The following is a 144,179-nucleotide window of genomic DNA, read 5'->3' on the forward strand; positions in this document are numbered from 1 at the left end:
TTACCCATCATTATCATATCATAACACAATTCTGAATTTAACTAATATTTTCCTCTACCAGTGAGATTTATTTTGTCATATGTTTCCTGTTACTAATTTTCTTCCTCCAGCTTGAAAAACTCCCTTAAATATTTCTTCTAAGTCTAGCCTCGTAATGATGAACTCCTTCAGCTTTTGCTTCTGGAAAACTCTTTTTCTCTCCTTCAATTCTCAATGACAACGTTTCCAAGCAGAATATTCTTGGTTGGCAGTTTTTTCGCTTCAGCACTTTGAATATGTCATGCTACTTCTTTTCGTCCTGCAAAGTTCTGCATAAAAATCTGCTGAAAGTCTTATGGAAGTTGCCTGTACCTAAGGTTTTTTGTTTGTTTGTTTGTTTTACCTTTTTTCTCTCTCTCTCTCTGATCTTGATATTCTTTCCTTATCTTAATGTTTGAAAATTTGAATATAATGTGTGTTGTATGGGTCTCTAGATTTATCTTGTTGGATTCTATGGGCTTTCTAAATCTGGATATCTATTTCATCCCCAGGTTAGGAATTATTTTAGCCATTAATCCTTTAAGTACATTTTCTGCTCCTTTCTCTCATTCCTTCTTTGTTTTAGGTCCCTACAATGCAAATCTTGTTCCTCTTGATGTTGTCCTGTAAGTCCCTTAAAAGCTATTTTCCCTTTTTTTTATTCTTTTTCCTTGTTGCTGCTCTGAATGAATTCTAGTGCCCTGTATTCAAGTTCATTGAGCCTTTTCTCTGCCTTATCTAGCTTTATGTTGAATCCCTCTACTTAATTTTTTGGTTCAATTATTGTATACTTAATAAGTTGGTGCTATCCTATATTTTCTGTTTCTTGAAATTTTTTGTTCATACGTTGTTCTCCTGAGCTCCATAAGCGTCTCTTTCTGACAGTTATTTGAACTCTATCTAATAAATCACCATCTCCATTTCATTAAGGTCTCTTTCTACAGTTTTTACTTGTTCTTCTGTTTGGAATATATTCCTCTGTTTATACATTTCCCTTGAGTCTCTGTGTTGGTTTCTGCACATCAGAGAATAGAGTCACCTCTCCCAGTTTGGAGGAGCAATCCTGTGCGTAAAATGAATCTAACTGTTTAACTGTGCCTGAGCTCTTGGTTGTCTCTCAATTTTCTGTGACTGTTCAGGTTGTCTTCTTTGTTCTTAGCGGCTCACAGTAGTTAACAATGTCCCAAAGGAGAGGATCGTAGTCAGCACCTGGATGAAACCTGTTTGACAGCAGGACTCTTGGGAAGCAGCTGGGAAAGTATATAGTTGGGCACCTTCCATGGAGAAACTGGGAGATGAGCTTTTTTACCTGCTCCCTCTGTGTCTGACCCTGGGCTATAGCCATGGTGGGGTGGGGTGGTAGGAAGTGCAGGGAATGTTCCTGCACCCATTAAGAACTGCTTCTTTGTTTGCTACTATTCAGTGGGACTTGTGAATGCAACCCCTGGGGGGAACAATTGGTTAAGAACTATTTTTTTGTTTGCTACAATCATGTATGAATCCTCATGAATGGAAGTCCTCCTTGCTATCAAAGCCAGATGAGCTAGGCATCTGTCTCTTGGCTGGCAGCCCCAACAGCTGAGTAAGAGACATACATACAAGTTCCTCAGCTGGAAAAATTGGTTACTCGAAGTAGGTTAGAGGAGGAGTCAGTGGAAATATGCACAGGCTTCCCTGGCCTTGAGAGAGGACCACATAGTCATCCTCTATACCAATGTTAGATTAGAAGTCTGATCCTCAGCAATAGCTTTTAAGGTATACAAATAAGCTTCTCTTGGGGAAAGATAAAGGTGGGAATTTTTTGCCCACTGTCTCTGCGCTGAGCCCTGTGGGTATAGCCACAGTGAGTTTTTACAAACCCCTTAAGAACTATTTCTGTGCTACAGTCTTGTTTGTTCTTCTGGATGGAAACTTCAATGGTTTCCAGAGTTCGTTATTTTGGGGCCTGTCCCTCAGAAGTCTTAAAACTCAGGGCACCAGATGTGGGGTCCAAACATTTTGCTCCTCAGGGAGAAGCAGAGAGTTGAGAGTTCCCTCCTGATTGTTTGGCTTTATGCTAGGAGTGAATTTATGACAATAGTGTGTCTCAGCGTTTCCTACCCAGTTCAGTGTAGATGATGTGGGTATTTCCTTGTTTGCCTGATAGCTAGGATTCAATCAAGTAGTCTCTGGATTCCTCTTGTGCTCCATGTGTAGCTGTAGATTCAGTTCTGTGCTTAGGAAGAGGCTAATTCACAAGCCTCCTATATTGTCATCTTGGATCAAAACTGCAAGAAGTTCTTGTGTCCTTTTTTGAAGACTTTATTTCAGTTTTACAGTAAAATCAAGAGAAAGGTACAGAGATTTATCATATACCTCCTGCCCTGATGCAAGTATAGCCTCTCCTATCATCAACATCATTCACCAGAATGATAACTAGTTTACCAAGGATAAACCTTTATTGACATAACATAATCATCCAAGTTCACAAATCACCAAAACCCATAAAGAGTGAACTTTAGTGTTCATTCTTGGTATTGCATACTTGTTTGGACAAATGTAATAATATATATCCATCACTGTAACATCATACAGAATATTTTCACTGTCTTAAAAATCTTCTGTGCTCTGCATGTTTATCCCCACACCACAACTGACCTTTTTACTGCCTCCATAGTTTTGCCTTTTCTAGAATACAATATTGTTGGAACCATACAGTTTTTAGCCTTTTCAGACTGACACATCACTTAGTAATACACACTTAAGTTTGCACCAGGTCTTTTCATGGCTTGATAGGTCTCATCTTTTTAGCTCTGAATAATCCATTGTCCATTTTATCCACTCACCCACAGAAGCCATGTAGGACATCTTGGTTGCTTCCCAAACTTCCTCTTTATACAAGAAGATATTTCCAAGGATTATTTTAATTATAAAATGGGTTATTTGTGGTTACTTTGTTTCTTTTAATTTTATAAAAATTTTTGTTGTGGTTAGACCCCCTACTATAAATTCTGAAATTTTAAAGAGTTTTTCTTCTACAAATATAATTTCATTGAGAGCTATTCTTTTTCTTTTGAAAAGGTACCTCAAATAAGAAAAATTTCTTTCCAAAAATAATTTTTATTCAATATATCACACTGATGTTCTATGTTTTTGACAAAATGCAAGAGACTCTGTGCGTGTGTATGTGTGTGTGTGTGTGTACAAGGTATGTATATTTTGAAAACTTTACTTCGAGCTTTCAGGAAAACATTAAAGAGGTAAATGAATAACTACATAAATAATTCAAATTTGATATAATTGTTCAGAAAACATTAACTACTTGCCGTATTACTGAATTTCTGTTCTAAAGGAAAGAGAAGTTCCTTATCCTCCAGAAGCTTAAGATCTACCAGGGAAGGGAGATAGGTAGACAACCTATGCAATTTTAAATATGAAAATGAACAAAAACTAAGGACAGGATGATATTATAAGAAGTATGTAGGGATTAAGGTTCTGAAGCCAGCTTAGATGGGGTAAGAAAAGGTCTAACAAATTCAGCAAATACTTTTAAGATTTACTTATTTCAGATAGAGAGCATGTGTCTGTGGTGGGGGGGTGTGCATGTGTGTGCAGAGCAGTGGGGAAGAGGGAGAGAGAGAGAATCCTCAAGCAGACTCCCTATTGAGTGCAGAGCCTGAGGCAGGGCTCAATCTCAGGACACTGAGATCATGATCTAAGCTGAAATCAAGAATCAGCCACTTAACTGACTGAGCTCCCCAGGCATCCCTCAGGAGAGACCTTGATAACAATAATCAAAAACAGGGACATTCCAAAGAGGGCAGGACAAATGCAATATTCCAAGGCCAGAAACATCTCAGATGTTTCAAGGAATTAGAAAGAAGAAGAAAGAAAGAAAGAAAGAAAGAAAGAAAGAAAGAAAGAAAGAAAGAAAGAAAGAAAGAAAGAAAAGAAACACACACCAGTGAATTTAAAATACACTGTTCCCACGTGGGGAACAGTAGTAGAAAGAAATGCTTCCATATGGGCCAAGGAAAGAATGGACCAGGGGATCCCTAGAGAAAGGTAGAGCCTTTTGCAGATAGCTAATGGGGTTCCCATAACATGTAGCTCAGATCCTAAAAGATTTTATTTGGCAGGGATGAGTATTAGAGTTGTGCTTCTCAAACTGCATTGCTTACACATCACCTAGGAGATCTTATTAAAATGTGAATGTGAAATGATAGTTGCCATCATTTTTGTTTACTTCCATATCATTTGAAGGCTCCAACAGACATATTTGAGCCATGGTTCAGTTGTGCACTGTCCAGTGTGGTAGCTACTAACCACATGTAGCCATTAAGGTACACTTGCGGTGTGGCTAGTCAAAATGATACAAGCCATAAATGTAAACGCACCCAGGATTTTAAGACTTAGTAAAAAAAAAAAAAAGGTAAAGTACCTCACTAATTTTTTAATATTGATAATTTGTTTAAATGGTGATTTTGGATATACGGTTAAATAAAAATATTATTAAAAAGTAAATAAAATGTGAATGTGAGTTAAATGTGTTTGGGAGAGGCGCCTGGGTGGCTCAGCAGGTTAAGCCTCTACCTTCACCTCAGGTCATGATCTCAGGTCCTGGGATCGACCCGCATCGGGCTCTCTGCTCAGCGGGGAGCCTGCTTCCCCTTCCCCCTCTGCCTGCCTCTCTGCCTACTTGTGAAGGCTCTCTGTCAAATAAATAAATCTTTAAAAAAAATTTTAAAAATAATAAATATGTTTGGAAGCAGCACTGAAGAGTCTACATCTATAGCAAGTTCACAGATAATGCTGATGTTGCTGGTCCACAGACCACATTTACATTAGAAAAGCATTAGGTACTAGATTTACAAATCTTGATCATCATCAAAATCACTTGTCTTCTGGCAAATATATTTTTTTGTGGACTCATCCACTGGGAATTTCTGAAAATAGAACCTGAGAATGTTAAAACAAAACTCCTCAGGTGGCACAGCTACCAAGCTTGAAGAGGACTGACAAGATACTACGGGCCATGGAAATAAAATAGGGCAAGTGGGAAGGTGTTATCTATAAATACAAACATATACATATAAGTTAGCTACACTCTCTTGTTTTGAAAGATGTTTTACTGTTGTGGACTTCAGAAAACATTGTCTAGCTGGAATCGACCAAAGATTACTTTAAAATGGGATAACAGGATGATCCCTGGATTACAAGACCAAGAGAGAAAGTTCAAGCTACTGAGAGAAAGAGAGAATAAAACGGAAACTAAGGACTTTGATTCCTGTCAGATTTCAGCTTCTAAATGACTTTGTGGCCCATGGTAAGCCACTGAAAATCTCTAACCCACACTTTATCATAAATAAAATAAGATCTCTGAAGTTTCTTCAGTGTTTAAACTTGAGGTCTCTCTGGTACAGAAACAATTCTTATTCCTGCCTGGTGGGAATTACAGTGCCATCTCCCCTAGTGCTCTTTTCCCTCTTGCGTTGGGACAGAGCAGCTATCCTTTTGTGACCAAATTAACCTGCGTTTACTCCTTGGTGAGTTAATATCAAGGAGTAAGAATTCCTGTCCCTTCAAAGATCCTTCTTGCTGGACTAAGAATCAAATTGACATGAGGCAGATTAACAGGAGAAAATCAGATTTAATACCATACATATGGGGAATCTGCACAGATGTGGAAATTCCGAAGACAGGCAAAATGAAGTATAAAAGTCATCCTGAATGAAGAAGGGGGCGGGGGTCTGGGACTTCAGAGGAAAGGAAGGCACTTCACAGGATGATAAAAGCAGGTATTTGGTAATTAGATGTCTGCCCTGCCATACAGATGGATCCCTCAGATAAAGTTTATCTCTGTTAATAGCCCTTATTCTGGGAAAGAACACCAACTTAGCTGCTTCTGTGTGGTTAAGGGAAGGACAGGAGCTTCTCTTGAGCCCACAAGGGCTCAAATGCCTCCAGCTCAAAATAATCCACACACCAAAAGGGCATATTAAGGGTGGAGGGAACCTGTCCTGAACCCCTTCATTACAGATGGAGACCAGGTAGAGGTGTCCAACAAAGGACATTTTATTTTCAGCAAATAAGGAGATCACAGGGAATAACTTCCAAAGCCATGACTCCTCATGTGGGAGGTGAGTGGTTTTCTTCAGGGTTGGGATGACTACTCAGAAAAAGTTTTGTCATCGTATATTTAGGTGGGCATAAGGTTGCAAAGGCATACTTAGGAAACACGCTTAGAAATACATACTTAGAAAACATGCCTATACATGTATTCTATGCATTAGGGTCCGTGATCAAAGGAGCGAGACTGATACAAAGCAAAGGTCAAGCAAAGTTTTATTTCACGCCAAGCATCGAGAATCAAACCCTCCGGTTGGGGCCGTCTCTTACAGAGAGGGCGACCCCTCCTTGCCTCCCAGAGTAACTTTTATAGAGCAAAGGCCATGTGGTTGGGCCTGGCCACACACAGGTGGCCCATGAGATTGCAACACAGAAAAAGCTGCACAGTCATGCTAGGTCACGCCCGGGTGGCCAATTGAACTACAATTCACCCCATAGTAGCTATTTGCACTGGCCTATCACCTTGGTCAGAATTGGCGCCCAAAAGACGGGGCCCACACTCCTTGGTAGTTAGGGAGACAGTATGTGTGCCCACTGATTGGCTGTCTCCCCCTGACCCAACTCATCCCTGAATTCGGGCTGTTATCTCCACCTGACCTGACCCGCCCTTGTATTGGGGCTCTGTTATCAGGGACTGGTTGACCACATTTTACTGGTTTCCTGGACTTGCTTTTAAGTAAGTTCCCCGGGGGGTGGGGGGGGGCAGGGTCAGTTTAAGTTTTACTGCATAAACAACAAAATCACTGTTTAATCGAGATGGAATCGCTCTAAGTAGGCCCTCACACTATGTTATGTTAATGAAACGTGTGCTCCTCCTTGGGCGGAGAGTTTAACATTATAATGAGCGTCAGATGCTCTGTGGGTCCATCTGCATAGATGTGAGCCGCTGGTCAAGCTCAAATTGGACTGAAACACCAGTAGGAGCTCCTCCTGTTGATTGCCTCTTAGAGATAAGGTTAATGTTTCTGTGAAGTCAAAGGGGAGCCAGTTGGGGTCTTGCTGGTAAAAGTTATAACCCCACTAACCTTCTGGGGCACATATTCACCCTTGTGGAAAAGAGTGTGTGTCCTATTATGGACACCCTCAAACTTCACCAGTGATCCTCTGTTCCCCACCCAAGTTTCTGGAAGGAATACCAGTAACGTCCTCTCTTCAGAAGGTGAGGTTTTGGTTGGGGGGTGCCTGGGTGGCTCAGCTGGTTAAGCAACTGCCTTCGGCTCAGGTCATGATCCTGGAGTTTCAGGATCGAGTCCTGCATCGGGCTCCCAGCTCCACGGGGAGTCTGCTCCTCCCTCTGACCTCCTCCCCTCTCATGCTCACTCTCTCTCTCTCTCTCTCTAATAAAATCTTAAAGCAAAACAAAAAACAAAAGAAGGTGAGGGGATAGCTCCCTTCATAACACCCCCTCTCCAGAAAGGGTGCTTCGGTGCTTCCAGTCTTCCTCTCACATTAACCAGACAGGGGCGGGGCGTGAGAAATTAGCACCGATTCTGCAAAAGGGCTGGGCTCGATAACCCTCTGAAGAGATGGTTGACCCGATAACTGAGGAGTCTCTGTACTTAAAACACATGTTTTTGTTCTTCTATGGACTTGAATCTTCAGACTAATAGGAAAGCTCCTGTATTTTGGTACATTCTCTTAAAAGTTTAGAATATATTCAAAATATGAGTAAAGAGATCAAGAAAAAATTTCTAAAAGCATTTTTTTTCTGAAGAAAATTGTATAATTAAATACTTCAAAATTTATAACTTATACCTCAAATTTAAAAAAATGTTAGAAAAAAATACTGGGGTGGGGATGTCAAAACAACCCCAGTTCCTCTGATTTATGAGTCACTGGCTAACAGGTCCATCAAAACCCTCTTTTTAATACCTTTTCAACAGTTATTGTTAAATCATTCTAGAGAGCTGAGACTTCATATGAACTCTGAGAGACAAACTCTGCATGAGAGCAGCTGAGCTGTGTTACCCCATTCTATTAAATCCCATAAGTAATGTTCATTGATTTATAATTTGTAATTTGTAAGAGCTGCTTTTAGGCAAACAGGTTTGAGTCATGGAGTGCAGAAGGGGCAAGAGTGACCCTCTGGCTGAATTCAGGCAGACCCACTGGGAAACCCAGCTCAAATATCCATAGACCCTGACGAACAAATGGGCTACTTACAATTAGACACAGTTCCCAAAAAATGAAAGATTCCATATGTAGCCACATTTCCTCATCTTCTCCCTTTAAAAAGAGCCCCCACACACTGCCTTGTTGCAGACGGCCTCTCCTCTGCCGTCCTGCTTTCCGCTCCTATGCAGGTGTATTCAATAAACCTTTAGAGCCTCTGTTCTGCCTCAGGTGAATTCTCTCACTGCCGATGCCACCAGCTTCCACCGGATGGTCACTCCACCTTTGGGGCCCCCATCAGATCAAGAGACACCCATTTGGGCAAGTTTCCTGGCCTGCACTGGAGACTTTGTGGCCCCCACACTTGGGGAAACCCCAAAGGAGGAGCCTATTCTGTCAGCAATTCTCCCCAGAATTTACAGAATTTCTCGGGACTTTCCTCCAGTGGACCAACTTTAGTACTGCCTGGAGAGTAAAGAATGAGGTTACTCCTTAGTAAGGCTCTGAAGCCTGGAGGGGGAAACAGATGGACCGACTGGAGAGGGTGAGGCATTTCCTCTTCTGCCTTTCCAAGGGACCCATCTCTCCCTCCCTCTCCTCTGTCTGCCCTGAGGCACTCTAACCCCAGTGCTCCGCAGACAACTGAAGGCCTCCGGCCAGGGCGGCTCTCTGGGGTGGTCTGAAGGTCTAACAGTGAACAGGTCAGACTGTCCAGGCCTGTGAGGGCAAAGGACCCTTCCCTCTGCTTTCTCATTCCATCCCCCCAGGTCTACTCCCAGAGTCAGTCACAATTGGCAGGTCGCCCAAGGGAATTCACACACATTAGGGACTCATTCGGGACCCTATCCTGACCCTGGCTGACTCTCAGCAGCTTAGCTTCTTTCAACCCTGTCCCTTTTTCTTTGTTCCTGCCCATCCAGCGACCATCTTGATCTGCAGACAGAAGGGTTCCTCCACATCTGAGTGGTGAATCCTCCCCCTCATGTCTGGCCAAACCGCTGTCCCGTTCACCTGTTGCTAGGAGACACCCCAACAGGAAGCGCCAGGCTGTTTGCAGGGCCCCTCTTAGTGGGACACCCCAAAAGAGTCCGTTGGTTCTGTGCGGGACTTCTCTTGGTGATGGTGATGGGATGGCACCAGAAGAATCCGTTGCCTGGTACAGGTCCAGTCCTCTTTCAGTCAGCCAGATGCCCTGACTATATTGGAACCAGGAGTCAGAACTCCATTCCCTTTGGCAAAGCCTCCTTGAGAATCAGCAGCCGTCTTTCCGCCCCCTCTCTTCCTTCAGACTCCCCCTTGGGCTGTGTTCTTAAAAGCCAGAACAAACTTGACTGCCATGGCCCGGTGTTTCGTGGCCTCGGTATAAAATCCCAGATCTGGGTATACCCCTCCCACAGAACTCCCTCTTCTAAAGCTATTTTCCAGCTTGGCCTCCTTTGCTAGAACTCCTCCAAATGGCTGGACGACCCATTCTGTCTTGCTTAGTTTCATGGGCCTAAATCAGGGCCCTGATTTAGCTGCCTCTGGACACTGCACGGTCTCCGACCTTCCTCCTCCCAGCAGGTTTGGGGGCTTCTCCCTCATTCATTTCCTGTCTTAATGACTATGACCTTTGGAGCCAACTATGGGTGGTCTACCTCTGTATGGAGACTTTAAGGGATACTCCCAAGCAGCTGCTGAAACTCCCTTTGTTTCGGGGAATTTCCCTGTCTTCTCTGGCCCTGGATGGACTGCGTATTTCCACTTTGGTGGAGAAAACCATAGTTCTGCTCCTCTGTCTGAGCTGAGGAGCTCTGGAACCCGGAATCCTCTTCCTCTACCTTCTGGCAGGCTTCTGCCTCCTCCCCGGTCCTCCTGTTTCTGCACTGCTTGGGGACGGCCTGTATGACCGGTTCCCACACCATTCTCGGGGACTCAGGAACCACAGCTGCTGCTGCTCCTCCTCTCGCTGTCCAGGAGCGAGGAGTACCCACCCCTCAGCCTTAACAGAGCCCACTTCAGACTTCCCCACTGGTGCCCCAAGTAAAAACTGACAATAGTAACAAATTGATTGACTTTTAAGTGGACCTGGGTGGAACATCATTTGGTATTTAAACTAATTGAAAGTTATTCTACTGTTGGGGTCCGTTATCAAAGGAACGAGACTGAGACAAAGTGAAAGTTATGTGAAGCTTTATTCTATGCCAAGCATTAGAAGTCAGACTGACCGGCCAGGGCCGCCTCCGAAGAGAGCGACCCCCTCCCGATCTCACAGGCTGGTTTTATAGGGCATAACCGCAGACCCAAGGTTCGTGGCTTCTGTTGTTAAGGCGTTTACTCCCGGAATCGATACCCGGAACCATACCAGGAACTACGGGGGCATTTATTCCCGGAATGAAGTCCGCGGATGTAAACAACAATATGGCTACCTGGGCAATATGGAGTTGCTCTGGCTAGGCAGGCCCTAATAGTTAAACAGGTTTTAACATTAAAATGGCCCTAACATTCCCCCATTTTCTCTGGAGATTAGTCAATTCTTTGACTCTTCAGCCAGTTCCTGAGGGTGAAAACAGGCTGACCTGAGGTGTCGTTAACCTTGAGTGTTGTTCCATCCACTGTTTTTCTGATTTTCTATTGGGCTGTTTTAGGCCGATGAGGTGTCCCCTGGCTGCTGCTGAGTAGGAACAGGGTTAAAAGTGACCAAGTTATGAAACCCTTTTGAGTCTTAGTTTTAGTCCACAGTTAGTGGGGTCCACCGGCAGTGGCTCCCGTTTCTGGGGGTGTCCTTGTTTTCGGCTCGTTTGACGTGACCCATGTGAATCCAAGCCCTGATGCCTTCTACTTTTACTGCTGTCGTGGTGGTCAGGATGACCATGAACGGTCCCTTCCAGCGGGGCTCCGAGTTTTCCACTCGGTGACGGCGTATCCAAACCAAGTCTCAGGGTTGGTAAGGATGCGGTTCTACCTCCGTCTCTGTCTCAGTGTAGGCAGTTTGGATCCCTGCGTGGGCTCTTTCTAAGACAGACTGTAGCACCTGCAGTGACTGGAGACAGACTGATCAGTCATTTCTGCTAGGGCAACCTCTTGTAGCCATGGGCAGAGTGGAGGGGGTCGCCCAAACATTATTTCAAATGGAGGTAACCTTGTTTAAGTAGGGTGTACATCGCGCCCTAAGGAGGGCAAAGGGAAGGAGATCCACCCATCCATCGCCAGTCTCCAGAATTAACTTTGTCAATGTCTCTTTAACAGTCCGGTTCATTTTTTATTTGTCCAGAGTTCTGGGGCCGGTAGGCACAGTGTAGTTTCCAATTAGTGTCCATGGCCAATGCCTGTGAGACTGAACTCACAAATGCAGGGCCATTGTCTGACACGATCACAAGAGGCAACCCAAACCTAGGAATTAGTTCTTCTAGTAGCTTTTTGGCTACCATTCCTGCCGTTTCATGTTTGGTGGAAAAAGCCTCTACCCAGCCTGAAAAGGTATCCACAAAAAGTAACATATACTTGTGTCCATACTTTCCCTGTTTCATCTCTGTAAAATCTTTCCAATAAATTCCTGGTTCTCTTCCTCTTTCTCTGTTTCCTCTTTCCATCCTAGTTCCTCCCATATTTACCGTCTGACATTGAGCACATCTATCAACGACATCCTGAGCCATACGCCTTAATTTAGAAACCTGGAACTGTTTACCCATGAGCTCCTTAAGCTTGCGTGTCTCTAAATGAGTGCCCTGATGTATTTGGCTTACTAATTTGTTTCCTAGTTTTTGAGGAAGAATTAACTTTTCCTGCCCTAGTCTTAACCCAATCCCCTTCATAGTCTAATTTAGTCCATTTTTGTAAATATTTTAAACTTTCCTCTGAATAATCTGGTTTTCCTGTTAAGGCTGGAGCTGGGAGTGTCACCAGTTCTTGAGCCGTTTCCCTGGGTGCTTGCTTTGCTGTTCGATCAGCTAATTGGTTACCTTTTGAAACCAGATCAGTCCCCTTTTGGTGCCCTGGGCCATGCATAACAGCCACCTCTTTTGGGTCCCAAATAGCCTGGAGGAGAGTCAATATTTCTTTTCTGTTTTTAATTTCTATTCCTTCTGCTGTTAACAGGCCCCTTTCTTTATAAATAGCCCCATGTATATGGAGAGTAGCAAAGGTGTACCTGCTGTACCTGCTGTCCCTATAGATGTTGGTGGTCTTACCGTTGGCCATCTGCAGTGCCTTGGTGAGTGCAATCAGCTCTGGCTTTTGCACGGAGGTTCCATGTGGCAGGGCTGCCTTCCAGAGCTCCTGTTCAGGAGAAACCACCGCAGCCCCGCATACCTCTTTCCATCTTTTCCATCTTTTCCAGTAGCCATGTAGCTACTCCCATCTGTGAACAGAGTCGTCTCCACATCCGGGAGGGGAGTGTCTCTGAGGTCAGGCCTTATTTCTGTGATCTGGGTTGGGACCTCCCCGCAGTCGTGTGGGTGGTCAGTTAGCTTTTCTGGCAGCAGTGTGGCTGGATTTAGCACCACTGGGGGCCTGAAAATCACTTTCGGTTCATTGAGGAGGAGGGCTTGATACCCTGTCACTAGAGCTTTTGTCATCCACCTGTCTGGTGGGGTCTGGAGGAGGCCCTCGATAGCATGGGTGGTGGTCAAGATGAGGTTTTTTTTGTTTTTGTTTTGTTTTTAATTTTATTTTTTATAAACATATATTTTTATCCCCAGGGGTACAGGTCTGTGAATCGCCAGGTTTACACACTTCACAGCACTCACCATAGCACATACCCTCCCCAATGTCCATAACCCCACCCCCCCTCCCAACCCTCCTACACCCATCAACCCTCAGTTTGTTTTGTGAGATTAAGAGTCACTTATGGTTTGTCTCCCTCCCAATCCCATCTTGTTTCATTTACTCTTCTCCTACCCCCTTAACCCTCCATGTAGCATCTCCTCTCCCTCATATCAGGGAGATCATATGATAGTTGTCTTTCTCCAATTGACTTATTTCACTAAGCATGATACCCACTAGTTCCATCCACGTCGTCGCAAATGGCAAGATTTCATTTCTTTTGATGGCTGCATAGTATTCCATTGTGTATATATACCACATCTTCTTTATCCATTCGTCTGTTGATGGACATCTAGGTTCTTTCCATAGTTTGGCTATTGTGGACATTTCTGCTATAAACATTGGGGTGCACGTGCCCCTTCGGATCACTACGTTTGTATCTTTAGGGTAAATACCTAGTAGTGCAATTGCTGGGTCATAGGGTAGCTCTATTTTCAACATTTTGAGGAAACTCCATGCTGTTTTCCAGAGTGGTTGCACCAGCTTGCATTCCCACCAACAGTGTAGGAGGGTTCCCCTTTCTCCGCATCCTCTCCAGGATCTGTCATTTCCTGACTGGTTCATTTTAGCCATTCTGACTGGTGTGAGGTGATATCTCATTGTGGTTTTGATTTGTATTTCCCTGATGCTGCGTGATATGGAGCACTTTTTCATGTGTCTGTTGGCCATCTGGATGTCTTCTTTGCAGAAATGTCTGTTCATGTCTTCTGCCCATTTCTTGATTGGATTATTTGTTCTTTGGGTGTTGAGTTTGCTAAGTTCTTTATAGATTTTGGACACTAGCCCTTTATCTGATATGTCGTTTGCAAATATCTTCTCCCATTCTGTCAGTTGTCTTTTAGTTTTGTTAACTGTTTCCTTTGCTGTGCAAAAGCTTTTGGTCTTGATAAAATCCCAATAGTTCATTTTTGCCCTTGCTTCCCTTGCCTTTGGCGATGTTCCTAGGAAGAAGTTGCTGCACCTGAGGTCAAAGAGGTTGCTGCCTGTGTTCTCCTCAAGGATTTTGACGGATTCCTTTCTCACATTGAGGTCCTTCATCCATTTTGAGTCTATTTTCATGTGTGGTGTAAGGAAATGGTCCAGTTTCATTTTTCTGCATGTGGCTGTCCAATTTTCCCAACACCATTTATTGAAGAGGCTATCTTTTTTCCATTGGACATTCTTTCCTGCTTTGTTGAATATTAGTTGACCATAGAGTTGAGGGTCTATTTCTGAGCTCTCTATTCTGTTCCATTGATCTATGTATCTGTTTTTGTGCCAGTACCATGCTGTCTTGATGATAACAGCTTTGTAATAGAGCTTGAAGTCCTGAATTGTGATGCTACCAACTTTGGCTTTCTTTTTCAATATTCCTTTGGCTATTTGAGGTCTTTTCTGGTTCCATATAAATTTTAGGATTATTTGTTCCATTTCTTTGAAAAAAATGGATGGCACTTTGATAGGAATTGCATTAAATGTGTAGATTGCTTTAGGTAGCATAGATATTTTCACAATATTTATTCTTCCAATCCAGGTGCATGGAACATTTTCCATTTCTTTGTGTCTTCCTCAATTTCTTTCATGAGTACTTTATAGTTTTCTGTGTATAGATTCTTAGTCTCTTTGGTTAGGTTTATTCCTAGGTATCTTATAGTTTTGGGTGCAATTGTAAATGGGATTGACTCCTTAATTTCTCTTTCTTCTGTCTTGTTGTTGGTGTAGAGAAATGCAACTGATTTCTGTGCATTGATTTTATATCCTGACACTTTACTGAATTCCTGTACAAGTTCTAGCAGTTTTGGAGTAGAGTCTTTTGGGTTTTCCACATATAGTATCATATCATCTGTGAAGAGTGATAGCTTGAATTCTTCTTTGCCTATTTGGATGCCTTTAATTTCCTTTTGTTGTCTGATTGCTGAGGCTAAGTCTTCTAGTACTATGTTGAATAGTAGTGGTGATAATAGACATCCCTGCTGTGTTCCTGACCTTAGCAGAAAAGCTTTCAGTTTTTCTCCATTGAGAATGATATTTGCGGTGGGTTTTTCATAGATGGCTTTGATAATATTGAGGTATGTGCCCTCTATCCCTACAATTTGAAGAGTTTTGATCAGGAAGGGATGCTGTACTTTGTCAAATGCTTTTTCAGCATCTATATGGTTCTTGTTCTTTCTTTTATTAATGTATTGTATCACGTTGATTGATTTGTGGATGTTGAACCAAACTTGCAGCCCTGGAATAAATCCTACTTGGTCATGGTGAATAATCCTTTTAATGTACTGTTGAATCCTACTGGCTAGTATTTAGGTGAGAATTTTTGCATCTGTGTTCATCAAGGATATTGGTCTGTGGTTCTCTTTTTTGATGGGATCCTTGTCTGGTTTTGGGATCAAGGTGATGCTGGCCTCATAAAATGAGTTTGGAAGTTTTCCTTCCATTTCTATTTTTTGTAACAGTTTCAGGAGAATAGGAATTAGTTCTTCTTTAAATGTTTGGTAGAATTCCCCCGGGAAGCCATCTGGCCCTGGGCTTTTGTTTGTTTGGAGATTTTTGATGACTCTGTCAATCTCCTTACTGGTTATGGGTCTGTTCAGGCTTTCTATTTCTTCCTGGTTCAGTTGTGGTAGTTTATATGTCTCTAGGAGTGCATCCATTTCTTCCAGATTGTCAAATTTATTGGCGTAGAGTTGCTCATAGTATGTTCTTATAATTGTCTGTATTTCTTTGGTGTTAGTTGTGATATCTCCTCTTTCATTCATGATTTTATTTATTTGAGTCCTTTCTTTTTTCTTTTTGATAAGTCTGGCCAGGGGTTTATCAATCTTATTAATTCTTTCAAAGAACCAGCTCCTAGTTTCGTTGATTTGTTCTATTGTTTTTTTTTTTTGGTTTCTATTTCATTGATTTCTGCTCTGATCTTTATGATTTCTCCTGCTGGGTTTAGGGTTTCTTTGTTGTTCTTTCTCCAGCTCCTTTAGGTGTAGGGTTAGGTTGTGTACCTGAGACCTTTCTTGTTTCTTGAGAAAGGCTTGTACCGCTATATATTTTCCTCTCAGGACTGCCTTTGTTGTGTCCCACAGATTTTGAACCATTGTGTTTTCATTATCATTTGTTTCCATGAATTTTTTCAATTCTTCTTTAATTTCCTGGTTGACCCATTCATTCTTTAGAAGGATGCTGTTTAGTCTCCATGTATTTGGGTTCTTTCCAAATTTCCTCCTGTGATTGAGTTCTAGCTTCAGAGCATTGTGGTCTGAAAATATGCAGGAAATGATCCCAATCTTTTGATACCAGTTGAGACCTGATTTAGGACCGAGGATGTGATCTATTCTGGAGAATGTTCCATGTGCACTAGAGAAGAATGTGTATTCTGTTGCTTTGGGATGAAATGTTCTGAATATATCCGTGATGTCCATCTGGTCCAGTGTGTCATTTAAGGCCTTTATTTCCTTGTTGATCTTTTGCTTGGATGATCTGTCCATTTCAGTGAGGGGGAGTGTTAAAGTCCCTACTATTATTGTATTATTGTTGATGTGTTTCTTTGATTTTGTTATTAATTGGTTTATATAGTTGGCTGCTCCCACATTAGGGGCATAGATATTGACAATTGTTAGATCTTCTTGTTGGACAGATCCTTTGAGTATGATGTAGTGTCCTTCCTCATCTCTTATTATAGTCTTTGGCTTAAAATCTAATTGATCTGATATAAGGATTGCCACTCCTGTTTTCTTCTGATGTCCATTAGCATGGTAAATTGTTTTCCACCCCCTCACTTTAAATCTGGAGGTGTCTTCGGGTTTAAAATGAGTTTCTTGTAGGCAACATATAGATGGGTTTTGTTTTTTTATCCATTCTGATACCCTGTGTCTTTTGATTGGGGCATTTAGCCCATTAACTTTCAGGGTAACTATTGAGAGATACGAATTTAGTGCCATTGTATTGCCTGTAAGGTGACTGTTATTGTATATTGTCTCTGTTCCTTTCTGATCTACTACTTTTAGGGTCTCTCTTTGCTTAGAAGACCCCTTTCAATATTTCCTGTAGAGCTGGTTTGGTGTTTGCAAATTCTTTCAGTTTTTGTTTGTCCTGGGAGCTTTAAATCTCTCCTTCTATTTTCAATGATAGCCTGCTGGATATAGTATTCTTGGCTGCATGTTTTTCTTGTTTAGTACTCTGAATATATCATGCCAGCTCTTTCTGGCCTGCCAGGTCTCTGTGGATAAGTCTGCTGCCAATCTAATACTTTTACCATTGTATGTTACAGACTTCTTTTCCCAGGCTGCTTTCAGGATTTTCTCTTTGTCACTAAGACTTGTAAATTTTACTATTAGGTGACAGGGTGTGGACCTATTCTTATTGATTTTGAGGGGGGTTCTCTGAACCTCCTGGATTTTGATGCTTGGTCCCTTTGCCATATTGGGGAAATTCTCTCCAATATACCTTCTGTTCCCCTCTCTCTTTCTTCTTCTGGAATCCCAATTATCCTAATGTTGTTTCGTCTTATGGTGTCACTTATCTCTCGAATTCTCCCCTTGTGGTCCAGTAGCTGTTTGACCCTCTTTAGCTCAGCTTCTTTATTATCTGTCATTTGGTCTTCTATATTGCTAATTCTTTCTTCTGCCTCATTTATCCTAGCATGAGAGCCTCCATTTTTGATTGCACCTCATTAATAGCTTTTTTTATTTCAACTTGGTTAGATTTTAGTTCTTTTATTTCTCCAGAAAGGGCTTTTATCTCTCCAGAGAGGGTTTCTCTAATATCTTCCATGCCTTTTTTGAGCCCGGCTAGAACCTTGAGAACCGTCATTCTGAACTCTAGATCTGACATATTACCAATGTCTGTACTGATTAGGTCCCTAGCCTTTGGTACTGCCTCTTGTTCTTTTTTTTGTGGTGAATTTTTCCACCTTGTCATTTTGTCCAGATCAGAGTATATGAAGGAGCAAGTAAAATATTAAAAGGGTGGCAACAACCTCAGGAAAATATGCTTTAACCAAATCAGAAGAGATCCCAAATCATGAGGGGGTAGAAAGGGGATAAAAAGAGGTTCAGAAAGAAAAAAAAAAGAAACAATTAAAAAAAGAAAACGAATAAAGAAAAAATATAAAAAGAAAAAAAAATATATATATATTAGATAAACTAGTTTAAAAACGTTAAAAAAGAAAAGGGTTAAAGTTAAAAAATTTAGCAGAAGAGAAAAAAAAATTGAAAAAGAAAAAAAAAATTTAATTAACTGCAAGGCTAAAGAATCATGGGGAGAAAGCCATGAGTTCCGTGCTTTGCTTTCTCCTCCTCTGGAATTCCGCTGCTCTCCTTGGTATTGAAACTGCACTCCTCGTAAGTGAACTTGGTCCTGGCTGGGTTTCTTGTTGATCTTCTGGGGGAGGGGCCTGTTGTAGTGATTCTCAAGTGTCTTTGCCCCCAGCGGAGTCGCACCGCCCGTACCCGGGGCCTGGCTGAGTAATCCGCTCGGGTTCGCTTTCGGGAGCTTTTGTTCCCTGAGCGCTTTCCGTAGAGCCCGGAGGACAGGAATGAAGATGGCGCTGCCCAGTCTCTGGCCCGGAGAAGCTGAGAGCCCGGGGCCCCACTCCTCAGTGCGCCCTCAGAGAACAGCGCCCAATTACTCCCGTCACCTGGCCTCCGGCCACGCTCCGAGCTGACCGAGCCTGCGACCGGTTCAAGGTAACCCCGAGCTGAGAGTCACTCCTCGGCTCAGTCTCTGTAGCCGGCTTCCCCGTTCTAATACCTGTGAGCTCTGCGACACTCAGACACCCCCGATCCTTCTGTGACCCTGCGGGACCTGAGGCCACGCTGACCCCGCGTGCGCTTCACCCCGGTTAAGCCTCTGGAGCGATGTCCCTCAGCGGAACAGACTTTTAAAAGTCCCGATTTTGTGCTCCGTGGCTCCGCCGCTTGCCGGGAGCCGGCCCCTCCCCCCGCGGTCTATCTTCCCGTCGCTTTGGATTCACTTCTCCGCCAGTCCTACCTTTCAGAAAGTGGTTGATTTTCTGTTTCCAGAATTGCTGTTCTTCTCTTCGATCTCCCGTTGGATTTGTAGGTGTTTGCAATCTTTAAATAAGCTATCTAGCTGGTCTCCCGCTGCCTGAAGTAGTCTCAGCTGCTGCTTCTCCGCCATCTTGATTCTTGATCAAGATGAGGTTTTGACCCGAAGTCAATTTACTCGCATCCTTGACCAGGAGGGCCATTGCAGCAATTATGCAGCGGCAAGGGGGGAATCCAGCCGCTACTGGATCTAGTTTTTTTTGCTAAGATAGGCTACTGACCTCTGCCAAGGCCCCAGAATCTGAGTCAAAACCCCTTTGGTCCCCCCTGCCTTTTCATCTACATATAAGTGGAAGGGCTTGGTAACATCTGGGATGGCCAGTGCTGGGGCACTCCGTAAGGCCGTTTGTAATTTCCAAAATGCTCCTTCTGCCTCAGCTGTCCACTCTACCGTAGTGAGTCCTCCCTTAATCAGTTCGTAGAAGGGTCGGGCAATTTCTGCGAACTGCAGTGTCTGCAGTCTGCAGTAGCCCACTGTCCCAAGAAACTCCCTCACTTGTCGGGACGTGGTGGGGCGGGGGTACCGGGTGATCACCTGTTTCCTGGACTCAGAGAACGCACTCCCTCGTGGAGATCAAAGCCTAGATAAGTGGCGTGGCTCTGACAGAGCTGTGCTTTCCTTGCTGACACCCGATACCCTTTTCCTGCAGAGTCTGTAAGAGAGCTCTCGTCCCCCGCAAACATGACTCACAGTCCTCAGCGGCTACTAACAAGTCATCAACATACTGTAACAGAGGGACTCCCATGTTGGTGAATCTGTACTCACGCAAATCCACGTGTAGGGTCTCGTCGAAGATGGTGGGTGAATTTTTGAATCCTTGGGGAAGTCCTGTCCAGGTGAGCTGGCCCTGGAACACTTCCTGTGGGTCAGACCACTCAAAAGCAAAGAGGGGTTGAGACTCCCTTGCCAAAGGTATGCAAAAAAATGCATCCTTGAGATCTAAAACGGTATACACAGTTCTTTTGGGGCCTATTAGGGAGAGTAGGGTGTAGGGGTTAGGCACCATTGGGTGGATATCTTCAACCCGTTTGTTAACTTCCCGCAAGTCCTGGACGGGTCGGTACTCCCCAGTTTCAGCCTTTTTGACGGGCAGCAAAGGTTTGTTCCATGGAGATTTGCAAGGAACTAGGATCCCATCTCCTCGGAGGCAGTTCATGTGTTTTCTGATCCCTTCCTTTGCTTCCTGGGGAGGGAGCACTGCAGGATGCGAACAGCTGTAGCTGTCACCTTTAATTGTACCACCACTGGAGGTCATCCCTTGGCCAGGCCAAGAGGCTTCCCTTCTGCCCAGATTTCAGGAAATTTGACCTGTAGGGTTTGGAGAAGGCTTCCCTCCCTTATCTCCTCTGGTTTTGAGACTGGCTCATAAAGGAGATGTTCATCTACTGCTGCCATAAGCATCTGCACAGTGGATTGTCCCAAAGTCACAGTCATGTCTCCTTCCAGGAACTGAATGCCAGCTCATAGTTTGTGGAGGAGATCTCTTCCCATCAAGCTATTAAGGAGGACCAAGAATCGATGTTTGACTACTCCCGAGGCCAAATGTAAAGTCCTTTCTGTTGTCCATTTCTGTCTTTCTGTGCCATTTGTCCCTTGTACCCAGACTTCCTCTCCAGATAGTTTTCCCATAGGCTTTAGTAATGATGAAAATTGGGCTCCCATGTCCACCAAAAAATGAATTGATTTCCCCTCACCTCAATTTTAACCCAAGGTTTGGGGAGGGGCTCCGAACCACAGCTCCTTCAGTCTTTGGTGGCCAGCATTGCCGTTTTCTTCTTAGGGCACTCTCCAGCCCAGTGTCCTTTTTTCCTGAACCCCCTGGCAATCTCCCAGTGGAGGGATGGGTCATCCCCGCAACCACTCTAGCCCTGGGGAGCAATGCTGCTTCCGGCTTCTCCCTGGTGGGCTATACCCTGGAGCTCTGCAACCAGACAGACACCAGATCCTGCAGGATAAAATCTCGAGATCTTACCTCCGGAGGTTTTTCCCAGAAATTCTGATGCTGACTCAGTTCTCGTCCTTTAATCCCTGATGAGCCCCCAGAATGTTGGGGTCCGTTATCAAAGAAATGAGACTGAGACAAAGTGAAAGTTATGTGAAGCTTTATTCTATGCCAAGCATTAGAAGTCAGACTGACCGGCCAGGGCCGCCTCCGAAGAGAGCGACCCCCTCCCGATCTCACAGGCTGGTTTTATAGGGCATAACCTCAGACCCAACGTACCTGGCTTCTATTGTTAAGGCGTTTACTCCCAGAATCGATACCAGTAACCATACCAGGAATATGGGGGCATTTATTCCCGGAATGAAGTCCTTGGATGTAATCAACAATATGGCTACCTAGGCAATATGGAGTTGCTCTGGCTAGGCAGGCCCTAATAGTTAAACAGGTTTTAACATTAAATTGGCCCTAACACTACCAATGATTATTGAAGGTCAAATAAACTCATGTTATCTCTGCTGCAATTTGTTAGCAAAAAGATGTCTAAAAGTGATGGTAAATTTTGTCTGTCTAAAGTTTCATGTTAAGGCAGCTTTTAAAGTCTTTAGTAATGTGAGGTGTTAAAGCTTTGCTTGGGTGACAAATGGGATTGAATTGGTTGGACATCTTGGTTTCCAAATAGGATAAAGTGCTAAAGGATTGATTACTGAATGTAGGTTTGTGCTTTTGACTTCTTAATGCAAAGAAACTAAGGATATTTTGGTCTGCTGGAAAACACATTTTGTGCTTAATTGATTCATAAACTTGCCATCTAAAGATTTCCAGTGTGACAGTTCACAGTTGGTTACTACTTAGTTTTCACTGGAGACTAAGTTTTCTAAAAGTTAAAATTCTGCTACATGTAATTAGATGGAAATAAGGGAAGCAACTCTGTGTAAGACAGATATAAGGAATGAGAATACAGTTTTGTTGAAGGAAAAGAAAAGTTTTAGGTTTGTGAAGGAAGTCTTTGGAAGGGAATTTCATGTGTGCTCAGGACAGACTAAGGTTAAAATGAATGGAATTTAAAAGTATGCTGGCATAAGATTGAAATTCTGCTTTCTCTCTGTTAAAAAGACAAAGTTCTCTTGGTCTGCTCTAGAAAACAGAGTTGTTTTTTCTTTGCCCAGAAAAAAATTTGAAAAATTTGCCCAGTTTAAATGTTTTGTCTTTATCAAGACTTTAGTGATCCATAATCCTATTTGGGCATGTACTTTAAAACTTTCTAAGGTTTTAACAAACTTCTCCAAGATTTAAATTATAAACGAAGTCTCTTTGATTTGTTAGGCTTATTTCTTTGGTATGTTATGTTCTGGTATAAGGTCATTATTCGATATACTGCCTACTGAAGTGTTATATGTCACAGAAATAACCAAATTTCTTTGTCAATTGCATCATAATGAACTCTCAGATAGTTACTAGAAATGTCCATTTCTAGTATTTGTCATTTATAATTGTTTTTGTTCTTTTGTAAAATGAGTTTTATCTTAAGAAATTCATAAAAAGACTTTTAGGACAAATACAGGAATTCAATAACTTTAAGATCATAAAATGAAATGGGTAAGGCTTTCTAGAACTATCTAAAAAAGGCCATGTTCAAACTAAACAAGAATTAGTAACATGGGACTAAAAAAACTGGGAAAAATTATACTTTTTGTGACTCTTGTTTGAAACATTGCTGGTTCTTTAATGTTTGCTCTTCCAGATTAACGAAAATTTCATTTAAGGTATTTATGATTTAAAGAAATGTGATGAAGTATTCATTTGTGAAAAAATTGAAGCATTTGATTTTTCTCTCTTTCTGAACCCTGTGACATTCAAAAAGTCTCAGTATTCTTTCTTTCATGGCAATCATAGTCATTTGCATAAATTCAGTAAGAACCTGTTCTCCTAATGAAAGGACACCATTGGAAATATTGGTTTGCTATATGACCAATCACTGTTCTTGCTGAGTTTATGTAAGCAATTAAACTAAGTTTGTTAAAATTGGACTCCTTTTACAAACAAATTAGTCTGAATTTGGCTATCTCTGGGCATATGGTGACTTTACAGAGAAAAATTATGTTTCAATAACCCGCCTTTGCAGATGTTAAATTCTAGTTCTATTTATCTTTGAATGTTGTTTGCCTAAGCTAGACAACTTAAGGTAAACCAAAGAAATTGCCACAACAGCTCAGGTACAGACTCTCTTCATGCCTGTTGTTCTGTGGGGATAATAGCAGGACCTCACAGACATGTGATTATTTGAACAGCTAGAAAATAGGATTGATTCCCCAACAATTGTAAAACTCAACTACGACCTTGACCACCTTGACCTCTGTGACTAGAATGACAAAATTATTCCCTAAAAGCCAGGGTGTACCCACTCCATAGAGTTAACTTTGGACTTGTAGAAATAATGGGTGACCCCACTTTCCCTATGATTGGATTATGTGATACACTTGGGGATGTCCTTATCTACTGAGACAAGTCTTCTCCCATTTGTCAGTGGCTCCTCATAATTAGGATATTGTTACAGGTAAACATCAAACAAAGAGGGCTTCTTGATGGTTTTACCCCTTAGCCATATTTGTCCTAGGAGCCACCTCTACTGATGTCAAGTTGCCTGAGGCTTTAGCCAAGCACCCAGCAGCTACCTTTAACTAAGCTCAGCATGTAGTCATGCACAAATTGAAAAGACGGCCTTCCAAAACTGAATCGCCCTTGAAATCCTGACTGCACCTCAAGGAGGTACCATGCTGTACTAAAACAGTGTTAGGTAGATACTCCAGATTACCACAAAAATGTGACTGGGTTACTGGAAGACACAAACACTCAAATTGAAGCCTTAACTGATTCCTCTCCTTTAATTATTTGTCAAACTCCTGGACTGAAGGAAGATTTTTGTCAACTATTAAAGGATAACCCTAGAGCAAACTCTCTCTGCCATTAACAACCACCCAAACTAGTATAATCCAAAACCTGACCCCTCTTTCTTAGGTAACATATATCCAAAACTTACATCCAGGGATTGGGTATACTTTAAGACTCTCTGCAAGACAAAAAGCCACTGAACCTGTCCAGACTGGGCCCTATCAAGTTTTCTTGACCACTCCAACATCAATAAAACTTAATGGCTTCTCCCCATGAACCCATCTTACCAAAATGAAGACTACTCTGGCCCCAGATGAGGAGCCTTCTGCAAGCACAGCTGCGAGGACAGCTGCAAGCTGGAGATATATGCCTGTTACTCAAAGGGGACTCCTGTGACACATACCCTGCGGCCCAGAGTTCCACAAATCTGACCCATCACCAATCCCTACTCTCACGTTTGATCATTCTATGATATTATCTTAGAAAAACTCCCTGAATACTTTCCTCCCCAAACTGTCACAATTTCTTCTTCTTAGTTTCAAGATTTAATTCTCAACTTTTTCCTTTAGGCTGACCTTTCCGATTTTACCTGGTCAGAAATCACAACTTACCTGGAGCTGCCCCCTGATGTCCTGCTCTCACAGTACTTTTATCACTCCTTTTTGGGCTAAACTATGTATTTCTCATCATAAACTTCTTTTGGTTTTTCTTCTTTTGGGATTGGAAACCAAAGATGGTTTTCCTGGAAAGAAATCTGTTCATGGCTCTTCTGACTCCTTGTCTTCTCAGGACCTCTGGTCTCAACACTCATACTCTTAATTATTGGTCCCCCTCTCTTTAATCTCTTTGCTAAATTTGTCTTTTCTAGAATCAAACAATTCCATATGTGAATGAGGGTTTAATAGGAATTCCAGCCCATACCATCAGAGGTTCTCCTTCCCCAAATCCCATGGACATGACCACCAAGGAATTTCACTCAAATCACCTATCAGCACATTAATATAATACATGCTCTGATCTATAACAGCATGGAACCCCTAATGGACTGACAAATTTAGGTAGGGACATCTCTATGCCCCTCATTCTGCAGGAAGAAGCTACTGAAAATGAGACCTCTTGCCCAAATGTGAAAGATTTGTCATTGTCACTCTGTCAGTGGGGAATGAAGAGGCCACTTTTAGACCAACAGGGTTGAATAATGGGTTTCAAAAAGGACCAAAGAGGCCCCTGGTTGAATACAGGCAGGCCCATTAGGCAACCCATCTCAAAATATCCATAGACCCTAACGAACGAATGGGCTACTTAAAATTAGGCGCAGTTCCCCAAAAATGAAAGATTCCATATGTAGCCATATTTCCTCATCTTCTCCCTTTAAAAAAGCCCCCCCACACTGCCTTGTTGCAGACGGCCTCTCCTCTGCCGTCCTGCTTTCCGCTCCTATGCAGGTGTATTCAATAAACCTTTAGAGCCTCTGTTCTGCCTCAGGTGAATTCTCTCACTGCCGATGCCACCAGCTTCCACCGGATGGTCACTCCACATTTGGGGCCCCCATCGGACCAAGAGACACCCCATTTGGGCACCACACAACTGATTTACAATATTATATTAGTTTCAGGTGTGTAACACTGATTCTATATTTTTATACACTATGAAATGATCATCTCCATAGGTCCAGTTTATTTGTCACTATACAAAGTTGTTAAAATATTATGGAATATATTCCTTATGTTTTACATTATATCCCTGAGAGTTACTTATTTAGTAACTGGAAGTTTGTACCTATGATCCCCTTCACCTATTTTGCCGACCCCCTAAACCCTTCCCTCTGGCAACCATAAATTTCTCTCTGTATCTATGATCTCTTTCTGTTTTGTTTTGTAGATTCCAAATATGCGTGAAATCATACAGTATTTCTCTTTCTCTATCTGGCTTATTTCACTTGGCATAATGCCCATTAGGTTCATGCATGCTGCCACAAATGGCAAGATTTGATTCTTTTTGTGACTGAGTAGTACTACGTTGTGTGTGTGTATACATCTTTATCCGTTCCGTTCATCTATCCATGGATCCGTTCATCTATCCATGGACACATTGCTTTTGGAAAAATGCTACAAAGAACATGGGGAAGCCGATATCTTTTCAAACTAGTGTTTTCATTTTTGTTGACTAAACACCTGAAAGTAGAATTCCTGGATCAGACAGTATTTCTATTTTTAAATTTTTGAGGCTCCTCAATACTATTTTCCACAGTGGCTGCACCAATTTACATTCCCACCAACAGTGTGTGAGGCTCCCTTTCCCCACAGCCTCCTCATCACTTGTTATTTTGCATCTTTTTGATAATAGCCCTTTTCACTGCTATGAGGTAATAACTTATAGTGGTTTTGATTTGCATTTTTCTGATGATTTTTGTTGTTGAGCATTTTTTGCATGTGCCTGTTGGCCATTGATATGTCTTTGGAAAAATGTTTAGGTCTTCTGCCCATGCTTTGTGTTGCTTTTTTTAATTATGAAATGTATGAGTTCTTTACTTTGGATATCAATCCTTTATTGGATATATCATTTGAAAATATTTATCTCACTTAGTAGGTAGCCTTTTGGGATTGCTGATTTTTTTTCACTGTGTAAATGCTTTTTATTTTTGATATTAGTCCCATTTGTTTATCTTTGCTATTGTTGCCTATGCCTGAGAAGATCTATCCAAAAAAATATTGCTGAGATCAATGTCATAATCTTACCCTCTATTTTTTCTTCAAAGAGTTTTATGTCTTACATTTAGGTCTTTAATCCATTTTTAGGTTTTGTTTTGTGTGTGTGCGTGTGTGTGTGGTGTAAGGAAGGGTCTAGTTTCATTCTTTCGCAAGTAGTTGTCCAGTTTTCCCAGCACCATTTGTTGAAGAGACTGTCTTTTCTCCAGTGCATATTCTTGCCTTAATTGTTGTAGATTAGTTGATCATATAAGTGGGGGTTATTTCTAAGCTCTCTACTCTTTCCATTGAACTGTGTCTATATTTGTGCCAATACCATTGTTAGTACAGCTAACTTGATTACTACTACTTTGTAGTATATCTTGAAATCTGTGATGGTGATACTTCCAGAGGGGTTGTTTTTCTTAAGATTGCTTTGGCTATTTAGGGTTTTTCATGGTTCCATATAAACTTCAGGATTATTTGTTCTAGTTCTGTAAAAAAAATGTTGGTATTTTGATAAAGATTGCATTAAACCTGTAGGTTGCTTTGGGTAGTATAGACATCTAAAAAATATTAAGTTTTCCAATCTGTGAGCACAGAATATCATCCCATCGTTTGTGTTACCTTTGCATTCTTTCATCAGTGCCTTATAGTTCTCTGAGCCGAGGTCTTTCACTTCCTTGGTTAAATTTATGCCTAAGTATTCTTTTCTTTATGAGGCAATTGTAAATGGGATTGTTTTCTTAATTTCTCTGTCTGATAGTTTATTAGTGTATAGAAACATAACATATTTCTATGTGTTAATTTTATATCCTACAACTTTTGGGACCTGTTTATTCTAACAGATTTATGATGGAGTCTTTAGTGTTTTCTATATATAGTATCATGTTATCTCCAAACAGTGAAATCTTTACAACTTTTTCCCATTTGGATGGCTTGTTTTGTTTTTCATTGTTTGGGGGTTTTTGGGTTTGATATGGTTTTGGTTTAGGTTTTTGGTTGTTGTTTTTCTTTTCTTTTTTTTTTTTTTTTTTTTTGGTTTTGTTTTTTAAATTTTTTTGCCTAATTGTTCTGTCTAGGATTTCCAGTACTAAGCTGAAGAAAAGTGATGAGAGTGAGCCCCTTGTCTTGTTCTTGATCTTAGAGGAAAATCTTTCAAATTTTCACCATTGAATATGATTATTAGCTGTGGTTTTTGTCCTATATAGTCTTCATTATGTTGAGGTATATTCTTTCTAAATCCTTTTTGTTGAGAGTTTTTATAAGGGGATGTTGAATTTTGTCAAATGTTTTTTCTGCATCTGCTGAAATGATCATGTGAATTTTGTTCTTCATTGTGTTATGTGGCATATTGTGTTGATTGTTTTTTTATGTTAAACCATCCTTCCATCCCTGAAATGAATCCCATTTCACCATGCTGTATAATGTTTTTAATGTTTTGTTGAGGATTTTGTGTTTATGTTTATCAGGAATATTGGCCTGTTTTCCTTTTATCTAGTGTCTTTGGTTTTAATAACAGGATAATGCTGGCCTTGTAAAGTGAGTTTGGTAGCATTCCTTTCTCTTCAATTTTTAGAATAATTTGAGGAGTATAGATGTTATACTCTTTAAATGTTTGGTAGAATTCACATGTGAACTCACCTGGACCCAGACATTTGTTGGGGGGAGGTTTTGATTACTGTTTCATTTCGGTTACTAGTAGTCAGTCTTTCAGATTTTCTCTTTCTTCATGATTCACTCTTTGAAGATTGTGTGTTTCTAGGAATTCATCCATTTCTTCTAGATTGTCTAATTTGTTAGCAGATAATTATTTATAGTGTTATTTTTTGTATTTCCAGAGTATCAGTTGTAATTTCTCCTCTTTCATTTGGGTCCCTTCTCATTTTTTCTTGATAAGTCTAGCTAAAAGTTTGTCAATTTTGTTTGTCTTTTCAAAGAACCAGCTCCTAGTTTCATTGATTTTTTTTAAATCTGTCTTTCATTCATTTCTGCTCTGATCTTTATTCTTTTCTATCCTCTTCTCACCTTGGGTTTTGTTTGTTCTTTTTCTATTTCTTTAAGTTGTAAGGTTAGATTGTTTGAGATTTTTCCCATTTCTTATGGTAGACATATATCTATAAATTTCACTCTTGGAACTGCTTTCACTGCATCCTAAGGATTTTGGACCATTTTCATTTTCATTCACTTCTTATGTATTGCTTTAATTTCCTCTTTGATTTCTTCATTGACCTATTGGTTGTTTAGTATTATGTTGTTTAACCTCCATGTGCTTGTGTTTTTTCCTACGAAAAACACATTTTTCTTGTCTTTTTTCCTATAAATGATTCCTAATTTCATAAGGTTGCAGTCAGAAAAGATGTATAATATGGTTTCAGTTTTCTCTGATTTATTGAGAATTGTTTTTGTGGCTTACATGATCTGTGCTGGAGAATGTTTCTTGTGCACTTGAAAGGTATGTTTATTCTGTTTTTGAATGGAATGTTCTGTATATATGTTACATCCACCTAGTCTAATGGGGTGTTCAAAGACCCTGTTTTCTTATTGATATTCTGCCTGGTTGATATATACTGATGTAAGTGGGGTATTAAAGTCCCCTACTAGTGTATAACTGTCAATTTCTCCCTTTATGTCTGTTAATATTTGCTTTATGTGTGTAGGTGCTCCATTTTCAGTGCATAGATATTTACAATTATATCTTCTTTTTGAATTGATTCCTTTATGATTATGTAACGCCCTTCTCTTTATCTTATTATAGTCTTTGCTTTAAAGTCTTATTTGGTCTGGTAAAAGTATTGTTACCTAGATTTTTTTTTTTTTTTTGCTTCCATTTCCATGGAATATCTTTCCGTCCTTCTACTTTCCATCTGAGAGTTTGAAGTGAGTTTCTTGTAGGCAGTATATAGATGGGTCTTGTTTACTTATTCATTCACCACTTTATGTCTTTTGATTGGAGTACTTAGATCATTTACTGATTATTGATAGGTATATGCTTATTGCATTTTTATAATTCATTTTCTGGTTATTTTGGTAGTTCTCTGTTTCTTTCTTCTTTTGCTCCCTTTCCTTGTAATCTATGAGTTTCTGTAGTGTTATGTTTGGCTTTCTTTCTCTTTACTTTTTGTGTATTTATTATAGGTTTTGGGTTTGTGGTTACCATGAGGTTCATATATAATGGTCTATATTAAGTCTATATTATGACCAATTATGTTTAACACATTTTTTTAAAGATTTATTTACTTATTTTAGAGAGTGAGAGAACACACAAAAGCAAGGGGAGGGGCAGCGGGAGAGGGAGAGAATCTCAAGCAGACTCCTCACTGAGCCCGAGGACATGGGACTCACTCTCAAAACCCTGAGATCATGACCTGAGCCAAAACCAAGAGTTGGCCACTTAACTGGCTGGGCCGCCCAGATGCCCCCATTTGCACACATTCTTAAACGTTTTTATTCACTTCTCCATGTTTTATGTGTATGTTGTTGCGTTTTACATCATTTTATTCATAAATATCTCCTAATTATGCTTTTGTCTTTTCCACATAAGGAAGTTCTTTTAACATGTCTTATAAGACCTGTTTAGTGGTGATGACATCCTTTAATTTTGTTTGGGAAATTCTCCCTCCTTCCATTTTGAATGGCAGTTTTGCTAGGCAGAGTATTCTTGGTTGTAGATTTTTTTCTTTTAGCACTTTGAATGTATCATGCTACTCCCTTCTGGCCTGTAAAGTTTCTGCAGAAAAATCAGGTGATAGCCTTATGGGATTTCCCTAAAACATGAAATCTTGCTCCTTTCTTGCTGCTTTTAAAATTTTCTCTTGATCTTTAATCTTTGACTTTTTAATAATGCCTGATGGTGTGAACCTTCTTGGGTTTATCTTGTTTGGAAGTCTGTTTGCTTGCTGAACCTGGATTTCTGTTTCCTTCCCTAGGCTAAAGTTTTCAGTTATTATTTTTTCAAATAATTTTCTGCTGCTTTTTCTTTTTCTGAGACTATATAATATGAATGTTTGTTTGCTTAATGTTGTCCAAAAGATTCCTTAACCCATCCTCATTTTTAAAATCTATTACTTTCTTTCTTTTTATTTTTTTGTTATTATTCATCTTGAGTGCTCTCTATTATCCTGTGTTTCACATAGCTGGTTTATTTTTGGCATCTGCTAATCTATTATTGATTCCCTCTAGTGTTTTGTTTTCATTTCAGTTGTGTTCAACTCTGGTTGCTTCTTTTTTGTATTTTCTCTCTCTTTGTTGAAGTTCTCACTGAATTCTTCCAGTCATCTCCAGTACAGCGAGCACAGTTATGGTCATCACTTTAAACTATTTACTAGGCACGTTTCTTCTCTCCATTTCATTTAGTTATTTTTCTGAACTTTTTCTTATTCTTTCATTTGTAGCATACTCCTGTCTTATTTTGCTTGACTCTCTGCGTTGTTTCTATGAATCAAGTAAAACAGCTACTTCTCCTATACCTGAAGGAATAGTTTTTCTGGATAGTCATATCCTGTGCCTATTATGTGGCCTGGTGACTTTGGCTGGCTGGCTGGAACTGTGGCTGGTGTGGACTGGGGTGCCAGAACACTTCATGCCGGGGCTATCCTGGTGGGATGGCTGGAACTAAAGCGGGAATGTCTCGGGTAGTCCTGGGGTTCTTCTCATAGAGAATGTCCTATCAGGAGAGTTAAAGCTGCATTGGGTGCAAGCCAGAGGGGCCTGGGGTGCTTCACAGGGTGTCCTGGCAGAGAGGCTGGAGCCAAGCTGGGGTGCCAGCTGTGGGGGGGGTCACAGAGCGCTCTGTACGGGGGTTGTTCTGGCAAGGTTGCAGGAGCCTAGGTGAGGCTCCTTGGGTGCACTCTGGAAAGACAGCTGTAGCTGAAGTGGACGGGGCAAGGCAGAACATCCTAGGGTGCTCTGTGCTGGTGGTGCCTTGACACAGCAGCTAGAGCCGAGGTGGAGTGCAGGCCAGGGGATCCCAAAGTGGTCCCTGCAGGGTGTGTCCAGGTGGGACAGTTGGAACAGAGGAAGGTCCCAGTTGTGGTTTATGGGGTGATTCATGCAAGAAGCACCCTGGCAGCGTAGCTGGATCTGAAGCAGGCATGAGCTGGGAAGTCTCAGAGCACTCTGCACGGGGAGTGCCCTAGGAGCCAAAGGCGGGTGGGCCTGGAGCATTCCAGGATGTTTTGCCCCTGTGTCATCTTGGCAAGCTGGCTGGAGCTGTAGTGAGCACTGACCAGGGGTGTCCTGGTATGTGCCATGGGATGGCTGGGGCCGGTGTGGACTAGGGGCCTGGAGCTCACTGAGACAGTAGACCAGCTGGAACACCTGGCCCCTGCTCCTGTCCATGCTATCAAGGAGGAGAAGGAATGTAAACTGTGGTGTTTGCCAGCCCCACCGAACTGGATAGCCTTCCAGCAGCTTGTTTGCCATATGGGAGGGTTCTAGGGTTAGTTCCTTTATGTTCTATGTAGTCATTCTTTTAATATTGTATTATAGTTTATAATATAGTTGTAATATAGTTATTCTATATAGTTGTTCTTTTAAACCATGTCTTTTTTTTTTTTCCCCTCCTGTAGCCCAGGTCACCCAGGGTTGGAGTGGGCTGAGGGCCCGGGGATCGCAGAGGCAGCAAGCCAGCCATAACTCTCATCTGTGCTATCAAGCTGGAAGGGGAATGGAAACCGTGTCTCATCAGCCCATCTTCTAACAACAGCCACACTGCTTGGCAAGGTTTTAGCGCTGGTTCCTTTATGTTCCAGTTGCCTTTTTAAACCATAGCCTTTTTTTTTTTCCCCTGTGGCCCTGAGCAGACAAACCTGGTCCTGCAGTCCTCTTCTCCCTGCTGCGGTTCCCAGCAAGAAGCTGGTTGTCTTCCTTATCATGTCTGTCTTTCCTGCCATTCTTTCTCTGTGGTCTCGCTGTCTCTGGTTGTAGAGATGGTGCTCAGGCAGCCCCAGGTGCTCTACAACGGAGTGTGGATTTGGCGTGTCCATGAGGAGGTTAAGCTCAGGGTCTGCTTACATCACCATCTTGGAACCACATCTTATCTCTTTTTATTTTATGTATCTTGTGTATTCTTAACTATTACATTTTTTTTAAAAGATTTTATTTATTTATTTGACAGAGATCACAAGTAGGAAGAGCGGCAGGCAGAGAGAGGGGGGAAGCAGGCTTCCCACTGAGCAGAGAGCCCGATGTGGGACTCTATCCCAGGACCCTGAGATCATGACCTGAGCTGAAGGCAGAGGCTTTAACCCACTGAGCCACCCAGGCGCCCCTGAGTGAGCATTTTTATGACCACGATTTTGAATTATTTATTGCATATGTTGCTTATCTCCAATTCATTAAGTTTTTTTCTAGGGATTTGTCATGTTTGTTGGTTTAGAACATATTCCTCTGTCTGTCTCCTCATTTTGCCCGTTTCTCTGTTTGTCTGTATATATTAAGCAAAATGGCTACCTCCCTTAGCCTTTATTTATTTACTTTTAATGAACATATAATGTATTATTTGTTTTAGGGGTACAGGCCTGTGATTCATCAGTCTTACACAAAACCCAGCGCTTACCACAATACATACCCTCTCCAGTGTCCGTCACCCAGCCATCCCATCCACCTGTCCCCTCTAGCAACCCTGAGCACCTGGGTGGCTCAGTTAAGTGTGGTCAAGCATCTGCCTTCAGCTCAGGTCATGATCCTGGATTTCTGGGACTGAGTCCCACATTGGGTTCCCTGTACAATGGAAAGTCTGTTTCTTCTTCTGACCTTCCCACCTCTCATGATTTCTCTCATTCTTTCTCTCTCAAATAAATAAATAAAATCTTTAAAAAATAAGTTTCTTATGGTTTGTCTCTCTCTGGTATCATCTTGTTTCATTTTTTCCTCTCTTCCCCTATGATCCTCTGCCTTGTTTCTTAAATTCTGCATATCAGTGGGATCATATGATAATTGCCTTTCTCTGATTGACTTATTTTGCCTAGCATAGTACTCTCTAGTTCCACCCATGTTGTTGCAAATGGCAAAATTTCATTATTATGATGCATAGTGTTCCATTGTATATACACCACCTCTTCTTTATCCATTCATCTATTGATGGACATCTGGGCTCTTCCCCTAGTTTGGCTATTGTAGACATTGGTGCTTATAAACATTGGGGTGCATGTGCCCCTCCAGATCACTACCTTCGTATCTTTGGGGTAGATACCTAGTACTGCAATTGCTGGGTCATAGGGTAGCTCTATTTTCAACTTTTTGAGGAACCTCCATACTGTTTTCCAGAGTGGCTGCACCAGGTGCATTCCCACCAACAGAGTAGGAGGGTTCCCCTCTCTCTGCATCCTCACCAGCATCTGTCATTTCCTGACTTGTTAATTTTAGCCATTCTGACTGGTGTGAGGTGGGATCTCATTGTGGTTTTGATTTGTATTTCCCTGATGCCGAGTGATGTGGATCACTTTTTCATGTGTCTGTTGGCCATCTGGATGTCTTCTTTGCAGGAATGTCTGTTCATGTCCTCTGCCCATTTCTTGATTGGATTATTGGTTCTTTGGGTGTTGAGTTTGGTAAGTTCTTTTTTTTTTTTTTTTTTTAAAGATTTTATTTATTTATTTGAAAGACAGAGATCCCAAGTAGGCAGAGAGGAAGGCAGAGAGAGAGAGGAGGAAGCAGGCTCCCCGCGGAGCAGAGAGCCCGATGTGGGGCTCGATCCCAGGACCCTGGGATCATGACCCAAGCCGAAGGCAGAGGCTTTAACCCACTGAGCCACCCAGGTGCCCCGAGTTTGGTAAGTTCTTTATAGATTTTGGATACTAGCCCTTTATCTGATAAGACATTTGCAAATATCTTCTATTCTATCTGTTGTTTTTTGGTCTCGTCAACTGTTTCCTTTGCTGTGCAAAACTTTTTATCTTCATCAAATCCTAATAGTTCCATTTTGCCTTTGTTTTTCTTATCTTTGGAGATGAGTCTAGCAAGATGTTGCTATGGCTGAGGTCACAGAGGTTGCTGCCTCTGTTCTCTAGGATTTTGATGGGTTCCAGTCTCACAGTTAGGTCTTTCATCTATCTTGAGCCTATTTTTATGTGTGGTGTAAGGAAATGGTCCAGTTTCATTCTTCTGGAAGTGGCTGTCCAATTTTCCCAACACCATTTATTAAAGAGACTTTTTTTTCCCTCATTGGAGATTCTTTCCTGCTTTGCCGAAGATCAGTTGACCATAGAGTTGAGGGCCCATTTTTGAGTTCTCTATCTGTTCCATTGATCTAGGTGTCTGTTTTTGTACCAGTACCATACTGTCTTGATGATGACACTATTGTAATAGAGTTTGAAGTCTGGGACTGTGATGCCACCAGCTTTGATTGTCTTTTTCAATATTCCTTTGGCTATTTAGGGTCTTTTCTTGTTCCATACAATTTTTAGCCTTTAATGAGTGGTCTTGTATAGGAGCTGTTCCATGTGGGCCAGAAGTACAATCTCCCTTGGTCACCAGATCCAAACACTATATGGGCATCCCTTGTATGGGCTGTATTGCCCGTTAGCTATGGTAGGGATGCAGCTGCTGTACAGGGACATGGGGCCCAGGATACTTTCCCATCCCACTTCTGTCCAGGGTGGCTAGGATGCAGGGTGCTCATCCAACCCAGTTGTGTCTTGGCTGCTGAATAGGGAGGGCAAGGCTCAGGGTGCTCCCCTGGCCAGCTGTAGCTTGGTATCTGTGAAGGTTGTGCAGGGATCAGGGCTCTCACGCCGGCTGTCTGCCTCTCCACTGCAGACACTCACTGCAGACACTCGCTTGGCCTTGTTGTGGTTTGGGTGTTATGTTGTATGGGTGGGGCTCAGGATGCTCACCCAGCTCAGTTATGGCTCAGGGTAAGTAGATCATGCTCTCTGGCGCTGGCAGGTTGGAGGGAAGGCACCAAAACTGGTGCCCTTTGACTCTGTCACCAGCATATTACAATGAGATTGTAAAAATGTCTGCCAGGACTTCCGTCCCTGCATAGAGTCCCTGAAGATTCCCGTCTCGCCAGTAGCTGCTTTAAAATTAATAAGTGGGTCTCCCTTGCTTACGGCTTAGACACTTTTCAATCTGTTGCTTTTGTGCTGGATCTCAGGACAAATGAGTTTGTGCATAAGCCATCTAAGAGTGGGATTTTTGTACTATAAGTGTATGATTCTCCTGATTTTTATTGCCCAGATTTTCAATACCAGACACTTTGGGGGGTTATCTTTATAGTGCCAGCTCAAAGGGTTGGGTTGCCCACTGTGGGGAACAGCCCCTTCACTCCTCAAAAGAGAATCCCATATTTTGGGGATCCTTCCAGGTTGTGGGGTTACCACATCAACAGTGGGATCCAGAGAAATTTCATGTCTTTGCTTCTTTTATTCTCAGTGCATGTCTCGTCTTTTTTGTGAATATATTGAATTGTTTTAAATACATTGTTCATCTAATTTTCTAGTTCCTCCCTTTCAGAGTAAAATTATTCTATATATAGCTCAAGTTTGTTGTGTTCCTGGAGGAGGTAAATTCAGGGTCTTCCTATACTGCTATCTTGGATCCCCTTCCTCCCTAATTTTGTAGGTCCTCTTTTTCCCCAATACCTACTGCCCCTGATGAGAAAGTACAACAATAGTGTCTGTAACAGAACTCAGTTATCCAAACGTAGCCTTCAAATGCCAGTTAGTTCAAATGCCAGTGATTGATGATCATGAGTTCTTAAATGGAGATCACCTTGGTTTAACAAGTTTGAGCCATAAAATCAACCCCTTATAATTTAAATTCATCAAATGTAGTGTCAAAAAATCAATAATATTTGCTAGCCTGTGTTTTTTCCTCTATCAGCTTATTTAAGTTTTCCATCAGCCATGTAAGGGAGATGCATGAGAAATCTCGATGCCCCACCAATCGTTATAATTCAGAGTATCTAAAAGAAAAAGACTGATCTCTCCCAGCCACCCAGTTACCTGAATAATCAGTAATAAACACTAAATGGGAAAAATAGTAACAATAAAATATATGGAAAAGTGCATGTTAATAATTAAACATTTCTGGGGGTGCCTGGGTGGCTCAGTGGGTTAAAGCCTCTGCCTTCAGCTCAGGTCATAATCTCAGGGTCCTGGGATCAAACCCCACATTGGGCTCTCTGCTCAACAGGGAGCCTGCTTCCCTTCCTCTCTCTCTGCCTGCCTTTCTGCCTATTTGTGATCTCTCTCTGTCAAATAAATAAATAAATAAATCTTTAAAAAAATAATTAAACATTTCAGTATCTAATGAATACAAATCTTTCAGAAGTCATCTAAGTTAGAAATCAGAGTTTCAAAAAAGTATTTATTACAGAAAGCTGGATATTATGGATAAATTTGAGCTGAATAAATACACTTTTTAAAAATACTTCCTATGTAAAACAAAAATTATTTTTCTAGACTGAAATATAGAAATAAAAATTATTTTGCGTTATTTACTCCATGTTGCTTAATAGCCACAATTATGTTTTTCAATATTGTATTTAGGAAAGGTTTTTAACTAAGCTGTTCACATGTAATAAGCCCTGAGACTCCTGGGAATGTAATTATCTGGTTTGTTTTGAATCAGACTGTCTGCAGTTAGTCTAGTGTTTTAATAAGGTCTGTAAGGATTAGAATCAGTCAACATATGAATTATGAAACTTCTAGTCAACCTGAAGTACAGACAGAAAAAAAAAAGGCAAAATCATTTGGGAAGTTGGGTATTCCTACATGACTGTGGTATATTATTTACAACCATAATAAGTATAGGTTTGAAACTAGGAAATGTGAAATTCAGTCAAGAAAGGTTTGTCATTGAAGGGAAAAATAATCATATACTTGTCAACATGTAAATTTTCCCAACAGAAGCAGGTGGGTCTTTACCGAATGCAGCTAACAAAGTGGAAAGAAGTGTTACTGCAGTTCTGATCAACCCAGGTAATTTTAAATTGTGGTCTCTAAATTTATCGGAGAAAGAAAATAGTTATCACAATTTCTCCCTGAGAAATTTGCCATATATATTTTAATGAAAATGTTTTTCCATCATTTGCAATTGATTTTATTACTTTTTTGGTATTTAATATTATAAATTGATTATAATCATTGTGATTTTTTTTCTAGTCAAACTCTGAAAATGTTTTTTTTTTTTTTTTTTTTTTTAAGATTTTATTTATTTATTTGACAGATAGAGATCACAAGTAGGCAGAGGCAGAGAGAGAGAGGAGGAAGCAGGCTCCCCGCCAAGCAGAGAGCCTGACGCGGGGCTCGATCCCAGGACCCTGGGATCACGACCTGAGCCGAAGGCAGAGGCTTTAACCCACTGAGCCACCCAGGCGCCCCTTGAAAATGTTTTTATATATTAAAAAGCCCAGTTGGGCAGAAGCTCCTTGAGGTCCCCCACCTCCACCCAAAGAGAGGCTCAAAATAAAGAAATAAGATAAAGTCAAGGGAAGAATTTATTCTGATGGAGCAAACGAATCTAAGACAATAGAACAGAGTTCTCAGAAGAAGTTAGTCCCACAGTTGCTTCAGGAGAGCTTATTGATGTTTTAACTGGTACTGTATCAACAGCGTGTAGTTTAGGGGAAGGTCCTTAATTAGCTGTTATAAGTATCAGGGACTGATAGGTGAATCACTTCTGATAAATTCATTGAAAAGTCTCCTAATTCCATCCAACTACCTTTCCTATAGTTCTTACATATTAGTCTACTGATACGAATTTCCCTTCTGACAGGAGAATGTGATGACTGCCTCATGAACAACATCTGTTGAGCAGCTATGTATCTGATTGTGATTTAGGAAATCTATTTTCTGTTAAAAGTCAGTTCCATGTGAGCTCGGGTCCTGTGGGACGTCTCCAGAAACTTCATTATTTCTGTCAAGACTTAGACTATCCCAGTGGGAGACCAGGCCCTGGAACAAAGGAAGCCACAGCCTGGCTTACACTCTGCAGGGATCCAAAGGGGAGTGTCTGTCTCAAACAGCACTGCTGACATCAGAACCTGCACTGTATTTGTAAGTGGATTCAGAGCCCAATTGCCATGAGAACTAACCAAAGTTATTTCTTCTACCATTTTAATTTATGGAAGTTACACACAATGTCTCAAAACATAGCAGCCAAGATAATGATTTTAAAAGATAGTCTAGGGGTGCCTGACTGGCTCAGTCAGTAGAGCATGCAACACTTGATCTCAGAGTTTTAAGGTCAAGGTCCATATTGGGTGTAGAGATTACTTAAAAATTTAAAAAAAAAAAATGGCACCTCGATGGCTTAGTCAGTTAAACGTCTAACTCTTGATCTCAACTCAGGTCTTGAACTTCGCGTTGTGAGTTCAAGCCCCTTGTTGGGGTCCACACTGGGCATGGAGCCTACTTATAAAATTTATTTATTATTTTTTAAGTAAATAAAAGATATTCTAAAACCCCAAAATGTAGACTTCCTGAACGTGAGTACCGTTCAGCTAGCTGAGCAGAAGGGCTCTTGAAGGACATGTAACACCCTAAGTGTGAATAGCCTTTGTGTGATTATATTATGTTTAAAGTCCAAATAATTTTAAGTGGAGGAGGCAGGGATACTGTATCATTTTCTCATATATTTTGCATGCTGCAATTTTATTTTACATTCTATGACATATCTTAACAAGTCTTCTCACTGAATGGAAAAATAATTTGGCTATACTCGGCTTTCATAGTAAAAATGTGAAATTTGGAGAACATGAAATATAAAGAGAAACCAAGTTCATTATATAAACAAAGAGTATTCAAATATCTTTATTTTGACACAGGGAGTGTAAGAGAGGAAAAAGTAAATAATTGAATATTTACTAGATGAAATGACAGTTTAGGGAGGAATGTTTTGTAGTTTACCCAGAATTAAAGAATATGTCCAGGGGACGCTGGGTGGTAGAGTTGGTTGGGCATCCAGCTCCTGGTTTCTGCTCGTGTTGTGATCCCAGAGTCATGGGATTGAGACCTGAGTCAGACTCTGTGATCAACAGGGAGTCGGCCTAGGATTCTCCCTACTTCTCCCTAGGCCCCTCCCCTCTCTAATATAATTAAAAAAAAAATGCATCAAGTACTTTTTAGATTTCTTGTCTTTAATGAGCTATGTATAACATTTTACAAATCTTCAGATTGTTACAGTTTTCAGCAGTAAATATAGTAACAATAGCAATAAATACAGTGAACTGTGAGATTCCTCTGTTGAAATACAAAAGATAGAAATACTCCGAAACAAGGGCAATGTGTCAGCTTAAGGTCTGAGATGGAAATGAACGTGGTCACATTCTTTACAAGCCAGTACACGGCTGAATGAGTAACTTGTTCGCTATAAATGAATACTAACTCTGAGCTTCACCTTTAGGGAAGTTTTGGGGGACATTATTTGACCCACAGAGTCCTAAAACTCTGTATGTATTGATATCAGAGGACTCAAACACAGAAAGTGATCTGAAAATGGTCGCCAGCGCAAAGTGGCGCTTTCGTTGTGCAGCACTTGTGACCTTCGTGATTCTGTGCATTAGAAAAGGGTGTAAACCCTGTACAACTGCATAAATGCCATAAAAATTCATTCTATAAAGTCTCAAGATCATATGTATTCAAAAATACATACAGCTGGGCTTTAGTAAACGGATCCATCAGTTAACTGAGGGATAATTTTGCTTTTAAGATATATCCAAAGTACATATACAAAGGATCCACAAAGGTTAACAATTCGTGATCAAAATTCGCAAGAGTTACATTGCAAAAAACTGTTGGTTTTCAATTTAAAAATTTAAGAAAGTTGTGAATATTGTAGGGTAATTATTACTTGGGTTAAGAAAAAGTAGATGGCTTCAGCTTTTTAACAGGAAATCTGTGAACTACTCACAAATGAGAAGTCACACACTTATCATTAGAAAAGGTAAATTGCCTATACTCCCCCATTGAGAACAGAATGTGCAGTGTATAAAAAAAATATTTCTATTCTGAAACCAAAAAAAAAAAAAAATTTCTATAAAAGCCCCTGGGGATACATCTCATTTCCTTTACGCAAGAATAAATAAGTGGCATACTTGAATAATATACCCTTATATCAACATATGTATTCCATCACCAAGCTAAAAGATGAAACATTTTTATTTAAAGGTGGGGAAAATATAAGCTTAAAATATTGAAGTGCAACAGTTTACTATATAGTTTCTAACTTCATTCCAACATAGCTTATCAATGTAAACTGGATTCAAAAAAACACCAGAGAAATGTTACCTGCATGCAGAAATCATTGTTCCAACATGAAACACTAGGTCTATATTTTTTGATTAACAAAAACTGCACATCTGTTTAATTTGGCTAACAGAAAATGCACATCAAACAAAGATGTTAGTGTATCCTTCCAATAAGCACGTCTATATCAAAGGCACTTCAGCAGAGCACTAACTCTGTAACCTTTTCCAAGTCATTTCCATTTATGCCACTTTAATGTATCTTTCTGTAGACCAATAAGAAACCTCTGACTCCAGAAACTAACCCTAGGTATTACCCCAAATATCTCTCTCCTATGGATTGGGTAAAACATGGCAAAGTTTTGCCTACGTTTTTAAGTTCTTTGGGTTAACACAGAAAGAGTATTATCCAACAGGTGTGGTGTTATAGGAAAAACTGAAGTAATTAGAGGAAAAAACTGGCTGAAGTTGACTATCTTGGGGGGGAAAAAAGCGGTTGTCTTTCATTGACTATCCATCTGTAATTTGACTACAACTAATATACTAGGCTAATTTTGCTTCTTTCAAATTGTTTATGTGCCTTGGGTCTCTATGTTGCTCCTATGTTGGACAGAAGAGGATGAGAAATAAAGTAATCTAGTTTTACTTTTCCCCCCTGAGAGAAAGGGGAAGCTGCTTCAGACATTTGCCTTCATGGAAATTTGGAGAAAAATAGGATGAATTGATTTTAATTAACAAAGAGCTTTATTTTTAGGACATATGAATGATAATTTAGAGTTGAAGACAATTATAATTAAAAATAGCTGTTGAATGTGTTCATACTGAATTCTTTGCTATGATGAAAAGAACATGGATATATTACTTCCAAAACTAGAACAAAATGTTGCAAATGCTAAAAGTGATTAAAAAAAACTTTTACTTCTCCATTAAATCGAAACATTTTCTAAAATATCTTTTACAAATGTCAAGAGAAAAGCATCTGGATATATACGTAATATTCTGAAGGTATTTTTGAGTCTAGGAGAAATAGAATTTCTTTTCCTGCTTATGAACATTTAAAAAATAAATGTTTATTTCCTTTAGTTTCACATACTTTGTTAATAAACTGAAAGCTGCTTATGAACACCTAAATATTTTTAAAATCAAGTTTAAAATGAATGAATTGTGGGGGACAGAAAAATATCTTAAAGCTGATTTTAGCTTACATGTATCAGTGAGTCTTAAAGTATGGGGTTTTGTTTTTGTTTAAGATTGCTAAAGTTTTCCTTGACAGTTTCAATCATTTCAGTCTAGAAGCAGGGAGAAAAGAAAATTTAAAATAAAAATGGAAGTATCAGAGCATTCATTTTTCAGATTTCTAAATAACAAGTTAACACCTCATCATTTAGTCTGTGAAGTTATATCCAAAAACAACCAAAGAGCTGCTTTTTCCCTCTCTAACAACCACGTAGCTTCTTGCCTATCTTCCATGAGCAAGATGTATTTTGGGGTTGGTACAGTGCACATGCTTTTTACTGCAAAAAGGGAGATATTGTTTGGCCTTTAAATTCTAGAGGAACATCGAGAACGTTTATCATTATTTTCACCTACAGGCAGGAGAACGTAACAGTCCTATGTCACAAGACTACGATGCCCACGAGTTTCGTTTCTAAATGTTTACAGGGGCAGGCATCAAAGCAGAGGCCACATTTCTGAAAGCGACTTTCGGAGTACGCACTTGACCGTTTTTGTTGAGAGAGGGCTACGTCGGCTGAGCAGTATTTTCAGAGAACTAACGTCTGGAAGCTACTTCACATTTTGAGCTCTCGGATACTTCAAATTCATGACTCAAAAGTAAATGAAAAGAATAGGCCAGAAAAAGCATTTCTTGGTATCTTTCTCTTTCATTAGTGAATTGCCATTTTACTATTTACTCTGCTTGAGACACGTCCAGGGACCATGACTGCTCAGTTCCAACTTCTTCAAAAGTTCAGACAGCGGTTTACAAGGAGCAAGAATGAGCACGAGACAGCACACTCACAATGTCCTCGGTGTCAATTCATGGGAATCAGCGGGCGTTCCTCTCGCTTCTTCCAGATATTAGTCTTGCTATCTTTTTTGGCTAGCGGTGGTCTGCCCCTTTTCTTGGTGGGGGACAGACTGGCTTCAAAGCCTTCAACAGCGCTTCTTCTTCCCGGAGACTCTTCCCCGGGGTGCTCCAGGATCGCTGCACTCCCTCCATCCAGGATGTGCCTTAGAGCTGGGTCCTCGGGGGAGCAGACAGTGGTTCCGCTCTCACTGCTGCTCAGGTCTAAATCTTCTAAGTAGAGGATCTTCGGCTGATGCATGCTTTTGATGAACGTTTTCTCCCTCTCGAGCCTTCTGCTTGAGTGGTGCTCATTCATGTCCACCCCAGAGTCCAAGCTGGTGTCATTGCTCTGGGTTCTCTTGCCCTTTTTCAGGTCTATAAAGGAGTGTCTCACCTGTGCGACTGGTTTTCCATCAAGAGACACGAACCATGCTCTGGGGTGGGGGGAAGGCTTTCCCTTGGACAGCTCCAGGAGCGTCTGTTCTGAAATTCCCTGAAGCTCTGAGGAAAAGGGAGTCATTACGACAGCTTCGTTTAGCGTTCCCGGAACAGAAACCGACTCTAGTAAGCTGTTCGAGTATCGGCTCCAATCTGAAGTCTGGGATGGCAAGCTCTGCTGACCTTCAAGGGGGATATTCTCTTCCCTGGCATCTGGGGGCTGTTCATGAGAATGCACTGGCATTTTGGGCAGTGTCTGTGTGAAGTTCTCTCTACTTACTGGTTCCATCAACTGACCATAGACTAACTGTCCCTTTCTTGGCAAAGTAGCTGACTTAGCAGTATGTAACTGCTCTGGAGTGGAGAAGAGGTCAGATGTCTGCAGGATGGCAATGGGCTGACTGTAGATATGCATAAGCTGTTCAGGAATGTGGGAATGTCCATAGACCTCTTCATGACCTGGGCGGTATCTCTTTTCTTGTGCATCACCTAGAGATGAAGACAGATTGCTGTTAATATGTTTTGGTTGTTTGGACCCTACATTGGGCTCCAAAGACTGTGATGGGTTTCTTGAGTAGTTGTTTTGATTGGCTGATAGAAATGGAACATCTTCATTGTAGATTTTAAAATTGTCCCGAGTTTTTACCATGGAAACTCTTTCTTCTGCTTCTGCCTTTGCTGGCTCCTTTTTCTGGGGGCTAAATGAGGAGTTTTTGGCATTAAATAACTGTGACTTGTCCTCGGCTTTTAATGAAACTTTGACTGAACTGATGTGATTTATGTGTGTTGTTGAAGTTGTCTGGTCTCTCTTGAGGACTTCAAGTTTAGTGATATTTCTTTCTCTTTTCTGTGGAGTACCACACTTATCCCTAGAGTAGAGAAGATGGCAAAAAGTGTTTAAAACTTAGGATTTACAAGAGTCATAAAAAAAAAAACTATCCCATGATATGGTATTAATATATACAATGCTACTGTTAGAGTATATCCACTTTTATTTTAATCTACATATTGTAAAGATCAACCTACTTATTTTTACAAAGAACCTTTGTAATACCCAGAACACACTGACATGATGACAGTTTTCTGTATTTATAAATAATATTTTTCTTACCTGCAATAACAAAGAAGTACAGCAAAAAATCCAATGACAATGACTATTGTTCCTCCTAATATGGCTGTGAGAAACACTGTGTGGTAGGCGCTTATGTCCCTTGCGTCTCCATTTATACCTGAACCTAAATGTGAAACAGAGAAAATATATGGTTTTAGATAAAATTTTCAACCATGTCCTATTCTGAGTACGTGCACACAGAGTAAGCACGGGTACACAGTGCTGTTTGGTTGCTCCCGTCTCAGGGGCAGGCTTCCCCGTGGGCGGAGCACATGTTCCCTACACTTTGGGCTTAATGGGTTGACTTGTTCTGCTCAGTGAAATGCGGACACCGTGAATGAGGCTGCATGATATGGTCCCGCCCTCTCGCTGAGACCCTCCAATACATGAACAGTGTATCCCGAAGTGCTGCCCTTCTTTCAACCTATGTTCTGGAATGAGAACAAATGTGGAATCAAGCCACGCTTGACAGCCGTGACGGCGGCTTCCAGGCCGGGCAGTGAGGAAATCTGCTTCTGGAGGCAGTAAAACGGACCCACACTGTAGGGTAGCAACATCTCTGGTGGAATGAACTAGGAGAGAATATTTCTGTGCCCAGAGGTTTTGGGAGAGAGTGGTGGTAGTAAGACTTATTTGCTATATTCAATTTAAAAAGAAATTTTAAAGACAAATTCAAAAAAGAATCAGCTGAAGGAAGTAGGTATGAAAAGTTTTTTAGAAAGAATCCAAAAATTGGGGCACTTGAAGAATTCAGTTGCCACTCTTTCAGTCTGGCCTCTAGATGAAGATGCCACATACAGGCACACGGGGCCCGTGACCTTCCTACTTGAGGACACACGGAAACACTGCGGCTGCCCCAGCTTCACTGCGGTCAAAGTGGATTCATGCGCTCGGATGGCCAGTTGGAGGCTCTGAAGAGTCTGCGTGACAATAAATGCAGCTCATGTCGAGGTAAGCCATGGTGATATCACTGAGACTGCACGGTTCACAGTGATGTGACGCGTCCACTGGTCATTATCAACTAGAGTCTGATATGTGTGCAGGACGGTGAGGTGGGTAAGAGTGGTGACAACTGGTTTTCTAGCAAAGTCTACCATGAGAAATGTCCAGAATGAGGCTTTTAACTTCACCCAGGGCATGAGAAAAGATTGAGTGTCATGAAGTCTTTGGGGCCTTTAACTTCTGCACCATCTAATTTGATAAAACGGAAGTACTAATAATGGTAGTAGTAAAGGTTTCGGAGAATAAGTATTGTGATTATTCATACAAACTTTGGAGCGAGTGTCCTCAATTAGAATCCTAGTCTATTTCTTTTTTAAGAGAAACTTGTTATTAAAATTTAATTTTCTTTAAATATATACCTTTCTCCCAGCTCACCCGTTCTCTGGAGGAACAGAAATCCCCACCCCTGCGTACATGAGACTCCACGTATACAGCCTGATACGGCGAGGATGAAGCGTAAAAATACTAGTTACAAAAGGGAAGAAGGTAGCTGTTGCTACCTTCACTTTCAGACACCCCCACCCCCCGTCACTACAGGACCCTTTTACTCCTTAAACAAGTGCACAGGAATTCATTTGAGTGCGGAGGACCTGGATGTACGTCCAAACCCCAACACCACCACTTATTTCTCTGTGATGTGACGTTCTCGTTTATCTCTTGGCCAAGTTTCATGAGTTTGTATCTTAGTTTGTGTCTGTCAGATCTCACCTATGAGCGTTGTTACAAGGATTAAAAGTAAACACTTATTAAAGCACTGAGTGTGAGCACATGAGAAGCCGTCAGAAAGCGCAAGCTGTATGACACCTGCTGTCAAATGACGCTTCAAGGTTATACAAGAACAAGCACCACAGTACTGGCCTCCATTTCCTGTATTAATGCTAAGTGATAATAAAGTGCTTATCATATCTGATAGACAATCGAGTCTAGCACTGCACGTTACGAAGATTCTTCAAACAGAAAAGAAATAAGAGTAACAGTTCTGTCTGCACATTCTTATCCAGGATCCAGAGCGGCAATGGAGTAAAGTCTGATAACTGAGTGAAATTCAGCTTCAAAGGGTGTATGAATATACGTTTCCACAACGGAATAATGCTAACACTTTTTCACTGCACAGGATTCCAATGGAACACACTTCTGGAAATATGAGGTGGATACTGTTTGTTGCGTTTCCCCCAGATTTTATATGTATGACAACAGCAAAAAGTATGCATCTGTGTGTGTGTGTGCGTGTGCACACCCACCTAAAAAGAGAAAGGCAGAGAATTATATTTTCACTTAAATACATTTGAAGATGCATATTTAAAAACAGTCCTAAGTACTTGTTTATTAAACTCTACTATAGCAATCTATGAAAAATAACTTGATTTTAATTTCTTGCACTTATTTTCCAAGAAATCCTAGAGTTCTATTTGATTTTTTTTTAAAGAGATTTAGTTTGTTATTAACCAAATTTTAAGTAAAGTAGCTCCATCACACCAGACACTGGTCCATCAGAGGACCAACTTTGATGTAAAAAAATGTGATTTTACTCATAATCTAAAATTTGGGAGGGATGAAGGGATCATCATATCCAACTCCTGCAATTTAGAAATAAGAAAACTAATATTCAGATGGTAAGTACCTCTTTCAGGCTCAGCCAGATATTTACCGGCAAAGCGAGAGCTACAGTCAAGCCATCTGTATTTCTAGCACAGTGCTCCTCTGGCTGTGATGCTTGCTGGTGGATTTTTAGAGCTGTCACTAGTAGCTATCTAATTCAAACTAAATGGGAACCCCACACGTCTGTGTTGGTACTCTGATTCACACAAAATCTTTTCCAACATATAAGCTAAAACAAAACTTCCAGCTACTCTAGAAAATTACTTAACTTTTATAATTCATAATTATATAAATTGTTTTCAGGTATCTTTTCCCTGTAAAGCACATGTCTCTATAAAACTCAATTGTTCCTTAGATTATTTTTATTAGAAATTAAATAGCTTGGATTTAGTCGAGTTGAAGTATTAAATATTAATTGTTCTTTTTCATCAAGATTTCATTAGAGTTGCAGATCTAGAATGAACTAAGGTCAGACAGCTGGCAAGACTGCAGGATATTTTGCATCATGAAGAACTAAAGTAACCACGCTCTGGGTTTTGAATAATCTTGTAAGCACTAAAGTTCAAATAAAAATAGGGAGAACATCCCCCTTGATCATAATGGTTAATGGCTCATATTTCTTCTACTGGAACACTAAATTTTGGTTGGATTGGGGAAAAAAAAAAAGGCTTGTCACCTTGCATGGTTTAAAAGTCAAAGGTTGTCAATATAAAATGAAAAAAAATTAAACTATTAAAAAAGACACTTGCAGAGAGAACAGAGCCTTCAAATTATTACTAGACAGCCATAGCAAAGTTAGGTGTCGAATGCTGTGGACAATGTATGTGAAATGTCAGCCATGCCCTGCATCGGGGTGTGCGGCGGGACTGTTCCCAACTAGCATGCAATGAGCCCACTGCCTCTCAGCTGGGAGCCAAGACCTTCCACGAACCAGAAGAATTCTCGGACACAGGATGAAAGATATAGAAATGACATATGCATTCAACCTTCGCACTCCCCCAAAACCTCACTAAAATGGGGCTGAAATTTTGCCTTGTTTTGTTTTTATAAATCAACCAATCCACAGGTTAAAGGAGAAAAGCAGAACAAGAAAAAAGAGCAAGGAGATGCGGAAGGCTGGCAAGTTGACTTAGCAAAGCTGGCTACTGGGAAAGCCAAGAAGCACTTCTGTGGGTACCAGTGAGCACCCGCATGGCCCATGAAGTGGGAGCAGGCCTGCTGTGCAACCGGTCTACACGACCACAGGTTAGAAGACTTCAGGAAGACTTAATGGATCAAACATGCATGTTTGAGTATTTTGAGATTTATACAACCCAAGATGCATGTGTGATTTCCTTACTACAAATCACAGATAGTCTGATAGCATGTTAAATCTAGGAAAAATAAAATACGCATTTGTCCTAGAACATGAATACACCATTGCTAGTGGACAATTCCTAGCTTTTGTCCACCTTCAGTTCCTCTGTCAGGCCAACCTTCATCTGGGATATCACGTGTATTATCTTTGACATAGTGTGGGGACACTATTTTTCAACAGCCCTTGCCCCAGGAGTGTGCTCTCGACCCAAGTCTGGGCCAAGCAAATTCTTCATCCCTAGAATGAAGGAATGGTGTGAGGAAAAGATTGCAAAGGATCAGGGTCAGTCATATATGCAGCAGCAATCATGACAAGACCATCAAATAGGCCTGAAAATGGGGTTCCCTAGGATTTCTGCCTTTTAGAATCTAGTTCTCTAGCCTTTCCTGGGACCCTGTGAACTCCCTATATCCTGATACACTCTACGGACGATCCCAGATCTGACCCTGTTGCTCACCACCCAAGGCTCTAAATGATGTGGTGGAATTTATTCTTGAAAAGTAAGCATTTGATTTGAACAAACTTTATACCTCACAGATTCATCAGACATCATAGCCATAAAGGACCTTATAGTTCATTGAGCTTAATCTTTTCTTATAACACATGAAAAATATTAAAGTTGAGATCAAGAGACTAGAAGCTTTTTCCAGCATTATACAGTCGATAAGTGGCAATGTTTAGAATAAAGTCAAGATCTAGCAATACCAATTCCAGTTTCACTATCTGGATTTTTTTCAAATTACTTTTATTTTTACAATACCTCTAGTTCCTGGAAGTGGAGCTGCTATCCAGTAGCCCAAATGTGGTGCATCATATGTCCAAATTAAGTGATTATTATCTGTCTTGACTGTCCCCTGGCCATGATTTATCCAAGCACCTAAAAAGGCAAGTAAAAAATACCAGTTAGTTTATGTCTTTAATGCTGATGGGAATTTGCTGATAGTCATGTAGAGAATACTTTGCAGGACTCTTTCAAAGATTATGAAAACTCTGGCAATATATTATCATGGATAATATATATCATAATACAGTTCAGAGTGGGGTGCCTGGGGAGCTCAGTCAGTTGAGCATCCAACTCTTGGTTTTGGCTCAGGATATGATCTCAGGTTCATGAGATCAAGCCCCACGCCAGGCTCTGCACTCAGTGTGGAGTCTACTTGGGATTCTCTCTCTCCGTCCTCCTCTCTCTCCCCCCATTCGCATGTGTCCTTTCTCTTCCTAAATAAAGAAGTAAAATCTTTAAAATATATTTATAGTGCATATTACAGTGATATATACAATAGAAAGCACACATATTTATGGAAATCATGACTCCAAATAATGTTTAAATTGTGCGTACTGAGATGTGGGAAGGATGTGAATAGTGAAATCCAAATTTATCAGTAGGTGGTTATTTGCCACCTGTTCTAGGATTCTGATTAAATACTTATGTATGGTTTTTGGCCTTATTAATTTTTTTTATTAAATACTGTTTTGGTCTAGTACTGTTGGCCTGGCTCTTTTAGAACCAGATCTTTAAGAATATTTTTAAAATGCTATCTGATCTGGGGCACCTGGGTGACTGGGTCAGATAAGCTTCCTACTCTTGATCTCAGCTCAAGTCTTGATCTCAGGGTTGTGAGTTCAAGCCCTGTACTGGGCCAGTGTGGAGCCTACTTAAAAAGGAAAAATAAATAAATAAATAAATAAATAAATAAATAAAATGTTATCTGATCTATAAAATGCTATCCATAAAACAAATAATTCAGTAAAGCTCTTTTTATGAAGATCTTTTATAAAGTTGAGTATAACAGAACTTTTTATAAATTCACTGTATATTTGTACTTGGTTTGTTAATCCACTGTAATGATAGATCTACAACATGTAAAAGTTTGTTTTTTTTTTTTTTTAGATTTTATTTATTTTTTGACACAGAGAGAGACTGTGTGTGCACAAGTAGGCAGAGCAGCTGGCAGAGGGAGAGGGAGAAGCAGGCCCTTCACTGAGCAGGGACCCGATGTGGGGTTTGATCCCAGGACTTTGGGGTCATGACCTGAGCCAGAGGCAGCCATGTAATGAACTAAGCCACCCAGGCGCCCCTAAAACAGTGTTTTTAATAAGGTAGACAAACTTGATGGAAATGGATCAAATTACTATGTTTTAAATAGTCACATTAAAATTAGGCATTACTTATCTGATCTATGAATTCAAAAGTTTTGTTACTGGAAGGCACATTAGCGACAAAGGCCTTTGTGGGGAAGAACAATCAGAAATCAGAACTCAACACAGATGTCCTTTGAAATGTTTTAAAACAACACTTGTTTCAACAAAGTACACAATCCAGGCCCAAATAAGTGATTTGTTCAAATTCCACAGCTTTTCAATGGACTAGACTCCAGGGCTTAGCGCTTTTAAGCCAACGATTACAACAGATGATTTGGTCTCCGTCCCCGTCCTGGCACCGAGCTCCTCGAGTCTTTGCAGTTTCCTAAGTGATAAAGGCGGGAAGAGTGCTTCTTGCCGTTCCTGACAACCCACTTTCAACCACCCCTGACTTTGTGTTAATGAGGTGATATTCTGGAAAGTTCCGTGGACGGCTGGCTGCCAGGGAAACCCACTCTGTGGTCAGAGGGCTGGAGCTCCACTGCGCACCCCCCTTTAGGGCAGGAAGACGGGCTGGAGAGGAAGCTCTGCCACCGCGGGTCAGTGACCTCGTAGCACGTCCACACCACGAAACATCCCTGAACTGCAGGGATCCGAAGGGAAGTCGGCAAAGACATCGAGGTGGTGGCAGGGTGCTGCACCCAGAGGAGAGGACACCCTTTATAATAAACTGGTAATCCAGGACATGAATTTTTCCTATGAGCCCCCCCGGTTAAAGTCTACTGAAAAGAAAGATTTTTCCCGAGTAGTAGCTGCCCGAGCTCTTGGGTTAATGGAGTTCTGTGGGCAGCTCTGCAGCTGGGGAGATGGCCACGGGGGTCTCCCGCTCACCGCAGGCTGGTCGGAAGCACGGGTGACACACGGGACCTGCACTTAGCCTCTGAGGTGGGGGCCGGGGGCAGTCTTATGGGACAGAGTCCTAACCCGCGGGATCTGAGGTTCATGCCAGGTAGACAGTGTCTAAATTGAATAGAATTTTAGGACACCCAGCTGGTAGAGAACTGCTGAGTGTGAGAAAAACAACCCTCTCCCCACCCTCCACCCCCAACACTTGGAGACTAGAAGCAAAGTACTGAGTGTAGAACTGCCTTGAGATGAGACTTCGTTCCCTTACAACTGTCTTATATACTTATTAGTTTCCACTTTTTCTTAAAAACATGTTTCTATTATTGTTTATTTCTTATGGTGACATTTATTTTGTTGTTTTGTTTTGCCTAACTACCCTTCTAATTACAGCGAAATCTTATTTTAAGTCTCCTTTGAAGGTTGATGGCTCCCTATTTTCCATCCACAGGATTAGCTGCGGCTCAAACACAGAACCTTAAGCCTAAAAATATCCGTACTTTTTTTTTTTTTTAATAAATCTGTACATTCTATTTGCAGACCACAAATGTTGGTTCTGAAACGGGCACAAAAACTCCATTCTACAATCGCAGTGAATCCAAGAGTTCATGCAATTGGTACTAGGGGAAAAAAAATCTTTCTTTTCATTAGATTTTAGGCATCAAGTCTGAGCACCTACATCCTTCTTGCCACTCTGAAGGCAAATCTTACCACACAACGGTGTTAACACAGGAGAAACAGACAAGAGAAATCCTGTGAAACTGTCTAGGCTCTGTGTCCGGACTCACACAAAACAATTACGGATCATATCCCTTCTTTAGTTTGGTTTGTTCTGCAACTTAAGAGACTCCCATCTTATTTACATGGAAGCACAAGAACAAAACCAAGGGAAGCAGAGGAGGAAAACATGCATCTACTTAGGAGGCAAAACTCAGGGACCAAAATTGGTATCTGAGTTTTCTGTTTTGGGATTTTTTTTTTTAAATAATCACTCTATATCTTAATAATACAATGTTATTTATTTTCATGAAATAAACAGACATTTCTAAATTGCCTTAACCAACCTTTTAAATACAAGTTCATATTGCCTATCAAAACAAAAGTCTATTAAGAGTAGAAATAATTTTTTAAAAACGTATTTCTACTTTTCAAGATCTTGGGGGATATAAAACAGGCATTGGAGAGGCACCTTGCTGGCTTAGTCAGTAGAGCACAGGATCCTTTTTTTTCCCTTTTTTTGAGAGAGAGAGACCGTGAGGTGGGGGAGGGAGAAGCAGACTCCCTGCCACGCTGGGAGCCCCACGTGGGACTCGATGCTGAGCCCACTGAGCCACCAGGTGCCGAAGGACATGACTCTTGATCTCGGGCTTGTGAGTTTAAGCCCCATGGTGGGCATAGAGTTTTTTAAAAAAAGGGCAAGGGAATGTGAATAAATAATGCTATTTTTTAATATAATATATTTGCATCATTTTCCCCACATTTGTATTATACTAATCGCAGTGAGGCCAATTTTAGTCATTTTAAAGTACTTATAACAGTAACATATGTGCTCTACTAAAGATAAAACATTCAAATATAAATGATGTATTTCAATGTTTTAAACAAGACAACTTAATTATTTTGTAGTAAACATAAAAATTTGCCAACTATACCTCAGTAAAGCTAAAAAAAAATTTAATAGTAATATAGAAACATTTTTTCTAAGATCAAACATTCAAAAGGAACATATTCAAAATATTTTCACCCAGCTCACCTACCTGTGCTCATATCAAATGTCCAGGCAGGTATATGATCCCCTGCACTTAGATCATTTGTATGTAGAAGGGGGAGAGAAACTTCAATAGAACCATCCACTTTTAATTCTTTCCCTCCAGAATATATTTTCACACATATTGCGGCAAGAGGAGTCAATTCAACACTTTCAAAACCTAAAAAAGACAGTTTATTAAAATCATATGTAAAATACGGGTTGTAGTTACAAATTAATAAAATAGGTGACTAAAATATTTAATTCTTTTATTCACCTACAGTTATCCATTTTAATATCAATAGATACTGGATCATTATTAGAGAATTTAAAATATAAACACAGATTATACTTATATAACTTGACAAATCACTATGAGCCTAGAGACCTAATTCTTCCAGAGTCATGTGATTTTAAGGTCACCGGAATCTAATTCAGCGTTTTAAAAACCTATGAAACAACAACAAAAATACATCTCACTAGTGTCCTACCCAAATAAAGGTTCTATCATACCACAACATCAATGCAGATATGGGTCTAAAACTTGGTCTCTCCTGCTCCCAAAACCATCTGTTTCAAGTACTAGGACAACAGAGTTGGTTATACTCCTTAAAATCACCTTGTGTAAAAAACATCCTGACTCAAATGCAAATTTTTTTAACCTTTTATTTATTTATTTGACAGAGATCACAAATAGGCAGAGAGGCGGAGAGAGAGAGGGGGAAGCAGGCTCCCCGCTGAGCAGAGAGCCCGATGCAGGGCTCGAGGCCAGGACCCTGGGATCATGACCCGCGCCAAAGGCAGAGGCTTAAACCACTGAGCCACCCAGGCACTCCTCAAAATGCAAATTTTTGATAGGTTTGACAAACATGAAAGAAAATCAGCAATATTGTTAGCTGATAAAGGTAATAAGCTTTAATATACATTTGACTAATAACATAATTGAAAGAATATAAACTTAGACTAAATATTAGTATTAAAATATTACTTAGATTTCAAAGCTTGAAAAGTAGGGAAAAGGAGATGAATAGAATTGGTTACAGTGTTTTGCCTAAGGTTTTAAAGTATGATTATACATATAATTTATAACATGCCTTAAATATCAGGAGCTACCCACATTTCTCTATCACTGAGGGGAAAAGAGTAGAAAATGCATTTGTTTTCTTTTTTAAATATTAGCAATGTCAAAGTAATAATAGACACCAGAATAGGTATAATGAATAAAGTAATATGGTTAACGATGTTACAATTTAATGTAAATTTTCTATAAAGAATTAGATAATTTTAGATTTCCCAAGTACATTTACTAATACATTAGGAAGAGTTGACTAAAGTATATTCATTACATATTATTTGCTCTTCATGGATAAACGTGAACCTTCAGCTTAAAAGCTAGAGTTTTGTTCATTCATTTAGCAAATATTTATAACAGGGCCCCAGGAACACCACATGCTCATCTTGTTCCAGAAATGCAGTGGGTGCATAAGCTCTTACACTGGCTTGCAATATATTTTTCACCATCCTCATTACTATCAAAAAGGCTTTTTTGCATTTCTTTGCCCATTGTCATTCCAGCCCCCCCATTGGAATGTAAGTGTGTGGTAGAAGATACCTTACTGGGTCTTTGAAGAAAATCTGGAAAGACAACCTAAGTGCAAGGTCATAAAAGCTGCCTCTCTGAGGAGGGGATGTGTGAGCTGTGGCCCAATGCTAAGGGGCCATCCATGCAAAGACCAGAAGGTTAAAGCCCCCAAATCAGAAGTGATCTTGGTATGTGCAAGAAAGGAAGAAGGCTGATGGGCAGAGAGGCAGAAATCGCAGAAGGCCTCTGAGTCCATGGAAAGGAATTCTCATTATCCCTTCTACTACACCTGGTGTATACCTTCAGTTATCAGACAGAGCAACTATTGGCTAATGAAAAACTTCCATTAAATGTAAGACAATTAGCCTTTCTAAACTTCCTAAAACACTAATCATAAGATGAGCAAAATAATGCCATACATATTTTATAGACTAGTTAGACAAGTCAAAATCCAATGTAAGCCCAAAGAAATTACCATGTAATCTGTTAGTAATCATAATCTTTTATCAAACTATTTGATAAAACCCACTGGCTTTCTGAGGTGACTGCTTTCAACTCCATCCCCGCCCCCCCAGTTCTGTGCAGTCAGTGGCTTGGCCTACTAAATGCGGGTGAAGCTGAGGAGATCAGCCCCGCCACCACCACTTGGGATAAGGCCGATTCAAAGAAGGGAAAGAGACTCGTACAGGGACAAGGACTAAAAGACAATGAGAAGGAGGCAACTTGAAAAAACACTTCCATACTCCTAGAACTCTAGAACTAAGCAATCCAATAAAGTAGCCACCAGCAACATGTGGCAACTTAAATTTAAAGGAAATCAGTGTAGTTGTCTGGTGCACTAGTCATACGTCAGGAGCGTAACAGGCACACGCAGCTAGTAGCTACCAGGTTGGATAGAGCAGAAGAACCTTCCCATTCGACAGCCCTGCTCTACAACTAAAATGTTAGCAGCATTCTCATGATAACTGAAACATTAAGGGCATAATCCCAAAAGCAGGTGGTAGAGGAAGGCTGGAGGGGAGCGTGTACGGTGTCTCCTTCTCACTGAACCTGGTGAATCTCACTCACAAACACTCTCCCGTGCAACACGACCTTCGTCTGGGAAATGGCAGACTGCTCTCCTTCATGCAAATTCTTTTATTTTGAGCAGTCTCTAACTTGCATCAGAACAACTTTGGCAGGTGTCCTAGATTGGCTTCTTCAGGAAGCTGACGCTAAGGTAACAGTTTGGAAGGAGACGGAGGAGTATGGAGAAGAAGGAAGGGAGCCCAAAGGGGAAACACTAAGGAACAGATATGTGCTCTCTCTGTACTCTTGTCTACCAGTCAGAGCTTGCCCTTGTGAGGGCCGCCCCAGCTTGCTGGACTAGGGGATGTCCTCAGGCAGACCCACAGGTGTGCATGGGAGGAAACACAGGCCTGTAAGAGAACAGTGAGGGTCATCTTGCTGGAGTAGTACGACAGCAGGCAAGAAAAAACAAAGAACAAAAACATCTACATGTCTATTACTCTAATTTCTGGTTGTTCCCCCAAATGAAGTGGACCAAAATCTGACACAACTGAAGTCATCAGAAATACAGATTGTCAGAGGTGATTTTTAAAAAGTCGTGAGTCAGTTATAGGTTGCAGTGAGTGGCAGAACTGGTGGCATGCATGTGGAGGTACAGAGGAAAGAGATTTTTAGGGGGTTTATTCATGGCTGTATTAAATGTAAAATTCCATCATCCTCTTAACCTTTTAGGTCACGACAGCCATGCATACATATATGCTGTCGAATCTGGGATACAGCTGACCCTTGAGCAACATGGGGCTTGAGAACAGAGCAGGCCCATTTATATGGACTGTTTTTGATAAATACAGTACTATAAATGTATTTTCTCTTATGATTTTCTCAACAGTTTCCTTTCTCTAGCTTAGTGTAAGAATACAGTATACAACACATATACAAAGTAAGTTTTAATGGGGGACTGTTACCGGTAAGGCTTCTGGTCAACACTAGGCTCTTAGTAGTTAAGTTTTTGGAGAATCAAAACTTATACAAGTTTTAATGTGGGGGAGGGGACAATCCCTGCATTGTTCAAAGGTCAACAGAATATATTTTTAAGATATTTATTTATAATTTTACTCATAGGAAATACCAAGTATATTTGATAAAAAAAACTTCTAATTGTTTACTCTAAACCATAAACTTTATGTCTAACAATTATTCATAATTAATTTGATAAGATTGGATAGAAGATCAAATTATAAAATATGTGTAAGCTTAAATCAAATTTTTGCTTTTAAATATATTTCTTAACTTCTAAAGTTATATAAAATAAGACTATGTAAAAATTAGATAATACCTGATTTATGGAGAGTAATTCCAGTTGTATAGAGGAAGTTGTCCACCTTCAAAAGCTGCTGTAGAACCGTGAGGTAGCCTGTCACATTGCTAACGTGATGGTTGCTGGGTAGCTGAATTAAGGCTTTTGAAAACTGAACACTTGGCTGAGATTTGGCATCTGGAAAAGGGAAACCTCATTAACAGACAAAACAAATGCACATTAAGCAGAGCCTCATCCCTCAGACACTTTAACATCTCATAATTATTATTTTAAATTCAAAACTGAAATGGGTAAGAAATCTCAACCTCTTTAGACCACACAAGGCACCTGTACCCTAGAAACCGCTTGATTCTTCCGTCCAGAATTTCCTCACCCTTTTCTTGGTTCACTCCAGGGAACCACATACCCTTTTAGTCCATACAGTTCACTTGGGTTTCATTTCTGTAACAGGAGTAGAGGTAATGGCGCATCCAAAGTGGGCTGGAGCCGATCAAAATGCTAGGCATCCAGTTCATAAATGTCATCTCATGTCACTAACTGTGAACGGACTATTCTTTAACATAACTTAGGGAGTGAGAACTCAGAATATTGATACTTCTGTAATTAATGCATTTTTAACAATCCAAGGATCAACTCTTAAATCATTAAAACTTATCAAAAACATCAACTATTGCTTTGACTTTAAGGCCACTGATAAAGACAGAAGCAATCAGTTAAATTATTAGAATTTTGAAAGTACCAGTTTCTAAATAGTTACATGACAATACATGATAAATGTAATACAGTTCTCAAAATCAGTGTATAGTTTACATATGAAGCTAGAAAAATAATACCTGGAAATATGGGAAATAAAAACAATACATTTATTATATTCTTATTTGGTTAAATCATTAAATGTAATAATCACTTAAATGATTAACTCTGATCACTTAACAGATACTATCTACACCTTACTTTCTAAAAATATGTGTCGTGAATTTCACAGTAACAGAGGCTAATTGAGACATGAAAACTGAATGCAATACCTAACCGTAAAATGGAGTGAGAAAAAAAAAATGTGTCAGTGGACGAGACAGGAATTTGGAAGGTAAGTTACCCTATCAAAATAATTTTGCTGAACTGTGCCTTGGCCATTTAATATCCCTATTCTTAGGAATTGCATGCTTAAGAATTTAGAGGTAAAAGGCCGTGATACTTGTAACTTACCTTCAAATGGGTCAGGAAAAACAAACAAACAAACAAAAACAAAAATAAAAGGCAAACACAGAGCACAATTACACACAGTAAAGCAAATGGAACAGTGTTATCAGTAGATTAACCTGAGTGGAAAGTATACAGTGGTTACTTGCTTCTTATTCTTTTCTATATTTTGAAATTATTTCTGAATTGGAAGTTATTTCCAAATACAAAGTTAAAAACTTAAAAAAAATATATGTGCCTTTATTATGTTGAAGCCCCAAATTCCTTACAGTTGAAAACATGTACACTAAGTAAAATGTCTGGCTGAGCTCCTCTAGGGTTTTGTACATTTCTGAAGTTTCCAATTTCTCCCGCAAACCTAACACATTTTGGTTGTACAAACCATACACCTTTCTGATCAAATCCTGGAAGAAAAAATATACATTTTATGGAAGCTGAGAAGCGAAGATGGGTATTCTCCAAGGAAGGATTTAACATCTGCAGAAACATCCATCCCTTCCTCATTAGCCCTATCAATGGCTCAATTCTTAGGGAAAAGAGGCAGTAAAAGGAAATGATCAGAGAGCTCAAGAGAGCTCTTGGTTCTCATGGAGATGCACCAAGACGTAGCCAGTATTTTCCAGACAAATGAGCGTTCACTGTCACTTGGTAAAATGCAAAGGAGCAGATGGACGTTTGCGCTAATCCATTTCATACAAGGTTCTGTCTTTGCTGTGGTTGGTAGAGCGAAACTGAACCCGACCTAAAATAAGGCTTCCTGTGGGATGTGCAGGTGGGGTGCATCCCATCTGCTGAGGAAAGAACGTACCTGGTCTCAGGCCCTTCCCTGCTCAGGCAGCAGGTTTTGTGCCAGAGGCAGGCATGAACGTGCCCACAAATCAGGGAATCCTAAAGTTTTCCCAATTTCACTAACTGTGTAAAAGCCCAGAGAGAGACACGATTTGGAAAGAGGCTGAGACTCTCTGCAACATTTCCAGAAGTCAGATATTCCTACGCGGGCAGGGGTGGAGGCTGCGGGGGTGTGAAAATGGTGAAGAACGAGTCCCATCCACAAACCCCGTCCTGCAGTCGCACAGCGACCTAACAATCAGTTCAGATCCACTTGGAGCTAATCATTCCTGAGCAACGCAGGGTTTTTTCCAAGTGATAACCAACCCTGATTCACTAGCGAAGTACAATTACCTAATTAAAGTGATCGTTATTACTTGACATTTTTACTTAGGAGCTGAGAAGCGTGGTACTTACCAGCTAATTTTCCAGTAATTAAAACAGTGTCTTCAAATAGCCATATATTTGCTTGGCTTTGCGGGAACAGCGAAAGTGTAACTGATGAATATACTGTGAAATACAGCACAATTAGAATATTTTACTAAATGTGGAGGGGAACTAGGTAAATATTGTCTCTTCCAGCAGTCCCTAAAAAGTGGAGGTGGGGGGGTCGGGAAACTGCAGAAACAAGGAAAAATAAATGTAAAGAATGATGGAGGGAGAAAATAGAGGATACAATAAAGTGAGGGAAAAAAGGTCAGGCATCACTATTTTATTTTACTAATCCTATTTCCAGTAGTTCGTACCAAAGTGACTAATGATGTTCTCTAACCCCAGATATATACGGTCAGGTTAGATGCTTGAATAACCGTGAAAATCCTCGGCTATTTTCTCTATATAACGGTTACTTGTTATTTCTTTGTAATGATTTAAAAAAATCCTGGCTCCACCATACAAGGGTCTCTGAGCGAGACCACATCCTCTGCTCGTCTGCCGCCCAGGCTCCCTGCACCAGGGCACGACGCTCCTCACCGCACAGCACGGTTTGCCAGACTCGGAGCCGGCAGAGCAGAAGAGCTGAACACGTAATGGAACAAATGATCCACAGGCAACTCTGGGCAGTGATGCAGGAGGGGCCAGGCCTGCCTGCGAGCGCAGATGCCCTCAGTAACTGATGGGACACGTGCAGAGGACCTGAAAGGTAACCACATTATTTCAAGATCCGGAGAAGCAGGAACAAAAGACAGTTTTATAAGCAAGAACAGACTCACTTTAAGTGAGTTCTCATTGGATAGCTCTCCCCTACCCAGTATCAATATTTGAAATTAATAGAAATAACATAATATCCCCAAATCAGTTAGGATAAAACAGATTTGCATGGGAATACTTTTCATGTTTTTAAGATATTTCAGAGCTGTAAAGGGAATAGAAAAAAAGAATAAAACACAAAACGATATGAATGAATATAAAATGAAATATACCTTTTTCCTACAATAGGAAAAGACTACCCGATGAAAGTGTAATTTCAATTCAGAATACATTAATAGACTAATTAATGGCTTTATTAAATCAGAGAAAATGTTAGGGGAGTGGCTTGGACCTTGAGATGATACAATTAGGGCACTAGTCTTTCAGTCACAGGCAGCGTAAAACAGGGGCAGTCCTGACAACTTAAGGTTATAAAACCTGAGGAGAATCTTCTGGACTTCAGTAAACCTTACATGTAGACTTCCTTTCCCTGACAGAATGTTTCTCATTATAAAAGGGATTAATAGCCGCTCTGGCAAAGTGGAGAAATGAAGAAGAAAGTGACGGTCATCACAATCCCAGCACAGAGACAGTGACTATTAATAGTTCAGTATAATCCTCCTGGATTTTTTCCTGTGATTTTCTTAAAAACAGTACAATATTGTATACAGAATATTTTTACTCTGCTTTTTCACTTAAGGGAACATCACAAGCATTTCCGTCCCTCAGTAGAAACTTTTTCTAACATTTTCAAGGTCACATACTTTCTTTCTTCAAGTATCAAGACTTACTGAATCACTATACTAATATATACTTAGATTGTTTTCATTTTCCCTATTATTGCAAAAAATAATATTTGAATCAACACCCTTGTGTATGAATGCCTGTCAGCTTCAGTTACTTGTGTCTCTGTTTTCAGGGCAGATTCCGAGCACTGGAACACTGGGCAAAGGTTATGAAGGTTCTGAGGACTTTGGACACACACATCTCAGTTGTTTTGCTGACGTCCACTCCCCCAGCCGCGTCTGAGAACGCTCATCACACCTCACTCTGTCGACACTGAGAAGGCCCTTTTCCCAAACTCTTGTAGGGTGAAGAATCCAAGACGTGAGAGTGTCTTTGGTGTACAAATCTGAGACTATGAGTAAGATAAAACATTTTGCCATGTTTTGTGACAAATCATCAGTTCTTCTCATTTTGAAAACTGCCAGGTCATAATTTTATCTGCTTATCTTGTTTCGTCAGGGCCTCGGTGTCTTCTAACTAATTTACATGAATTATTAGCACATTAAGAATATTCCTCCTAGGGGGACCTGGGTGGCTCCATCGGTTAAGCGTCTGATTCTTGGTTTTGGCTCAGGTCATGATCACAGGGTTGTGAGATTGAATCCTGCGTTGGGCTCTGTGCTCAATACAGAGTCTCCTTGAGAGTCTCTGCCCCTCCCTTTGCCCCTCCCTCTGCCCCTCCCCCTCCTTGTGCTCTCTCGCTCTCTCTCTCTCTCTCTCTCTCTCGCAAACCCTCTCAAATCTTTAAAAAATATATTACTTCTTATTGTCTGATATTTTTCTATTTCTTGAGATCTATGGCATATAATTTATTAGCTTCAGTTGTACAACATAATGATTCAATATTTGTATATATTGCAAAATGATGACCACAATGAGTTAACATCCACCACCACACAGAGTTACATCTTCCCCTGTGATGAGAACTTTGAAGACCTACTCTCAGCAACTTTCAAATATGCAATACAGTATTATTAACTATAGTCACCATGCTATATGGTACCTTTTTTAAAAATAGTGATATCTACTTTTTATGACCTCTTTCATTAATTTTAATTTTAAGCAGACCATCCTAATTAAAAAGAAAATCAGATAGTTTTTTTAAAACTTTTCTTCTATTTAATAGGATTTGATTTTCCACATTTGAACTCTATGAGCAATGTATTTGGAATATGAATCCAAATTTGCTTATTCCAGATAGTTAACCAAAACATCCTAACACTACTTACTGAATATTTGGCCTTGTCTCACTGATTTATAATGGTACCTTATCATAGATTACATTTTCTTATGCATGCTAGTGTCTGATTTGTACCACAGTATCAGAGAGTTTTAACTGTGTAGGTACATAATGTTTTAGTTATTTGAAATGGCAAATTGCCTCCAATAAATATTCTTTTAAAATGATTTCCAGGTATTTTTATACATTTATTCTCTGAGGATTATTCTTCCAATTTTTCTAAAGATTTTATTTATTTATTTGACAGAGAGAGAGATCACAAGTAGGCAGAGGCAGGCAGAGAGAGGGAGGGAAGCAGGCTCCTCACCGAGCAGAGAGCCCGATGCGGGGCTGGATCCCAGGACCCTGAGATCATGACCTGAGCCGAAGGCAGAGGCTTAACCCACTGAGCCACCCAAGTGCCCCCATTTTTTTTAAATTGTATTAAATCTATAAATCAGAAAGAACTGAAATCTTTACAATATTCAGACTTTCTAAAGAAATATAATGTTTTGCCATTTATCCAGGGTTTTAGTTTTCAGGTTTCTTTTTTTTTTTTTTTTTAGGTCTGTAACATTTGGTAGTTTTATTTTCCCTAATACATGGTTATTTAACACTTTTTTTTAGGTTTCCCTGCATATTTTGTTTGTCCTTGTTGTTCTGAGAGGGATTTCATTATTTTCCATAAACGCGGACTACTTCTGGTAGCTATGAATATACACTGATTTGTACCAATGCTTATTCCACACTCAGAAATTCTGTCAAATTCCATTAATTCCATTAATTTTAACCATTTTAAGATTCACGCTTTGTCATTTTTCCAGGGATATGATGATAACTGGAAATAGTAAATGTTTTGATTCTTTCAATAGCTTGTCTCCTTTTCTGGTCTGTTGATATATTTTTGCTCTGATAAGAACTTCTATAATGTAAAATAATATGGAGATCGGTGTTCACTTTCTTATTTTAGTAGCATCACCTCTTATTTTTTATAGTTAGTATGATTTTGAGATATTTACCATGTTGAGATCTTTGTGGTCCTAGTTTTTTAATGGACCTTGTTCTTAGTTAGGTACAGATGGTGAATTTATAAAATGCATTTCAGACAGTTTTTGATGTTATCATCTGGTAGTTCTGGTAGTTCTAATGTGTTATGATATGTAAAATTAACAGAGTGACACATTTGATATCCTTATGATCCTGCAAAGAAGAAAAATGGTCTTCTTTGGTCTTAAAGCTGTATTTAAATAATGGTGAAATTCTTTTTTACTATTCTGTTAAGGATTTTTTTATTTAGAGTTGTAAGATTGGTCTATAGAGAAGTATTTGTGAGTGAGAAAGAGAGAGAGAGAGAGAGAGAGAGAGCGTGCACATATGAGAGCATTGAGTCTGCATTATCTTTGTCAGGTTTCCGAATTAAAGCTGCACTGGTTTTATAAAATTTTGATTTGGAGTACTTTTTTAAAATAGCCTTTGAATTAAGCGATTTTTACTCGGAACATTTTATCCATGGCTATTAGTCTACCTCATCTAAAATCAACAAAGTCATTTATAGTATCACAAAATTGTTTATTAGACTTTTTAAGATTAGGGCCATCAAATTTGATCTAGAACATTTTTATGATCTTTAAGATTTTATATATTTTTTCTTCTTTTACTTGCCTGTTTAGGTTTCCCAATGCATTTGTAATTTTATTTCAAGGAACTAGCATTTTGTCAATTAGCTCTTCTTTATATTTTTTAATTAACATTCATCTACTTTCATCTTTATTTCCTTTTTCCCATCTTACTTTTGGTTTCTTTCTTTCTTTTTTTTTTTTTTTTTTAAAGATTTTATTTATTTATTTGACAGAGAGAGATCACAAGTAGGCAGAGAGGCAGGCAGAGAGAGAGGAGGAAGCAAGCTCCCTGCTGAGCAGAGAGCCCGATGCGGGGCTCGATCCCAGGACCCTGAGATCACGACCTGAGCCGGAGGCAGCGGCTTAACCCACTGAGCCACCCAGGCGCCCCTTACTTTTGGTTTCTTTCATTATTCTTCTAACTTTCATTTAGTGAGTAATTGTGCTTGATTTATCTTTAAAAAAAACTAAAGCATATAATGCCATGAAGTCACCTCAGACATATCCTTCTTCAGATTTGAGTCATGATTTTTTATATTTCATTTACGTGAATCTTGGTTTATCTAATTAATTTTTCATTTCTTTCTCATTCTAAACTTGAACAATGGTTCAAGAATTCAAATGTTTCCAACACGAAAGCAAATAAGTATGTAAATTCTAATAAGAACCATCACAATTAAAAGAAAGAAAAAGACTGACGACCTAATGTGTCACACCTGCAATCAGCCGGACTTGCGTTCTGCTATCTGGTATGCCCTGTACTTACCCAAATCCAATTACTCACACTAAGTCCTATCAATTCTTATTTTTTCCCCTCAGATTTATTGAGATATAATTCTCATGACTGTGTAAGTTTAAGGTGTGCGTGATGTTTTGATCTGTGTGTACACTGTGAAGTGATCGCACAGTAATTACCGATTCTGTCCTCCGTCTGTCTCTGGTCCTGCCCTTCTTTTCACGCCCTCTCTCGCCTCAGGCTGTTATTACCACGACCAGGAGCACAACCACAGCTTGGTAGTGAGGTTCCCCGAATGCATTTTAGCCCTGCTTTTGGCCTAAACATCATACACTGTAAAGTAAGTTCAGTTTCCAGAACAATTACAGTTAAGGTACTGGAGAATCTGTAGTAACTGCCTTATTGTTTGGCACATAAATCTGACTTTCTGTCTCCTCTTTTGAGAGCATCCTTTCCTCAACCGGCCACACTGCTTCTGGCTCACCCACCAGGGCAGGCCAAGCCCCCCTCTAACCCCTGCAGATCAGGTTTGTACCTGAGCAGAGCTCTTGCTTCAAGCCTCTGTAGGAAAACTAAATAAGAGCAAGTTTTCTCCAAACTGGCACTCACTCCAACCTCTCTGTATTGACTTCACATAGGCTCTTCTCCTTTTCAGTTTACCAGAACAAGAGTCCCAAAGAAGAGAAAAACAAGCAAACAAAAAACCATTTACATTTAGTAAAGGCACAACACTGTGCATGTGCTTACTTGGCATTTTTCCAGTCTTCCAAGGCAGAGGTGTCAACACGTAGCCATCTTTGTACGCAATAACGGTTAAGCTGAGCCCCAACGTGTAGGGCACTTTTATCAACACTGCTCCATTGTTCTTCGTGACTGTGGAATTTGTCTTCGTGTAGTTTACAAACACTTCTACAACAGCTTGACTCAGGTACTGCCGACTGATGATGTCATTCACCTGGACTTTCAGTGTAAATACAGACACTGGAGGAGAAGAAAGCCAGAAATGGTAGCAGGTTAGACCCTGGAACGTATATGACGCTATACATTAAAATGTCATTCAAGATATGTGAATAACAGTACAAAACTGCTGGTAGAATCTGGAAACACATATGTGTGAGGTATAAAAAAAGAGGTATAAAAACATTCCAACAAGCTCATTATTCTTTCTAAAACTGAATAAATTTGAATTTATTGTTAATAAGACAGTATTCTAATTTCTTCTGCCAATAAAAAAAGGAAAAGGAAGCAGTGGATAAGGGGAAGAGAGTGGTTCTCTCTTCAGAAAAACACATTTTTACTTGGCCTCCCTAATCCTAATGCTATCAATTAACTAACTGAAAATGTAGTCCGAGTTGCTGGAATGAAATGCAATCTCACCAAACTGAGTACATGGCTGCTGGCTCCTTCATTTTGCTCTGCTGTCTGGAAAGCAAAGGATGTGTTTCAAATTACAAAATATCAAAACAACATCCTTAAAATATCAAAAAGTATTTCTGTTAAATGTATAACAAAGCACAGTAAGACAATACATTGAGGAAAATCAAAATTACCTTGTTTCCTAACTTAAACCTCGAGCTTTAAGATCTTGACGATATGTTCATGAATTTCCTAACGTTAATATCTTGGTAAAAAAGAACTCGTATCACCATGGAAATGCCTTTGTAAAGCCTGTATCACAACACCTTTGCCAAAGACACCTTCTCTTGGAAGCACCATTTGTGGGCTTTGGAGTCAGTCAAGGTCAACCCTGCCACTCCCTAGATATGTGACATGGGGGAAGTTACTTCTCAAGTCCATTTGCTCATCTGTAAAATCAGGGGAACAGTAACTACTTTGAGGTAATAAAATGAAATCATACAGATAATGTGCTCAGGACAGTGGCGGCTGTCACTTAATATCCTTATTAATAATAAAAATCATTACTCCGTAATTGGAGACTATTTCACAAACAGAGTCTTCAGTAAAAGTCCCTCAAGAGGGAGCACCTGGGTGGCTCAGTCAGTTAGCTGACTCAGTTCCCGCTCAGGTCATGATCCCAGCGTCCCGAGATGGAGCCCCACATCAGGCTCCCTGCTCACCGAGGACTCTACTTAGGCCAGAGATTCTCTTTCTCTCTCTCTCTCTCTCTCTGTCCCCCACACCCGCACACATGCTCTCTCTCTCTCTAAAGTAAGTAAATACATCTTTGTAAACACATTGCCACAAAATAAGTCCTCATGATGTATTTAACCCTAACCCTAAGACCCATTTTACTCAAAATTTTTAGCAAGAACAGCATGTCAGGTAAAAACCGTAGTCAACATTTGGTTGAGCTGCATTATCAATTACCAAATTATTGCTACACCTTATGTATTCTGACTTTACTAATAAAACTCGACTTCAAATTGCTTTTGGACCATAACAAAGACATTTTATTATTTATTTATTTATTTTTAAAAAGATTTTATTTCTTTGACAGACAGAGATCACAAGTAGGCAGAGAGGCAGACAGAGAGGAGGAAGCAGGCTCCCTGCCAAGCAGAGAGCCTGATGCGGGACTCGATCCCAGGACCCTGGGAACATGACCTGAGCCGAAGGCGGCGGCTCACCCCACTGAGCCTCCCAGGCGCCCCAACAAAGGCATTTTAAATACGAACAGAACTGCTGCGTAATCACCCAGTCCTAGGAAAGATACAACCTAGCAAGCTTGGAAAGAGCTCTGTCCTTCCAAGAATCTAAAACTGCAGTCGTTATCCAAACATTGTTCTATATACAGTCAGACACAAACGTTTCTCAGAGCGTATTCCCTCTCATGTATGATAACAACGCGTTAATACTATACATAGTAATCATAAGCACAAGAACTAAACTATGCTGAGGATTAATGAGCCAGGCATTGTGTCAATTTTTAAGTGCATCATTCCATTTACTCTTCAAAACCCTCATTGCAGAAATATCACTGTTCTCGTCATCATATATATTGGTAACTGTGGGTTAAAGAAGTTTTCTAATTACTCATGGCCAACCCCCAGCCGATGGAAGAAACAGGACACAAACTTGGACCTTCTCTCCTCCAAGCTTGTGCTCTTAAGCCACTGACCTGACTCGGCTCTTAAAGCAACTCTAGCCAGAGTTTAGAGAGCAGAGATGGGGAGAAACAAATTGTATTCTGGACAGTCATACCTTAAAATGAGGTTCCATCAGTCTGTCTAAAAGACCGTTAACTTCCAGGACAACAATCTCATATATATTCAAATATATATATGGAGAACAGAGATCACTGGTGTTTCTCCAGCACTCAGCTTTCTCAGCATTTTTAATAACAGGCAGCCTTGTGGGAGGTTAAATTCTTGGTGAATAGTCATTACTATCATTACTTTTAATAGATAAATTTAGGAGTATCAGGTACTAAAAAGCGAACTAAGCCCTGGGCTTTGGCACCTACTGTTCCTCAAATTATTTAACTATTTTCCCATCATTTTATAAGTTCACACCATTACTCTAAAGTAAAAAAAGAAAAATCATGTTTGTAACATTTAAAATCAAAATATGAAGGACTGGGGATAAACACGTTCCTAATGCAAGCCTCGCATATATATTATCACAAAAATCTCCATATACCTTTGTAACATATGTGATACCAAGTCCACTTTACCAGTGAAAAAAAGAGGATTCAGACGGGTAATGTGGACTGCCCCGAAGGCTCACATGTATTAGGAGGCCTCGTCAGCGTTCAACGTTCCCATGAGTGATTCCAAAGCCGCCTTTACACCATATAACAGGGAGTCTTGGGATCACACTACTAAAGTTAATTCAAGGAACACGATGCTGCAATTACTGAGAAATGCTTATATAACATCAATTAAAAAGAAAAAAAGGGTGCTCCCTAGCACACACACACATACTAAACTATGGCCTCAAACTCAAGTGGGAAATACAACTGGGGTAAAAAAATAAAAGGTTGTAATATATGGGACATGATGGCCACCTGCACCGAATGTCCTTGAATAGGTCCACCAGTACAATCAGCTATTTACTGTGGAGGACAAGCAGCTGCCCTGTTCAAAGAATTCCCGAGCCTCCTAGCTCCTAATCCCCTAGATGAAACTGACTGAGCCGCGGACACAAAGCATCCAGCTAACGGGCCAGAAAGATGCTGTCAGGACCTCACAATGTGGCTGAAGTTACACAGAGGCTAATGGTTGCTGGCACTGGCGCAGCTTAGAACGTCCACGAGTGCCTGCTCACCGAGCTTCCCCAAGTCTCCCATGGCTGGTCCTACAGCCCTTCCTGGTCTGTGAGCTGAACCACGATCCTTCCCCAAAGGCCCTTACGCCCTGAAGCCAGAGTCAGACTGGTTGCTTGCCTCCAAAGCAAGCACCACAAACGATCCGCGGCACAAGTGCAGACGCAGGATGTGTTATTTAATGCGCTACTCCATCTTTTCTAAGAGAAGATGAACGGAAGGAAGGATAATGTTATGTACCAAAAATAGGATAAGACACATGAGAAGGAGATGGCACATAACTAAAAGGGCACACAAGTCTCTCAAAATTTGATAATGGTCTTATTCCAATGAAATATACCTACAATGGTTCCTTCAACAGCGTACTTAGGAATGGGAATTTTGATTAATTCATTTGCTCCAAAGATTAATTTCAGAAATTCTCAGAGCCCTTGATTAATAGACAAATTCCAATGTGCACTAAGATCTTGAGCTAAATTCATTAAAAAACAGCGCATTCCATCTGTTTCATCCTGTAAAAATACAGTTGCCAAAGTAAGACACACTAAAGCCTCCTGACATTCTGAAGCTGGGTTTGATTAATAAATGTTTTCTAAAACATTTTCTAATTCAGAATGGATTATTTTATTTTCCACATGTAATCATTATGTTAATGACTAAATTTGATGAGAAAGTGAATATCAAATTCAGGGAAAAAGTGACTTGCAAAGGTCAGACCTTGGCTATGTGCACTGTAGACCTCGTAGCGTCAAGACAGGATGTAACCCTGACCAGCAGCGTCCTCTCTAGCTCAAACTGGAAAAAAACGAATGCTGTTGGTGACACACACACACACACACACACAACTAGCCCAGTGCCAGAAACTTTATACATGTTGTCCAGTGTCTTCCTAATTCCAACCTGCAAGACTTATCCTGTTTTAAGGCAAGGAAACTATGACTAAAATTGCACAAATTAAGAAGGGTAGAGGCAGGATCCACAGACTGGTTCATTTGACTCCAAGTTCTATCCATTCTACTCCCCACATCTCTCACTGAAAGGCCTTAGATGCGGTTTTCGGCATATTCCAAAGCTTCCTTATTTCCTTCTGGCCAGCGCAGAGAAGGAAGTGGTTGGTTTGCTGACCCTCTGAGTCTCTTCCCCCAGCCCTCTGCCTGGTTTGTCTGGTCCCAGCATAAACAGCAAAACCAGCACCAAGGAAAACAAAAACCCAAAGTCTCAGCTGGAGGCCTGCTCACTGCAATTAAAGGCGCATGAACGATACTTCTTCTTCCAAATAAAAGGAGAAGTGATAAAGACTTGCCTGCTGGTGACTTAAATAGGACATTTACGACTTCCATGATGTCAACAGCTGATAGGCAAACAGGCCTAGCAACCAGAAGTTCCGCATACATATAATCTCCATAACAATACCCCTTACTAGTTCTCTCCTCCAACAAAAATACTTTGGCATTTAGGTGGGGCAGATTCTGTGATTAAATATATAATTTTCAACCACGGTGCTTTTGCCTCCATAATCTGTCTACCCTTCTCCACTGCATTTTTCAGCTTTCCATGCACTTGGTATTTTCTCTGTCGCTTAATTATAATCATTATGTCTTGCCCACATAATCTTCTTTTCAATATGTCACCATTAGTTTAAAAATGGTTCACTATCAAATGATTTCAACTGAGCTCTCAGAAAACATATAATCTGAGAAACAAAAACAAAATACACATCAATGAGCATGGTCCTGAGGTTGCTGGGGGAAATTTTAACTATCACATGATTAAAAGCATTGTTCAGTAGTGAGAATCAGTAAAATTCAAAAGACTAATCTACACAGAAAGGCTCCTGAAAAAGCATGTTAGAACGAACACTGTACTACGGTTTTGCTATAGGATAGAGACAGGTAACTCAAAGCCTAGGAAGGGTGTTAGAAAAAAGTAAAGCTAGCCATTTGTGTGGCTGTCATCTAGAACTTAAAGTGGGGTGGGCTGATAAATTATAGCCCCACTTCTTTTCAAGAGCACTTGACATCACCTTCTTATGTTGTTACCATGCTGTAAGTTATAACTGTGCCCACAGAGAAGCCACCTTATTTTCAGATTTCTCCAGTACAAAAACCAGCCTACTTCTTTTTCCATTATATTTCAAGCATCTACAATCATTTCATTTAACATACAACAATCTTTTTTCTCTAAGAATATAATGCTTAAAACATGCTAGGTTTATAAAGCTTTTATAGACAGATCAGAGATCAAATTGTTCTATATAACACTCTAACAATAAAATTTTAAAACTTTATTGAGGTTTATGTATTCTAATGAGAACCAGACTAAAAATGAAGAGCATAAAAATAAGAGTGGAATGAAATGGTTGGGAAGGATTAGAAATATTCTAATTTCTACATGGGCGCCTAGGTGGCGCAGTCAGTTACACGTCTGCCTTCAGCTCAGGTCATGATCTTAGGGTCCTGGGAATGAGCCCCATGGCTCTGCTTCTCCCTCTCCTACTGTCCCTCCCCCACCCCGCTTGCATGTTCTCGCTCTCAAATAAATAAATAAAATCTTTTTTTTTAAGAAAAATTCACCTACATTACTACACCCATCAAATGTTTACTGACTGTCCACTTTGGGCCAGATCTGCTCTAGCAGGTATTGGGAATACAAACATAAAGACGACACAATCTTGCTTTGAGGATTAATTTAAAATCTATGTATACAACAATTCCTATAATAAGTATCCACCTGTTAGAGAGATATTGGAACTACCTAAATGCACAACAGTGGATGAACAGATAAAGAAAATGTATATACATACAAGGGACTATTGCTGGACCTTAAAAGAAGGAAATCCTGCCATTTTCTACAGTATAGATGGACCTGGAGGACATTATGCTAAGTGAAATAAACCTGACACAGAAACATACATAATGTTATGATTATATGTTATATGTGGCATCCAGAATAACCAAATTCATAGAAGCAGAGAGTAGAATGGTGATGGCCAGGACTGAGGGGAGAGGTAGGTGAGGGCCAAAGTGTGCTAAGTTTCAGTCACATAAGAGAAATAAGTTCTGACGACCCACTATGCCACATAGTGCCTACTGCGAATAATACTGCACTATATAGTTAAAATTTGCTGAAGGGTAAATCTTTAAGTGTTCTTACCACAAAAGAGAATTGATGATGATGATGATGACAAAAATAATAATAGTAAGAATAATAGGGGTGGGAGGAAACTTTGCAAGGTGACGAATGTGCCTCTGCCCTCGATGGTGGTGATGGTTTATGGGTACACTCCAAACTTACGGAGTGCGTATGTATTAAGTATATATAGCTTCTTACATGTCAATCATACCTTGATAAATAGTTTTTAAAATATCAAAAAAATGTGAATTTAATATTTACTTTGGAATCAATTCCCACTATCATTTTTTGAACAGGGAAAATGTCAACATTTTTAGTTTAGATCACCAGAGCACCTACCCATTCATTCTCTCCTGTTTTCCATAATCTGACTTTTTGGTCCATTACAATGGAGACTTTGTGGTGAGAACCCAAAAGATGACAAACTTCTGGCTATGACCCAAATCAGGTTTTATTCATTCTTTGCCATTTTCATACAAGACATCTAGTCACCGAAGTCATAATTTAGAGCTAGCTATACAAATATCTTGAAATGTAAACATATAAAAATCTTGTAAAAAGAAAAATCTGGTCCCAAATTTAAATGTCTGCGTATTTAAAACCTTTAGTAGAGACATAACAATCATGGTTTCACTAAAGAGAATATAAATTAACTCCCAATTCTTTAGTCTGACATTCAAAATCTAAGATCTGGCTACCACCCTGCTTTCTAGACTCATCTGTTCGGGGACTGACAACCTGCAGCCCACGGCTGATTCTGACCCACCACGGATTGCTGTAAATGAGGTTTTATCATCATCCTGCCACAGCACGCACGTACGTATGGCCTGTGGCTGCTTTTGCCATAAAACAACAGAGCGGACAGCTGCATCAGAAGCCATATGGCCTGCAAAATAAACAGTTACTATCTGGCACTTTTCCACAAAAAGTTTGCTGATTCCTGCTCTGTAGTGTCACGTATATGGGTCTAAGGTCACTATTCGAGATTGACCCACTTCCCTGCCACATAATTCACTTCTTTCATCTGAAAATCTACCCTCTTTTTTTCATCTCTACCCATCAAAATCCTACTCTGTTCTTTAAAGTTTAGCTCAAATGAATTTGGCCTTACTTCTGTCAGACGGGACCTTCTCTTCTGTACCTACTAGTCTAACGGCACATGATGTGTTCTGGTCCATGTTGTGCTTTCTGTTTGTTTTCTCTGTGATAGTAAGTTTCTTCACGGCCAGTGTTGTTCCATACTCGGCCTTGTGTTCTGCCGGAGTCTAGTAAGGGGTTCAAAACATGTATTCTAGACGAACGCGACAAGGGTCAGGAAGAAAAGTGGGAAGAAGAGTAGGAGAAAGAAGAGAAGTGAAAGGAGAGAGAGAGGAGGAGGACAGAGAAAATCGGAAGTGGCTAAAGAATGACTGACTGTAGGATTTCCACAGAGGCCACCTGAGTTACAGCCAGCTTTCCAGCCCCAGGATCGGGTACAATCTTGAGTTTAATCCCACAGTTATCAGTGAGAAATATATTATTGCAACAATAACAACAAATAAATATTAAGATTCCTTTTCCTTTCAGAAATTAATACATTTTCTTCTTTTTCATAACAATATTTAACTTGGAAATTTTAACTATAGAATAATGTATAAGTAGCAAAACTTGCTAAATAAATATAATGCAACTGTATTACAGGAAAGATCAAATTTAAAAGTTTTACTTTAACTATTACAAAACAATACCAGCACAGTTTTACAACTCTTTCTCCTAGGGTGCCAGCACAATTTCACTATTTTAATTAGAAGGAGGGTTGGAAGTATAGAAAAAAACCAAGGACAACAGAGAAGCTGGTAAGGAGAAAGGACCACATTATTCACATTCAATAAAGCAGAGTGGAAAGGGCGGCGACAGTTCAATCTCTACGGCACTTCTAATACGGACAGATAGCCGCCTTCTTCCAAAGGAACAAAAGAATCTGCTGAATTAAAGACGAAAAGCAACCAAAGCTCACTAAAATAGAAAAGCTGCCTTTTCATTGCTTAAGTACCAGACTGGATCCAAAATTCTTACCGGCTCTAGAATTAACAACAACAACAACAAAAACTGTTCCTGTTTGAAGCGGAAACAAATTGATTTGCAGTAAGTTAATATGACAGAGAAAATGTCAAATCAAAGAAAAAAACAAAGAAATAAAATGAGGACATTATCTCCAAAGGTGAAACATGTTACAAAGCAAATAAAATACGCATTTTCTCCATTATGACCAGAGGCTTAATGAGTAGGATTCTCCAAAACCGGTGGCATGGATAACATAAAAGGAATCCTTCTAACTTAAGCATCAGCACAGAGCAGGAGCGCCTGGGTGACTCAGTGGGTTAAGGTCTGACTCTTGCTATCAGCTCAGGTCTTGATCTCAGGGTTGTGATTTCAAGCCCACGTTGGGCTCCTCGCTGGGGAGCCTACTTGAAAAGCCAAAATAAGGACATTGCAAACGACTCAACAGGGGACAAGTGAGAGGTCTGGGCCATCAGCACTTGGACTCAGTTCCTTCTTGCCCACCCAAAAGTTATCTTCCTCGATGGAAGCAGAACCGTCTGACTCTAGCTCTTAAAACACGTCATCCAAGCTCACTCCAGAGTCATTTCCCATCCTGCCTTTCATCTCCCCTTCCCAGTTTTCCATCCTGCCTCATAATCACAGACAATTTCTCCTTCACTCACTCACAACTTCACTTAACTTCCATTTATAAGCGACGCTACGCATGGCGGCATTAACGTGGGGCAACAGAAGACCCTAGAGCCCAGGGAGGAAACACGAAGGAGCAGGTTTTCACTTGCTTGAAAAAGCACGGGTCCCGGCTGCCTCAAAAGTACTGGGCGCCTAATTCAGCCGCAGGTAGAGGAAAGGGCTTGACAGGCTGAAGGGCACGGCCCCCATTGCCCCAGGCATATACAGTAGCTTCCATCAGTAACACAGTGAACATTCCAAGGGGCGCATTCCTAGGTCTAGCCAAGAAGCAGCTGTCCAGGCCCCACTGGACACATGCAAGGACTGAGCAACCCGATTGGTCATGTCAACAGTCTTCCCACACCCCACGTTGCCGTAATCCCTTCTTAACTTACTATACGATTTCCTCATTATGTTCATTTTCTGTTTCCCCTACTAGAATGTTAGCTTTATGAGGTCATGGACTTTTTTGTCTTATTTACTCCTGTATCCTCAAATAACAATCCTGGGTTTTGAATGAATCACTGAATTAGTGGCTGAGTGCCTCACTCTGACACCAGTAAGACAGACCCCCAGCCCAGGAGTTAATGATTGCAAGGAGAGATGCAAATGTGTGAAATGAGGCAGATGAGCCCTGAAGTAGAGGGCGGGACAAGGACACGTGCAAGCCACCATTTCTGCCCACAGACGACGTGTAAGTCACATACCTCAAGCTAAGTGCAAATTCTTTGATTCTTTACCACTTCTTCCTTCAGTTACTTCTTTCAACAGATGCATTCATTCTTTTAACATTGACAAAGAACTTCAAGAAACAAGATTGGAGCAACCATGCTGCTTTTCTTTAGGAAAGCAATTACAGGGGTACCTGAGCAGCTCAGTTGGTTAAGCACCTGCCTCTTGATCTCAGCTCAGTCTATGACCTCTGGGTCTTGAGATCAAGCCCCGCATTGGGCTCCACACTCTGGGGGAGTCTACTTCAAGATTCTCTTTCTCTCTCTGTCTCTCCCTTACCCCCGCTCATAATCTCTCTTTTTCTCTCTCAAATAAATCTTAAAAAGAAAAAAGATAAAGAAAAGCAATTATACCAATTATTACTCAACTTCAACTAATTTGTTGAATAGTACTCTAGTATAGCACCAAGAAACAAAAATTGAAGTTGGAAATAAAAATGGAAACAAATAATAGAGCTGAAAACAAAAAGACTACTATAAGGGGAAAAGCCCCATTAGGAAAAACAACTAAAGAACATTTTTAATATAAAGGTTTTATGAACTTTATTTCACAAAGGCTTATGTTTCTTAATAAAATGCTATTAAAAGGAAAAGCCATTAGGAATCTTTGACTGGTTCATGTTTTCCCCTGGGAGTCTCAAACACACGGATGATGGTGCACGGGAGAAACGAGAAGAGCTGTAGAGAACCTCCACTCTTCCCCCTCGTGAATGTAACAATGAAAACTGGGCTAGAGGTCATTGATTATTAGGTCACTGCCTGTAGGTATTCAACTGCTAAGCCTAGGCATACATTCCAAGAGAAGAGATTAGTCACACTCTCTCTAGCTAGGGTACAACACCCTGTTGGGGATGATTCAAGTGTGTTACTTCATTTGGACAGAGTTCTACAGCCTCCTTCACAGTTCTTAAGTATTCTCAATCAGTATCATTTATGAGGTCTAAAGAGGACTGTGTCATCCAGGCCAAAAGGAGAATCAAGTTATTGTTATTTATATAACATCCTAAAAGGGATTTAGCATACCAAAGCAAAAATATCCCCCAAAAATTATGCCCCAGAAATATTTCCCACCAAGTGTCTAGAAAGGATGTAACATCTCCGAGCAGCAAGGACTATAGAGTGTGAGTACTATTTGGAGCTGCACAATTCTAAGCCAGGGGACCTGGAGTTAGAGAACTCACTGCTGAAGTCCACGTTAGCTCATTTCTCTAGACTGGCCTTTCCGGTAGGTCACCTGTCTGTACCAACTGGGACGGCCAGCAACCTCCACCTCCTGCCAGGAGAACTATCTAGCACCTCCCAAAGACCAGCATCTCCGCAGCTCACGTAACAGGACAGCCCACTATTTATCCTGCAGCAGGAAAGTTTCCTTTACCATTGTTTATAAGATGAATTCAAATTTTAAAGACAACTCAGAATCAAAGAACACGGTACTGCAAAGTATTATTAGTACAGCACCTTGAATCTAGTTAAGCACTTTTTCTTAAGTACCTATTTTTACCATGTCTGAATGCCGCAAAGAAATAGAGCAACTAATCTCTTCTCTTGGAATGCATGCCTAGGCTTAGCAGTTGAATACCTAAAGCAAATGACGGAAGTAATGAATATTTAGTAAACAAATCTTCCGTAATACCTAAAACAGAAAAACATAAAAGCCTGAGATTTGGGGCCCCAGTTCCCACACTGTGCTCAAAGCCACCAAAGGGGATATAAATTCACAGGGGTAAATTTTCAAGCAGGTACAATGATAACATCTGTTGGCCACCACAAAAGCTGGGTTGAGTCCCTAATTCAAGGTACTGGCCTCAAATCAATGGCATTAACCTCATTGTGAAGGTGGGTGTTCAGTGACTGCTCTGACAAAAAGTAAATATTGCTTGACAATGATTATCGAAGGGAAAATGGAGGCAGCAGCGTTCAGTCTCATTCTGAGGGCTGAGAAGTTGTGTCCTAACAAGTTACAGCCCATTTAGTAATTAGCAAGTAGGCATTATTTTTTTTCAAATGACTATTAAGTTGTTAGGTCACACACTCACACGAATTACTGAGACACTAAAGGGTCTGTGAGCCAAGAAAGTTTTGGAGCCTCTGTGTCTGTTTGCTACACAATTTTATTAAGTACCTACTATGTGCAAGGTCTGTGCCAGTCACTGTGAGAAATACAAAGACATGAGTTGCCTTCAAAAATGCACATGAAAGAGTCAAATGGGAAGAGAGATGGTACCGAGAAGAGAGCATGTAAAGTGCTTGAGCTCAGAAGTACAGGGTTAAACTCCTCTGGTTAACAATGTTAAGAAATGTTCCTATGTGAATTCTGAGTTTGCATCTTTCCACGGTGTGCCTGTTCACGTTACTGTCTTAGTATAAATATTCCCGGAAACAACTGTTTTTCCAAAAGCACACGTGTTGTAAACACATACGTGTCTACTTCACTCCTCTGAACGCATGACAAATTGCTTGAATGAACAAATAAGTGAAAAATATTAAGTGAACCTCTTACAAATCCTCAAGATCATCCGTTTGTATAATGTGTTACTCTTGCTACCTTTCCCGGTGCACTCAACTCCCTCGGCCTAGGACAGTGGTTCTCAGCCCTGTGTGAACATTATCATCATCTGGGGATCTTTCGCTATATTCCCAGCCCCCACTCCAGTCCAATTAAGTCACAATCACTGCAGATGCGGTCCAGGGAATCACATTTTTAAAAGGTCCCAGACGAGTCTAACACACAGCCAAGGTTCAGAACCACTGACCTAGAGTAAAAAATAAGCATATCCCAGAGGGAGAGGGGTATGACCTAATGCCATCCTCTTCAGTTCAATCACTCTGTTTCTTTTAATATAAAAGGATTTAAATGACTTCTTGTGGATGGCAGTGGGCGCGTCCATTCAGTCCCCAGCTTGCCTGCTGGCCCTTGCTGCACAGCCCTGAAGGCACACGCAGCCCAGGCAACCAGGGAACGGGGGATCCACCGGAGGTGCACAATTCTCACGTCTCTCAGGACGTGAGACACCTGACCTTGCTGGCTGCAGCTCCTCGTAACTATGGTTTACTATTAAACAATATCTGTTGTTTCCACAGCATTTAGCTCCGTGCCTCATACTTAAAAGTGCTCAGCTTCACCTGCTATTTTCATTAGGTTTTTTTTTTTAATGTTGTATTTAGAAAATACAGAAAAAGCAGAGGAGAATAAAAGTTATTTCCTAATTCAATTTCTCAGAAGTTACTTGGATTTCATTCAGTAGTTTGAAAAGCATGCTGAAAAAACCCCAGATTTGCAACATTAAGATTATATTGTGTATATGTGTATAAACACGTCTATGGTTACATAAGTGTGAAGTAAGGTGTGAAGGAAACTCACGAAATTAATATTGACTGTTCTCTTGACTGCATCCGCTGGGTCACGGGGGAGTGGGTACCGGTTCACTTGCTACAGTGTGTGATGTGACTTATTACACTGAGCTTGCACTTAGAGGTGGGAAAGAATAAAGAAAAGAGACTAATAAAGAATGTGTTCTTCACTTAAGATTCTATTGTGATCATGTATCCATGGAATTAAAACTTTTTTGAAATTACCACCTTTTCCTTATTGAACATTCTGTTGGTTACTATTCATTTAACTTTCTCCTATTGGTGTACGCTTAGTCATTTCTATGTTTCACATTTGCAAACGATGTTTTAATTACAAATCCATGTATATACATGTTCCTCTGAGTTCTCCACTATTTCCTTGGGAGGAGAAATAATAGGTCAAAAAGTATGAGCTGTTTAAAGCTTCTTGATTTGCTTTCCGGGGAGTGCTACCAATTTCTCCTGTAAACAGGAGAGCATTCATGTTTTATTTTACGGCAGTCACTCTATCAACATGACTGCTCCCACCTCCCCAGGGAGTTAACGTGAAAAACAATGTTCAGTAAAGTTTCAAAACCATTCTAATTTCCTTTAAGTTTACCTTCTATTCCCAACATTATTAGTTGCTTTATTTTTTTCTTCCTGCCTCTTGATGGGATGAGAGCGTCTCCTGTGAAGAAAATGAGTGCAGAGACAACACGCTTACAAAGAACAGTAGGAGCCCAACACATGTACGCTTGCTTGCTCGGGGCTGCACTCGTGAACTCACAGTAAAATCAAGTGGAAAGGATTTAAGAAAACATCCATTTTCTCTTTTACGGAGGTTTTCTTCTCTGGTTCTTTCCACATGCAAAGTATGTTTAAATCAATAAAGAGAAAATGGAATTTATTTAGAACCTTCCAGACACATGCTTCAGCATGTCTTAGAAAGGGTTTGAAACCATCGGTCGGCATCTCATTATAGCAGACGAGACCCACCCTGCTGCGAGAATGGCTAGATGGGGACAGAGCGAGTCCCAGCATTTTCTCTGTGCGTCTCTGCTCCCGTAGTACGACGAAGCCTTCTCCCTGTCCACAGACATCTGAAAGGAATACTGACCAGTAAACAGAAATTCAGGGGCTGCAAGAGCCGAGAGCATTAACACAGCATTAATTCCGCGACACGTACAAGATGCAGCTTATCTTAGCAGATAACTAGTATGTCGCCAGACTGGGAAACTGCAAGCAAGATGGATCATTCATTACTTTTGAGGTGGAAAAGTAACATGAAATTGAAAGATCTTAAAAGACAAAACAGATAGGACAATGCATAGAAGTGTGCATTTTGTATGAAAAAGAGGTCCGTAGATAGCACTGCATTTTTTTCAAAACTTCAGATATCAGTTAAATTCACATGAGTAAACACTCACTGAATACTGACCAGGCATCAGGTAAGGCGCCAGGTCCAGAGGGAGCATGTGCAGAAACTGTTTTAAATTTTCATGTATGTTGTTGTTATATTTAATACGACCCGGTTTCAAGTCTGAAGTAGTTGACAATCCAGTAGGAAAGGCATACAAAATTATGAACAAAGTATTATGGGTATGCAGAAAAGGAAAATATGAATTCTAAATGACAATGTTTTCAAGTAAGAATTAATTGAGGCTGAACTTGAAGGAAGGAATAAATTTTAAAGTATGGTGTTGGAGTATGAACATGTAAGGAAGGAGGAAGAGATGAGAAAGGGCACCAGAGTTGGAAAAAAAAAAAAAAAGTAAATAAATGCAATGTTAAGGGAATGACAGTCAGTTGTAGCAAGAGGAGAGGAGTCTGAAAACAGTGGGAGGTGACGGGATCTCCTTCCACTGTTTATGCAACGTGACAAGACTCTTCTTGTGAGGAGTGGACCGTCTCACTGGGAGCCATCTGTAAAATGGACTTGAACAGTAAGAAACTGAAGGTAGCTACTGAAATAGTTTAGGATCAAGTAAAGGAAGTCAGAATTAGAGCAGAAGTATAAAGAAGGGTCAGAAGCAAAAGCATCAGGTGGCAACTGATACAATTTTGAAATTGAGACCAACTTAAAATGATGGGAAATTTTTGAGCCTCAATGACGAAGAGAACGAAATCATATTCTTTTATTTAACGACGACTGAGTCTCTGACACTTGTCGATCAAGGTGATAAGCACTGATGTTTAGGCAAACAGAACAAGATCTTGGCCAGACGCCGGGGAGTCTAGCCTCCTCTAGTGGGAGGCTGCAGATGGGCTGAGGGCCATTTCAGCTGAGAGCCCCAAGTGCTCCAATACATCAAATGCTATGGGAACACAGAGCAGGGACACCAAGCCGCACCTGGAGGGTTCAGAATGGCTCCTGACAGAGGTGAAAGTTAAGCGGATACCAGAGAGCTCCTCTCACCTTAACAACAGAACCTCTGCAGACAGGAGAAAATTCTAGGTGGACTGAGCCAAAATGCCAGGTCCTAAGCCAGCAGAGGGCGGGAACTACAGACGAGAGAGCACCGAATGGAAGGGAAAAGGAGACAGAGAAGAAAGAATGGCATTTGAACAAAAGCACACATTAATACTAGACTCATCTGCTGTCCTGTAAAGAAACATAAACTTTCAAATCTGCCCATCCCGGTCATTAGCAGAAAACTCCACTGAAGAGATTTCCCCTCTTTACACCAGAGCCAGTGATTTCTTAACCCTTTTGACTGTCTGATAGATCTATGACTTCTCTTCACCTCCACAACCCCCAACTACAGATACACAAATGCGTGTACCCATAAATATGTAAATATGCATGAAATTTCAGTGAGCTCAAAGATTCCCATAATCTAAGTTTCTAAACATTGCTGAGGACATCAGCATGTTCCCAGCTCCACATAAAAATGACTGTTGTAGGGGCACTTGGGAGGCTCAGGCAGTTGAACGTCTGGCTCTTGTTTTCAGCTCAAGGTCATGATCTTGAGATTTGAGGTCAAGCCCTGAGTTGGGCTCCAGACTCAGCAGGGAGTCTGCTTGAGTTTCTCTCCCTTTCCCACTGCCCCTCCTTCCACCATGCACCCTGCTCTCTAAAGAAAAAAAAAAAAAAAAAAAAAGACGGTTGTAACTATATTGCTAATTTCAAAATTGTGTTTTATTTTTATGGGTACACATGGGTCATTCCCCCCCCCCAGAGACAGTACAGTCTGTTTTAAAAGCCAAACAGCTGGAGTTTCAGTCCCAGCTCCATCTCTTTATGCGATTGTGACAAGCCACCCTGCCACTCTGTGCCTCAATATCATCCATGAAATGAGAACAAGAACAGCACCTAAGAGACGTGTCTCACTGGGTTTGTTGGGGGATTAAATGAAATAACACACAGTGCTTAACAGCACTCGGCAATGAATATTATACTAGTGCTTAGTCTTATTTTTCCACACTTGTGTTTTTTTAGCTTCTGAAAGTAAGTCTCTTCCGGTAATTGTTGAAGAAATGCTGACTTCACCAAAACTTCCCCCATAAAGTTAGCACATATTTTATACACATTTAACCATGTATAATTTGGCCTTTCTGGAAATTTTTCTCTTAAAGAAGTTTATAAGAAGGCTGTCTATTTCTATGAAACTAGACAATCTCAATAAGATAAATTTTACATGAAAGACAAATTATAGAAATGTAATGGAACAAAATAACTAATTATTTACTAAAAAGTCTTAGAGCAAATTTTGATAAATGATCCATGTTTGTGAGTTGCCAATTAGGAAAAAGACTTCGTTTTTATCACTTCTGTTAGGCAAAGATATTAATCATGCATTTTAACCTCCATTTAACTGATCTGGAATGAACCAGATGGAAAAGTAAGTCTATTTCAAATAAGAAATTTTATGTGTTCACCAAACGTTCACTAAGCAAGAGAGGTTAACACTGGATGCCACGGACTTACATTGTTCTAAGTTTCTTATATCTACTAACTCATCTCAAGTCTCACAAACCCATTTTAAGTATTTCTTCCCATTTTAGAAATGGGAAAACAGGATTCAAAAAGGAAACTACTCAACATCCCATTGCGAGGAAGTAGTGAAGACAGTGTGGTGCTCAATTAAAGATATCATTCTTTCTCGAGCAGAAAACTGAGGCATCCAAGATGTGATACCGGCCATTGTGCAAGATTCTGGAACAGTAGATGAACTTGTATGGGATTCTTTTCCCTGTCTCAAGCAATGCCAAAGCTGTGCACAGGCAAATTTATTACCAAACCAGATACACTGTTTTCCACTCCCAAATCTGAAGTCAAGCTTCTCCGAAGAGAAACCACATCACCTCACTTCTGAAGCAGTCAGTTCTAAACACGAATTACACACGCAAGAGTGAAAGAGGTGTCCCACTCCTAAGACACTGCTCTGTGACCATGGTGATAGGTAAGCACCAGAACTAACATTAAATGAACCCGTGCTTAATGTATCATTCTGTAGCCTTAGAACCACGGAACTGGCTTGAACCTCCTTAACCAACAAATCACGGACAGCTTGTCTCTTCGAACTCACCTCCGTAAGGGAGCCGATCCGCCACCACCTCGCACATCAGGCAACCAGGAGTGGACCCACCGCCAAACAGCAAAAACCTCAGAGAAGCCAGCTTCCACGGCTAATGTCATCCCGCCACCACCTCTGAAAGTTCCCCAATCTCTGAGCTCAATACTAGCCCCAAAGAACTCCACATGAACTCCGTTTCTAGCTCTGCTAAGAAACACTGTGCCTGGCTCGCTTGGCTCTCCCTATCAGTAAGCACTAGACTCCAGGCTTGGTTTTTTGCTTCAGATACCAAACCGGTAGCTTCACCATCGATACACAGCATGCCGTTTCGGCGTTAGCAGACATGAGCACGGTACTGCCCGCATTAAAAAAATAATGTCACTAACATTCTTCTGAGCCTGCTACTGCTGCGTCCTTCACATCAGTACTATGCAAGGGTCGTTTTCATTTGAAAAGCTCTGAAGGCAATCCTACTTCATAAATAAAGTCATTCAGGAGAAAAGAACACATACTTAGATAGAGATGATGCATCACGTGCAATAACTGAACACCTTGCGTCAACGTATAGGCACCGTCGAAGTGCTTTCATATTTCTTGAAGCTCATGGAGGATGAAGAATGTAGCACGTACGGGTTTTGAAGGACTTTTGAAAGATTTAAATTATTTCACCTATGTCTGTACCCCACTCCTTACACAAAAGTAAATTCCAGACGGGTTAAACACTTAAATATGAACAGAAAAACTTTTAGAACTAAATACAGAGGGTTTTTCAAATTACATCAGATTAGGGAAAGAACTTTTAAGCTGGACACGTAAATGTGATGATTAAGAAATTTTGCTACATCAAAATATCTAAAACTTTCCACAAAAGACTCTAAAAAACATTGTCCTTTTTTTTGTTTGTTTTTAAGGTTTTATTTATTTATTTGACAGACAGAGATCACAAGTAAGCAGAGAGGCAGGCAGAGAGAGAGCGGGAAGCAGGCTTCCCGCTGAGCAGAGAGCCCGATGCGGGGCTCAATCCCAGGACTCTGAGATCATGACCTGAGCTGAAGGCAGAGGCTTAACCCACTGAGCCACACAGGTGCCCTAAAAAACATTGTTAAAAGACAAGCTAGACACTGGAAAAAGGGATCTGCAAAAAATATAAACTACAAAGATTGTTATTCAAAAGATAAGAGAACTACCAAATCAATAAGAAAAAAAAAAAAGAAGAGAGAAAGCAGACAATGCATATGAAAAAGCTCACAAAGAAGAAAAGAAGAAGAAAATTTTTTAAGTGTTGAGCACCTATCTGTAACCAGGAAAATGCAAGTTGTACAGCTACTTTTGAGAGTTACGTGGACAGACCTAGATACATTTAAAAAGCGGCTCCTCTGAGGAATTCATGGAGGAAGGGCATGGAGATAGCGGAACCTCCCAGTGGCTCTTAAAGCTTCTGCTTAGAAGTAGCATGTATCCTTCCACTCAGATTTTATTGGCCAAAGGCCACATGGCTTCTTCTGACTTCAGTAGGAAAAGATATATGATATTCACTAAATTGGGGTCACTGCAAATCATGGGGCCAAGCTTGACATCAGTGGTCACAAATGTACACAATTAATATTTTAATCAATAAAAAAATCTGCTACACTATCTTAGCCAAGGAGCCCACCACCTCTTACCTGGGTTATTAAATCTCAGGGGAGGACTGATCCTAATATAGTCTGGCCCCAAAAGAAGTGTTCCCACAGATCCTTTGGGGTCTCCCTGCTTCTAGTGTTTCCACATAGCATCAAAAGTGAAGTGCCTGCTGTTTTATTATTTCCTAAGTGTTATTATCCTCTTGTCATTCCCTCGCTCAGAACCTGCAGCAGCTCCCTATTGCCACGCCATTCAAATCTAAATCCTGCAGCCCTACCATACCATGTGGTGATCCCACTGCTCTGTCTGAACACTCTACGAATTCTTAGACTCATCTAGAAGGAGACAACTGCTAGTTTGACCACGTGTACACTGCCGAATAGCAAATTGCTAGATAAAACCTAATTGTACATCAGTGTGCCTTAGTATATTATGGAATACTATACAGCAGTTAAACCCAATTAATGAAGTGTGAATGTATCAAGTCCCCCAAACATGCTGCTGAATGAAAAAAGCAAATTGCCAGAGGATATGTCTAATATGTACGTGCATCTATTACGGTTTTTCAAACAAGAAGATTGACACCCACTTCAGAATAATTATTACAAGATATATAATAATGTAATAATAATTCTGCATGATGTGGGTAAAAGGATGAAAGTGGAGTTGATTATCTTTAGTTGTTATTCCTTAAAGAGGGATGGAGAAATCTGAAGCAAATACAGGAAAAAGCTAATATTTGATTAATTTCGGTGATGATTACCAGGAAATCCATTTTATATATATATATAGACTATATGTCTATGTTTCAAATATTTCATAATTAAGATGAAAAATGTCTTAAATAAAAACAGAAGTAGGGGAATTTTTTCCTATAGTGAAAATAGGAGTAATTATAAAAGTACAAACAAAAAACTTAGTTTCTATTTCCTGCCCTAAGTTCTACCAGCTAACCTTCCTTTTAGACACAATAGGCAAATAAAAAATTAAAAAATAAATAAAAAATAAAAAAACTTGATTCCTTTCCAACCACCCCTGTTATGTAGGTTCTGTTATGTAGGTGATCAAAAAGCAGGTAACTAAGCTATAAACAATCAGAAAATCAACCCTTCATAATGAAAGTCTGTCTCACCTTACCTCCTGTTCCCACAGCACCATATAACTCTAATGGGCATATTATAAATCCTGCCTTGAATTATATTTATATGTCTATGTCCTCTCCAGTTACAAATGATAGGTATATTGAGAGTAGAAAACCTGCTCTTCAAAGTCTTTGCAAAAAGTCAGAGACTGCAGAGTAAATGATGACCAGCCCTTGCCATACTCAGTCGGAGGATTCTACGCACCCATCCCTATTCGACTGTTCGAATAATTTTCCATCTTAGAATCTCAGTGTATCATATTTAATTTTTAATTATTGGACTTTATAGACTAAGATATTACCATTCCTAAACTTTTATAGTTCTTTCTCTTATGATGAAGCCTGAGGGGATAGCATAAGCTGCTTTATTTAGGTTAAACATGGAGTGGTAGAGCGCTTGTGTGGCTCAGTGGGTTAAGTATCTGCCTTCCACTGGGGTGGTGATCCCGGGGTGATCCCTGGGTCCTGACATCGAGCCCCACGTCGGGCTCCCTGCTTCTCCTTCTGCCTCTGCATCTCTTTCTCTCTCTCATGAATAAATAAGTAAAATCTTTAAAAAAAAAAAAAAAAGGGATTTTAAAACATGAATGATAGAGGTCAAATCTTGCATTTAGCCAGCCATCAGTTTGTCTGTCTTGTTAGTCTTTGTCACCTGCCAGTCGATTTCGCCAAACCAACCAGGAAGCAAACCTTTATCCACGGACCCAACCCTTCAGGAAGCTGCTACTGTCCACCCAGTGCAAGTCCGGGCTCCTACTGGGCTCCTGCCATCTGCTGGGCTGGGGAGTAAGGAGGAAAAAGATCAGTTTGACATGGCTCAGTCCTTTGTTTTCAGTCAATTCAAAGAGGACAAAAAATAATTCCCAAACCCCCTGCTCTGATTTATTTTTGTCCTGCCAACTTTCCAAACTTCATCTGGTTTATTATTTGAGTTTGGACACAATCTCCAACCTGACTAGGAATTTTTAATAAATTCCTGATGAATTCTATTTGGCCTTTATAATTCATGACTTTCTCCTGCTTCCTACTTAGAGAAATAAGAATGGCAAATAATTTCTGAACACCTTTCTCTTAACATGTAGTTTATAATTCTGTTCCATTCTTTCCTCTCATCTTTTAATGAAAAGTGCCTAAATTTGTTTTGTGAATATCCTCAACATAAGGAAATTCTGAACTGGTTAGAAGCAACTACATACCAATTTGAGAATTCAGTCAGCTTGGAATTTCACAGAAGGCAATCTTCTAGATCCAATCAATATTTGAATCAATCAGCTGTCTCCATTAGGGTATGAATGACCCTCTCTAGGTGGAGTGAGAGAAAGAGGATTTACTACTCCTCTGAGTATGTATTAAAAACAGGTAAGATCTCTGCTCTGCCGCAGAATTCTTTCTGAGGAGGGCGTTCCAAGATACACCATTTTAAGGGACAGATGATACCTCCCAGCACAATGCCAAGGCAAGCAAAGGAAAGGAGAACCGCAAAACCTTCTTGTTTTTCCATAAAGGAAAACACGACTCTTAGAACACAACGTTTTCCGAAAGACCAGAGCCGGTATTCGCTGGCTCATTTGCCGGCTGAGAATATTCTAGCTCATGTTCAGATTTTCTGGACAGAAAAGAGAATAATAAAAACCACTGTTTGAATTCAGTCTTTCTTAAAAGCCAATTTGTCTTCTCAGCGAAACAAAAGGAATCAACAGAATAGTGAAAGCCTCACTCTGATTTTTGGCTTTTGAATGTTTCGCTTGCTGGAGGTAACATTCCAAAGACAAAGCAGCTTCTAGATTTTAAAAGAAAAACAGTAATTTTATTCCATGATACACTTCAATATTTATTACAGAAACACATGTACTTTTAGCGTCTAATTTACGAAGAAACAATGAAAACAAATCCAGCTTCATTTGCTAGAAAGTTGTAAAACTGGCATTTTTACCTTCTCTGTGTACCTACTCAACTCTTACGAACATACTACCAAGAATATAAATCAAAACAGAGTATTCATACTCTGTTTTTATTTAATTTATTAGAATTAAATAAAATATTTATTAGAATATTTAACTTATTAGAAATAATTTATTAGAAATAATACATATTTAATTTATTTAATTTATTAGAAATATTTATTTATTTAATTTAAGTATTTAATTTATTAGAAATAATCTATCAATAATGGTAATTGGTAAGTTCTGTTAAGTCAAGGCGTCTCACACATATCAACTTTAACAGCTAACAGCAGTTGCGCACACTTATTCCCAAGAGCACACCTAGGGAGGCAGAGCAGATTTCTGAACTCCCGAGGTCCGAACCCCCAAGCCCATGTTCTAACCACCAAACCACACAGCCCTAGAGGGACGCCTCTCCTGGAAAAGCCGCCAACCACAGAAACACGTGTGAGGGCCCAGAAGCTGACCTTTTGCCCTAACCAGCCACACCTAAACCCTGCCTCGTCTCACCCTCTCCAAGGCGGCCACACCAGCCTTCCTTTAGGTCTCAAATTCACCCAGGCCGTTCCTCTCCAACATTACAATCATGACCTAGTACTCAGCTAGTCACCCGGGTTTTTAAAGTGCCAATAAAAAGGTTTAATGACTTCTCTGATGTAGCATACTTTCTGTGACAAAGAGGACTTTTGATAATCATTGAAACATTAATTAAATGTACTTGTTTGCAATGTAGACTTAGAAGCTTGATTTTTATAATTCAGAGGCCCTAGGGCAGTATTTTGAGGAGATAAAAAGGTTCTTTCTGCAATCCTACAGCTAAATTAGCACCGCAACGTGAGGGAAAATGAAGGTGGGGAAAGGAGGGGAGCAGGTGTGAGAAGCATGAAGTTATCATCATGGACCAAAAAGTGACAAAACTAAGTGTTAATGAGGGACAAAAAATAAAAGAAAAAATGGAAGGAAACAAAAATATAGGGCAGGGAAAGGAAAGGACTCTAAACAGTGCTCCAGACTTAACCATTATACTTTGGTTTATCTTTTCTTTTTAAGATTTTTTTAAGGATTTCTTTGACGAAAGAGAGACATGCGCACACCTGCGCACACACACAAGCAGAGGGACCAGCAGAGGGGGAAGCAGGCTCCCTGCTGAGGAAGGAGCCCAATGTGGTGCTCGATCCCAGAACCCTGGCATCGTGACCCAAGTCAAAGGCAGAGGCTTAACCACTGAGCCATTTAAGTCCCTCTATACTTTGGTGTATTACTATCATGACTGACTGATGGTTCTCAATCTTAATGCATAATGTAGTATTTTTCATCATCTTCAAAATCAGTTTAATACCCTCAGCATTTGCCCCATACTCCTAAGTCTAAGGACAAACACACTTTTTTCATTACCATGAATTGTAGAGTTCCAGCTTGTACACAGCACTGTGACAGGCACGAGGAGCAGAGACATAAATAACGAAAGACAGAGTCCTAGCATGGGACGAATCAACATGCTTTCCCCAGGCACGTACCGCGTGCTGGGCGTTCTGGGGCGTGAAACGCATGAATGAACGGGTCTGTGCTCTGAACACATTCAGCCGCTCAAGAGAGAGCAGCACAGCAGAAACACAGACTGACCTACCACGTCCTGCCATCAAGTACGGAATCGCCAGAGACTGTGAGTGATCTAGTAAGAGGAAACAATCATGGACTGGGAAAGCTTCAGGGACAAAGTAGAGCGGAGCTGGGGTTTGGGGGACTTATAGATAAGACAGAGGTAGGGCAGGGCCCCTGGAGAGAGAAAATGTCAACAAACTTAAAATTGGCTGGAACTTAGGACTTAGCGCAGGAGATAACATTTGGAGCTTGCTATGGCTTTTTAGTTAACAGAAATCCAATCAGAATTTGCTGAGGCAAAAATGGGAACTTATCAACTCATACGAGGAAAGGGTAACAGTGATCTGGCCGGACCTTGGGAACAACTGAAACCAGGAACTCCATCTGTGTTACTGCTCACAGGCTACAGGCTCTGTCCACACAGATGAGAAGTCTTCGGTGTTCCATCTTACCGATCCCACCATCACACGTGGATGCATGAGGGCAGCAAAAAGAAAGGAAGAGAGGTACCACGCAATTCTATATGTGACCACACAGAAGTTACATGTAAACAACCGACCTTCAGTGGTAAGAAATGACCAAGGAACAAAATAAATTGGAAGCCTAGGAGAACCCCCCATTTTGGAGAGGCCCATAACTGACTAAAACGTTACCGTTACACAAAGCACTGCGGTGTACATGCGATATAAGTACGATGTTATTTGCAAAAATATAACAAATCAAAGTGAACCCTTCTTAAGAATTCGCCCCACACACTCTATCATTTGTTACTTGAAGCTCTATCTTTTCCTCATTAATTTTTATACAGTTCACTAAAAAGTTGTTAATTATTTCACCATTTCAAAAGAATGATTACTTGTTCATCAAGTTACCTAGATGTTAAGAGAGGCACACGGGAGCTTTCAGGAAGGGAACGTCGGGATGCCTGCGGCTGCGTTCCAGTTGGTTCCACCGTACCAAATGCACCCACGTGTGCGCGATAAAGCAAATCGTAAGAGATAAGCAAATCTGACAAAACTTTGACAACTGTTGCATCCCGGTGAAGGATATGTGAATATTCACTGCACACTTCAATTTTTCAGTATATTTCAAAATATTTACTATAAAAAGTTGGCCGGACGTAGAGGTCTGACAGAGGAATCAAACGTTAATGACGATCTAAGGACGACATAATGAAAGTTAAGAAAAGGAAGCGGCGCCGCAAGTAGACACAGGCAGCCAGTCCGGTCCGACTCGGAGGAAACAAACAGCGAGACCGACTCGGTTACGGTGACAGACCCAAAGTCCGGGCCAGGGGCCTGGACAGTGCAAGTGGCCGAGAGAGCAAACCAGGAGGAGTGGACGCTATGACACTGTGATGGGTACTTAACTCATCGAGCGACAGGTGAGCGTATGAGAGGGAGGAGGCTGAATCCATGGTGATGCCGGTTCTCCCGCAGGGCAGAGGATTAGAGAAAGGACTGAAATAGACACAATGGGGGCGCGGGGGGCAGATCTGCTGGGTTAAGACAAAGTCTTCCGTGAAACAGATTTATATATTGGCTTTCCCATGTAAATACGGCTCACATTTCAAGTGGTGGGGCACGTGGTACGATGGGCAGAGGGAGCCCCGAGAGACAGCAACCACACAAGCAACCTGAGAGGCAAACACACTGGGGCTGGAGCCCATATGCTCTCCCCGCGAGCCACCTGTTTCAGGGTCTCGATCCCTCTAGCCTGGAGGATTTACAACATTTCAGGAGTTTAAAAACAATTTCAGAAACTGCTCGATAAAATGCTTCAGGTGGCAAGAGCGAACCTCACTTACTCCCACAAACACACATCCATGTCGCTAGCTTGAGTAGATGTGATGCCCCTTCTCTTGCTTTAGCAATTTTCAGCTAAATGGCCTCTTGCGAGGAGTTCATCTCTGGCTTAACTTTAACAGAGAAGAACTTCATGGATATATAAAATTCCTACCTATTAGGGGTCATAAACTTTCAGATTTAGCAAAAAAACAAGCAACTGCTTTGCATAATTACATTTTTTTTAAAAGTCTCAGTTCGGATGGCCAGCCACAATCATTAACAGCATAGAGTTTAATGGCTCACTTCTTTTGATGAGGTGTGGAAATAGAATTTAGGGTCATTGAAGGGGAAAGAAGAGGAGCCACGTCATTTTCATGACAGATTTGAGAAACGGCCCCGGGCTGGCACAGATGGGAGGGAAGGAGGTCCTAGGAGACATGGAGACACAAGTGGTCTGTTGTGTTCATGTTGAGGACTGACATATCAAGAGAACAGCACAATGTGGTCAAGGTGGTAGACAGCCCAGCTATCTTCATGGTAGAGTATCAACGCAAAGGCAGAGGGACTGATTGCAGGGTCACACAGCAGAGCCACACTGACAGAAACGGGCTTATGCTTGAAGTCTGGATTCAATTCCTTTCTTTAAGAGAGGCATGCATATCATCAGTCTGTCTTCAAGAAGTTTGTGGGCACTGTGAAAGAAGCAACATTTTTATTAAGTTTTTTAATCTCAAAATGATGAGCCATAGAAGTAGGAAATCAAATTCCAGAGAACAGCAAAGATAAAAGGGAATCGAATTATTATATTGTTATCACAGAAAAAAATCCAAATCAAAAATAAGAAAATAATGTCCTTCTCTTGCTTTTTTACATCCCTCTGCAACTCACTTTAAGTGTGCTTTCTTCCAGGACACAGGCCAAATGATTTTCCTCAAACCTGTGTCTCCACAGGATCCTCTACACACAGCAACACAGCACTCACCACACTCTACTATCATTTACGGTCTCTTTCTCTACAGCTCCACTGTGTGTCCCCTGCAATTGGTGATGATGAAGTGCCTGGCAAACAGCAGATACCCAGTGAGTTTCGTTTCAAAAAAGAAAGAAGAAGATGGATGAAATCAGTCACTGTAGGAATCCTGTGTATCATCTCTGGCCCCATATATAAACCAACATATGTTGTATTAAATTTGAGTAAATACATTCCTCTTCCCAGATATATTTATGAGACCAGGCATTCTTGGGGCACCAGGATTGCTCACTAATTAAGTGTCTGCCTTTAGCTCAGGTCAAGATTCCAAGGTCCCAGGATGGAGCCCCATGTCGGGGCTCCCTGCTCATCAGGAAGCCTGCTTCTCCCTCTCCTACTCCCCTGTTTATGTTTGCTCTCTCCCTGTCTCTGTCAAATAGATAAACAAAATATTTAAAAAAAAATGAAACCAGGCATTCTCTTGATCCCAAATACATACACTTTGGCCACTTCATTCTGAAAGTGCTACAGCCTTTTCCCTCTATAATATCCTTCTCCTAAATACACTCTCTAGGGAAGCCAACTCAAGCAAGTAAATGAGAGAAGGTATTCAGTTGAATATTTCTCTATACGGAGTCATTCACTTATTCAGTAAATATTTATACAGGAACACAATGCCACCAAAACAATTACTGCACCTGGCCTCATCTGACTCCTAATCTAGAGAAGACAATCCAGAAACACAGAGTGGGCGCCTCGCTACAAATCAACTACATGCCTCGAACAAGTAGAAGGTACTTTGGAGACCACGTAACAGAGGAACCTAGCTCAGTCTAGAAAGTCCAAGAAAACCCGTTTAAAAGAAGGAGCATTTAAGCTAATGTCTGAAGTTTGAACACAACAGCCAGGTGAGTCCGTGTGTATATCAAGGTCCCTGAGGCGCAAAACTGGTGACGCTCAAGACCCAGAGAGCCGGAGCAGAGACTGGAATAGTAAATCCCGCAAAGCCTTATCGGTCATGTTAAGACCTTTGATTTGTCTCGCAATGTCACGGGAAGCTCGATCAGATTTGTATTTAAAAATACGACAACCACTATGGGGTGGGGAGCGGATGATCCCCAAGGCTGCTCTGGGGAATATGGATTTTGGAATGGACACACGGAGGCCATTAGTATGCTGACCTGTAGAGCATGAGCATAACCCGAGCCGGGGCAGCGGCAGGGAAGACGGAGAAAACCTAGCAGAGGAGGACACTTGGGAGACAAACTTGGGATTTGGGGATTAACTGGATGAAAAGGTGGAGGAAATGGCAGGACAGTACCCTCAACCTTCTTCATTTGTCTTTAATAACAGGAAGGAAGGAACTTTGGAGAAGGTGGTCAAAGCTAAAAACTTCCAGTTATAAGATACATAAATTCTGAGCATTATAGTTAAAGGAAAGAAAAGCAATAAAGGAGGAGATTTTTCTATTCTGGAAGGAGTATGAAAAATATCATGGGCTGATTTAGACATGCTTACACGGAAATGGCTGTAATACAGCCGCACAAAGATGTGAAATAACTGGTGGACATATTCAGGAGTGAGCTCTGGGGGGTCCCAGCACACAGACGGCATTTAAGCAACGCAGGCGGATGAGATCCTCGTGAAAGGGAAGAGTGGTAAGAGAGTGAGGAATGTGAAATCAAATGAAAACGAAATATACTATATTTTCTATTTTTAGGTTTTAGAATATAAAGATATTTTAATTACCTACATATTACAGTATCAAGCACTTTATGGTTCTAACATTAATACTTAGCCATCACTTTTTAAAAGTAACATAATTATTGCATAGCCAATTACGCAAAGCTACAGACTTGATATTATATTATTGATAAGACATGCCGACAGGGAGGAAAGGGGAGTAGAATGGGTCAGCCTATTTTCACGTGCCTTTGTTAGACCAGTCTTCAAGCTGCCGGCTCCATGATGGGCCCCACATACAGTCCCTGCCCCGAGTTCTGGACCAGGAGCTGCCCCTTGTGTGTGTGGCACAATGGTCACAGTAAGACCTGCGTCCGGCAGGGAAGCCGCCTTCTTTTTTGCCTCCCTGTCTGTGTCCCATGCTGTTCTCTGAAGCTGCAATTTTCCAAGTGGCAACACATTTACTTATCTTCGAAACATCGAAATGTGTTGAAATACAAATGTCTCCATTTGGATTTTCAAATGAAAGAAAAATTCTGCTATGTGAAGTTGTTCCTCAAGACAAAGAAAATTCTTTATTCTGCTATGCACTCATTGTAGAATCTCATTTTTCCAATGTAATCAGTTATTAGTGAAATCAGGAAAGGCATGAATCAAGAAAGTAAGTAGAAAATATATAGGTTTCAGGGACTTTAGGAACAACATGAATTTTGAAAGCCCAGGAGAGCACTGGTAATGAAAGCAGCAAGTTCATCTGCTGGCAGCCTTAAATCACTGTAAGCTGAAATGAGTATTTTGACCCCAAAACTGTTTAAAGACCAAAGATTAATACATATTTCACCGGGTGGGGAAAGGCTTAGGTTTTTATAAGTGCTTTCTTGGGGAATTAATAACAACCCGGGTAGGTCCTCATCTGCTAAAACTGATTGAGGTTTATAATCAGACCTGGAGGGATTAGAGGACTCACAAAATCATCAGAGCCCTTATTAAGATTATTAACTTAATCTCAGTGACCCCATTCTTCTGTGGAATGGCCAAAAGCCAAGACACAGAGAGTTTCTGGGTTGACTGCCAACGAATTCTGAACAGAGGGTTTTTTCAGGTCTAAGGTATCCCACCAGTTTAGTATATAACGAAACCTGGATAGAAAGCAATCCAGAGTCATGGGATTTAGCAAGAGCGATCTGTGGGATATTGGTAGCCACTCTACAGCAGGGATGGAAGCCAAAGGATGAACCGACTGACCAAGGCACACGCATCCCAAGCCACCAGTTCTCGTAAGGGTTAAAGCCTTCCGGAAGATTAGTTACGCTGCTGTCACACTTACTAATTTTACCCATCACGTGTGCACAGTAACAGAGAAATTTCACATGTTAAGAACATGCAAAACTGTTATTTGAGTCTGAATGTTACCTCTGCCTTCTTACGAGTCCTCTCACAAAGGACTAATTAACAAGGGCAGGTTTTCTTAACATTTCTGGGGTCAAAGATTCCTTTGAAAATCTCAGAGAGACTCTGAATACTAGACACTCGCAGGCTGCATCATTAATTTCAGGCTCTCCATGAACCCCTCTACCCCTCCCTTGGCTGCTTAGTCCCTCGTACACACAGTCACGCGCTGTGCCTGCTCTCCGCTCCCGTGAACTTACCGACCTGACCCCTCTCATACTCGTCGCAGTGAGTTACGGTACTTCTGACTCCTTCCTTTCTCTTCAGACTCCGAAGCCTTCACCTCCTACATCTGCACATCCCACACTTAACCAAGCTTTATTAATTCAGAAGACCTTCCCTCTTTGAAATACTATGGTACAGAGGAATTTTACAATACACACTCTTTTGATTCTTCTCATTCACAAACTTGAATTAGTTGACAGGAAAAGTTTAGATGATAAAAACATTCACTCATCCTAGTCATATTTACTGTGAGGGGGAAAACATCAGATTGTCCTTAATGCTCAGCTTTATCAGACTTTGTAACTGCCAGGGGCTACCACAACGTCTTTTCAGATACGGATGTGTTCTAGTTTATGTCAGATACTTTTCAAACACTGCCAGGGCAAAGCACTTAGGGAAAGGTCACTTCTACCTCATTCTAGTTCTAAGAGCATAGGGTTTCAAGAAGGCTTACTATAATTTGCAAAGTGAAAATTTTGTATTTTTAATTATTACATATTTTAATTGATATTAGATACTGTTCCACTATAAATAACACTGGAAGATGAGATTAGTTGTTTCATACATCACTAAAAAATTTTCTTGCTTATGATTATGAATGAGAGTTAAACTCTGATTAATTTAGGAAGTATTAAATCATAGTTTTTCTGCTAAAAATCCAAAATCTAATAGCACAAATATATTAGAAACTATATTTTGGGAAGTACTTTGTTTTATGAAAAGAAGGTATCTGTCTGTAAATGTAAAGCTGTGGAATATATCAATTCATTTAAATATAAATAGATTTTTTTCTAACCGTAGGTATACAAATTTAATTAATCATAATTTGTGTTTCATGACATACTCTTATCACTGATTCACACATAGTTTATTCTTAGTCAAATATTTAAATAAATCCTACTATTCCTACTACTTTTGGTGATATTTTTTCCCCCTTACATAAAAAGTATGGCCTCCCTGTTTTCATTTTTACAATAAATAGATATTCTTTTGGTATTTTTGGTAACGTTGTCTCAGCCACCCAGCCATTTATAAACTCTACTCGTACAAACACGAAAGAACATGTTCAAAGTTTTGAAGAACCATAATCCACTTAACTATACTGAGCATATTTTGACAACTTAATTTCTATCCTTTCCAAAAACGGGAATAAGCGAGGGTGGAATGGGCCATAAAATCCAGAAAGTCAGAAACTCCAAGACACTTCCAACTTCTACACAACTCCTGGTTATTGCTAATCCACTAGGAAAACCAAATCATCCATCTATCCATCCTGTCTGTTACAATAAAGCAGGGGAGTAGTTACGTGGGAACGAAACCATGGATACTGGATTCATTTTATTTTTAAAAAGTCAGAGGGTGTGGAATTGTACCATCTCCCTCAAGTACCTTCCTCAGAAATAAGCCAGGGTCCTCACAACATGAGCTCTGGCTTGAGATTGAACATTTCTACCAGCTTCCAACTTACTGGTCACCTAAAACCAACTAGCATTTAGGGCCGCAGATATGAATCAGTATTGCCTTACCTGCGTGTGTGTTCTCCATGTCCACAGAGCCAACAAGTGCATTAAAACTACACCGTTTTTATTTTTATTTTTTTTAAGATTTTATTTATTTACTTGACAGACAGAGATCACAAGTAGGCAGAGAGGCAGGCAGAGAGAGGAGGAAGCAGACTCCCCTTGGAGCAGAGAGCCCAACACACGACCTGAGCCGAAGACAGAGGCTTTAACCCACTGAGCCACCCAGGCGCCCCCAAACTACACCATTTTTAAGTAACATTTCTTTACTGAACAGAAACAAAACTGAACTAAGTATAATAACTGATAATACTAATGAACACTTGCTTTTGAATTATTTCCTAATTATGATATAAAAACCTCCTTCAGAAAAATGCACATCAAATAGAAATCAAGATCTCACTCCCATATAAATGAAGTTCATTTAAAATCTTAATTTCTGTGCAAGATATAGAACCTTAACACAGATATCTTAATAGGCATTATCAACTAAAGGTTTCAGAGAAGCTTAATACAATATTGGGGCGAGTTACAGTCTGGGTTCTCCAGATTCCAGCGGCAGATTTGCTATGTTAGTAAGGACAGACAATGATTACCATTTCCTTGACACACTCTCCCCTACATGAAATGAAATACCCTACTCAGAATCACTCCTTTTAGGCCCAGGGTAACAGGCCTTTATAGTCACAGACCTCATCACCAAGTACTTAAGAATACTGCCTGGTCCTACGGACACAAACAGTCGTAAGAGAACTTAAAAAGCAGACAATCGGCTATGTTCTAGGCACATGGGCTGTGCTTACACAAAAGGTGAACTAAAGGGACATCTCTGAACAATCTTCAAAGCAAACAGAGGCTGTTTATTAAGCTTATGACGTACTGCATCACAGCACACACTTTTCAACGTTTTAGAATTTCCCAGGTAAATACTACAAAGTATACTTTTTACCAATAGTAGATGGAAAACATTGTTTCCATGTTCTAGCTAAGGCAATCTGGACAAAAGGAAATAAAGACACCTACACTAAGCCAAGCCAAGGAATGGCAATGCTGCAGCTAACCTAGCCAGACAAACCTGAAAGAGAGTCCAGGTCAATATTTACAAACTCAACTGCGGGGGACAGGGGTGGGGGTAGTTATGTTTCAAAAAAAAAAAAATATATTGGGTTATTTCCATTCAGTCACATTAAAAACATTACAAAACCACCACGAAAACAAACTGAACTCAAATTCAACACAATGGCATGTATTTTTCAACCAGTAATCAACACCAAGAAATAGCTCCCTTTGGTTACTAAAATCCTGGAAAGAAATCATAATTACCCCATCTGGGACTATGGCCTTTAAAGCATGAGTACTTCAGATAGAACAGTCCATTTCTAATCCCACTACTCTTATTGATTTTCAAATTCATTGAAATAGGGGGGGAAAATAAATAAATAAATAAATGCTTTCATGGATGGATGATATTTTTTAAGATTTTATTTATTTATTTGCCAGAGAGAGAGAGAGAGAGAGAAAGAGAGAGTGAGAGCACAGGCAGGCAGAGTGGCAAGCAGAGGCAGAGGGCGAAGCAGGTTCCCCACTGAGCAAGAAGCCCGATGTGGGACTCGATCCCAGGATACTGGGATCATGACCTGAGCCGAAGGCAGCCGCTTAACCAACTAAGCCACTCAGGCGTCCCATGGATGGGAGATTTCAATCAGGTTTCTTTAAATCAACAAGTTTAAATCAAGTTATTTGAATTTAATAGGAAGTATAGTTAGGAGAAGGAAGGAAAGAATGGGTGGGGAATCAGAGCGGGGGGGGGGGTATGAACTACTGAGCCTAGGGACTCTGAGAAACAAACTGAGGGTTTTAGAGGGGAGAAGGGTGGGGGATGGGTGAGCCCAGTGATGGGTGTTAAGGAGGGCACGTATTTCCTGGAGCACTGGGTGATAAACCATGAATCATGGAACAGTACATCAAAAACTAATGATGTACTGTACAGTAACTAATTAAAAAAAAAGAAAGCATACAGTAATACTCTATTGAATTTCATAATTTTTAAATTATAGGTTATTAAGTGTGGTTCCAGCTATACAGAATTGGGGAAAAGTGTTGTAACTTCCTAAGCACACCACTTAGTCCAGCAACTCCGTAGGCATTTACTAAAGAGACATAAGGACGTGCACACCCAGTGATCTGTCCAGGAATGTACCAGCTTCACTTACAATAGTCAAAGCTGGAAAGGACCCAAATTGCCATCAACAGAAGGAAGCGATAAACAAAATTGGAGTAATCCCTACGATGGGCTACGGCTCAGCAGTAAAAGGAAACTATTGAACACACAAAAATATGGACAAAACCTATGGAAATTAGACGGAGCTAGAGAAGCCAGACACAAAAGAGTGCATGCTATATGATCCTATTTTATGAGGCACCAGAAAATGCACAAAATTAGTGCACGATAAAAATAATTAAAACAGTGTCGTCTCTTGATAAGGGACAGGGATTGCCTGGGAAGGGAGCAGGAGGGAACTTTCTACGGTGACGTAAAGGTTCTCTATCTTCATAGGGTTGATGGTCACATGAGCCTATCCATTTGTGAAAAATATAAAATAGTACACCTGAGATATGGACATTTCGATGTATGTGCATTCCCCTGACACAACCCCTCCAACAAAATCCCACACAGTGGGATGGGCGCATGGGTGTGTGAAACGACTGTGGCCGAATTCAGCCTCTGTCACAGCTGGGAGACCAGTAAAGGCTTCTTAAATGCTGTTGTGTTTACTTTCTATATATTTGACATTTTCCAAAATCAAAAGGCTAAAATATGTATCAGTGAAATGTACCATCAAAAAATTTATACCATGAATATATATCTCTCAAGAAGCTTCTTCTGTGTGCAGAAGACATTTAGAAAGATGTGTGGAGGTGCCCTGTGTGACGTCACATGGAGAATCTGAAATGGAGCTCACGATTTTCTCAGGCTCCCCTCGCCCCACCCCCAGCAAGCCCCCCAGCTAAGGGGCCATCAGAGTGAATAGGGTATGGTTTCTCAGCTACCACCCGCCCCCAAATTAATTCTCCCCTGGTCCCTCCCATCTTTATTTCTAACAAACACAGGTGCGGATGGAGAAACCCAAGTGCCTGCACTGGAGGGAACAACGGGCCTGACAGACCTCCGCCTCAGCCTTTATTCTCTCTGTGCTCCAAAGACGGTGTTTTATAATTAATAAGACAAAAATTCACTTTTTTTACATTCTGATTATTTCAATCTCATACTCAACTCTTCACCTTCACTTTCTAATTTCTCAGGAATACAAAGATAGACATTTTCAGAATAACAACATCCAGAGAACACGAACCAAGGTCAATGCTCAATTTCTCTACTGTGGACTGACAAGGCTCAGACACGTACCAGTCACTAAAGATGCCATATTAGTTTTCAAAGTTTTGCTTGTGACAAATCCTATACTTTTTCACGTAACATGTCCAAAGAATCAGAAGCGCCAAGCAGAGTCAAGAACTAACCCGAGCTCCGAGACAGCTACTTAAAGGTATATTAATATCTCCCAGGTCGTAAGGGGATGTAACTGCCCTTGGGTGAAGAATGAGCGGACTCCGTGTTGGCATCGATCGGTTCTCTAGAGTCGGAATAGGACAAACACTGAAATTAGCTAAAACTAAACATCTAAACTTCATGTAACCTCTACTTACAAATATGTCTACCCAACACTCCTTTAACACATCCCTCACTAAACTCCGGCGCAGAATTTCACAAGATGATGAAGTAGCAAACGCCCAGAGGATCAGAAAGATCCTTGATGCCAGCATTTTTGTTTATTCATTCATTCATTCACTTGTTGAACACATACAGCGGATTCCCTTCAGGTCTTTGAAATATACAGAATAATTTAACGTAACAGTGAAGAGAACAAAGTTCACGTCCTCACGGAGCTGACATTCTAGCAGGAGGAGGCGGCTAGAGGAAGGGCTGAGGGGAGCAAGCAGGGAGGAGCAGCAACACAGAAGGGCGTAAAGACGACCATTTAACTGAGCTGGTCTGGAAAGGCTTCTTGGTGACAGGGACACTGAGCAAACCTGAGGAAAGTGAAGTTTCAGAATTCCAGGCGGAGAAAATGGAAGGCCAAAGGCCCCACGTGGGAGCCCACCAGCAAAAACGAAGACACAGGGAACCAGTGTGGATGTACTGGAGTGAGCCAGGGTCAGAGAAGTGAGAGACGGGAGGGGGAGGGGTGCCCCAGGAGGCTCTAAGCCTCAGTGGGCCATTTCCCGTGTCTGGACATCTGCTGTGAAAGAGAGGGGCAGCCAACCGAGGACTGGGGCAGCAATGAGCCTATGGAAAAGATCATCAGCTGGGAGAGCAGAGCAGACACTAAAGGAACAAAGGTGGAAATGGGAAGAGCAGTTCAATCCGTGATAATGTGCTCAGAGGAGTATTTTAACTAATTTGTTTATCGGTTGCATTTTGTTAAAGGACACGATATTTCAGTAACTAAAACCACAATCAACTGAGTTGTTCTCTTCTTTGCCACTGGCTTTGGGAAGTTAGTTTTTGAGGGAAACCAAGAGTTATAATCGGTTACTTTGCAGGCTCTGGTTTGATCTGCTTGGTAGTAATCCCTTTATTTTGATTAAGCTAATATGTAAATAAGACAAAAACTGCGAGTTTCCCAAACAACAATTTTTCACAATATTTGTGAAAAAATATTTTCACAAATAACAGAAAATAAGCATTTTAATTTGCAGCTGGATACAAAAGTTGTCCTATGTTGCAGTTTTTCATAACCTTCATCACAACATACACCACAGTAGTCAAAACCCACTTAACTAGTATTTCTGAAAAAAGATAAATCACAATAAAAATACACTGCAAAGCACAGAACCCATCACCACTCTCAGAATTGTTTTGTCATTGATGTCTGAAATCCGTCTGGGACCAGACCTGCTCTCAACTGCTCTCCTGTCTTTCCTTATTTCCACAACCAGCACGTCTCCGGCGGCCTCGCGAGCCATGTCGGTAGCACTGGAGTCACAGAGCGCCTGGAAAACCGTCACGTACCGCGGATCTTTCAAGCCCTGGACCCAGAGTTGAGTGTTAATAACTGGTTTAAGAGGGAGTCAGCAGCACACGCTTCCCTGCACACGCCGGCGACTTCATCCTCGGCTCCGACGCGTTAAGTCACCCTGTGGGGAACCGCAGCCGCAGGCCCGAGCGCTGCCCGGGCGACGCGCACGAAATGAGACGCCGATTCCACTCTCCAGCGTCTCGTCCTCGACGTCTTGTATGTCACCAGGCAGGATTTCAAAGCAAAAACCAACGTTAAAATACAATTCCCTTTGGTTTTGCGGGAAGCTAAGACCACTTGCCAAAACCAGGGACGGATTTTCCCTTCGTAAACAGCGGGAGCCCCTGCAGCAGGAAGGGCGCTGGGGTGGGGGTGGGAGAGGCCGTGAGCAGGGGCCGTCCCGCTGTCCGTCCGCCCGCCGAGCTCTCACGGGGGGACCGGGGCGCGGTCCAGCCGCGCACTCGCCCTCCCCGAGCGGCGCCGAACCGGCCCTTCGAGGTGTGCCAAGCGCGGGGACCCTCCGCAGGCTCCGCGGCGCGGGCATCACCGCGGACCTCGTCGTCCCTGCCCGCCTCTCCTCTGCCCTCTCCCTCCACCCCCGCTCCGGCTCCGTTTTGCTTTATTTCGTCTCATCTCACTGACGGAATTCTTGCAAACTGACTTCAACCCTTCCTGGGACAAGAACACCCAGAAATGGAAAATAAGAGGAATCGAGCTTTCTCCGGATCTAAATTTAACCGCAGCGGCGGCGCGAGCTGCGGGGAAGGTGCGTGGGTGTCCGCGGCGAGAAGCTTCGGTCTCCGCGAGCAGAGACGCCGGCGGGGCCGGAGGAGACGCGCGCAGGGAAGGGCTCGGCGAGGAGCGAGGGAAGGACACGAGGCCTCGGGCGGCCACTCGCCCGGCCCCTCCCGGCCCCTCCCCGGCCCACTGCGGGTCCCGCGCTGCCCCGAGGGCTCGGCCCCAGGGCGGGTCCCCGAAGCGCGCGCGCAGCCGAGCCGCGGGCGGGGTCCGGGCAGGTCCGCGGAGGCGGCGGAGGGTCGGGCGCTGGGGAGCGAGCGCGGGGGGCGGCGACGAGGCCCGCGAGCTCCCCGCGGCGACGCCAGGGCAGGGCCGGGCGCCGGGACCTACCTGCCGCGGACCCGGTGGGGAGCACCGCCGGCGCCTCCGGCCTCTCCTCCGCCGCCTCCTCGCGCTGCCGCTGCTGCTGCCGGATGAGGCTGAGGTCGGAGCGGCCGAGCTCGGCGCGAGCGGCCGCGGGCACCAGCCGCGCCTTCAGCAGCAGCGCGGCCAGGCCGAGCAGCAGGGCGCAGGGGACGCGCCGCCGGAGCCTCGCCATGGCCGAGAGCCGCGGGGCCGCGGCGGCATATTGCGGGGCTCCCGGCGGCGGCGGCGGACTCCCGCGCTGCGGGCTCCCTCGCTCCTGCTCGCGCCGTCTGCCTCGCGCTCCTCGCGGGGAGGAGGAGGCCGGGGAGGCGGCGCCGGGGACGGGGGTGGCGGAGGAGGGGGAGTTCGCATCGCGGCGCACGTGACGCGCAGGGCGGGGCGAGCCCGCAGCCGGGGCCCCGCGGCCTCCCGCCGCCTCCCGCCGCCTCCCGCCTCCTCCCGCCGTGGGGCTGCGGGGCACCTGCTGGGGCACCCGGTCCGCGCAGTGTTGGGGCGCGGGGTGGCGGCCTCCGCGGGGAAGTGGGAAAGAAGACGCTTTCTGGGGACTGGTCGGCGCGCAGACCCTCCAGCCCTACGGAGACGCGGGAAATTTTGCGGAAAGGTGGATAAAATTCCCACCACCTGACCCCAAAGCCGCGGAGGAGGTGGTGCGTTGGTTACTCGCCCGAAACACCCACGGCAGCGCCCACCGGTCACTAGTCGGGACCTCTTAGCCCTGCGGGCTGTGCCAGGACAGGCCGACAATCAACGCGGTTCTACGGATTTTAACTCAACTGCCTCTTTCTGCTCTACGTTCTCGGTCTTAATTACGTTTTGTCTGATGGCAGCGTGCACTTCTCATTTGGTCAAAAACGCCCACATTTCCTAAATGAGTATTAGGTCTGACAGTGGGCGGGCATGTAGTCGGGCGCTTCAAATAAGCGAGATCAGTCCCTGCATTTGGGGAGCTCCTACCTCTTAGGGCCGAGAAATATATAAGCAAATTAGCATCCAGTGTGGTGGTTACCCCTGGAAACACAGTGCCACGTGCTGAGGTCGCACAAAATGTGGAAGAAGGTGACTAGTGTGGGGAGCGCGCTCCGAAGCACCAGGCGAGGCTGGGTAAGAGGAAGAAGAGTTCCACACGCAGACGGTGCGACCGGGTGGTCTGAAAACTGGAGCAGGGGTGTGTGTGGGGGTGTGTGTGTGTATAGCCTAGAGGTGTGCAGTAAACACTGTATGCTTGGAAAATTGTGAGCAATGACTGCTGAGAGTGTTTTAGATGGAAAATGAGAATGAAAATGAGGTCATTAAAAAAATAATAATAGGGCGCCTGGGTTTTGTCGTCAAGCGTCTGCTTTTGGCTCAGGTCATGATTCCAGGGTCCTAGGATCAAGCCCCCATCCAGCTCCCTGCCGGGGGGAAAGCCTGCTTCTCCCTCTCCCACTCCCCCTGCTTGTGGTCCCTCATTCGCTGTCTCTCTGTCAAATAAATAAATAAAATTTAAAAAATCTTCTTTTTAAATAATAGCAGACACTTCTGTAGAGTTCGCCGTGTCTGGGTGCTGTTTAAACCTTCACATACATGAACTCCTGTAAGAGCTTAGGTGGCCCTGAAGGAAGCTGAAATTTATGCTGCAAGTGATTGTGAAGTACTGCAAGAAGCCAGTCAGGGCCCCGACTCGGTACCAGTCGGCCCAGCAGGATCACTTTGCTCTCAGCATGGAAGACGATCACAGAAGGATCCGTTAGAGGACAGCCGGTCAGTTTAGAGGTCTTCCCAAAGCGGTAATGAGCTGCTCAAGTCTTGCGACACTGGAAAGGGGAGGAAAGGCATAGGAGATTCAGTATACTGGGCTAGAAGCACAGAGAAAGTTGACTGTTTGGGTGGGGTAGGGAGAAGGAGAAAGTCACCCAAATTATCAGACTGGGATCTTGGGTGGCTACTTCCAGCATCATAAAGATTAACTGGTGGTGTGGACTGCAGAAGAGACCAGAAGCCGTGCGTGTTCAGTTGTGGTCTCTGCATTTGGCGCGCCTGCGGATGCCCCAGACATCTAGCATAATGTCAGTGGGGTCTGACTGTGACATCACATCACTTCCTACCGTAGTTGATTTAATTGATTTGGCTGATGGGATCGTCCCATTCCACACTCACCACTTTTCTTTTCCTTTTTAAAGATTTTATTTATTTATATGACAGAGAGAGAAAGAGAGAGAGCAGCAGCACAAGCAGGGGGAGTGGCAGAGGGAGAGGGAGAAGCAGGCTCCCCACCAGGCAGGGACCCCATTTCAGGACTTGATCCCAGAGGCTCTGGGAACAACACTGAGCCAAAGGCAGCCCCTTAACCGACAGAACCACCCAAGCACTCCAACACTCACCGTTTTTCTGCATGGTCCTCCCCAGTGTTTCCAACTTCCTGGAAAAAAAACAAACTTCTCAGTAAGGGAAATTTATTCTTTGCTCAATGATATGAAAATAGTACCTATATAACCACAAAGAAAATAATAATAGTAATAATAATAATAATAATAAAAATCATAGCCATTTTATATATATTATCTCACTGTACTCTTAGAACAATCCTATAGAAGAGCTTTCATTATCCTGTTTAGCAAAGGGAAACACGGAGAATCAGAGAGGCTAGCTACTGTCTTGCCCAAGGCTGAGCTAGTAGTAATATGTGACTTCATCTTTCTGCACCACTGAAAACTTTTACATGAGTTTGCCTTGTTTTTTAGTGATTATTAGACAAAAAGGAACTATGTGAGCTAAATAAATTTTGGAAAATAGATGCCAGAGTGAGACCCCTCACATTAAACACCATTGTTCCATCTTGGCTTTGCGTTGCCTGTGTGAGCAGGAGCTACTGGGTAGGAGGCTGAATGCGGAGAGCCTTTATTAGTCTCATCAAACTGTTTTTGTTGCATTTTCTTCCAAGTTACCTCTGCTCCTGGAGAGAGGAGAGGAGAAAATGGAAACAGCTCCAAAAACCTGACTGGCAGATCAGAAGAAAAGGAATGTGGCCAGGATTTCTGTCATGTCTCATGGTGGCCAAGTCTTTAATATGTTAGAAACTGATCTTCCAGCGGCAAAGACACTGATTTTATGGGGGGTGAACATCAAATTCTTCAATACTATGAACTGTTTAAAAAAATACTATGGGGGTGCCTGGGTGGCTCAGTGGGTTAAAGCCTTTGCCTTCGGCTCGGGTCGTGATCCCAGAATTCTGGGATCGAGCCCTGCATCAGGCTCTCTGCTCAGTGGGGAGTCGGCTTCCTCATCTCTCTATCTGCCTGCCTCTGCCTACTTGTGATCTCTGTCTGTCAAATAAATAAAATAAAAATACTATGGACTGTTTAAAGAAATAAGCTTTGTCTATCAAGATAGTTTTTAGATGATTTTTAAATGCTCCATTACTCATATAGCGTATGTCTAATTTCTGTGCAATGTACAAAAGCCATATTATTTGATGCAACCAGGGATAGTAGTGAATAAAAAGAAGTTGGCCAAGAGACAAAAAAAAAATTAATACATCTTAAATATGTTTTAAACTGCTTATTTTACTTTAAAACAAGCAAATGTACATTTATTTACCCATCTTCTGATGTAGGACCAGGACTGTTTATAAGTATCTAACCACACCCTTGGGTTTGAAGTCATAAACCACAATTATAATACATCTCTATTACTTTCAGTTTAAGTGAAAAGAGTTTTTAAACACTCTTGACAAGCAATCTGAGTTCCAAATCTTTCTATTTGAATTTTTCCCAAATTTTACAATCTTTTCACCCGTTTAGTATTAAACTCTGTTTTCATAGAAAAATATGCTTTGTTCAAATTTATATTTCATCCATTCCTTAAAATCCATAGAACTGGCAAAAACACGTTTAGGAACAAACATAGCCAACTCTTGGCACACACACAAACCAACTGGGAGAGCTAAACCAAGCAAACATGGCGGAAGCTGTACCCTGCTAACCTCTCAGTCAGTGCTTTACAGAGGAATGGCAGATGCCAGCCCCATCAGAAAGCGAAGTATACTAATACATACATGTGCATTTGTGTTTGTATAAAGTTCTTCCCTAAATCTTCTAGTACCTCCCAATTGCTCTTAACATGAGGTCCATAATCCCTAACAGACTTGCAAAGCCATTTACAATCCATCCTCCAATGACTCAGAATCATCTTTTGATATTTTCTACATAAATGCCCACAACACACACACACACACACACACACACACACACACACACACACTGGAAGAAAACTGGAAGAGAGAAAAGGGATTTCTTTCATTACCTTGAACTAGACTCCTTTGTGCTGCCCCTGGACACTCCCATATTGATTTCCTCTGCCTGGAACTCTACTCCCTCAGCTCTCTAACTGGCTTCCGTAGACCGTGAGGGTGAGTTTAGATATTACTTCCTTCAGAACACACTTCCTGAGAGTCCTAGATCTGACTGGTGCCCCTCCTACGAGTTCTCGCATCACCTCGTTCCCCTTTTCTAAATAACAGAACTCTATTATTCAAAATGGACTCTAAGTTGCCTGTATCCCCACTAGTATAATGCAAGGCCAGGAATGGCCACAGGACCAGGGCCCTCATGTTCACAGCTCTGTCTCCAGCTCCCAGCCCAATGGCTAACACTGGTTGTTGAGTGCTTGCTTAATCAAATCAATAAGTCACTGTTAAGAGGCAAAGCTCTTGGTTAATGGAGGACAGCCCTGAAGTCAGACTGCTCTGGTGTCTGCCCCTCACAGGTTTGTGATTTATCCAGTATTCTAGGCCTCCTTTTCCTCAGCTGTATAATGGGAAGAGTAATAGAGCTTCGAGGAGGGAACAAAATGAAATCATACATAAAAATACTTAGGTTCTTGCTATAGAAACTGTTTAGTAAATGTCAGACACGACTTCTTTTGTTAATATTAGGTATGGTCTGTTTTATTTATGTATATTTTATAATCATGTAAAATTTCATGTTATATGTAGCTAATTCTCATTTTTCTTGGTAGTTATGTTCTATAAAGTGACTGAAAATACTAACATTTTTAAAGGTTATTTATTTATTTATTTGACAGAAAGATCACAAGTAGGCAGAGAGGCAGGCAGAGAGAGAGGAGGAACCAGGCTTCCCACCAAGCAGAGAGTCCAATGTGGGTCTCGATCCCAGCTGGGATCATGACTTGAGCCGAAGGCAGAGGCTTTAACCCACTGAGCCACCCAGGTGCCCCTGCAAATACTAAATTTACAACTGCTGAACATAGCTCCTAAGAGGAATACAGAGTTACGTTCCTATGAGTCTCTGGTCACAACATTTTCATCAACTAACTAATACATAACTAGTCTTACCTGTGTTTCTGTTAAGGACACCTTATTTATTATGTGTTGTTAGTTTGTTAACGTTAAACTCACAGCCAACAATACTGTAACTCATGCCTGAAAGAAGTTTACCTCACACATGTACTTTCTCTGTAAGGAACATCAGAGCCTTCTTGGGCTTAAGAGCATGACAGAGTACTTCAGCACTGTAATCAGGGGCCATTTGAAACAACAAAATAGTGAACGGAAAGTACAAAGCTGAAAAAAATAAAGGCACTAAGTAGACGACCAAAAGGAAACTTAATGTGAGAGCTGAAAGAAGGGAGAGCATCACCTTGTTTGACTTCAGCTGGGAATGTGAACGTTGTATAACCCAAATTTTTCACTGCTCCACACATTTCCATGAATAACCATGAAATTACTGATTTGGGGGTTACAAATACATTTCAGCAAAAGGCTAATTCAGAAATATGGAATCATGAATAATGAATATGTACGTGTAATCTATATATAATACATGTCTTTTGATGTAAGTAAGAAAGATTGGATAAAAGAAATTATAGGGAGGCCAAATAATTTGGGGGCGGGGGGAAATCCATGAATGCTATCAAGAATTGAGAAGGAATCCACCCCCGCATCCCCAGAATCCAGGCTTGCACTAGTGCAAGGCTCGCCCCTGGGCACCAGGCCAGCACCTTCAGACTCAGCTCCAGTTCAGTCCCTATGGCCCCAAATTCCAGGCCTGCTCCAGTGCCAGACTGGCCCCTGTGGTCCCAGTCTCTAGGTCCACCACAGCACAAGGTCAGCACCCATGGACTCAGGCTCAAGTGGACCCAGGGTCCAGGACTGAGTCCTGGACTCAGGCATCAGGCTTCCCTCCACCAACATCCACCAACATCCGCAAATCAGGCAGTGTGATACACCACATTAACAAAACGCAGGGTAAAAATCATACGGTCATCTCAACAGATGCAGAAAAAGCAGTTGATGAAATTTAACACCTTTCATGATAAAAAAAAAAAAAAACCTCTCGACAAATCAGATATTGAAGAAATACACCTCAATATGGTAGAGGCGTATATGACGAGCCCACAACTAACATCATACTCCGTAGTAAAGCTGAAAGCTTTTCCTGCAAGATTAGGAATAGAACAAAGATGTCCACTCTTACCACTTTTAATATATACAGTACTGGAAGCTCTAGCCACGGCTATTAGACAAGAAAAATTAACAAAAACGTCTAAGCCAGAGAGGAGGAGTAGAGAGTCATTTGCAGATGACATGGTCTTATGTGTAGGGAATCCCAAGGGCTCCACCAAAGCTGGTAGAACTACCAAATACTTCTAGGCAAGTTGTAGGACACAAAATTAACATACAAAACCAGTTGTATATCTATCCACTAATAATACACTATTCAAAAAAGAAATTAAGAAAACATTTCCATTTACAATAGCCTCAAAAACAAATGAATGAACAAACAAACAAACTAACAAACCCTTAGGAATAAATTTAACCAAGGAAGTGAAAGATCTGTACACTGAGAACTGTAAAACATTGGTGAAAGAAATTAAGACACAAAAATAATGGGTAGAGATCTCTTGTTCATGGATGAAAAAATTAACATTGTTAAACGTCCATACTCCCTATAGCCATCTATAGATTCAATACAATATCTATCAAAATTCTAGTGGCATTTTTCATAGAAATAGAAAAAAATAATCCTATAATTCATACGGAACCCCAAAAGAATGTGAATTAGCCAAAGCAATCTTGAGAAAAAAAACTCCTGGATTACGCTACCTGATTTCAAAATACACTACAAAGCTATAGAAGTCAGAACAGCATGGTACTGGTGTAAAAACAGACATTACACAAATGAAACAGAATAAAGAGCCCAGAAATAAATCCAAACATGTATAGTCAATTGATCTTTAACAAGGTGCCAAGAACACACAGTGAGAAGGAGAGTTTCTTCAACAAATGCTAAGGGAAAACCAGTTAGCCACATGCAGAATAATGAAATCAGAACCTATCTCAGTCTGTAAACCAAAAATCAACTCAAAATGGGTTAAAGATGGGGCACATGGGTGACTCAGTCAATTAAGCAGCTGCCTTCAGCTCAGGCCATGATCTCAGGGTCCTGGAATCCAGCCCTGAGTTAGTCTCTCTGCTCAGTGGAAATATGCTTCTCCGGCTCCCTCTGTCCCTCCCCACCATTCATACTCTCTTTCTCAAATAAATAAGTAAATAAAATCCAAAATGTGTTAAAGACATAACTGTACTAACCAAACCTATAAAACTACTGGAAGGAAACATGGGGGAAAACTTCTTGATATCCTTCTCGTCAGTGATTTTTTGGACATGACACCAAAACACCAGCATTAGAAGCAAAAAACTAATGAGACTACATCAAACCAAGACGCTTCTGCACAGCAAAGGAAAGAGTCACTAGAGTGAAGAGACAACCCATCGAATAGGAGAAAATATTTGTAAACCACACATCTTATGAAGGGTTAATGTCCAAAATACATAAGGAGTTTAAACAACTTGATAGTAAGAAAACAGATAATCCATTTTTAAAATGGGCAAATAAAATAGCCCAGAAATAGACCATACAAAAATTGTCAACCTATGACAAAGAGACAAGAATATACACTGGAGAAAGGACAGTCTGTTTAATAAATGGTGTTGGAAAAACTGAACAACCACATGCAAAAGAATGAAGTGACTACTATTTGACACCATATACAAAAATTAACTCAAAACAGTTTATGACGTGAGGGGTGACTGGCTGGCTCAGTTGGTGGAACATGTGACTCTTGATCTCAGGGTTGTAATTTTGAGCCCCATATTGGGTATGGAGATTAATAACAAATGAAATCTAAAGGAATGGATTGAAGATTTGAATGTAAAACTTAAAACTGTTAAACTTCTGAAACAAAACAGGCAATAAACTCCTTGACATGCACCTCCACAGTGGCAACAAAGGCAAAAATAAAGAACTGTGAGTACATCCAACTAGAAAGCTTCTGCACAAGAAAGGAAGCCATCAGCACAATGAAAAGGCACTCTATGGAATGGGAGAAAATATTCGTAAATAATATATCCGATAAGGCCTTAATATCCAAAATAAATGAAGAACACACACAAGTCGATAGCAAAAAACCCAAACAATATATATGATTAAAAAATGGGTAGAGGATCTGAATAGACACTTTCTAAAGAAGACATATCGTTGGCCAACAGGTACATGAAAAGAGGCTCAACATCACTAATCATCAGGGAAACGCAAATCAAAACCTCAATGAGATCTTCCCTCACACCCAAGAAATAACAAGTGTTGGCAGGATATGGAGAAAACTGAACCATTGTGCACTGTTGGTGGAGATGTAACTTGGCGCAGCCACTGTAGAAAACAGTGTGGAGCATCCTCAAAAACTAAAAAATAGAACTATCCTACAATCCAGCAATTCTTCTAAATATTTATCCAAAGAAAATGGAAACACTAATTCAAAAAGATAACTGCACTTTTCTGTTCTGTGCAGCATTTTTTCAATAGCTGATATATAGAAACAATGTAAGTGTTCTTCAGGGGATGAGTGGACAAAGAAAATGTGTTACACACACACACACACACACACACACACACACACACGAATACTATTTAACCTTAAGAAAGAATGAAATCTTGCCATTAGTGAATATGGATGGACGTTGAGGGTGTCAAGATAAATGAAATAAGTCAGAGAAAGAAATACCTTATGATCTCATGTATATGTGGAATTGAATAAAAACAATCCAAGCTTACAGATACACCTCCACAGGCAGGGGGTGGAGGGTGGGAGAAATGGGTGAAAAGGGTCAAAAGTTACAAATTCCAGTTATAAAATAAGTTATGGGGATATAATGTACAGCATGGTGACTATAGTGAAATACTATATGGTTTATTTAAAAGTTGCTAAGAGTCCTTCAAAATATATACATGGGGGGGCACCTGGGTGGCTCAGTGGATTAAAGCCTCTGCCTTCGGCTCAGGTCATGATCCCAGGGTCCTGGAATCGAGCCCCGCGTCGGGCTCTCTGCTCAGTGGGGAGCTGTTTCCTCCTCTCTCTCTGCCTGCCTCTCTGCCTACTTGTGATCTCTGCCTGTCAAATAAGTAAATGAAAATCTTTATATATATATATATGTTTAGATATAGTAACTATGCATGCTGACAGATGTTCCCTAGACTTAGTGTGATGATCATTTTGCAACATACACAAGTATTCAGTCATTATGCTGTCCACCTGAAAATAACATAATGTTAAATATCAGTTATAACTCATTTTAAAGGAAAAAGCAAAAGAAAGAAAGAAAGAAAACCAAATTGATCTACAGAATCAACACAATCCTTACCAGAATCTGAGCTGACTTTGCAGAAATTGACAAACTGATTCTAAAATTCACATGGAGTTGCATGGGACCTCATATAGCCAAAACAATTTTGAAAAATAAGAATAAAGTAAGTAGATAGCCTCGCTGGCTTCCCAGCTGGTCACTGCTCTGTAGAATGCATAGATTTGGCCACAGCTGAAAAAACTTTGCATAAAATTAATGGGAAACGTCTTCCAGGAGCCACATCTGCAAAGCATTAGTGTACTAAACTCTGCCCCTTATGGAAATAACCAGATAATAACCTGATGTACTCCCATTTGGGGGTGGCTAGTGGTATGTTGTATGGTCAATCGCCAGCATCCACCCGTCCTGTTGCAGAGACAAGGTGGTTTTGAATCAGACAGGTTATGTCCAAGGGTTTGGTTTTATGGATTTCATGGATGAGCTGGCAGAGAAGCAAACCCTGACGGAATGCCAGGAACAGTGGGACTGGGGTCCAAACCAGTGCTTCTGAGTACGGCAGTCAGTAAAGTGAGGCCAGTGGAATATAATCAGTTGCGCATTTATAACTACAGCTGGTGTTTGCAGCAGTACCAAACTGCCGTGTCTAGTGGAGGCATGGCCAGAACACAGGCAACAGCCTCTGTAGTTACTCCCCAAAGGGCTATCCCCAGAGCAGGACTCGGAGGTATGAGGAAGTTGGAGGTCATGTTCCCAGTGGCCCCAGGCCAGAGCTGGGTGTGGCTGAGCCGACAGGGAGTTCAAGGAGCTGTGTAAGGAGTGAATGTTCGCTGACAGTCTCTGTAGAGTGTGTCTGCAGAGACCCACCATGACACAGCCAGGACGAAAGACTGGCCAGAACAAACGATGTGAGGGAGAACCGCAATCCTTTTTAAACAAGTTGTTGCAAGAACTTTTACCTTATTTACCATATTTTTGGAAATGTCAGTGATCAACTATTCCTTACATTATGACTATTCCTGCAACACTGCTGTTTTCATTTGATAATGAACCATTTCATTTGTGCTTGAAAGCCAAGGGACCACCAACTAGTGAAGAGGATAGAACAAGAATTATTTATCCAGATAGGGCTACCCACACTCCTGGGGATAAAGACTGTTTATGATTATTAACCGAACTGGATCATGTGATTCAAACAGTCACTAACACTCAGGTTTAGAGGCCTTCTCAGGTGACAGGCATTGTAAGTCATTGAGACTACAGTCACAATACCTGGGTTACAGGCCACATGTCAAGGAATGGGCAATTTCATCCGTGACGTTTCAGGTAACCGTCCACGCACAAGCCCCCCAACCCCACTCTTGAGTTTCTCGTCTTAATTATATAAATTCATTAAACAAGTATACATTTATAAAAAGAGAACTCAGGAAACCAGGACTTGATGATTTGCAAAATTTTCAACTTATCTAGATTGCAAAAGATGTTAAAATTAAGGGATTCACTGTCAAGAAAATTTGCTGTACAGAGAACACAGAGACTACACAAACTTTTGCTAATATCTCAAAAATTTTTTTGAAGAGGTTAAATGTGTGACTCATATATCTCCTCAAACATCTCAAAAGGAGCCAAAAATAGAGATGGGATTATTTAGGAAAGATCTGTGGAGTAGCGTCCGGTATGATAGAATGAATCTTCTTGACGTACATAGGAGATCCACGAGGTTCCTGTAAATTTTAATCAGCAGAAGCACTGTTGGTTTGGTCTAGAAGGGAGTACAATAGGAAGTACAATAGGAAAAAGCATACTCTGCCCATAAAATGTTCCCAGTGGAAATAAGCTGATAACAATACTCAACTGCAAACATGCACTACATTTCATAGTGGAGGTGGGGGGAGGGGTAAGGACAACTCAGATGGTGGGACCATGAGCCACAGAGAATTATCCACACATTTTGAAACTGCGTGGAGTTTTCCCATCTGGATTTTGAAGTTGCTTGGGACCTTTCATTTTCCTTCTACATTTTTCCTATTTTTAAACCAGAATATTTATAATTGTTATATGCCTGCCCCACCATGGTATGTCGGGAAAAGATAACTTTGTTTCTTTGATTTCACAGACTCACATATAGAAATTGTATCCCAGGATGGATCATAAACCTGACCTTACTCATACCTAATTTAGAGGATTTAGATGACAAGATTCAGAACATTCAAAGTAATGGGATTAAGGAGGACTTTGGGACTTTGAGTTGATGCTATAATGGTTTGACTTTTTGGGGACTTTGGCATGGGATTAATGTATTTTGTATATGAGATTAAAGTGAATCTTTGAAAGATTGAAGTGAATCTTTGAGGGCCAGAGGTGGACTGGGGTGGACCTAATGCAGCTCCCCCCATCCCCCAAAAAAGATGTCCAGGACTTAATCCCTGCATTCTGTAATATATCACCCTTAATGGCAAAAGGACTACATACTAATTTAAAACTATTTTATTGTCTAGGCCATGATAAAATAATGAGACTCATAATGACCAAGACTGAATAGATCTAGGAAAGGATGTGGAGTGGGTAAGGTGAAGAACTGAATTTGGAGTATCTGAGGGGAGCAGAAGAGACCGTATCTGTATGGTGGGCAAACGACATTCTCAGGTCTGTTACTGAACCACTGCTCTACTGCAGCTGCTATAGGGTTCCCTTGGGAGGCTAGAGCTGGCCAGTGGGAATAAGGTGAACTTAGTTACCACTATGTCATCTCTGTTACTTGGGAAACACTGAGTACCTGTGGGATGATTGAGGAAAGACCCCTGAGGCTCAATTTGTGCCAGTAACTTAATACCACATGGTGGTGAAATGCTTGGCTTTGGTTTAGTATTAAAGGTTTAAGTCAAAGTCAACACTAGTATTACTAAGAAGTAGGAAATTTGTTACTCTTTAATAAAGTCTTCCCTCTCATTCCCTCACTAAAGTGTATTGAGAAATTATTGAGATATATTGAGAATATATTGATATTGAGAATATATTAATAAATATATTGAGAAATCATTCACTTGTCTGCCAGTCAAGTGATAAAATCTCTGAATTTTGAAAGTGCTTATGTCACTTACAACCTCAGAAAGAATTTTAACTGCACTGTTCAAAGATGAGAAAATTTATAAGATACCAACTTTCTTGTTTCCCACAGGAAATTTACCACATATCTTACACAAGATCAAGAATCATTTCTATTACTCAGGTGGAAAGCATAATTCTCCAAATTAAGTACTACTAGTATATATCATCCAGTACTTTTTGTGAATAACCTTGTAGTCATTAATTAATTTTCTGAATACAAAACTGGCTAAAAAGTAATCCTTAAAGATTCCATTTCGATACTCTAATATCTGAAAAATAGAAGAACTTAAAAATTAATTACCTTAAGGCAAAAATTTTTAATAACATGAAGGTAAATTACTGTATAAAGTTCAAGTTCAAAATCTAAATGTTCCTTTTATTAAAACAACACCAGTTTATGTTTTTGTTACTTTTCAGGAAATAAAGCTGACAAGGGAAGTGAACCAGGGTGCAAAAGGAAATGAAACAATGTAACTCTAGGTGGTTGAGAACATTGGGAAAGTGAATAAAAGTATCACTTGGAAAGTTACTGGTATTGCACCAAGGAACATTCGGGCATCCTGGCCTGTCCACCGGATAGTAACAAATCTGTTTTATATAAAGGGTCACTAGGAATCTAGGCAGTCTTGCACAGCAAAAAGCACACAGGACTAGAAATTTGAATATATAAGCTTTAGGTCCCATCCAGTCAGTACGAATTTGGACAAGAAATGAACTCTGGACATCATTACCAGTCTGTAGGGGTGAGGTAAACCCTCTCTAACTTGTGGTTTTTAGCTGTTGGACCGTGATGCACATAGCTGGTGTTTTCTGTGATTGTCGTGTTTAGGGTTCGTGACTGAGCTTCCACAACTCTATGGTTGCTACATTTTACCAAATCTGGCAACTTTTTGGTTTCAAGTCAGTCTGTCTCCATTTTCTCTCCTCTCTGACTCCTTTTCTTTTACACCTCAATTGACCGAGAGTCACTGAGGCCATTTATTTTGTAATCCACACCACGACCCTCCCCATCCCCATTTGGTGCTTCTGTCTAGATGCATTCTGTTGCTCTCTAAAGTCACGAATTGTTCCTTTTCTTGGTTTACTTTTAATGCCCTCCAATGAGTTTCTGGTTTCAGGTACTGCATTTTTTAATAGTAGAATGTCCACTTGAGTCTTTTATTAATTTCCAATCTCTTCTGAAATGCCCATAATTTCCATGTTTTTCTTGAGTTTTTAACATATTTATTTATAATTGTTACTTAAAGTCACACCTGCTAAATTGTTTGTGGGTCTGTTCCTATTGACTCTTTTTTCCCCCTTCAAACTATGGGGGACATTTTCTTTTCACACACACCCACACACACACAACACTGTGGATGGAACGTTGCAGTCCTTCTTTGTGGTCTTCCGCTCAAAGTAACTGCCTAAAGGAGCAAATGAATTATACCTTTGTGTAAGGTGGATCACCTTAAGTTTGGGGAATCTTGGTTTTCTGCTTGGTTAGAGCGGACCAGTGGCGTTGCTCTTCATCCTAGGGCTAATCAGTCCACCTTGGAATGTAGTATTTATTCCCAAGGCATAGCTCCTCCAAGGTTTCAATGGAAAGACTGGGCGTTTCCAAACGCCTGTCACTCCAGTCTCCAGTTTCTCCAGTCTCACTTCTCCTACCGCAAGCAGTGGCTGAAGCACCTGCTGAGCTCTTCCAACCTTCCATCTGCTGTTTTGCTTTTGGGCCCCTTGGAGTCTCACGAGGGCAAGGCCATGGTCAGGGTCAGAAAAGGATTTGAGGGCAAAACATTCCTCCCTCCCAAAATGTGGCTCCTTTCTTTCCTCAGTTTTTATCCATAATGGCAGTCCCATCATTCCAGGAAAAAGAAGGCCCTTTTCTGTTTGCATTCTATCCAGCAACAGGAAGTAACTTCAGGAAAGAGGTGGTTCTCCTCTTTAATAAGAGTTGAATCTGCTCCAGTTTCTGCTTTTACTAACTTCAGTGTTTTCAAAAAGTTTCTTTTTTCCCTTCTTTTGTTCATCGCTTACCATTTTTATCTGATAAAAGTTACTTGCCACTGTTGGAAATGGAAAACCCGTTTAAAATTTAAAGTGTCTATGATTCTGTGATTTGTAATTGGCGTATTTTAACCTTAGGTTCCTTTTGCTCTTTTTGTGTTACCTTTCTTCAAATAAATAACACTCATAAGGAATTCAGACTCTCAGAGAGACACCTCTTTGAGTCATCCTCTTAGTCCATTATTGCTGGCTCATGTGATTATAAAACAAAACTGTGATCACAGAGGAAAATATACAAAAAACTGGCACCATATGCTCAAGTTTATTGAAAGACACAAGTTACACATTGGAAACTAAGTAGAACACTGTAGCAGTTCTCACTAACTCAATCAAGTCAGCAAATGACAAGTTTTAGAAGACACACATTTTATGTCTTACCCAATGTGGGTGATCATAAGAGAAGCTAAACAAAGAAAATTACTACGTTTTTGGATAGCAAATTAATTTGGTATATAGTTCTGAGTTAGTTTAAGGTATTTCAAAGTGTTTCAAAACTAGTAGGGAAGAGGTCATGTCCAGCCTGAAATAAAATGTAGAATGTAGGGACCTGCCCAGACAGCCATGGCAGAGGGCAAATTTATGTGCTCTGAAGCACCCAGAGGGGAGCAGACTGAGGCTTCTCTCTGAGAGGGAGGTCTGGGTGCAGTTTGCTTTCCTCTAAACCTCCAAAGAACCGCCAAAAGCTGCCACCAAGGGGAGAAAAAAAAAAAAAAAAACCCTCCAGAGAACAAAAGACTGAAAAACTGGTTTCCTCAGAGCCCAGCCCCTTGTGAGGGGGCAGGAGGACTGAACTCTAGCAAGACTGCCTGAAAAACCACGTGGCAGGCCCCTCCCCCAGAAAGCCAGCCCCACCCCCAAAACAAACAAACAAAAACCCAAAAAGACAACCACCACTACTTCATAGATACTTTTATTTTTAATTAATTCCCACTATTCTCATTCTTTTCAACTTTTAAATATTTTTAACCTATTTACCATCACAATGAGATGTTCAGTACAACAGATTTTATAACCTTTTAACTGGAAGATTTTTGATACATAGGCCTGTGTTTTTCTTTTGCTTATCTATTTTTAAAATTTTTAAATTATTTTTATTTTACTTTTTAAAATATATTCATATAGAGATAAGCTTCAAGGAATCCCCTTTCCCCAATCAAGGCTACCCCTATATATAAACCAGTTTTAATCCCCCTTTAACTCAGGAAAGTTGAGTCTTTTAATGAAGATATCAAGATACATCCAGGAAGAATCAAAATATCCTTCCTTGCCCACACGGAGAATTTATAACCACCCTCCATCTTTTTCTTCTGTCAGTGTTTCTGTGTATTTGTTTTTGTTCTGGTAGTATCTACACCTTATACTTGGGGTTCATCTTGGCTGGGTATTTTTTTTCTTCTTGTCATTTATTTTTGTTGGTATTTTTGTTTATATATTTTATAAATTGTACCTTTGGGACCCATTCAGGCTGGGACTTCTCTTTTTTTAATTAATTAATTAATTTATTTATTTATTTTTCTCCTGTCTCTCTCTCTCTCTCCTTTTTTCTTTTTTCTTTCTTTTTGGTGGGGACTCCCAGTTACTCAGAAGTGTTCCAGGGTGCACTGTGCCTGCCCCATGGTTGATACATTCAGCTGCACATCCCCTCAGCCACCTCTCACCAAAATGACTAGGGGGAGGAATGCCCAACAGAGGAAAAATTCAGAAACTGGGCCCTCTCCATCAGAGCTATTGGATATGGACATAAACAGTATGTCAGAAAGGGAATTCAGGCTAACAATTATCCAGGCAATGGCTAGATTGGAGAAAACTATTAATGACAAAATGGAATTGATTAGGGCAGAAGTGAAAGCCACCAGGGATGATGTGCACAATGTTCTCAGTGAGTTCCAATCTAATCTAAATTCTCTAACAGCTAGGGTAACTGAGACAGAAGATAGAATTAGTGATCTGGAGGACAAACAGATAGAGAGAAAAGATCAGGAGGAAGCCTGGAACAAACAGCTTAGAAGCCATGAAAACAGAATTAGGGAAATAAATGACGCCATGAAATGTTCCAATGTCAGAATTATTGGAATCCCTGAGTGGGTGGAGAAAGAAAGAAGACTAGAGGATATAGTTGAACAAATTCTCCATGAAAATGTTCCCAATCTGGCAAATGGAGCCAGCATTTGTGTCCTAGAGGCAGAAAGGTCTCCCCCACCCAAGATCACAGAATCTAGAAAGACCTCGAGACTCCTGATTGTGAAAATGATGAATCATAATTTTAGACAGGAGCTCTTGAAAGCATCTAGGGGGAAGAAATTCCTTACATACAGAGGAAAACCCATCAGAATAATGTCAGACTTGTCCACAGAAACCTGGCAAGCCAGAAAGGGCTGGTAAGATGTATTCAGGGCACTAAATGAGAAGAATATGCAGCTAAGAAAACTTTATCCAGCAAGACTGACATTCAAAATGGATGGAGAGATAAAGAGCTTCCAAGACCAGCAAGGCTTAAAAGAGTATGCGACCACCAAGCTGACACTACAGGAAATATAAAGGGGGGTTCTATAAAAGAGGAAAAATTCCAAGAATATCATTGAACAGAAATTTATGGAGACAATCTATACAAACAGAGTCTTTACAGGTAACATGATGTCAATAAAAACGTATCTCTCAATAATCACTCTCAACGTGAATGGCCTAAAGGTGCCCATAAGATGGCACGGGGTTGCAGATTGGATAAAATGACAGGACCCATCCATATGTTGTCTACAAGAGACCCATTTGGAACCTAAGGATACATCCAGACTGAAAGTGAAGGGATGGAGAAACATCTTTCATGCCAATGGGTCTCAAAAAAAGGCTGGGGCACCAATTCTCATATCAGATAAATTAGATTTTAAACTAAAGACTGTCGTCAGAGATACAGAAGGACACTACCTTATTCTTAAAGGGTCTATCCACCAAGAAGATCTAACAATTGTAAATATTTATGTCCCCAATATGGGAGCAACGAACTACATAAAACAACTATTAATCAAGATAGTCATATTGATATGAATACATTAATAGTAGGGGATCTTAACATGCCACTCACAGTAATAGACAGATCATCCAAGCAGAAAATCAGTAAAGAAACAAGAGCATTGAATGACACATTGGACCAGATGGACCTCATAGATCTATACAGAACATTCCACCCTAAAACAACAGAATACTCATTCTTCTCGAGTGCACATGGAAACTTCTCCAGAATAGACCACATACTGGGTCATGAATCAGGACTCAACCGATACCAAAAGACTGAGATTATTCTTTGCATATTCTCAGACCACAATGCTTTGAAACTGGAGCTCAACAACAAGAAAAAGTTCGGAAGGAACTCAAACACCTGGAAGCTAAAGACCACCTTGCTTAAGAATGCTTGGATCAACCAGGAGATCAAAGAAGAACTTAAACAATTCATGGAAACCAATGAGAATGAAGACACTTTGGCCCAAAACCTATGGGATACAGCAAAGGCGGTCCTAAGGGGGTAATACACAGCCATGGAAGCCTCCCTCAAAAAAATTGAAAAATCCAGAATATACCAGCTGTCTCTACACCTTAAAGAACTGGAAAATCAACAACAAATTAAGCCAACTCCACATACAAGAAGGGAAATAATCAAGATTAGAGCAGAGATCAAGGAGATAGAAACTAGAGATACAGTAGAAAGCATCAATGAAACTAGAAGCTGTTTTTTTGAAAGAATCAATAAGATCGATAAACTATTGGCCAAACTAATCCAAAAGAGAAAAGACCCAAATTAATAAAATTATGAATGAAAAGGGAGAGATCACAACTAACACCAAGGAAATAGAAACAATCATCAGAAATTATCATCAACAGTTATATGCCAATAAGCTAAGCAACCTAGATGAAATGGATGCATTCCTGGAAAACTATAAACTTCCAAAACTGAATCAGGAAGAAATTGACAACCTGAATAAACCAATATCTAGTAATGAGATTGAAGCAGTGATCAAAAACTTCCCCAAAAACAAGAGCCCAGGACCTGACGGATTCCCTGGGGAATTCTGCCAAACTTTCAAAGAAGAAATAACACCTATTCTCCTAAAGCTGTTTAAAAAAAATTGAAGCAGAAGGAAAACTTCCGGACTCTTTATGAAGCCAGCATTACTCTGATCCCCAAACCAGGCAAAGACCCCACCAAAAAGGAGAATTTCAGACCAATATTCCTGATAAATATGGATGCTAAGATTCTCAACAAGATCCTAGCTAATAGGATCCAACAGTACATTAAAAAGATTATCCACCATGACCAGGTGGGATTCATCCCTGGGATGCAAGGGTGGCTCAACATTCGCAAATCCATCATTGTGGTAGAACAAATCAATAAGAGAAGAGAGAAGAACCACATGATCCTCTCAATCGATGATTTAGCAAAATCCAGTATCCGTTCCTGATTAAAATGCTTCAAAATATAGGGATAGAGGGAACATTCTTCAACTTCATAAAATCTGTCTATGAAAGACACACAGTGAATATCATCCTCAATGGGAAAAAGCTTGCAGCCTTCCCGTTGAGATCAGGAACACGACAAGGATGCCCACTCTCACCACTCTTGTTCACCACAGTATTAGAAGTCCCAGCAACAGCAATCAGACAACACAAAGAAGTAAAATCTATTCAAATTGGCAAAGACAAAGTCAAACTCTCTCTCTTTGCAGATGACCTGATACTTTGTATGGAACACCCAAAAGACTCCACCCCAAACTAGTAGAACTCATAGAGCAATTCAGTCATGTGACAGGATACAAAATCAATGTACAAATCAGTTGATTTCTTATACACTAACAATGAAAATACAGAAAGGGAAATCAGAGAATTGATTCCATTTACTACAGCACCAAGAACCATAAGATACCTGGGAATAAACCTAACCAAAGAGGTAAAGGATCTGTACTTGAGGAACTACAGAACACTCATGAAAAATTGAAGAAGACAAAAAAATATGAAAGACCATTCCATGCTCATGGATCGAAAGAATAAACATTGTTAAAATGTCTATACTGTCTAGAGCAATGTATACTTTCAATGCCATTCCGATCAAAATTCCACCAGCATTTTTCAAAGAGCTGGAGCAAACAATCCTAAAATTTGTATGGAATCAGAAGAGACCCTGAATTGCTAAGGATACTGAAAAAGAAAAACAAAACTGGAGGCATCACATTGCCTGATTTCAAGGTTTACTACAAAGCTATGATCATCAAGAGAGCATGGTACTGGCTCAAAAACAGACACATAGACCAGTGGAACAGAGTAGAGAGCCCAGATATGGACCCTCAACTCTATGGTCACATAATCTTCAACAAAGCAGGAAAAAATATACAGTGGAAAAAAGACAGTCTCTTCAAAAAATGGTGCTGGGAAAATTGGACATCTGTGTGTAGAAGAATGAGACTCGACCATTCTCTTACACCATACACAAAGATAAATTAGAAATGGGTGGAAGACCTCAATGTGAGACAGGAATCCATCAGAATCCTAGAGGAGAACATAGGCAGTAACCTCTTCGATATCAGCCACAGCAGCTTCTTTCAAGACATGTCTCCAAAGGCAAAGGAAACAAAAACAAAAATGAACTTCTGGGACTTCATCAAGATCAAAAGCTTCTACACAGCAAAGGAAACAGTCAACAAAACTAAGAGGTAACCCACAGAATGGGAGAAGATATTCACACATGACAATGCAGACAAAGGGCTGATATCCAGTATCTATTAAGAACTCCTCAAACTCGGGGTGTTTGGGTGGCTCAGTGGGTTAAGCCTCTGCCTTCGGCTCAGGTCATGATCTCAGGATCCTGGGATCAAGCCCCTAATTGGGCTCTCTGCTCACCAGAAATCCTGCTTCCCTTTCTCTCTCTCTCTGCCTGCTGCTCTGCCTCCTTGCAATCTCTTGTCTCTCCGTCAAATAAATAAATAAAATCTTTAAGAACTCCGCAAACTCAACACATGTAAAACGGATAATCATTTTAAACAATGAGCAGAAGACATGAACAGACACTTCTCCAAAGACATACAAATGGCTAACAGACACATGAAAAAATGTTGATCGTCATTAGCAATCAGGGAGATCCAATCAAAACCACATTGAGATACCACCTTACACCAGTAGACTGGCCAAAATCAACAAGACAGTAAACAACAACTGTTGGAGAGAATGTGGAGAAAGGGGAACCCTCTTACACTGTTTTTGGGAATGCAAGTTGGTGCAGCCAGTTTGGAAAACAGTGTGGAGATTCCTTAAGAAATTAAAAATAGAGCTTCCCTATGAACCCACAATTGCACTATTGGGTATTTACCCCAAAGATAAAGATGTAGTGAAAAGAAGGGCCATCCATACCCCAATGTTCATAGCAGCAATGGCTACAGTCACCAAACCATGGAAAGAACCAAGATGCCCTTCAACGGACGAATGGATAAGGAAGATGTGGTCCATATACACTATGGAGTATTACGCCTCCATCAGAAAGGATGAATACCCAATTTTTGTATCAACATGGACAGGACTGGAGGAGATTATGCTGAGTGAAATAGGTCAAGCGGAGAGAGTCAATTATCATATGGTGTCACTTATTTGTGGAGCATAAGGAATAACACAGAAGACATGGGGAGATGGAGAGAAGGGAGTTGAGGGAAATTAGAAGGTGAGATGAACCATGAGAGACTGTTGACTCTGAGGAACAATCTGAGGGTTTTGAAGGGGCGGGGTGGTAGGAGGTTGGGTGAGCCTGGTGGTAGGTATTAAGGAGGGCACGTATTGCATGGAACACTGGGTGTGGTGCATAAACAATGAATTCTGGAACACTGAAAAGAGATTTAAAAAATAAATAAAAATTTTTAAATATGTACAATGTACCTTTTAGGGGTAAATAACTGCATTTGTATAACTATAGCAGAATCCCTCCTTCCTACTAACCACAATTTTAATAAGTTTAAATCTCTGTTTAGAGTAGGTTTACTAAACTAACAATGACTCTGAAAATTATCTAGGTTTGGTTACATTGTTATATTGCACTTGAGAACAATGACAACAAAAATCAAGGATTTGGTACCTCTTCCAAGAAGCTCATTACATATCAGAAATTACAATGAAATACAAGCATATATGCCTGGGGTTCATTGTTCAAACTAGCATATCAACAAATTAAAAGGGCTAGTCTCCAAAACACTGAATAATAAGTTATTTTATTTACCATTTTTGATCCTATATTCAATTTCTGAAATTTACATTTTTTATTTGCCAAACTACCATATATACAAACTATCCAAGAGAACATACAAAGTGACATTAAGATAGGCGATGGTCATACACATGTATTTCAAAAATTCAAATTCTTCTTCTCCAAGGCTGGCACTGTGTTTTGCAACAAAGAAGTGTCTATCAATTTACAGTTTGTTTGCCTTATAAAAAGCAGCTGATCTATTATATACTGTACTTTTGCCACTTAAATCTCTCTTGGGGTCATCATTAACTCTCACAAGTCTTTCACAGCCCTCTTAAGGAAGTCAGTATAAATACAGTCTCTTTTATGGACACTTTAACTTTCTCATGATATGAAGTATTGATAAGAATTTACTATGAAATAGTAGTTTCGAAACACAGGTAAAATTGTGGCACTAAAGTTTTGATTGTTTTATAATTCAAAATTATGAAGACCTATATCATAATAAAATAATAATAATAATTCATCACAAGAGAATGGTAAAGGAGGAAGAAAAGAAAGAATATCCCTCAGACAAATGTTTCTCAAAATATCAATTCTGAAATAAATGCTTACTTAAGAAATCGACAACAGAATCATAGTTCTTAGCAATATTAAATGCTTTAAGTACCCTGTATCTTACTCATGTTTTTTAAAACTGATCAGATTATTAAAATTTTACACTCAAAATGGAATTTAATTCTCAATAAATCATAAACACAGCAGTATTTAAAATGTTTGAAAATCAAAGAACTATTGTCTGATAACTTTAACCAAATACATTCACATGCTGCTTCAAGGTAAAAAGAATTCCAACATTTTCCCAAACATTTTCCTCAAAGAGCAAGCTTCCAAATCATTCTTCTATCATACTTTTGTAGAAATATGCATTTTCATTTTTTAAAGTAAAATACTACTGCTTAAAAGTACATTTCATAGGGATGCCTGAGTGGCTCAGTTGGTTAAGCGTCTGCCTTCAGCTCAGGTCATGATCCCAGCATCCTAGGATTGAGTCCCACATCGGGCTCCTTGTTCAGCAGGAAGCTGCTTCTCCCTCTGCCTCTGCCTGCCTCTGTCTGCCTGTGCTCACTCTCTCTGAAAAAAAAAAAAAAAAAACAAAAAAAACAAACAAACAAACAAACAAAAAACATTTCATAAAAGGGAACTTAAAACATCCTGTTTTCAATAACAATATCCTTCGGTCTCCCATACAAGATTACACCTTGAGATAGAGGCCATAGAAGGAACAAAATATGCAAAAGCAAACAGTTACATTTTTTTTAAAAGAGTGAATTTCTATCCAACACATACTTTCAGGGAAGATTACTATTAGGTGAGAAAACAAGTGTGAAAGTTGTCAACTTAGTGACTGTTCGGTGGCAGACCCTAGGATAGAAGCATTTTTTCTTAAAAAAACTTTACTTACTGGTAGTAAAAATACTTATTGCATATGACTAAGATCTTTTAAGCTACTAATAAAATCTATACTACAAACCTATTAATTTTGAGATTCATTAAAGTGAAATACAGGGTCTTGTCATGTTCTAACATATATAACTCACATTCCTCTGTTTTATGAATACATTCTAGCTTAGCCATTTGTGTAAGGAACTAGAACACAAGACATGGCAGATAAATTTCAATTATTTTTAAAACACAGGAAAATATTCAATTATTTGAGGGAAATATTTATCATTGCCTAATGAGGACAGCAGTTAAAAATCTACTAAACTCTCATAAAATATTTAAAAAAAAACCTACTAAAATCTCAATTTCTAAAGCATAACATGCTGTAATTGTACAAAAATAGGTATAATTAGGAGTTATTCCCAGACCTTGAGGAACTGTGAATAAATCACATATTCCTCTAGAAGAATCATCACCCTGCAGGCATATAAAACTATAACATGCCACCTATGCAGTTTTTTATATAAAAATCCTAAAAAAGTAATTTATGTTAACAAAACTACAAAAGTTTTAAAAGGCTCCCAATAACTTGAATTGCTTATAAAAGTAACTTCTGTAGTTATTTTGGTAGCTGAGACTGGTTTTACAAATGCTACCTTGTCAAAACTAAGGTAATATCCCCGTGAGTAGCATCATGCTATTTCTGGAAGGAAATCAGCAACCCACATGGAGAATTTCAGTTCCAAGCTTTCTCGTGGGGTTGGGAGGGTGGATGCAGATTCCTGTAATTTGCAAAGATTCTTCGCTGACCTTAGCTCATTCCCAGTAAGATTTTAGAAATATAAGGAAGAATACATATATTGGAAGAAAATAAATTAATGACAACTAAAAATTCTTGCTCTCAGAGCATACAACAAATAAGCAAGTTTATCAAAGAAATACAGTCTTTTAATTTAATTTTTTTTTTTTTTTTGACAGAGAGCACAAGTAGGCAGAGAGGCAGGCAGAGAGAGGAAGGGAAGCAGACTCTGCTGAGCAGAAAGCCTGATGCAGGGCTTGATCCCAGGACCCTGGGATCATGACCTGAGCTGAAGGCAGAGGCTTTAACCCACTGAGCCACCCAGGTGCTCCTTAAATGCTTTTTTTTTTTTTTTTTAAATAGTCAGAGTAATACAATGGAATACATGTACTCTGGAAATGATTCCCAACTGTGTATGGCTTTTAGCATCATGATGATGAGAGTAAATTAAACTATTACACAAAAGAGGCATTTCTGATCATAGAGTTTCTAGTATAGGTTGGCTTACAGTATTTGAAATAGAACCTAAACATACAAATTAAAATGTAAGGAAATGGATTGTAGATTAAACAAAAATTAGCATGTAATAGCATGTTAAAGTAAAAAAAAATCTACCTTTAATAATTCTGGGGTGAGCGAGTAAAATAATATTTAACTAGGTTACAAGCCTATCAGGTAACTTCTACAATAGTTAAGGTATCATTATTTAAAATAAAATTTAAAAAAAAAATCTTTGGCATTGAACTGAGTACATTTATTCCATTTTCCCAAGTCAATGACTTACTGATGTGGAGTTGAAGGTACCCTCACTTGGAAGGGTTTTTTTTATTTTTTTTAAAGATTTTATTTATTTATTTGAGAGAGAGAATGCACACAAGCAGGGAGGGCAGAGGGAGAGGCAGGCTCCCTACTGAGCAGGGAGCCCAATGCGGGACTCGATCCCAGGACCCCGAGATCATGACCTGAGCTGAAGGTGGACGCTTAAGGACTGAGCCACCCAGGCTCCCCAATTGGATGGTTCTTATAAGGAAATCAATGACCTTAAAAGAAGCAGATGACTTCAGAGAGTATGAACGATTCTGGTTTTCTTTCTGTATGGAAATAACAATGAAATGATTTCCAATGTGAGGCCTTTTTCACGTCTTGGAGAAAACGGATAGAATGGTGAATGCTGTTACCTGTCTACTTACATTCATAAAGGTCTCAGTCCACAGCAGGGACCTTACATACAGGATGGCAGTCCTCTGTCTAGTCGTCCAACCTGGCAGACAATCTTCAGGCACTCAGCAACTCCACAGCCCTGCGGAAACAAATTCTTTACTTGCAAGAAAAGTATTTGTTGTTTTATGTGAGGGCTAAAGAGATGATCCAGATTCTCTTGTCTTATAAGAATCATGTTTAAAGGGACGCCTGGGTGGCTCAGTTGGTTAAGCAGCTGCCTTCGGCTCAGGTCATGATCCCAGCATTCTGGGATCGAGTCCCACATCGGGCTCCTTGCTCATCAGGGAGCCTGCTTCTCCCTCTGCCTCTGCCTGCCATTCTGTCTGCCTGTGCTCGCTCTCTCTCCCTCTCTCTCTCTGACAAATAAATAAATAAAATCTTTAAAAAAAAAAGAATCATGTTTAAAATGATAGGCTAATAGTGGAGTTATGAATGCTTTTTCTTAAAAGGGGTCGGTTTTAGGGGCACCTGGGTGGCTTAGTTAGTTAGACGCCTGACTCCATCTCAGCTCAGATCTTCATCTCAGGGTTGTGAGGTCAAGTCCCGTGTTGGACTCCACACTGGGCATGGAGTCTACTTTAAAAAAAATAATAAAATAAAAATAAAGAGGTTGATTTTACTGTGATTTGTTATACAAGGATAAGATCTATAATATTAAAAGATGTATTTTTATGGCCAGAAATCAACATTCTTCTAGAAAATTCTAAGATTTTAGAAGTCAACATTCTTCTAGAAATTAATATTCTTGGGTAAACCCAGAGCATGATAATTATAGTAAGACATAAAAATCAGATCCTACTATGCCTATGGAAAAGAAAAAGAAACAGAATGAATCTTGAACACCTGTGCCATGTCAGACCCATAGAAATCAAATGGCATGCTGATGGTCCCGTGCTGAATTTGCTACATTCAGTGTTTTTATCAATAACTGGAAGGCAACTGGATAGGAAATAATGACCACCTTGCATGTGCTGGTCAAACTGCATTAGACCTGTCACATTCATAGTTACAACAATGCTACCCAGTAAGTAGCACTTCTAGTCGATGACAAGGAATAACCAAGTTTCCCTGACCCATGCAAGGGCATCTATGAGAAACTGGTAACTAATATCACACTTAATGGTGAAAGAAAAATGCTTTGCCCCTAAGATCAGAAATGAGACAATAGTGCCCACTCATGACACTTTTATTCAAATTGTCCAGAAGGCCCTAGCGAATACAATTAAGCAAGAAAAAAATTAAATAAAAGGTACACACATTGGAAAGGAAGAAGTAAAACTATCTGTTCATGGATGACAGGATCTTATATACAAAAACACTAAAGAATCCACAATAAAACTATTAGAGCTAATAAACAAGTACAGGGAAGGTACAGAATGCGAGACTGATCTATAAATAACTTGTATTTCTATATACCAATAATGAAAATTCTGAAGATTAAATTAAGAAAACAATTATATTTAAAAGAGCATCCCAAAAGAATAAAATACATAGAAGTAATTTAACCAAGAAAGTGCAAGTCTTGCATACACTTACAAGTACAAAATATTTTTTAAAGAAACTGAGTGAGACCTAAATAAATGGAAAGATATCTCATGTTCAAGAATTGAAAAACTTACTATCATTAAGTTGACAACACTCCTAAATTCTTGCAGATCCAGTAAAACTGCTGTTAAAATTCCAACTACATTTTCTGTAGAAATGATCAAGCTGATCCTAAAATTCATATGGAATTGTAAAGAGCCCCACATAGCTAAAACAATCTTGAAAAAGAAGAAAGTGTTCGAGGACTCACTTCTCAATTTCAGAACTTACTGCAGAGCTATAATAATCAAAACAATTTGGTACTTACATAAAGATACATGTATAGATAAAAATAAGACTCAAAAGTATAAAATTTAGAAAACCAAAAAACTTAGGCATAAATGTTCAGGATCTCAGGTTAGGCAATGGTTTCTTAACTACGGCAGCAAAAGCAGAAGCAACAAAAGAAGAAAAAAAACTTGACAAATCTGAAAGTCTTCAAATTAGAAAACTTTTTGCATCAAAGGGATACGATCAAGAAAGTGAAAAGACAATTTACAAAATGAGAGAAAATATGCACAATAATAGCTCTGAAAAGGGAAGTGTCCAGAATACATAAAGAACTTGTTATGACTTAACAACAAAGGCAAGCAACCCACTTTAAAAATGGGCAAAATGGGGTACCTGGGTGGCTCAGTTGGATGAGGAACTGACTCTTCGTTTCAGCTCAGGTCATGATCTCAGGGTCACGGCATGGAGCCCTGTGTTGGGCTCCATGCTCAGTGTTGAGTCAGTCTGCTTGGGATTCTTTTTCCCCTCTCCCACTGCTCTTCCCTCTGCTCCCTAAAATAAATAAATTTAAGTAAACAAACAAAAATGGGCAGAGGATTTGAAAAGACATTTCTCAAAAGAAGACCTACAACTCAAAAGATGCTCAACATCTTAGTCATCAAGGAAATACAAATAAAGCCTCAATGAGACACCACTTCACACTGACAAGGATGACCATAAAGCAAAGTAAAAAGAAATTTTTAAGGCAAGTGCCAGTGATGGCAAAGGTGGACAAATTGAATTGCTAGTTGAAAATAAAAAAGGTGCAACCACTTTGGAAAAGTTTGGTAGTTTCTCAAAAGTTAAACAGAGTTCTACAGAGAACTACTCCTAGGTTTATTTCCAAGAGAACTGAAAACATGTCCATGCAAAAACTTGTACATGAATGCTCATAATGGCACTATTCAAAGTAAATAAAAAGTAGAAACAAACTTACTGTTCATCTATGAATGAATAGACAAAATATCATATATCCACAGAATGGAGTATTATTCAGCCATAAAGAATGACTGAAGTACTACTCTGTGCTATAACATGGTGAAGCTTAAGAACATTAAACTGATCAAAGAAGCCAAACACAAAAGACCATGTATCATATGATTTCATTTATATGAGATGTCCAGAACAGACAGATCCTCAGAGACAGAAAGCAGGCTGGTGGTTGCTGGGACTGGCAACAGTTCCGGAGGAATGGGTAGTGACTCTGTAATGGGGACAGAATTTCTCTGTGAAGCAATGAAAATGTTCTGGAATTAGATAATGGTGGTGGTTGCATGATGTCACAAATATAGTAAAAATCACTCAATCACATACTTCAAATTGGTTAAAATGGTGAATTTTACATCATGCAAGTTTTATCTCAATTTTTTAAAAATGTAGTTGTGTAGGAGGATAATGTACAGAATCAAAAGTGGGGTGGGAGTTAAAAGTAATTTCTATTTCACGTGGCTGGTGAGGGAAGTCCTGTCATAATCTGCCAGTTAAGGACACTGGAAGGAGACGGGAAAATAAGCCACAGGTTTATCTGGGCAAAGAGCATTCCCTCTAAAGGGCGTTCCAGGGAGATTGGAGAAAAATTTTCAAAGCCTGGTTGTAGAAACATGTTTGGGGACGTCTGTCCAAGGAAAAACTAACGTGTCCAAGACATGAGGAGTGAGTAAGGAGAGGAAACACAGCTGGCAAGTTCTAAGGACCTAGATCTTGTTGGGCTTAAAGTCTTCCTCTCTGACTTAGATGGGAAGGCACTTAACACGGATTAACAGGCTCTCTTCTCCATTTAAAAAGATCACTATGGCTCCTATTTGGCAAATAAACTGTGGTGGGGGGGAGACAAATATGGAGTCCAACTAGAAGTCTGGCAATAATCCAAGTAAGAGAGGCAGGCCTTGGTGAGGCCGTAACAGGGGTTAGTAACTAGCGTTGGCTAGTATATAGGATGTAAAGTTTGAGAGAAAAAGAGGAGTCAATCACAATTCCCAGGTTCTGGACAATGCCTTACTCAAATGTGGAACACTGTAGGAAGAGCAGAGTTGGGAAAACTCAGCGGTACGTTCTTGGGAAAAAATTTAAGATTACTATTAAATATTTAAGAGGAGTTCCAGCAGGCCGTTGGATAATGGAATCTGGCGTTCAATGCTCAGGATCGGGTTAGGAATGTAAACCGAAGTCATGCACACAGAGATAGTGTTTATAGCCATGAGAGTGAACGGCATCCTCTAGTACAGCACTGTCTGATTGGAGCTTCCCACAACATCAGTATGAGATACAATACTGAGATATGAGATGACGAGAAATCGTCAGTGCGAGGTACCTCTGCCTCCCGAAGTAGGAGCCACATGTGGCTACTTGAAATGTGTCTGGTGTCTGTAGTATTGGATGGCACAGATCTAACGAATGAATGTGTGTGGAGCCTGTAAGAAACCTGAGATGTGGGCCCTGGAACACTCTCTAGAATTAAAGGTCTGGAAGTGAAGAATAAGAAGTAGCTAGTTGAGACAGGGGAGGGGCCAAGAGAGCCGGGTCTCGGAAGTGAACGAAGAGTGATGGCACAAGTGACGGACAGTGCCAAACATCACCGAGGGTTGAGGCAGACGAAAACTAAGACCTATGGAATTTGGCGACGTGAATGTAGTTGGTGCTTACGAATGAATACAAACATTGTCCTGGATTCCCCACTAGCTGATGGTTTGTAGATTGGTTAAATTTTAAAAACTTAAATGATAAGCCATTTTATAACATTATAGTCCTAACACAGACTGATTCAACAAAAGTTGGTCATAATGCTAATTATTCTTGTAATATATTTTTGTTGAGGCCTCCTGGGTTTTTCTCCCAATATTGCACTAAAGCCTCCAAGATTAGGATGAGGTCAAGAAAGAGGTCAGTTAGAGTACAGCCAGAAAAATAAATGGGAATACAAAATACTTTTGTTAGCAATCTACAAAGATAGATCATTTGAAGAAAATCTGGCATTAATTTGACTAGGAACAAGGACAGTAAGAGGAGTGAATAGTATAAAAATATATGTGGTTGTTCCAAGCACAGCTGCCTCTATTTTTTAAATGTTCTCGGACATCAGTTCTATAATCACATATTTTTTAATGTCTAACGTGCTTGTTGTTGAAGTGGCGCTTACCAAAGTGTGAACATCTCCCTCGCGGAGGGTGAGATCCCACTTGGTGATGAGATGGTTCCCGTCCCCTTGGCCAGGAACTGTGTCATTCTTTTCGGTTTGTGAATTTGAGATCTAGGGTTACAGAGAAACTGATGGTTTATAACAGTGGAAAACATTTTGCACTGATGTTTTGGCATAAACTGTTATATATGATTAAAACAGGGTGACTGAATATGTGTTAGGACAAATTTACCACTTAATATATGGTAGAAAGTAAGCACAGAGAGTCCTTAGGTATGTGGAAAGTTACCTCTGCTTAGCCATGATTTTCTTCATCCCTTGCACAGCTACGGGGGACATGGATAAAACACAGGGAAACAGCCTGAAATTTCATTGTGCGCAACAGTGGTAAGTGTCAATCGTGAATATGTATCATTTCAAAAGAGCTTTTTGTTCTGTTTTCTTAACTTTCCTTAGTCCAAATTGGGCAATAGCTTCTTATCCAAATACATGTGCTAAGATGTCCAAAAGTACAGAATTCCACAAAATGAAGTTTTTCTAAGTCATGGAAGTCAAAAGAGCCAGGTTAAGTAAAATGTTAGATCTTTTTCCAAAGACAAAAATTTTAATAACAAAACCCCCTGTCACAATATCACATGTGGATAAACCACAGTGCAGTGGACCCAAAGTTAAGCTGGGTCTCTCCATAAGTAAATGATTCATTAGGACTTCTCAGAGTAAGGAATTAATCCTTATTCATTATGCAAATAAGCAATTTAATCTTTAGTGTACTGGTTATGAAGTAAAATATTTTTGTAGAGTGGGTTTGTGTTATTAAAGCATTTATTTTATTTTGGGCACCCGGGTGGCTCAGTGGGTTATGTGTCTACCTTCCACTCTGGTCACGATCTGGGGTCCTGGGATTGAGCCCTGCATCGGTATCCCTGCTTTGCATGGAGTCTTCCTCTCCCTCTGCCCCTCCCATCTGCACATCTCTTTCTCATTCTAGAATAAATAAATAAAATCGTTAAAAATAAATAAATGTTTTATTTCATACATTTCTCCCATATATCTAGAAAGAAAAGCATTAAATATCATGATGAAAAGTTGCTATTAAGCACATTACCTTAATTCTCAAAGGGTTGATCTCCGTGTCTGACGTGCAGTTCGTGGACCCGTCAGATCCGTACTGAAGCATGTGTAACAACGAGCTATGGTTATGTGTGTAAGGCCATTGAAGATTCAGCCCTGCCTTGTTGAATGAACTTGGACCATTGTTTCTGAGCTAATGGGGAAAAGAAAATGTAAATACTTTGAGCAAAAATCTCTCTCATATATATATATATATATATATATATATATATATATATATAATCCTCCCCCTACACCAGCTTTAGCAAAAGATCTGAATAGCAGCAGGGGTTCCATAGTCACTCTGACATTCCAACATGATCATTACGATGCAAAGAGATCAACTCAGCATTTGTCTCTACTATACAGCAGTATATGTCGGGATGAAAATATATAACAAGAGGAAAGTATGAAAAAGTTTTCAAAGGAAAGATGGCATAGAATATTTTCTTTCTGTAGGAAGAAAATTTGGATGATCTGCTACAGGCACTTTCAATTTTTAGTTAGAACTGCAAAAAATCCATATGAAAATACTCAACAATGACCTATTGCTTTTATTCAAGTGAAGTAACTGGTTTTAGACAATTTGTATAAAGTGCATTCTTTAACCACTTGAAGCTATTTGTCTTAAAAAAAGGAACTTCTGAAATAGGGAAAAAATTCAAAGAAAGTTCAGATACATCCTTAAACAATGCAGTTTACATAATCATTAAACATGCTTTTTTTAAAAGATTTTATTTATTTATTGGACAGACAGAGATCACAAGCAGGCAGAGAGGCAGGCGGAGAGAGAGGAGGAAGCAGGCTCCCTGCTGAGCAGAGAGCCCAATACGGGCTCAATCCCAGGACCCTGAGATCGTGACCTGAGTCAAAGGGAGAGGCTTAGCCCACTGAGCCACCCAGGCGCCCCTGAAAAGACTTGTTTTTTTTTTTTTTTTTAAGATTTTATTTATTTATTTGACAGAGAGAGATCACAAGTAAAGAGGCAGGCAGAGAGAGAGAGAGGGGGAAGCAGGCTCCCCGCTGAGCAGAGAGAACCCGATGCGGGGCTCGATCCCAGGACCCTGAGACCATGACCTGAGCCGAAGGCAGAGGCTTTAACCCACTGAGCCACCCAGGTGCCCCAAGACTTGTTTTTTATAAGTAGCCTATCTGCTCTTCTCTTTAAAGGCTCCCTACCATGTATCAGTTAAAGCTAACAACTGCAGACCTCATAGATGTGCTGAACAAGTGGCCCGGCATCTTCTTCGGTCTCAGGGTTCTCCTTATGCTCCCAGTCTGGAACTGGAAGAAAGATATGATCAGGACTTGGAACTCTAAACGATGACCAAAGAAAGCTTACCATGATTACAAAACAATATGGTCAGTTCATTTTCAAAAGTACCCTGTATCCAGATGAATCTAATCAGAATTAAAAATATACATATTTAAAAGAAAAAGAGCTGTATGTGTATGTGAACAAGCACACACACCCGCACACAAACTGCTCGTTGCTGAATCTCATGTAACGGGTGAATTGGTAAATGAAGTTGCATCAAAGTTCAACACTTATTTTGTGCCTGGTGTTGCGACATCTGGTTTATTTCTGGAGGATACCAACAAGTATTTGGGGCTTTGGAATAGACCTAGGACCTTACTTCTACAGAAGCTCTAGCTTCTAACTACCAGGAAATTTGGGAGGATCCTTCCCACAAGAAGCTACTGAGCCTCACAGTTGCTTTTAAAAAGTAATTGCATTTTCACGTCATCGCAAATGGCAAGATTTCATTTCTTTTGATGGCTGCATAGTATTCCATTGTATATATATATATCACATCTTCTTTATCCATTCACCTGTTGATGGACATCTAGGTTCTTTCCATAGAGGGTATCATGCTTAGCGAAGTAAGTCAATCGGAGAAAGACAACTATCATATGATCTCCCTGATATGAGGAAGTGGAGATGCAACATGGGGGGTTAAGGGGGTAGGAGAAGAGTAAATGAAACAAGATGGAATTGGGAGGGAGACAAACCATAAGTGACTCTTAATCTCACAAAACAAACTGAGGGTTGCTGGGGGGAGGGGGAGAGGGAGAGGGGAGTGGGGTTATGGACATTGGGGAGGGTATGTGCTGGGGTGAGTGCTGTGCGGTGTGTAAACCTGGCGATTCACAGACCTGTACCCCTGGGGATAAAAATATATTATATGTTTATAAAAAATAAAAATAAAAAATTAAAAAAAAGTAATCGCATTTTAAAGCAGTTTAAATCTCACAAGAATGAGACACTCAACTCAGTAATCATATTGACCTTCTTATCTCAACAGCGGCTAAGACTGTGAGGTCAGCTCTGTAAGAAACAACTGGGCTTACCTTGTCAAAGAGATTGAAGCTGAAAAAGAAAAAATATATATTTAGGCCTGAACTAAGCATGATCATCATCAAAGACATACAGAGGCAAATGCAGTGAAACAAATGAACAAATTAAAAGCAACAAAGAAAGGAAAAACTAACTTAAAATTATTTCCTTGGCATTTAATTCCAAGATGACCAAATTTTACTTCTTTTATTTTTGTTTTACAAGCTCAAAACTCAAAATAAATTATTCTTAGGATAGAAATATTGATTTTTAAAATGGCATAATAAAAAATGAAAACCATATCTTCTACAAAGATGTTCATCACAGTTTGAAAAAAAAAAAAAGTTAGAGGCAGGGGTGACTGGATGGCTTAAGTGTCCAACTCACGATTTCGGCTCAGGTCACGACCTCAGGGTCAGGAGAGGGAGACCGCGTTTTTTCTGCACAGTCTGCCGGACAGTCTTCTCTCCCTCTGCCACTCTCTCTCTCTCAGAATCAATAACATCTTAAAAAAAATTGGAGGCAAATTAAATGTCCACCCATAAGGAAAATGGTTAAACATACAGAGATGTGTTCAAGTAAAAAAATATCTTATTCTGTAAAAGAAATTGATATGATATGATGTATAACAAAATGTTCACAAGGGTATCTATGGGTGATTATTATTTTCTTTCTATATGTTTCTAAATTTTCTGTATTTTTAGTATTTATGACATTAATATATTTATACAAAATAATGAATACTATTTTATTTTTAAAAAGAGTAATCAGCCTTGGAAACACTGTAAGTGAAAATTTTTAAATAAAATTAAAAAATAATAAAATAATAATAAAAATTATATAGTCAAGTACTGAAATTTCAGCCTATTCTATTCCATAACATTTAGAACATATTACACAATATGTTTATGACAAGTAACATTTTCTTAATCGTTATTACAAACTGAAAAATGTTGTTTTTGTACCTTTGGATCTGTAAATCGAATTTCACAGAAGTATCCATCTCTGATTGCTGGTGCACACTGAAACAAAGACCAGCTAGGAGCTGAAGAGGGAGGAAGAGATAGCAATATTAATTAAAAGAATGTCTAATCAGTGAAATTTAAATTCCAATGTCCAAATATAAAAGGAATTATTCCAAAATGGGGTTTTTCTGAGCTTACAATAAAACTGAAAACACTCTAACAGAGATAATTAAATCTGATCTTCTATAGAATCTCTTTTATTTAAGATACATGGGCCAATGATAAAGGAGCCTACTTAACAATTATTAACATAATTTTATCTACTCATAATAATACCTAATATTAACTTTATAAAAATGCAAAAGTGAGTATCTGTTGATTCAGTGAAAGTACAGCAATTCTGCACACTGATTTGGTGACAGGAAATTAACAACTGAACTTGTGTTAATGGATCAGGAAAGAAGAATGAATGGGTTTAAAAGGCGAGAGAACCCGGCTTACACAAGGCTTGAGAGGTAGGGCTAGAGCCAGAACTTCTCTATGCCTATCACAACTCCACTAACAATTATCACCCGAATTCCTGTGGGGGAACATTGTTCTTAAAGAAAATAACTGGGGGCGCCTGGGTGGCTCTGTCCTTAAGCATCTGCCTTTAGCTCAGGTCACGATCCCAGAGTCCTGGGATCAAGTTCCCAGTAGGGATCCCTGCTCATCAGGGAGCCTGCTTCTCCCTCTCCCACTCCCCCTGCTTGTGTTCCCCCTCTCGCTGTCTCTCTCTCTGTGTCAAATAAATAAATAAATAAATAAATAAATAAAAAAAATCATAAAAAAAAAAAAAAGAACTGAGCTAACAAGGTAAGAGAAAGCAGGCTTCTTGGGGATCATTTATGATACACAAAAATGAAACTTCATCAAACCACCTCTCACTTTATAAAGCCTGGAGTGGGCCACTTGAAATAACTTGAAATTATCTACACTGGGTGAGCTGTGAGTGAGAAGGCTAGAGATAATGAGAACATAGAAAACTGTGTTCACTTGTTAGTGAAACATTGCTAAATACATGTGGAAAAGTTCAACTCAGGGTACTTTGTTCAGGTCCTCCTTCCTAAGAGACCACGCATTTAGAAATAATAATGACTTTTAATGGAAATTATACCTGAAGGAATTGGAACTTTTGTTGGAATATATTTGACATATAACATTGTGTAAATTTAAGTTATAAAACATGTTGATTTGATACATTTATAAATTATAATATGATTGCCATTGTAGCGATAGTTAGCATCTCTATCATGTCACATAATTATCATTTCTATTTTATGGTTGGAATAAAGATCTAATCTCTTAGAAAAAGATTTTTTAAAGATTTTTATTTACTTATTTATCTGAGAGAGAGAGAGAACGGCGTGGAGGCAGAGGGAGCAGGATAAGCAGACCCCACGAGTAGTGTGGAACCTAATGCAGGGCTTGGTCTCATGACCCTGAGATCATTACCTGAGCCAAAACCAACCGTCAGACACTTACCTGACTGAGTCATCCAGGTGCCGCCGCAAGGCTGATGATCACGTATATTCACTGTGCTGTTCATTATATCTCTAAGGCTTATTCACTGTTAGTTGCCAAGTCTGTGCCTTTGAATAATATCTAACAGGAAAGATAAACAGATCTTCAAGTTACCAAAGTCTTTGTACTATAATTAAATTTTATAGAAAAAGTAGCAAGAAAAAAAGTAGGATAAAATATACTCCCATTTTTCCTTGATACTAAGAGTTCTCCAGCTATATGTTTGTTCACTTTTTAGAGCACTTCAGAAGCAGACCCACTGAGTGCATTTTCTCAAATTCTTGGGCTCCTTTCTCCACCTCAAGGGGAGCCTGATCCAACTAAGATGCTCTTTGATTTTGTTTGGGATGACGATACAGTTTCAAATTCAAGAGACAACTCTATCACACTTAGTAACGGCAGTCTTGATATCTGTCAGAAGGTTCATTTAAGGGTTCATTAAAGCATTAGGTGAAAATATCAGAGTTACAATTTTAGTCCTTAGTTTAACCCATGTTCTCAATACATTTAGCAAAATGAAGGCAGTGTAAACTCTGCTTATTGAATGCAGTGTAATAGCACAATCCATTATTATATTATCTTAGTCATAATCAAACAAACTCTGCTAGTCATTACATTCTAAATCAAAACCAACTTAAAGAGAAATTCTGAAACATTTATTTTAAAGATTTCTATGGAAAAACCCACAGAAAAATATGCTTTTTTCTTCAAAAGAAAAAAAAATATTTAGTTAAATATGTTAATTGAGTTCTAGCCTTCATTGGGTTTCCAAGATCACATACCTAACCTGGTGTGTTTGGTTTTTTGTCTTAAATACACAGGAAAGTCTTGCAAATGCCTTTGACAGCCAAAAAAAAAAAAAAAAAAAAAAAAAAGAAGAAAAGCAGAGGGGAGGATTGAAATGAAAATAAATTAATGACCCCCCAAAAAACACACTAAAATTCCTAGACAACATCACGCAGTTGGATAGATAAGTTTCCTATTTTAAAAATATATCCAGCTATTTGAGTAAATGGTGGGGTGGGTATGGGAGAAGCTAGAATTGTGTCCAATTGCCACATATGAATGTAAAGTTGTTTCTGAAAGATCCCTAGAGGACCTTATTACCCCTAACAAATTATTTGATGGATGGGCTAAGACACTTTATCTACCTGACCTTGTTTCAGGCACTTAGCTAGCAATTCTAAAAATGTCCTATCAATGCATTATGAAAAGTATCAGGCTTGAAAGGAATTATATAAGACAGGCACTCTACTACCTAGCAATTTAGCCTTAAGTAGAATGACTAAGCTTGTACTACACTAAATAGAGGGGTAACTCATTAATCTTAATGAGATCTATGAGTGCATTTCGATTTTTAAAGAGGCAGTTTGCTTACTTCACTATTGCGGACAACCCCGATGAAATCAGCTTGCGGGGGGATGGAAACGATGAGCTCAGCTTCATAGGCACCTTCTCTTTGATACTGAGCCTTGACAATCTTGGCTCAGAATACTGGGGATTGTCATCCCCAATATAGATCTTCTTTTGATTACTACAAGTTAATACAAATCTAGACAATGGAAAAAAAAAACTGCAGGGGGAGAGCATGGTTGTTTAAAGAAACAAAAGAAATATATAGCACTGACATGTTCAACAGAGTCTGGCAATATTTTAAGCCTGTTTCACAGCTCAACAGAAAACTGGAAATAGCACACTGAGTGCAAATCCAGTGCTTCTCTCAGGAAAAAAAGAATTAATGCTACTAATACATCACTATCAGTCATATCTGTTGCTGAAGTAATTTTGTTTCTCTTTGTAGGTATTTATTAATTCCCTGAGTTTTTTTTCTAAAAGCTGAATTAATCACTGTCACGATTCTCAAAATATTCTTTAAAATTCACATGTCATAAAATATTAATCAGATTCCGGTAGCTTACTGGGTATCTATAATAAAATATATCTTTAAGAGATATTACTTTGTAACACTACTCATCCTGCATGGAAATAGATTTGCCAACCTAGGCAAGTAGTGAAAACAGTGCTTATTTCTTTAAAATTCAATACTGATAGTTTTACTATTACAGAAAATTATGAATTATCCTCCTTTATAACTAGTTCACATTAAAATATACTATTGCTTTGAACAGAAAAGTGTCTTCTTCCATGTAAATTTCTTGTTATACTGTTTATTGTTTTGAGCAAAACTTACCTATCTACAGAAACTTCCAATTTGGGTTTGCAGACATTGTCTTTACCACAGTCAAGCAGAATATGGGCCTAGAAAAAAGCATTTTATTGTTTCTACATGAAAAAATACCAAGGTAGGACACATATGCAGTGTAAATCCATATAAGTCAATGTATATGTATGTGTATGTGAATATACATAAACTCACATATATTTATATACACTCATCAACTTGTTTGCATACCTGGAAGTAAAAAGTATCATGGCTGCTTTTTTAAAAAGATGTATTTATTTTAGGGATAGAGAGAGCACACCCAGGCATGTGCACATGTGGGAGTGAGGGGAGGGGCAGAGGGAGAGACAGAGAAAGAATCCTCAAGCAGACTTCCCACTGAGCACAGAGCCCAACACAGGGCTCGATCCCAGGACTCTGAGATCATGACTTGAGCTGAAATCAAGAGGCAGATGCTCAAATGACTGAGCCGCCCAGGAGCCCCATGGCCGCTTATTTTTAAATAGGTCAGTGTAGCTAGTCAAGAATGAAAAGGAAGAAAAACAATCACAGCATATAATAAAATTAGCTGGAACATTTTAGTTCTATCTCAAATTAGGTTGTTATGATTCTGGAATGAAGTGTCATATAAAAGAGAAAGTACAGTCAAGAAATGAAGATTTAAAAAAGAAGAAGAAGAAAAGAAATGAGGAATCAGCATGAACCTGCTGCTGCTAGCTAAGTTGCGTTATCTTGGGAGAAACAAATTTCCCTTTTAGAATTTCTTGCTGCAGACTATGCCTCTGCCGACATCATGGAAATATGGCCTCAGAGTGTGAAAGAATAAGGAGCTATGGGCAGTGGAAGCAATTCTGATGGGCACACCAAAGGGAATGGAAACTGGACAAAATGAGTCCAGCATATGCATGGCCATTTGGAAGGAGATGAAGGAAAAGGGACTAGAAGCACTGAAGTTTACCAATCCATGACAGGTGAAATAAGCAAAAACCCTGAATTTTCTCCCTTTAGATCTGGAAGCTAGATCAGTATGGAAAATGCAAAAAAGGGAAACAGTGGGAAGTAGCAGAAGAGGTTGGGTAAAATGTGAAAGAAGGAGTCTAAAAATTTTTAAAAGGAGAAAGAAGAAAAACAGGAAGCCATTCTTGGTCTATTAATATTCAAAAAGCTTCAAGCCCAGGGACAGACCCCCCCCCCAAAAAAAAGAGGGAGAGAGAGAAATGATTTAAAGGGGGAAAATAATGAAAGGTTTCCTCTTCCAAGTCACAAGGGATATGCAGCTACACAGAATAAAATTACACGATACAGATCTTAGCTGTCAATTTCACTGGAATGAAACAATATATGTGAATTAATTAAATGACATAGATGTAAGAGGTTGCATATGTGTACACATATATTATTTTTATAATTAAAATGTAAATCAAAGAAAACATAGACATAAAAGTTGTTTAGCATAAACAGTAAAATAGTATGTAAATAGACTGGCACTTTGTTCTCCTTGAGCTATTTTACTACTTAGCATGTATGAAATGTGACCTTGTCTTTCTCTGCAAATTCTGCATGTTCTCTGCAAATTCTGAGTGGCTTCAAATATCTGTGACCTGCAGATTCTTTCCCCTGGCTTCTTTGACTAGAAACACAACATTTAAAAAGCAATCCCACACGATAATTAAAAAGATGAAGTATAAAACTTAAAAAAAATTAAAGTATAAAATTAGTGATAAGTGGAGATAGTGTAATACTGTCAACTAATGTTGGCTGGAGTGAACTTATTAAGAATGGGTTGTAAGCCTGTCGCATCAGCAGCTGTTCTGTAATCTAGCTGATATTCCATAAAAACAGTAATTGGAGTGAGTTTGTCTCTAAATTTGGATTCATCCCAGAAACAGAAAAGCTTCTATTTAATGATAACATCAATCTATGACATCAAACTATCTAGAGAAATCTGTAAGTATAAACACAAAGCCAGCCATATTCAACCCTAATCCAATTCTACCAGAATTCTGAAAAACTACACTTGTATAAGAATAAGAGTATCCAGAAAGATTTATTATTCAGTGGGAACCCTTAAGTTTTGTTTATAATAGAATACTTGATTAATATAAAAATATATGAGGCATGTTAATAAAATAGGCACTCC

General features: G+C 40.3%; 1 protein-coding gene across 1 annotated transcript; it reads right to left on the minus strand.

The window, feature by feature from the left end:
- Positions 1-42,825: 42,825 nt before the first annotated feature.
- Positions 42,826-103,665, minus strand: FAM171B (family with sequence similarity 171 member B). Its single transcript, XM_032860266.1, has 8 exons — positions 103,383-103,665; positions 65,331-65,564; positions 59,453-59,545; positions 57,026-57,184; positions 53,110-53,280; positions 49,128-49,244; positions 44,410-44,533; positions 42,826-44,167 (listed from the first exon to the last, which is right to left on the minus strand). The coding sequence occupies exons 1-8, from the start codon at positions 103,588-103,590 to the stop codon at positions 42,826-42,828; spliced, it is 2,448 nt and encodes an 815-aa protein (XP_032716157.1). The 5' UTR covers positions 103,591-103,665.
- Positions 103,666-144,179: the final 40,514 nt, after the last annotated feature.

Source organism: Lontra canadensis, unplaced genomic scaffold (assembly GCF_010015895.1).
Source record: "Lontra canadensis isolate GAN:19392208 unplaced genomic scaffold, GSC_riverotter_1.0 scaffold18, whole genome shotgun sequence".
Classification (NCBI taxonomy): Eukaryota; Metazoa; Chordata; class Mammalia; order Carnivora; family Mustelidae; genus Lontra; species Lontra canadensis.

Excerpts from the sequence above, each read along its gene's own strand:
- FAM171B (XM_032860266.1), bottom strand. The coding sequence starts at position 103,590 with ATGGCGAGGCTCCGGCGGCGCGTCCCCTGCGCCCTGCTGCTCGGCCTG. Across the intron at positions 57,185-59,452 it reads AATTACTGGAAAATTAGCTG|ATGCCAAATCTCAGCCAAGT; the intron begins GTAAGTACCACG and ends TCCCTTTTCCAG. Across the intron at positions 44,168-44,409 it reads GTACTTCTTTGTTATTGCAG|GGATAAGTGTGGTACTCCAC; the intron begins GTAAGAAAAATA and ends TCTCTACTCTAG.